Here is a 144,179-nt window from a genome sequence, read left to right as displayed (position 1 = left end):
AGTGGGTGTCAACTGGAACATTCCAGTTACCTCCCAGTACATACCAGTTCCCTACCAGTATGTCCCAGTACATCCCAGTTCCCTCCCAGTCCGTCCCAATCCCCTCCCAGTACATCCCAGTTCCCTGCCAGTATGTCCCAGTACATACCAGTTCCCTCCCAGTACATCCCAGTTCCCTCCCAGTACATCCCAGTACATCCTGGTACATCCCAGTTCCCACCCAGTACATCCTACTACATACCAGTTCCCTCCCAGTTCACGCCCAGCACATCCCCGTACTTCACAGTTCCCTCCCAGTACATCCCAGTACGCACCAGTTCCCCTCAGTACGTCCCAGTTCCCTACCAGCACATCCCAGTTCCCTCCCTGTTCCTTCCCAGTACATAACAGTTACCTCCCAGTACATCCCAGTAGATCCTGGTACATCCCAAATCCCTGCTAGTTCCACCCGGTACAACCCAGTACAAGCCTGTACATCCTAGTTCATCCACAGTACATCCCAGGGCATCCCCGCACATTGTAGTGCCTCCCAGTACATCCCAGCTCCCTCCCAGTACTGGGAGGGACCTGGGATGTACTGGGAGGGACCTGGGATGTACTGGGAGGGAACTGGGATGTACTGGGATGTAATGGGACGGATCTGGGATGTATTGGGAGGCACTGGGAAAGAAGTGGTAGCGAACCGGGAGGGAATTGGGATGTACGGGGATGAACTGGTAGGGAACTGGGATGTACTGGCATGGAACGGGGATGTATTGGGATGTACAGGAACGGAACTGGAATGTACTGCGATGTACTGCGATGTACTGGGAGCAAACTGGGATTTACTGGGATGTACTGGGAGGAAACTGGGATATACTGGGAGGCACTGGGAGGGAAGTGGGTGTCAACTGGGACATTCCAGTTTCCTCCCAGTACATCCCAGTTCCCTACCAGTGCAGCCCAGTACATCCCAGATCCCTCCCAGTCTGTCCCAGTACATCCCAGTACTTCCCAGTTCCCTACCAGTACATCCCAGTTCCCTCACAGTTCACACACAGTTCACTCCCAGTTCCATTCCAGTACAGCCCAGTACATGCCACTTTCCTCCAAGTAAATCCCAGTTCCCTCCCACTACATCCAAGTTCCCTCCCACTTCCCTCTAAGTACATCCCAGTACTTCACAGTTCACTCCCAGTACATCCCAGTTCCCCCTCGGTACATAACAGTTCCCACCCAGTACACCCCAGTACATCCCAGTTCCCTCCCAGTATGTCCCACTACATCCCAGTTCCCTCCCAGTCCATCCCAGTTCCCTCCCAGTAAATCCCAATTCCCAACACTTTCCACCCAGTACATCTCAGTTCCCTCCCAGTACATCCCAGTTCCCTCTAAGTACATCCCAGTACTTCACAGTTCCCTCCCAGTTCACTCCCAGTTCCCTCCCAGTACATCCCAGTTCCCTCCCAGTACACAACAGTTACCTCCCAGTACATCCCAGTACATCCCAGTAGATCCTGGTACATCCCAAATCCCTGCTAGTTCCACCCGGTACAACCCAGTACAAGCCTGTACACCCTAGTTCCTCCACAGTACATCCCAGGGCATCCCCGCACATTGTAGTGCCTCCCAGTACATCCCAGCTCCCTCCCAGTACTGGGAGGGAACTGGGATGTACTGGGAGGGAACTGGGACGTACTGGGAGGGAACTGGGACGTACTGGGATGTAATGGGACGGAACTGGGATGTATTGGGAGGCACTGGGAAAGAAGTGGTAGTGAACCGGGAGGGAATTGGGATGTACAGGGATGAACTGGTAGGAAACTGGGATGTACAGGAACGGAACTGGAATGTACGGCGATGTACTGGGATGTACTGGGAGCGAGCTGGGATTTACTGGGATGTACTGGGAGGAAACTGGGATATACTGGGACGAAACTGGGATATACTGGGAGGAAACTGGGATATACTGGGAGGAAACTGGGAGGGAAGTGGGTATCAACTGGGACATTCCAGTTTCCTCCCAGTACATCCCAGTTCTCTACCAGTGCAGCCCAGTACAACCCAGATCCCTCCCAGTCCCTCCCAGTACATCCCAGTTCCCACACAGTACATCCCAGTTCCCTCCCAGTTCACACACAGTTCACTCCCAGTTCCATTCCAGTACATCCCAGTACATGCCAGTTGCCTCCCAGTTTACTCTAAGTACATCCCAGTACTTTAAAGTTCCCTCCCAGTACATCCCAGTTCCCTCCCAGTACATCCCAGTACTTCACAGTTCACTCCCAGCACATCCCAGTACGTCCCAGTTCCCCCTTGGTACATAACACTTCCCTCCCAATACATCCAAGTTCCCACCCAGTACATCCCAATCCCCTCCCAGTACATCCCAATCCCCTCCCAGTACATCCCAATCCCCTCCCAGTATGTCCCAGTACATCCCAGTTCCCTCCCACTACATCCCAGTTCCCTCCCACTACATCCCAGTTCCCTCCCACTACATCCCAGTACATCCTGGTACATCCCAGTTCCCACCCAGTACATCCTACTACATACCAGTTCCCTCCCAGTTCACTCCCAGCACATCCCCGTACTTCACAGTTCCATCCCAGTACATCCCAGTACGCACCAGTTCCCCTCAGTACATAACACTTCCCTCCCAGTACATAACAGTACATCCCAGTGTCCTCACAGTACGTCCCAGTTCCCTCACAGTACATCCCAGTTCCCTACCAGTACGTCCCAGTTCCCTCCCAGTTCACTCCCAGTACATAATAGTTACCTCCCAGTACATCCCAGTAGATCCTGGTACATCCCAAATCCCTGCCAGTTCCACCCGGTACAACCCAGTACAAGCCTGTACATCCTAGTTCCTCCACAGTACATCCCAGGGCATCCCCGCACATTGTAGTGCCTCCCAGTACATCCCAGGTCCCTCCCAGTACTGGGAGGGAACTTGGATGTACTGGGAGGGACCTGGGATGTACTGGGAGGGACCTGGGATGTACTGGGATGTAATGGGACGGAACTGGGATGTATTGGGAGGCACTGGGAAAGAAGTGGTAGCGAACCGGGAGGGAATTGGGATGTACGGGGATGAACTGGTAGGAAACTGGGATGTACTGGCATGGAACGGGGATGTATTGGGATGTACAGGCACGGAACTGGAATGTACTGCGATGTACTGCGATGTACTGGGAGCAAACTGGGATATACTGGGAGGAAACTGGGATATACTGGGAGGAAACTGGGAGGGAAGTGGGTGTCAACTGGGACATTCCAGTTTCCTCCCAGTACATCCCAGTTCCCTACCAGTGCAGCCCAGTACATCCCAGATCCCTCCCAGTCCCTCCCAGTCCCTCCCAGTACATCCCAGTTCCCTCCCAGTTCACACACAGTTCACTCCCAGTTCCATTCCAGTACATCCCAGTACATGCCAGTTGCCTCCCAGTTTCCTCTAAGTACATCCCAGTACTTTAAAGTTCCCTCCCAGTACATCCCAGTTCCCTCACAGTACATCCCAGTACTTCACAGTTCACTCCCACTACATCCCAGTACGCACCAGTTCCCCTCTGTACATAACACTACCCTCCCAATACATCCAAGTTCCCTCCCAGTACATCCCAATCCCCTCCCAGTACATCCCAGTTCCCTGCCAGTATGTCCCAGTACATCCCAGTTCCCTCCCAGTACATACCAGTTCCCTCCCAGTACATCCCAGTTCCCTCCCAGTTCCCTCCCACTACATCCCAATTCCCTCCCAGTACATACCAGTTCCCTCCCAGTACATCCCAGTACATCCTGGTACATCCCAGTTCCCACCCAGTCCGTCCCAGTACATCCCAGTACATCCCAGTTCCCTCACAGTACATCCCAGTTCCCTCACAGTTCACACACAGTTCACTCCCAGTTCCCTCCCACTACATCCCAGTACATGCCACTTTGCTCCAAGTAAATCCCAGTTCCCTCCCACTACATCCAAGTTCCCTCCCACTTCCCTCTAAGTACATCCCAGTACTTCACAGTTCACTCCCAGTACATCCCAGTTCCCCCTCGGCACATAACAGTTCCCTCCCAGTACACCCCAGTACATCCCAGTTCCCTCCCAGTATGTCCCACTACATCCCAGTTCCCTCCCAGTCCAGCCCAGTTCCCTCCCAGTAAATCCCAATTCCCAACACTTTCCACCCAATTCACTCCCAGTTCCCTCCCAGTACATCCCAGTTCCCTCTAAGTACATCCCAGTACTTCACAGTTCCCTCCCAATTCACTCCCAGTTCCCTCCCAGTACATCCCAGTTCCCTCTAAGTACATCCCAATACTTCATAGTTCCCTCCCAGCACATCCCAGCACGTCCCAGTTCCCCTCAGTACATAACACTTCCCTCCCAGTACATAACAGTACATCCCAGTGTCCTCACAGTACGTCCCAGTTCCCTCCCAGTACATCCCAGTTCCCCACCAGTACGTCCCAGTTCCCTCCCAGTTCACTCCCAGTACATAACAGTTACCTCCCAGTACATCCCAGTACATCCCAGTAGATCCTGGTACATCCCAAATCCCTGCCAGTTCCACCCGGTACAACCCAGTACAAGCCTGTACATCCTAGTTCCTCCACAGTACATCCCAGGGCATCCCCGCACATTGTAGTGCCTCCCAGTACATCCCAGCTCCCTCCCAGTACTGGGAGGGAACTGGGATGTACTGGGAGGGACCTGGGATGTACTGGGAGGGACCTGGGATGTACTGGGAGGGACCTGGGATGTACTGGGAGGGACCTGGGATGTACTGGGAGGGACCTGGGATGTACTGGGAGGGACCTGGGATGTACTGGGATGTAATGGGACGGAACTGGGATGTATTGGGAGGCACTGGGAAAGAAGTGGTAGCGAACCGGGAGGGAATTGGGATGTACGGGGATGAACTGGTAGGAAACTGGGATGTACTGGCATGGAACGGGGATGTATTGGGATGTACAGGAACGGAACTGGAATGTACTGCGATGTACTGGCAGCAAACTGGGATTTACTGGGATGTACTGGGAGGAAACTGGGATATACTGGGAGGAAACTGGGATATACTGGGAGGAAACTGGGAGGGAAGTGGGTGTCAACTGGGACATTCCAGTTTCCTCCCAGTACATCCCAGTTCCCTACCAGTGCAGCCCAGTACATCCCAGATCCCTCCCAGTCCCTCCCAGTCCCTCCCAGTACATCCCAGTTCCCTCCCAGTTCACACACAGTTCACTCCCAGTTCACACACAGTTCACTCCCAGTTCCATTCCAGTACATCCCAGTACATGCCAGTTGCCTCCCAGTTCCCTCTAAGTACATCCCAGTACTTCACAGTTCACTCCCACTACATCCCAGTACGTCCCAGTTCCCCCTTGGTACATAACACTTCCCTCCCAATACATCCAAGTTCCCTGCCAGTATGTCCCAGTACATCCCAGTTCCCTCCCAGTACATACCAGTTCCCTCCCAGTACATCCCAGTTCCCTCCCAGTTCCCGCCCACTACATCCCAGTTCCCGCCCACTACATCCCAGTTCCCGCCCACTACATCCCAGTACATCCTGGTACATCCCAGTTCCCACCCAGTACATCCTACTACATACCAGTTCCCTCCCAGTTCACTCCCAGCACATCCCCGTACTTCACAGTTCCATCCCAGTACATCCCAGTACGCACCAGTTCCACTCAGTACATAACACTTCCCTCCCAGTACATAACAGTACATCCCAGTGTCCTCACAGTACGTCCCAGTTCCCTCCCAGTACGTCCCAGTACATCCCAGTTCCGTCCCTGTTTCCGACCAGTGCGTCCTAGTTCCCTCCCAGTACGTCCCAGTTCCCTCTTAGTCCATTCCAGTTCCCTCCAGGATATCCCAGTACATCCCAGTTCCCTCCAGTACATCTCAGTTCTCTCCCATTTCCCTCCAAGTACATCCCAGTTCCCTCCCAGTTCACTCCCAGTACACAACAGTTACCTCCCAGTACATCCCAGTACATCCCAGTAGATCCTAGGACATTTCAAATCCCTGCCAGTTCCACCCGGTACAACCCAGTACAAGCCTGTACATCCTAGTTCCTCCACGGTACATCCCAGGACATCCCCGCACATTGTAGTGCCTCCCAGTACATCCCAGCTCCCTCCCAGTACTGGGAGGGAACTGGGATGTACTGGGAGGGAACTGGGATGTACTGGGACGGAACTGGGATGTACTGGGACGGAACTGGGATGTATTGGGAGGCACTGGGAAAGAAGTGGTAGTGAACCGGGAGGGAATTGGGATGTACGGGGATGAACTGGTAGGAAACTGGGATGTACTGGCATGGAACGGGGATGTATTGGGATGTACAGGAACAGAACTGGAATGTACGGCGATGTATTGGGATGTACTGGGAGTGAACTGGGATTTACTGGGATGTACTGGGGGGAAACTGGGATATACAGGGAGGAAACTGGGATATACTGGGAGGAAACTGGGAGGGAAGTGGGTGTCAACTGGGACATTCCAGTTTCCTCCCAGTACATCCCAGTTCCCTACCAGTGCAGCCCAGTACATCCCAGATCCCTCCCAGTCCCTCCCAGTACATCCCAGTACATCCCAATTCCCTCACAGTACATCCCAGTTCCCTCCCAGTTCACACACAGTTCACTCCCAGTTCCATTCCAGTACATCCCAGTACATGCCAGTTGCCTCCCAGTTTCCTCTAAGTACATCCCAGTACTTCACAGTTCACTCCCACTACATCCCAGTACGTCCCACTTCCCCCTTGGTACATAACACTTCCCTCCCAATACATCCAAGTTCCCTCCCAGTACATCCCAATCCCCTCCCAGTACATCCCAGTTCCCTGCCAGTATGTCCCAGTACATCCCAGTTCCCTCCCACTACATCCCAGTTCCCTCCCAGTTCCCTCCCACTACATCCCAGTTCCATCCCAGTACATACCAGTTCCCTCCCAGTACATCCCAGTACATCCTCGTACATCCCAGTTCCCACCCAGTACATCCTACTACATACCAGTTCCCTCCCAGTTCACTCCCAGCACATCCCAGTACTTCACAGTTCCATCCCTGTACATCCCAGTACGCACCAGTTCCCCTCTGTACATAACACTTCCCTCCCAGTACATAACAGTACATCCCAGTGTCCTCACAGTACGTCCCAGTTCCCTCCCAGTACATCCCAGTTCCCTCTAAGTACATCCCAGTACTTCACAGTTCCCTCCCAATTCACTCCCAGTTCCCTCCCAGTACATCCCAGTTCCCTCTAAGTACATCCCAATACTTCATAGTTCCCTCCCAGCACGTCCCAGCACGTCCCAGTTCCCCATAGTACATAACACTTCCCTCCCAGTACATACCAGTACATCCCAGTGTCCTCACAGTACATCCCAGTTCCCTCCCAGTACATCCCAGTTCCCTACCAGTACGTCCCAGTTCCCTCCCAGTTCACTCCCAGTACATAACAGTTACCTCCCAGTACATCCCAGTAGATCCCAGTAGATCCTGGTACATCCCAAATCCCTGCCAGTTCCACCCGGTACAACCCAGTACAAGCCTGTACATCCTAGTTCCTCCACAGTACATCCCAGGGCATCCCCGCACATTGTAGTGCCTCCCAGTACATCCCAGCTCCCTCCCAGTACTGGGAGGGAACTGGGATGTACTGGGAGGGACCTGGGACGTACTGGGAGGGAACTGGGACGTACTGGGAGGGAACTGGGACGTACTGGGAGGGAACTGGGACGTACTGGGAGGGAACTGGGACGTACTGGGAGGGAACTGGGACGGAACTGGGATGTATTGGGAGGCACTGGGAAAGAAGTGGTAGTGAACCGGGAGGGAATTGGGATGTACGGGGATGAACTGGTAGGAAATTGGGATGTACTGCCATGGAACGGGGATGTATTGGGATGTACAGGAACAGAACTGGAATGTACAGCAATGTATTGGGATGTACTGGCAGCGAGCTGGGATTTACTGGGATGTACTGGGAGGAAACTGGGATATACTGGGAGGAAACTGGGACGGAAGTGGGTGTCAACTGGGACATTCCAGTTTCCTCCCAGTACATCCCAGTTCCCTACCAGTGCAGCCCAGTACATCCCAGTTCCCACCCAGTCCGTCCCAATCCCCTCCCAGTACATCCCAGTTCCCTGCCAGTATGTCCCAGTACATCCCAGTTCCCTCCCAGTACATCCCAGTTCCCTCCCAGTTCCCTCCCACTACATCCCAGTTCCCTCACAGTACATCCCAGTACTTCACAGTTCCCTCCCAGCACATCCCAGTACGTCCCAGTTCCCCTCAGTACATAACACTTCCCTCCCAGTACATCCCAGTAGATCCTGGTACATCCCAAATCCCTGCTAGTTCCACCCGGTACAAGCCAGACCAAGCCTGTACACCCTACTTCCTCCACGGTACATCCCAGGACATCCCAGCACATTGTAGTGCCTCCCAGTACATCCCAGTTCCCTCACAGTACATCCCATTACATTCCAGTGCCCTCCCAGTACATCCTACTACATACCAGTTCCCTCCCAGTACATCCCAGTACTTCACAGTTCCCTCCCAGTACATCCCAGTTCCCTCTAAGTACATCCCAGTACTTCACAGTTCCCTCCCAGCACATCCCAGTACGTCCCAGTTCCCCTCAGTATATAACACTTCCCTCCCAGTACATACCAGTACATCCCAGTTCCCTACCAGTTCCTTCCCAGTACATAACAGTTACCTCCCAGTACATCCCAGTACATCCTGGTACATCCCAAATTCCTGCCAGTTCCACCCGGTACAACCCAGTACAAGCCTGTACATCCTAGTTCCTCCACACTACATCCCAGGACATCCTAGGACATTGTAGAGCCTCCCAGTACGTCCCAGTTCCCTCCCAGTACAACCCAGTAGATCCTTGTACGTCCCCGTTCCCCGCACTGTACGTCCCCGTTCCCCGCACTGTACTGGGAGGACAACCGAGCCTGCGCAGTGACTGACATAGGGAACGAGCAAGTTTGTACCCATCACTAGACAAGACAATAATGACTATGTATGAGTATGTGAAATTTTCATCTATAAATTGTACGGGAAAGGTGCGTGAGGTACGCACGCCAGGAGGAGCGATCCCCCGTGCATCCGGCGCCGCGAATAAAGAATGCCTGCTCTTTAATACTAAATTGGTGTTGAGGAGTCGTTTCCGATTTTAACGCGTTTTTCGGTAACACAGGGAGTCAGATCAAGAGAGCCAGAGAACAACAAAACACCGACAGGCTACAGGACAGAGCAGGAGGAATAAAAAAAAACCAAAACGGAGCCAGAGCCAGGCAGAGAGAGGCGGAGAAAGAAAAAGGAGCCACAGGCTACAGGACAGAGAGAGGGAGGACTGAAAAGACGGGGAGGCAGGGAGACACTCAGAGCGAGATGGAGAAAGAAGGTGCGGGGGGGGGGGGGGCGCAAAAAAAAAAGTAAATTTTGCAGCAGGTAAGGAAAGAGAGGGGGCCGGGGGAGAGACAGGGAGGGCCCAGGACGCACAAGAGAGGCAACGGGGCCCCAGTGGCCCAGGACTCACCGCGACTCTTGCTCTCAGCGCTGCTGGCACAATTTAGCCGTTCAGATGCTTCTTTCCCCTCCTCTCCTCCCTGCCTCTTCTGCAGCTCCAGACTCTAGGCCGTCCTCCACCTGAAGAGAATACGTGGGTGTCTTACAGCTCTTACCAGATGAGGCTTCCTAGGCACGTAGCCTAGCTCGCTCGTGCACTACACGCCCGTACCCAACTCCGGGTTACGCGTACAGACCCTACGGTGCACGTTGGTGGCCTGGCCCGCTGCGGGCTATGAAGGGGGATCCTTCCTCCCCCACCTGCATGGACAGGCTCTCTCTTGCCTGCGGCAGGAAGGCAGCTGGCAGCCAGAGCACCTTCAGTTTCTTCTTCTTTACCTTTCGTTGGCGTCTCCAGCTTCAGCCGAGGCAGCTCCTGTCCGCAGCCGGGAAGGGCTTTGTCTATCCCTTTTCGGCCCTGCGCTGCGAGGACGGGCAGAGAGAAGCCACGCGAGCCTGAGACGGCCGCGGGCAACGGCATCCCCGGGGGAAGGACAGACAACCACGTCCTCAGCACGGTCTCTGGGAGAGGGAAAGAAGAAACAGCGACCGTCATTACCGTCGATCGACCCTGGCCAAAGCCTCTCCTTCCGCAGGGGCTTCTGGACACACCGCTCCCTCCCCACGCTACTGCTAAGGGCCCCTGCGCCAAGGGGGAATCCAGTGCGCTTGAGGGACGGCTTGCTGCCTTCACGACAGGGCCTGGGGGCGGCCTAAGGCTATGCAGCACGCTTATGGGGAGGTGCCGGAGCTGGGGGCAGGCGCACGGGGCAAGGGGGGCCAGGGGAGGCTGAGCGGGACCTCCGGTGGGCCGGGGACGCGGCCATCATCTGCACCCTGGGCACGGGGAAAAGGTCATCGTCCTCCTCCTTTCCCTCTTCCCTTCTGTCAGCTCCCGGGGAACTCACCGCTTCTCGGGAAGCGGCCGCACCCGCAAGCCCCCAGTAATCAACACGAAGCCAACCCCAAAAATACACCTCGCGTACCGTACGCGCCACGGCCGCCCGGCACCCGAGCGCCGGAAGACCGCGCCTCCCGCCACGCCCGGCGAACCACGTGACAGGGCCGGCAGCCACTGCGCCAGGAATACAGCTCCCGGCATGCTCTGCGGCACAACCCGGCCGCCCGGCAGCCGCAAGGACTACAGCTCCCGGCATGCTCTGCGGCACAACCCGGCCGCCCGGCAGCCGAGCGCCACAAGGACTACAGCTCCCGGCATGCTCTGCGGCACAACCCGGCCGCCCGGCGGCCGGTTTGATGCGGAGCCACCCAGCATCCCTGCGAGCACAGCTGCAGGCGCAACAGCACTTACGCAGGCACAACTAGGCACTAAACAAAGGCTTTCCAACACTGGAGGTCTAGAACAGGTAGACATTAGCACAGAAGCACAAGGGGCTCCGTCACCCTGCACAAATCTCCCCGTGCCTACACACGCACACGTTCAGAAGTTAGTTATCAGAAAACGCCTGACTCAGCCATTTGCCACAGTCACGAGACTCACGACATGATAACACGACATGACACACGAGGTGGGCTCAGAGTTTTAAGGCAAGAAATACCTCCCACGCCCCCCACCCGAGATCTTTCAGGGTCCACACCTGCCATCGCCCCGCACCAAACCTACCCGGCCAAAGGCTTTCAGGTGGCCCGAAACACTGTACACAGAAAATAACCAGGGACAGACCTGCATTGTTCGGAAGCGAACGATGCCCGACCGGGGCTCCTCTGCGGGGCACGGAGCCCCCCGGCCCCGCCCGGAGACACACACCCGCCCCCCGCTGCCCGAACTCACCCACCAGCGCTCTCCGGCCCCCGGACACGGCCGCGCTGCTCTCTCAGGCGGCTGCCGCAGGCGAGGCTCGGGCACCGCCAGGCCTCCAGGCGTCCCGAGGGGCTGCCGGCCACCGCAGGGGATGGCTGCCGGCGGCCGGACCGCCGCGGCGCTCCCCGCCCAGCTCCCAGCAGGCTCCGCCGGCCGCGGGCTTCCCACGCCGGGCCGCAGAGGGGCCCCGGCACCGCACAGGGACGCCTCGCGACCCGGCCTCCACACGCACCGCTCCCGCCCCCGCTCCGACGCGCCGCGCACGCGCCACCGGAAGCCTGAGCCCCGCGGGGCGGCCCTTAAAGGGCGGCCGGAAGGAACGGCCCCCACCGGCCCCGCCACCGCGCCCAGCCGGTGAGCGCCAGCGCCCCCTGCTGGCCGGGCCGCGCTCAGCTCGCGAGGGCGCCGAGGGCCGGGCGGGGCGGGACGCGCCGGCTCGGGGCCAGCGCCTTCTCGGGGCGAGCGGGAAACCCCTGCGGGCCCCGGTCACGGCCGGGCACAGCCGCGCGCCCTCCGAGAGCTGCTGAACGCGGCTGCCGCTCGTGACACATACCGAGCCGTCTGCGACGGGAGCGGGCAGAGGAGGAAGGGGCCGGCGGCCGCGGCGCCCTGGCCCCAGGCGGGGGGGGGGGGGGGGCTGGGGCCCGGGGGGCCGCCCCCCTACTCACAGTTCCCTCACAGTTCCCTCACAGTTCCCTCACAGTTCCCTCACAGTTCCCTCACAGTTCCCTCACAGTTCCCTCACAGTTCCCTCACAGTTCCCTCACAGTTCCCTCACAGTTCCCTCACAGTTCCCTCACAGTTCCCTCACAGTTCCCTCACAGTTCCCTCACAGTTCCCTCACAGTTCCCTCACAGTTCCCTCACAGTTCCCTCACAGTTCCCTCACAGTTCCCTCACAGTTCCCTCACAGTTCCCTCACAGTTCCCTCACAGTTCCCTCACAGTTCCCTCACAGTTCCCTCACAGTTCCCTCACAGTTCCCTCACAGTTCCCTCACAGTTCCCTCACAGTTCCCTCACAGTTCCCTCACAGTTCCCTCACAGTTCCCTCACAGTTCCCTCACAGTTCCCTCACAGTTCCCTCACAGTTCCCTCACAGTTCCCTCACAGTTCCCTCACAGTTCATCCCATGGACGGAACCGGGACCTACTGTGAGGCACTGGGAAAGAAGTGGGAGGAAGCCGGGACAGACCAATATAGCCCAGTATGGACTAGACCAATATAGCCCAGTATGGACTGGAGGGAACTGCGAGGGAACCGCGAGAGAACCCCACAGAACAAACCATGGGGCACGAGAAGGCAGAGAATTAAGAATTAGGGACAGGGAGCCAGAAAAAAAAAAAGAAAAAAACCAAAGGGAGACAGAGAGCAAAAGGAATCGCAATGCGTACGGAGAGAAGAGAGAAACAATTCTAGCATAGGGTCACGGGGGAGCCAGGGACAGCAAGATGGAGAAAGGACAGAAGCTACAGGCTACAGGGCAGAGAGGGAAGAATTAATGAATAGACACAGAGAGCTGGGCAGAAAGAGATGGAGAAAGGCTAAAGATCACACGGCCTACAGGGAAGAGAGAAGAGAGGGAGGAATTTTAAAAACAGGGGCAAGAAGCCAGAGAGAGGGAGAGAGAAGCAACAATAAAATGGGGACAAGCCACAGGGCAGCGAGGAGGGAATCAATGAATAAGAACACGAGACCAAAGAGAACACAATGTAGAATGGAAAAAAGGAACAGCGGCCTACAGGGAAGGAGGAATTAAAGATCAGGGACTGGGAGGCAGACAGAGACACATGAAGAAACAAGTGGAAAAAAAAAAAACAACAAACAAACCAACAGCAATGGGCTACAAAGACAGAGAGGGAGGAAATGAGGAAATAAAACATCGCAGCAAGGAGCTGGACAGAGAGAGATGAGGACAAACAAATAGCACGGGTCCACGTGACAGAGAACGTGGAATTAGAACACAGAGAGAGGGAGCCGGACAGAGAGAGAGGCCGAGAGAAACATCTAGACAGGCTACAGCGGGCAGAGGCAGGAATTAAAACCTAGGGACAGGGAGCTGGACAGAGAGAGATGGAGGTCACAGGGAACAGCGGTGGCTGCAGGAAGAACAGGAATTCATGAATAGGGAAAGGGAGCTGGACAGAGAAGAACTCAGAAAGGCAAGAACAGTAGCAGGGTACAGAGCAGAGAAGACAAATTAAAAAGCACGGGGGGAGCGTTGAGGCAGACAGAGAGAGATTAAGAAAAAAGTCACGGGCTACGTGGCAAAGCAGGAGGAATTCAGAAACGAGGATGGGAACCAAGGGAGAGTGTGCTGGTGAAGGATAACGGGCATTAAAAGTGAGGGACGGGGAGCTGGGAAAAGCGAGGCAGAGAAAAACAGAATCACAGAGAGAATCACACAAAGCCAAAAAAGAAGAAACTGAACAACAGGAACAGGTGTAACCAAAGCGATGAAATCAGCCAACCAGAGACGGTGTTCCATTACGGGAACATGGAGCGTACCAATCAGCGCACCTGTCGATCTGCATTTTAGTGCCTAGGCGATCGTTAATGTCAGCAGAACAACAGACAACATGCTTCTGTCAGAAAAGGATGACAAAACGCGGTTTCGCTTAGCGGACTGAGAAAACTAGCCAAGACTGCCAAGAGTAAGAGCCGAGAAGCTAAAAGGTAATTCCGGCAGGGGGAGATCGCGACCACCGACTCACAGACCACCACCGACCCAAGTAACACCACCTACTCAGAAGAGAACAACGGAAGAGGACAACCGAGCCTGCGCAGTGATTGACATACGGAACGAGCAAGTTTGTACCCATCGCTAGACAAGACAATAATGACTATGTATGAGTATGTAAAATTTTCATCTACAAATTGTACAGGAAAGGTGCGTGAGGTACGCACGCCAGGAGGAGCGATCCCCCGTGCATCCGGCGCCGTGAATATAGAATGCCTGCTCTTTAATACTAAATTGGTGTTGAGGAGTCGTTTCCGATTTTAACGCGTTTTTCGGTAACAGTTTTGGCACCCCAGGTGGGAACCTGCTTTTGAATCTCGACGGATGCGTGGGATCGTGGGACCTGCAGCCGGCCCCGAGGAATTCTCCGGGAGAGCTTCCGATCCCCGGGCCAGAGAATTCTGAGCAAGATCCCCTGGATTGAGGTAAACAAGGCATTCTTTGAAGAAGAAACTTAGGTAGAATAATACGTGGGGTTAGTTTCCCACATAGGATAGGATAGCGGGTTTGAGTCCCACAGGCCTGCCCGTAAGGCGCGGCGAAAGCCACGCAGGGTCGGGGCCAAGAGGTGCCTCGGTTGGTAAGTCTCTGCTAGGCGAAAGCCTGTGGAGCGGGACCCGAGGGTAGGGGAGTCTTCAACAGGGGGTTGAAGTCTCCAGGGATATCTAGCAGGGGGCTACAGATCCCAGTGGCAGATTTCCAGTGAGACCTCTAACGGGGGTTGGAGTCCCTCTGACTACTATTTGCGATAGCGCACAATCACAACTACTAGTTGACTGGGAGACGGGAGCATTACTGAGTAGGAAACCTATCCCACAGAGAACACCTTTGCAATGTATTTTGAAGCACTGGAAAGACGTCGGGGGCGGTGACCCACTAACTCGGAAACCATTAATTGAATATTGCAATCATTGGTGGCCAACGTATCAATTGGAAGGTGGGCACAAATGGCCAGAACATGAGACATTGCAATATCGTACCATCTTGCAATTAATGTTGTTTTGTAAAAAGGGAAGGCAAATGGGAAGAAGTGGCATATGTTGATTTGTTCTTTACACCGTGGAATCATCCCGAGCAGCAGAAACAGCGTGAGGTATGTCCACAAGATTCTACGGCAATGTTTCTGAAAAGAGGAAAACGTGGTGAGAACTTGAAAGAGTGTTGCTCTACTTGTGATACTGGATACTTCGCTTGATGAAACTGACAAGAAAATAGTACTGAATACAGCCAGAAGGCAGGTGCAGGGAGCACATGCTAACGGGAATTTACAGAGAACAATGAATAAGAATTTTCCATCTACAAATCCCGAGTGGGACCCTAATCAGCCAGGACCCAGGGGAATGTTGACTAGATGTCAGAGAGAGATTTTATTTGGAGTAAGACAAGCAATGCCAAAAGCAATAAATTGGTCAAAATTTATGAAGTGAGACAAGAATTAAGTGAGTCCCCTTCAGCCTTTATGGAAAGACTGAAGGTGACCACCAGAAAATATACTCATTTGAACCCAGAAAAACCAGAAAAAGCAATTCAGCTGGTCTCTATATTCATAAGACAATCAGCCCCAGATGGGGGCGGGGGGAGAGAAAACAACCTTCAGAAACTAGAACAACCTGAATCCAGAGATCTGGGTTAAATGCTTGAAGTAGCTTGGCATGAAGGAGACCAGGGGAATCAACCCTAGCTGAACACCTGGTTACACTGAAGCTACGGAATGAAGAAATAGAATTTTTGGTAGATACGGGAGCCACTTATTTGGTATTGAATACACGTGAAGAGAAATTTGATCATAAATCAGTAGATGTTGCTAGCGCAACAGGGCAAAGAAAAATTAGCCCCTCTCAGAGCCATTAAAGTTTAAATTGGAGAAGCAATGGGCAACTCACCAGTTTCTGCATATGCCTGAATGTCCACTGCCTCTGTTATGACGAGATCTATTAGGTCAATTAGATGCTCAAGTAACTTTTAAAGATGGAGAGATTAAATCACTAATACCAGAATCAAAAGCCACAGAGGCGAGAGCGTTTATGTTACAGGATTCCTCCAGGGAGGAACGGGTTCCCGAGGAAGTGGAAAACGTAGTAATTCCTTTGGTTTGAGCGAGCGGAGCTCCGGAGCGATCTAAGTGGGCAGAGCCGGTAAAAGTAACCTTAAAGCTTGGAGCCAAGCCCGTAAGACAAAAACAATACCCTATTAAGCGAGAGGCTCGAAAAGGATTACAGAAGTTAATTATAAAATTTTTCAGAATATGAGCTTTTAGTGGAATGTGAATCAGAATATAGTACTCCTGTGTCGCCAGTAAAGAAATCTAGAGGCAAAGAGTATTAGCTAGTTCACGATTTAAGGGCTATAAATCAGGTGGTCCAAGATATACATCCGGTAGTAGCTAATCCATACACTTTACTGACCTCTTTTAAAGGAGGAGCATAAATGGTTTACTGTACTAGATTTGAAGGACGCCTTCTTTTGCATACCTCCAGGCATAAAAAGTCAAAGCCTATTTGCTTTGCAATGGGAAAGCCCCACCACAGAATGAAAGACACAGCTACCATGGACCGTACTTCCACAAGGATTTAAAAATAGTCCTACGATACTTGAGACTCAGCTGGCAAAAAAAAATTAGAGATATAGAAAAAACAGAACCCAGGGAGAGGCATCTTGTTACAGAATGCGGATGACATTCTGATAGCGGCACAAAGTAAAGAAAAATGTTTTGAAATTTTTAAATTTTCTCGGCCAAGGAAGATGCGGAGTTTCCAGAAACAAAACCCAAATAGGAAAAGAAGCAGCCATTTATTTAGGATTTGAAATATCTCAAAGACAAAGACAATTAGAAAGTGAAAAGAAAGAAACTATTTGTCAAATTCCCGAACCTAGCAGCCCGAAGGAACTGAGAGCTTTTCTGAAAACAATGAAATAGCATCAGCTCTGGATTCTGAACTATAGACTGTATGTAAAACCATTATTTGAGGCATTGAAAGACTCAAAAGGATAAATATTTAACCTGGATGCCCGGATGCCAAACGGCATTCAAAGAACTGAAAAGAGCCTCGATGATGGCCCCTGCATTAGGCCTACCTGATTTCGCTAAACCTTTTCAGTTGTTTGTCCACGAAAGACAACATTTAGCCCTTGGAGTGCTGACACAGCGACTGGGAACCTGGAAGAGACCTGTGGGCTACTTCTCCAAACAACCTGACCACGCGAGTAAAAGATGGCCTAGGTGTTTACGGGCAGTAGCAACAACAGCGCTGCCGATCCGGGAAGCCCCAAAGTTAACAATGGGACAGAAGATGACAGTATATGTCCCGCACATAGCGGTGACTGTTTTAGAACAAAAGGGGGGTCGTTGGCTATCCCTTAGCAGAATGTTGAAATATCAAGTTGTTCTGTTAGAACAAGACGATGTGGAATCGAAGACTACTGCTATACTGAATCCTGCTATGTTTTTAACAACAGAAAACCTTACGGACAATTTAGAACACGATCGCTTGCTAACTATTGAACAAGTCTATTCCAGCAGACCAGACCTGAGACACAAACCTCTGGGAAAATCCTGATCTGGAGTTGTTTACAGATGGAAGAAGCTCTGGGCGAGAAGAGAAGCGAATGGCCAGATATGCTGTCGTTATCGCCGCCGAGGGAATGGAGTCAGGGGTGCTGCCTGCAAACACCTCAGCACAGAAAGCAGTATTGGTAGCATTGAAGCGAGCTCTGCGAATGGCAGAAGGACAAAGGATAAATATCTAGACTGATTCCAAACGTGCATTTGGTGTGATCCACGATCATGGAGCTATTGGGAAGGAGAAAGGACTGCCATCAGCCCAAGAATCATCAATACAGCATAAAGAAGAAATTCTCCAACTTCCGGAAGACGTGCAGAAACCAAAAGAAGTGGCGGTAAAGCGTTGCAAAGCTCATCAATTTGGCCAGACGGCTGTAAACATAAGCAAACGACTGACCGATAAAGCTGCAAAGAGGACTGCAGAGCAAGGTATCCTTGCACTAGTACCAGTAAAACAGATCAGAATTCCAAAGTTGAAACCGAGATATAATAAATTGGATGAGCAATTAGCAGAACAATTGGAAGCATCACAAAACACAGAGAGATGGTAGGTAACACCAGAAAAACAAGTAATAACAACAACCACCCCACAAGTTATGACAGAACTTGCAAAAGAAAACCATGAGCAAACACATTAGGCTGTAGGCGCTACGGTTTTGAGTTTAAAAACATCTGTAGCGTGTGTAGGCACGACAAGAATAGTTAAACCCATAGTAGCTAAGTGTCCAATCTGTCCTAGAAATAATCCCCTGAACCAAAGGAAACAACCTTTAGGAGTAACAAAACAAAAAATTCTCCCGGAAATTATTAGCAAATTAAGTTCTCTGAGTTACCCAGACAAAATAGATAGAGCAGTATTTGTCAGTGCTGATTGACAAATTTTCTAGATGGCCAGCAGCTTTCTCGTGCTGCACCGACAAAGCTAGAGTAGTAGTTAAGACGTTGCTGAAGGAAATAATACCAAGATTTAGAGTGCCAACGGGAATGTCCTCTGATAGAGCACCACATTTTTTTGCAGAGGTACTTCAACAAATTAATAAAATTTTGGGTAGAAAATGGGACCTGCATACACCCTGGAGACCACAATCAAGTGAAAAATTTCAGAACATGAAGCAAACACTAAACTGACATAGTGGAATATTATTGATCTAGGATGGAAGTATTGAGAAAATTATTATTTCAGAACTTCCAAACAGGGGAAATGTAACCAAAGTGATGAAATCAACCAGAGACGGTGTTCCATTACGGGAACATGGAGCGTACCAATCAGCGCACCTGTCGATCTGCATTTTAGTCCGTAGGCGATCATTAATGCGAACAGAACAACAGACAACGTGCTTCTGTCAGAAAAGGATGACAAAACGCGGTTTCGCTTAGCGGACTGAGAAAACTAGCCAAGACTGCCAAGAGTAAGAGCCGAGAAGCTAAAAGGTAATTCCGGCAGGGGGAGATCGCGACCACCGACTCACAGACCACCACCGACCCAAGTAACAGAAGAGAACAACGGAAGAGGACAACCGAGCCTGCGCAGCGATTTACATACGGAACGAGCAAGTTTGTACCAATCAGCAGACAGGACAATAATGAATATGTATGAATACGTAAAACATTGATCTACAAATTGTACGGGAAAGGTGCGTGAGGTACGCACGCCAGGAGGAGCGATCCCCCGTGCATCCGGCGCCGCGAATAAAGAATGCCTGCTCTTTAATACTAAATTGGTGTTGAGGAGTCGTTTCCGATTTTAACGCGTTTTTCGGTAACACAGGGAGTCAGATCAAGAGAGCCAGAGAACAACAAAACACCGACAGGCTACAGGACAGAGCAGGAGGAAAAAAAAAAAAAACGGAGCCAGAGCCAGGCAGAGAGAGGCGGAGAAAGAAAAAGGAGCCACAGGCTACAGGACAGAGAGAGGGAGGACTGAAAAGATGGGGAGGCAGGGAGACACTCAGAGCGAGATGGAGAAAGAAGGTGCGGGGGGGGGGGGGGGGGGGGGGGGCGCAAAAAAAAAAAGTAAATTTTGCAGCAGGTAAGGAAAGAGAGGGGGCCGGGGGAGAGACAGGGAGGGCCAGGACGCACAAGAGAGGCAACGGGGCCCCAGTGGCCCAGGACTCACCGCGACTCTCGCTCTCAGCGCTGCTGGCACAATTTAGCCGTTCATGCTTCTTTCCCCTCCTCTCCTCCCTGCCTCTTCTGCAGCTCCAGACTCTAGGCCGTCCTCCACCTGAAGAGAATACGTGGGTGTCTTACAGCTCTTACCAGATGAGGCTTCCTAGGCACGTAGCCTAGCTCGCTCGTGCACTACACGCCCGTACCCAACTCCGGGTTACGCGTACAGACCCTACGGTGCACGTTGGTGGCCTGGCCCGCTGCGGGCTATGAAGGGGGATCCTTCCTCCCCCACCTGCATGGACAGGCTCTCTCTTGCCTGCGGCAGGAAGGCAGCTGGCAGCCAGAGCACCTTCAGTTTCTTCTTCTTTACCTTTCGTTGGCGTCTCCAGCTTCAGCTGAGGCAGCTCCTGTCCGCAGCCGGGAAGGGCTTTGTCTATCCCTTTTCGGCCCTGCGCTGCGAGGACGGCGAGGACGGGCAGAGAGAAGCCACGCGAGCCTGAGACGGCCGCAGGCAACGGCATCCCCGGGGGAAGGACAGACAACCACGTCCTCAGCACGGTCTCTGGGAGAGGGAAAGAAGAAACAGTGACCGTCATTACCGTCGATCGACCCTGGCCAAAGCCTCTCCTTCCGCAGGGGCTTCTGGACACACCGCTCCCTCCCCACGCTACTGCTAAGGGCCCCTGCACCAAGGGGGAATCCAGTGCGCTTGAGGGACGGCTTGCTGCCTTCACGACAGGGCCTGGGGGCGGCCTAAGGCTATGCAGCACGCTTATGGGGAGGTGCCGGAGCTGGGGGCAGGCGCACGGGGCAAGGGGTGCCCGGGGAGGCTGAGCGGGACCTCCGGTGGGCCGGGGAGGCGGCCATCATCTGCGCCCTGGGCACGGGGAAAAGGTCATCGTCCTCCTCCTTTCCCTCTTCCCTTCTGTCAGCTCCCGGGGAACTCACCGCTTCTCGGGAAGCGGCCGCACCCGCAAGCCCCCAGTAATCAACACGAAGCCAACCCCAAAAATACACCTCGCGTACCGTACGCGCCACGGCCGCCCGGCACCCGAGCGCCGGAAGACTGCGCCTCCCGCCATGCCCGGCGAACCACGTGACAGGGCCGGCAGCCACTGCGCCAGGAATACAGCTCCCGGCATGCTCTGCGGCACAACCCGGCCGCCCGGCAGCCGCAAGGACTACAGCTCCCGGCATGCTCTGCGGCACAACCCGGCCGCCCGGCGGCCGGTTTGATGCGGAGCCACCCAGCATCCCTGCGAGCACAGCTGCAGGCGCAACAGCAGTTACGCAGCCACAACTAGGCACTAAACAAAGGCTTTCCAACACTGGAGGTCTAGAACAGGTAGACATTAGCACAGAAGCACAAGGGGCTCCGTCACCCTGCACAAATCTCCCCGTGCCTACACACGCACACGTTCAGAAGTTAGTTATCAGAAAACGCCCGACTCAGCCATTTGCCACAGTCACGAGACTCACGACATGATAACACGACATGACACACGAGGTGGGCTCAGAGTTTTAAGGCAAGAAATACCTCCCACGCCCCCCACCCGAGATCTTTCAGGGTCCACACCTGCCATCGCCCCGCACCAAACCTACCCGGCCAAAGGCTTTCAGGTGGCCCGAAACACTGTACACAGAAAATAACCAGGGACAGACCTGCATTGTTCGGAAGCGAACGATGCCCGACCGGGGCTCCTCTGCGGGGCACGGAGCCCCCCGGCCCCGCCCGGAGACACACACCCGCCCCCCGCTGCCCGAACTCACCCACCAGCGCTCTCCGGCCCCCGGACACGGCCGCGCTGCTCTCTCAGGCGGCTGCCGCAGGCGAGGCTCGGGCACCGCCAGGCCTCCAGGCGTCCCGAGGGGCTGCCGGCCACCGCAGGGGATGGCTGCCGGCGGCCGGACCGCCGCGGCGCTCCCCGCCCAGCTCCCAGCAGGCTCCGCCGGCCGCGGGCTTCCCACGCCGGGCCGCAGAGGGGCCCCGGCACCGCACAGGGACGCCTCGCGACCCGGCCGCCACACGCACCGGCCCTTCGGCCTCCACACGCACCGCTCCCGCCCCCGCTCCGACGCGCCGCGCACGCGCCACCGGAAGCCCGAGCCCCGCGGGGCGGCCCTTAAAGGGCGGCCGGAAGGAACGGCCCCCACCGGCCCCGCCGGTGAGCGCCAGCGCCCCCTGCTGGCCGGGCCGCGCTCAGCTCGCGAGGGCGCCGAGGGCCGGGCGGGGCGGGACGCGCCGGCTCGGGGCCAGCGCCTTCTCGGAGCGAGCGGGAAACCCCTGCGGGCCCCGGTCACGGCCGGGCACAGCCGCGCGCCCTCCGAGAGCTGCTGAACGCGGCTGCCGCTCGTGACACATACCGAGCCGTCTGCGACGGGAGCGGGCATAGGAGGAAGGGGCCGGCGGCCGCGGCGCCCTGGCCCCAGGCGGGGGGGGGGGGGGCTGGGGCCCGGGGGGCCGCCCCCCTACTCACAGTTCCCTCACAGTTCCCTCACAGTTCCCTCACAGTTCCCTCACAGTTCCCTCACAGTTCCCTCACAGTTCCCTCACAGTTCCCTCACAGTTCCCTCACAGTTCCCTCACAGTTCCCTCACAGTTCCCTCACAGTTCCCTCACAGTTCCCTCACAGTTCCCTCACAGTTCCCTCACAGTTCCCTCACAGTTCCCTCACAGTTCCCTCACAGTTCCCTCACAGTTCCCTCACAGTTCCCTCACAGTTCCCTCACAGTTCCCTCACAGTTCCCTCACAGTTCCCTCACAGTTCCCTCACAGTTCCCTCACAGTTCCCTCACAGTTCCCTCACAGTTCCCTCACAGTTCCCTCACAGTTCCCTCACAGTTCCCTCACAGTTCCCTCACAGTTCCCTCACAGTTCCCTCACAGTTCCCTCACAGTTCCCTCACAGTTCCCTCACAGTTCCCTCACAGTTCCCTCACAGTTCCCTCACAGTTCCCTCACAGTTCCCTCACAGTTCCCTCACAGTTCCCTCACAGTTCCCTCACAGTTCCCTCACAGTTCCCTCACAGTTCCCTCACAGTTCCCTCACAGTTCCCTCACAGTTCCCTCACAGTTCCCTCACAGTTCCCTCACAGTTCCCTCACAGTTCCCTCACAGTTCCCTCACAGTTCCCTCACAGTTCCCTCACAGTTCCCTCACAGTTCCCTCACAGTTCCCTCACAGTTCCCTCACAGTTCCCTCACAGTTCCCTCACAGTTCCCTCACAGTTCCCTCACAGTTCCCTCACAGTTCCCTCACAGTTCCCTCACAGTTCCCTCACAGTTCCCTCACAGTTCCCTCACAGTTCCCTCACAGTTCCCTCACAGTTCCCTCACAGTTCCCTCACAGTTCCCTCACAGTTCCCTCACAGTTCCCTCACAGTTCCCTCACAGTTCCCTCACAGTTCCCTCACAGTTCCCTCACAGTTCCCTCACAGTTCCCTCACAGTTCCCTCACAGTTCCCTCACAGTTCATCCCATGGACGGAACCGGGACCTACTGTGAGGCACTGGGAAAGAAGTGGGAGGAAGCCGGGACAGACCAATATAGCCCAGTATGGACTAGACCAATATAGCCCAGTATGGACTAGACCAATATAGCCCAGTATGGACTGGAGGGAACTGCGAGGGAACCGCGAGAGAACCCCACAGAACAAACCATGGGGCACGAGAAGGCAGAGAATTAAGAATTAGGGACAGGGAGCCAGAAAAAAAAAAGAAAAAAACCAAAGGGAGACAGAGAGCAAAAGGAATCGCAATGCGTACGGAGAGAAGAGAGAAACAATTCTAGCATAGGGTCACGCGGGAGCCAGGGACAGCAAGATGGAGAAAGGACAGAAGCTACAGGCTACAGGGCAGAGAGGGAAGAATTAATGAATAGACACAGAGAGCTGGGCAGAAAGAGATGGAGAAAGGCTAAAGATCACACGGCCTACAGGGAAGAGAGAAGAGAGGGAGGAATTTTAAAAACAGGGGCAAGAAGCCAGAGAGAGGGAGAGAGAAGCAACAATAAAATGGGGACAAGCCACAGGGCAGCGAGGAGGGAATCAATGAATAAGAACACGAGACCAAAGAGAACACAATGTAGAATGGAAAAAAGGAACAGCGGCCTACAGGGAAGGAGGAATTAAAGATCAGGGACTGGGAGGCAGACAGAGACACATGAAGAAACAAGTGGAAAAAAAAAAAACAACAAACAAACCAACAGCAATGGGCTACAAAGACAGAGAGGGAGGAAATGAGGAAATAAAACATCGCAGCAAGGAGCTGGACAGAGAGAGATGAGGACAAACAAATAGCACGGGTCCACGTGACAGAGAACGTGGAATTAGAACACAGAGAGAGGGAGCCGGACAGAGAGAGAGGCCGAGAGAAACATCTAGACAGGCTACAGCGGGCAGAGGCAGGAATTAAAACCTAGGGACAGGGAGCTGGACAGAGAGAGATGGAGGTCACAGGGAACAGCGGTGGCTGCAGGAAGAACAGGAATTCATGAATAGGGAAAGGGAGCTGGACAGAGAAGAACTCAGAAAGGCAAGAACAGTAGCAGGGTACAGAGCAGAGAAGACAAATTAAAAAGCACGGGGGGAGCGTTGAGGCAGACAGAGAGAGATTAAGAAAAAAGTCACGGGCTACGTGGCAAAGAGGGAGGAATTCAGAAACGAGGATGGGAACCAAGGGAGAGTGTGCTGGTGAAGGATAACGGGCATTAAAAGTGAGGGACGGGGAGCTGGGAAAAGCGAGGCAGAGAAAAACAGAATCACAGAGAGAATCACACAAAGCCAAAAAAGAAGAAACTGAACAACAGGAACAGGTGTAACCAAAGCGATGAAATCAACCAACCAGAGACGGTGTTCCATTACGGGAACATGGAGCGTACCAATCAGCGCACCTGTCGATCTGCATTTTAGTGCCTAGGCGATCGTTAATGTCAGCAGAACAACAGACAACATGCTTCTGTCAGAAAAGGATGACAAAACGCGGTTTCGCTTAGCGGACTGAGAAAACTAGCCAAGACTGCCAAGAGTAAGAGCCGAGAAGCTAAAAGGTAATTCCGGCAGGGGGAGATCGCGACCACCGACTCACAGACCACCACCGACCCAAGTAACACCACCTACTCAGAAGAGAACAACGGAAGAGGACAACCGAGCCTGCGCAGTGATTGACATACGGAACGAGCAAGTTTGTACCCATCGCTAGACAAGACAATAATGACTATGTATGAGTATGTAAAATTTTCATCTACAAATTGTACAGGAAAGGTGCGTGAGGTACGCACGCCAGGAGGAGCGATCCCCCGTGCATCCGGCGCCGTGAATATAGAATGCCTGCTCTTTAATACTAAATTGGTGTTGAGGAGTCGTTTCCGATTTTAACGCGTTTTTCGGTAACAGTTTTGGCACCCCAGGTGGGAACCTGCTTTTGAATCTCGACGGATGCGTGGGATCGTGGGACCTGCAGCCGGCCCCGAGGAATTCTCCGGGAGAGCTTCCGATCCCCGGGCCAGAGAATTCTGAGCAAGATCCCCTGGATTGAGGTAAACAAGGCATTCTTTGAAGAAGAAACTTAGGTAGAATAATACGTGGGGTTAGTTTCCCACATAGGATAGGATAGCGGGTTTGAGTCCCACAGGCCTGCCCGTAAGGCGCGGCGAAAGCCACGCAGGGTCGGGGCCAAGAGGTGCCTCGGTTGGTAAGTCTCTGCTAGGCGAAAGCCTGTGGAGCGGGACCCGAGGGTAGGGGAGTCTTCAACAGGGGGTTGAAGTCTCCAGGGATATCTAGCAGGGGGCTACAGATCCCAGTGGCAGATTTCCAGTGAGACCTCTAACGGGGGTTGGAGTCCCTCTGACTACTATTTGCGATAGCGCACAATCACAACTACTAGTTGACTGGGAGACGGGAGCATTACTGAGTAGGAAACCTATCCCACAGAGAACACCTTTGCAATGTATTTTGAAGCACTGGAAAGACGTCGGGGGCGGTGACCCACTAACTCGGAAACCATTAATTGAATATTGCAATCATTGGTGGCCAACGTATCAATTGGAAGGTGGGCACAAATGGCCAGAACATGAGACATTGCAATATCGTACCATCTTGCAATTAATGTTGTTTTGTAAAAAGGGAAGGCAAATGGGAAGAAGTGGCATATGTTGATTTGTTCTTTACACCGTGGAATCATCCCGAGCAGCAGAAACAGCGTGAGGTATGTCCACAAGATTCTACGGCAATGTTTCTGAAAAGAGGAAAACGTGGTGAGAACTTGAAAGAGTGTTGCTCTACTTGTGATACTGGATACTTCGCTTGATGAAACTGACAAGAAAATAGTACTGAATACAGCCAGAAGGCAGGTGCAGGGAGCACATGCTAACGGGAATTTACAGAGAACAATGAATAAGAATTTTCCATCTACAAATCCCGAGTGGGACCCTAATCAGCCAGGACCCAGGGGAATGTTGACTAGATGTCAGAGAGAGATTTTATTTGGAGTAAGACAAGCAATGCCAAAAGCAATAAATTGGTCAAAATTTATGAAGTGAGACAAGAATTAAGTGAGTCCCCTTCAGCCTTTATGGAAAGACTGAAGGTGACCACCAGAAAATATACTCATTTGAACCCAGAAAAACCAGAAAAAGCAATTCAGCTGGTCTCTATATTCATAAGACAATCAGCCCCAGATGGGGGCGGGGGGAGAGAAAACAACCTTCAGAAACTAGAACAACCTGAATCCAGAGATCTGGGTTAAATGCTTGAAGTAGCTTGGCATGAAGGAGACCAGGGGAATCAACCCTAGCTGAACACCTGGTTACACTGAAGCTACGGAATGAAGAAATAGAATTTTTGGTAGATACGGGAGCCACTTATTTGGTATTGAATACACGTGAAGAGAAATTTGATCATAAATCAGTAGATGTTGCTAGCGCAACAGGGCAAAGAAAAATTAGCCCCTCTCAGAGCCATTAAAGTTTAAATTGGAGAAGCAATGGGCAACTCACCAGTTTCTGCATATGCCTGAATGTCCACTGCCTCTGTTATGACGAGATCTATTAGGTCAATTAGATGCTCAAGTAACTTTTAAAGATGGAGAGATTAAATCACTAATACCAGAATCAAAAGCCACAGAGGCGAGAGCGTTTATGTTACAGGATTCCTCCAGGGAGGAACAGGTTCCCAAGGAAGTGGAAAACGTAGTAATTCCTTTGGTTTGAGCGAGCGGAGCTCCGGAGCGATCTAAGTGGGCAGAGCCGGTAAAAGTAACCTTAAAGCTTGGAGCCAAGCCCGTAAGACAAAAACAATACCCTATTAAGCGAGAGGCTCGAAAAGGATTACAGAAGTTAATTATAAAATTTTTCAGAATATGAGCTTTTAGTGGAATGTGAATCAGAATATAGTACTCCTGTGTCGCCAGTAAAGAAATCTAGAGGCAAAGAGTATTAGCTAGTTCACGATTTAAGGGCTATAAATCAGGTGGTCCAAGATATACATCCGGTAGTAGCTAATCCATACACTTTACTGACCTCTTTTAAAGGAGGAGCATAAATGGTTTACTGTACTAGATTTGAAGGACGCCTTCTTTTGCATACCTCCAGGCATAAAAAGTCAAAGCCTATTTGCTTTGCAATGGGAAAGCCCCACCACAGAATGAAAGACACAGCTACCATGGACCGTACTTCCACAAGGATTTAAAAATAGTCCTACGATACTTGAGACTCAGCTGGCAAAAAAAAATTAGAGATATAGAAAAAACAGAACCCAGGGAGAGGCATCTTGTTACAGAATGCGGATGACATTCTGATAGCGGCACAAAGTAAAGAAAAATGTTTTGAAATTTTTAAATTTTCTGGGCCAAGGAAGATGCGGAGTTTCCAGAAACAAAACCCAAATAGGAAAAGAAGCAGCCATTTATTTAGGATTTGAAATATCTCAAAGACAAAGACAATTAGAAAGTGAAAAGAAAGAAACTATTTGTCAAATTCCCGAACCTAGCAGCCCGAAGGAACTGAGAGCTTTTCTGAAAACAATGAAATAGCATCAGCTCTGGATTCTGAACTGTAGACTGTATGTAAAACCATTATTTGAGGCATTGAAAGACTCAAAAGGATAAATATTTAACCTGGACGCCCGGATGCCAAACGGCATTCAAAGAACTGAAAAGAGCCTCGATGATGGCCCCTGCATTAGGCCTACCTGATTTCGCTAAACCTTTTCAGTTGTTTGTCCACGAAAGACAACATTTAGCCCTTGGAGTGCTGACACAGCGACTGGGAACCTGGAAGAGACCTGTGGGCTACTTCTCCAAACAACCTGACCACGCGAGTAAAAGATGGCCTAGGTGTTTACGGGCAGTAGCAACAACAGCGCTGCCGATCCGGGAAGCCCCAAAGTTAACAATGGGACAGAAGATGACAGTATATGTCCCGCACATAGCGGTGACTGTTTTAGAACAAAAGGGGGGTCGTTGGCTATCCCTTAGCAGAATGTTGAAATATCAAGTTGTTCTGTTAGAACAAGACGATGTGGAATCGAAGACTACTGCTATACTGAATCCTGCTATGTTTTTAACAACAGAAAACCTTACGGACAATTTAGAACACGATCGCTTGCTAACTATTGAACAAGTCTATTCCAGCAGACCAGACCTGAGACACAAACCTCTGGGAAAATCCTGATCTGGAGTTGTTTACAGATGGAAGAAGCTCTGGGCGAGAAGAGAAGCGAATGGCCGGATATGCTGTCGTTATCGCCGCCGAGGGAATGGAGTCAGGGGTGCTGCCTGCAAACACCTCAGCACAGAAAGCAGTATTGGTAGCATTGAAGCGAGCTCTGCGAATGGCAGAAGGACAAAGGATAAATATCTAGACTGATTCCAAACGTGCATTTGGTGTGATCCACGATCATGGAGCTATTGGGAAGGAGAAAGGACTGCCATCAGCCCAAGAATCATCAATACAGCATAAAGAAGAAATTCTCCAACTTCCGGAAGACGTGCAGAAACCAAAAGAAGTGGCGGTAAAGCGTTGCAAAGCTCATCAATTTGGCCAGACGGCTGTAAACATAAGCAAACGACTGACCGATAAAGCTGCAAAGAGGACTGCAGAGCAAGGTATCCTTGCACTAGTACCAGTAAAACAGATCAGAATTCCAAAGTTGAAACCGAGATATAATAAATTGGATGAGCAATTAGCAGAACAATTGGAAGCATCACAAAACACAGAGAGATGGTAGGTAACACCAGAAAAACAAGTAATAACAACAACCACCCCACAAGTTATGACAGAACTTGCAAAAGAAAACCATGAGCAAACACATTAGGCTGTAGGCGCTACGGTTTTGAGTTTAAAAACATCTGTAGCGTGTGTAGGCACGACAAGAATAGTTAAACCCATAGTAGCTAAGTGTCCAATCTGTCCTAGAAATAATCCCCTGAACCAAAGGAAACAACCTTTAGGAGTAACAAAACAAAAAATTCTCCCGGAAATTATTAGCAAATTAAGTTCTCTGAGTTACCCAGACAAAATAGATAGAGCAGTATTTGTCAGTGCTGATTGACAAATTTTCTAGATGGCCAGCAGCTTTCTCGTGCTGCACCGACAAAGCTAGAGTAGTAGTTAAGACGTTGCTGAAGGAAATAATACCAAGATTTAGAGTGCCAACGGGAATGTCCTCTGATAGAGCACCACATTTTTTTGCAGAGGTACTTCAACAAATTAATAAAATTTTGGGTAGAAAATGGGACCTGCATACACCCTGGAGACCACAATCAAGTGAAAAATTTCAGAACATGAAGCAAACACTAAACTGACATAGTGGAATATTATTGATCTAGGATGGAAGTATTGAGAAAATTATTATTTCAGAACTTCCAAACAGGGGAAATGTAACCAAAGTGATGAAATCAACCAGAGACGGTGTTCCATTATGGGAACATGGAGCGTACCAATCAGCGCATCTGTCGATCTGCATTTTAGTGCCTAGGCGATCGTTAATGCGAACAGAACAACAGACAACGTGCTTCTGTCAGAAAAGGATGACAAAACGCGGTTTCGCTTAGCGGACTGAGAAAACTAGCCAAGACTGCCAAGAGTAAGAGCCGAGAAGCTAAAAGGTAATTCCGGCAGGGGGAGATCGCGACCACCGACTCACAGACCACCACCGACCCAAGTAACACCACCTACTCAGAAGAGAACAACGGAAGAGGACAACCGAGCCTGCGCAGCGATTTACATACGGAACGAGCAAGTTTGTACCAATCAGCAGACAGGACAATAATGAATATATATGAATACGTAAAACATTGATCTACAAATTGTACGGGAAAGGTGCGTGAGGTACGCACGCCAGGAGGAGCGATCCCCCGTGCATCCGGCGCCACGAATAAAGAATGCCTGCTCTTTAATACTAAATTGGTGTTGAGGAGTCGTTTCCGATTTTAACGCGTTTTTCGGTAACACAGGGAGTCAGATCAAGAGAGCCAGAGAACAACAAAACACCGACAGGCTACAGGACAGAGCAGGAGGAATAAAAAAAAAAAAAAACGGAGCCAGAGCCAGGCAGAGAGAGGCGGAGAAAGAAAAAGGAGCCACAGGCTACAGGACAGAGAGAGGGAGGACTGAAAAGACGGGGAGGCAGGGAGACACTCAGAGCGAGATGGAGAAAGAAGGTGCGGGGGGGGGGGGGGGGGGGGGCGCAAAAAAAAAAAAGTAAATTTTGCAGCAGGTAAGGAAAGAGAGGGGGCCGGGGGAGAGACAGGGAGGGCCCAGGACGCACAAGAGAGGCAACGGGGCCCCAGTGGCCCAGGACTCACCGCGACTCTCGCTCTCAGTGCTGCTGGCACAATTTAGCCGTTCAGATGCTTCTTTACCCTCCTCTCCTCCCTGCCTCTTCTGCAGCTCCAGACTCTAGGCCGTCCTCCACCTGAAGAGAATACGTGGGTATCTTACAGCTCTTACCAGATGAGGCTTCCTAGGCACGTAGCCTAGCTCGCTCGTGCACTACACGCCCGTACCCAACTCCGGGTTACGCGTACAGACCCTACGGTGCACGTTGGTGGCCTGGCCCGCTGCGGGCTATGAAGGGGGATCCTTCCTCCCCCACCTGCATGGACAGGCTCTCTCTTGCCTGCGGCAGGAAGGCAGCTGGCAGCCAGAGCACCTTCAGTTTCTTCTTCTTTACCTTTCGTTGGCGTCTCCAGCTTCAGCTGAGGCAGCTCCTGTCCGCAGCCGGGAAGGGCTTTGTCTATCCCTTTTCGGCCCTGCGCTGCGAGGACGGCGAGGACGGGCAGAGAGAAGCCACGCGAGCCTGAGACGGCCGCAGGCAACGGCATCCCCGGGGGAAGGACAGACAACCACGTCCTCAGCACGGTCTCTGGGAGAGGGAAAGAAGAAACAGTGACCGTCATTACCGTCGATCGACCCTGGCCAAAGCCTCTCCTTCCGCAGGGGCTTCTGGACACACCGCTCCCTCCCCACGCTACTGCTAAGGGCCCCTGCGCCAAGGGGGAATCCAGTGCGCTTGAGGGACGGCTTGCTGCCTTCACGACAGGGCCTGGGGGCGGCCTAAGGCTATGCAGCACGCTTATGGGGAGGTGCCGGAGCTGGGGGCAGGCGCACGGGGCAAGGGGGGCCAGGGGAGGCTGAGCGGGACCTCCGGTGGGCCGGGGAGGCGGCCATCATCTGCGCCCTGGGCACGGGGAAAAGGTCATCGTCCTCCTCCTTTCCCTCTTCCCTTCTGTCAGCTCCCGGGGAACTCACCGCTTCTCGGGAAGCGGCCGCACCCGCAAGCCCCCAGTAATCAACACGAAGCCAACCCCAAAAATACACCTCGCGTACCGTACGCGCCACGGCCGGCCGGCACCCGAGCGCCGGAAGACCGTGCCTCCCGCCATGCCCGGCGAACCACGTGACAGGGCCGGCAGCCACTGCGCCAGGAATACAGCTCCCGGCATGCTCTGCGGCACAACCCGGCCGCCCGGCAGCCGCAAGGACTACAGCTCCCGGCATGCTCTGCGGCACAACCCGGCCGCCCGGCGGCCGGTTTGATGCGGAGCCACCCAGCATCCCTGCGAGCACAGCTGCAGGCGCAACAGCAGTTACGCAGCCACAACTAGGCACTAAACAAAGGCTTTCCAACACTGGAGGTCTAGAACAGGTAGACATTAGCACAGAAGCACAAGGGGCTCCGTCACCCTGCACAAATCTCCCCGTGCCTACACACGCACACGTTCAGAAGTTAGTTATCAGAAAACGCCCGACTCAGCCATTTGCCACAGTCACGAGACTCACGACATGATAACACGACATGACACACGAGGTGGGCTCAGAGTTTTAAGGCAAGAAATACCTCCCACGCCCCCCACCCGAGATCTTTCAGGGTCCACACCTGCCATCGCCCCGCACCAAACCTACCCGGCCAAAGGCTTTCAGGTGGCCCGAAACACTGTACACAGAAAATAACCAGGGACAGACCTGCATTGTTCGGAAGCGAACGATGCCCGACCGGGGCTCCTCTGCGGGGCACGGAGCCCCCCGGCCCCGCCCGGAGACACACACCCGCCCCCCGCTGCCCGAACTCACCCACCAGCGCTCTCCGGCCCCCGGACACGGCCGCGCTGCTCTCTCAGGCGGCTGCCGCAGGCGAGGCTCGGGCACCGCCAGGCCTCCAGCCGTCCCGAGGGGCTGCCGGACACCGCAGGGGATGGCTGCCGGCGGCCGGACCGCCGCGGCGCTCCCCGCCCAGCTCCGAGCAGGCTCCGCCGGCCGCGGGCTTCCCACGCCGGGCCGCAGAGGGGCCCCGGCACCGCACAGGGACGCCTCGCGACCCGGCCGCCACACGCACCGGCCCTTCGGCCTCCACACGCACCGCTCCCGCCCCCGCTCCGACGCGCCGCGCACGCGCCACCGGAAGCCCGAGCCCCGCGGGGCGGCCCTTAAAGGGCGGCCGGAAGGAACGGCCCCCACCGGCCCCGCCACCGCGCCCAGCCGGTGAGCGCCAGCGCCCCCTGCTGGCCGGGCCGCGCTCAGCTCGCGAGGGCGCCGAGGGCCGGGCGGGGCGGGACGCGCCGGCTCGGGGCCAGCGCCTTCTCGGAGCGAGCGGGAAACCCCTGCGGGCCCCGGTCACGGCCGGGCACAGCCGCGCGCCCTCCGAGAGCTGCTGAACGGGGCTGCCGCTCGTGACACATACCGAGCCGTCTGCGACGGGAGCGGGCAGAGGAGGAAGGGGCCGGCGGCCGCGGGGCCCTGGCCCCAGGCGGGGGGGGGGGGGGGGGCTGGGGCCCGGGGGGCCGCCCCCCTACTCACAGTTCCCTCACAGTTCCCTCACAGTTCCCTCACAGTTCCCTCACAGTTCCCTCACAGTTCCCTCACAGTTCCCTCACAGTTCCCTCACAGTTCCCTCACAGTTCCCTCACAGTTCCCTCACAGTTCCCTCACAGTTCCCTCACAGTTCCCTCACAGTTCCCTCACAGTTCCCTCACAGTTCCCTCACAGTTCCCTCACAGTTCCCTCACAGTTCCCTCACAGTTCCCTCACAGTTCCCTCACAGTTCCCTCACAGTTCCCTCACAGTTCCCTCACAGTTCCCTCACAGTTCCCTCACAGTTCCCTCACAGTTCCCTCACAGTTCCCTCACAGTTCCCTCACAGTTCCCTCACAGTTCCCTCACAGTTCCCTCACAGTTCCCTCACAGTTCCCTCACAGTTCCCTCACAGTTCCCTCACAGTTCCCTCACAGTTCCCTCACAGTTCCCTCACAGTTCCCTCACAGTTCCCTCACAGTTCCCTCACAGTTCCCTCACAGTTCCCTCACAGTTCCCTCACAGTTCCCTCACAGTTCCCTCACAGTTCCCTCACAGTTCCCTCACAGTTCCCTCACAGTTCCCTCACAGTTCCCTCACAGTTCCCTCACAGTTCCCTCACAGTTCCCTCACAGTTCCCTCACAGTTCCCTCACAGTTCCCTCACAGTTCCCTCACAGTTCCCTCACAGTTCCCTCACAGTTCCCTCACAGTTCCCTCACAGTTCCCTCACAGTTCATCCCATGGACGGAACCGGGACCTACTGTGAGGCACTGGGAAAGAAGTGGGAGGAAGCCGGGACAGACCAATATAGCCCAGTATGGACTAGACCAATATAGCCCAGTATGGACTGGAGGGAACTGCGAGGGAACCGCGAGAGAACCCCACAGAACAAACCATGGGGCACGAGAAGGCAGAGAATTAAGAATTAGGGACAGGGAGCCAGAAAAAAAAAAAGAAAAAAACCAAAGGGAGACAGAGAGCAAAAGGAATCGCAATGCGTACGGAGAGAAGAGAGAAACAATTCTAGCATAGGGTCACGCGGGAGCCAGGGACAGCAAGATGGAGAAAGGACAGAAGCTACAGGCTACAGGGCAGAGAGGGAAGAATTAATGAATAGACACAGAGAGCTGGGCAGAAAGAGATGGAGAAAGGCTAAAGATCACACGGCCTACAGGGAAGAGAGAAGAGAGGGAGGAATTTTAAAAACAGGGGCAAGAAGCCAGAGAGAGGGAGAGAGAAGCAACAATAAAATGGGGACAAGCCACAGGGCAGCGAGGAGGGAATCAATGAATAAGAACACGAGACCAAAGAGAACACAATGTAGAATGGAAAAAAGGAACAGCGGCCTACAGGGAAGGAGGAATTAAAGATCAGGGACTGGGAGGCAGACAGAGACACATGAAGAAACAAGTGGAAAAAAAAAAAAAAAAACCAACAGCAATGGGCTACAAAGACAGAGAGGGAGGAAATGAGGAAATAAAACATCGCAGCAAGGAGCTGGACAGAGAGAGATGAGGACAAACAAATAGCACGGGTCCACGTGACAGAGAACGTGGAATTAGAACACAGAGAGAGGGAGCCGGACAGAGAGAGAGGCCGAGAGAAACATCTAGACAGGCTACAGCGGGCAGAGGCAGGAATTAAAACCTAGGGACAGGGAGCTGGACAGAGAGAGATGGAGGTCACAGGGAACAGCGGTGGCTGCAGGAAGAACAGGAATTCATGAATAGGGAAAGGGAGCTGGACAGAGAAGAACTCAGAAAGGCAAGAACAGTAGCAGGGTACAGAGCAGAGAAGACAAATTAAAAAGCACGGGGGGAGCGTTGAGGCAGACAGAGAGAGATTAAGAAAAAAGTCACGGGCTACGTGGCAAAGCAGGAGGAATTCAGAAACGAGGATGGGAACCAAGGGAGAGTGTGCTGGTGAAGGATAACGGGCATTAAAAGTGAGGGACGGGGAGCTGGGAAAAGCGAGGCAGAGAAAAACAGAATCACAGAGAGAATCACACAAAGCCAAAAAAGAAGAAACTGAACAACAGGAACAGGTGTAACCAAAGCGATGAAATCAACCAACCAGAGACGGTGTTCCATTATGGGAACATGGAGCGTACCAATCAGCGCACCTGTCGATCTGCATTTTAGTCCCTAGGCGATCGTTAATGTCAGCAGAACAACAGACAACATGCTTCTGTCAGAAAAGGATGACAAAACGCGGTTTCGCTTAGCGGACTGAGAAAACTAGCCAAGACTGCCAAGAGTAAGAGCCGAGAAGCTAAAAGGTAATTCCGGCAGGGGGAGATCGCGACCACCGACTCACAGACCACCACCGACCCAAGTAACACCACCTACTCAGAAGAGAACAACGGAAGAGGACAACCGAGCCTGCGCAGTGATTGACATACGGAACGAGCAAGTTTGTACCCATCGCTAGACAAGACAATAATGACTATGTATGAGTATGTAAAATTTTCATCTACAAATTGTACAGGAAAGGTGCGTGAGGTACGCACGCCAGGAGGAGCGATCCCCCGTGCATCCGGCGCCGTGAATATAGAATGCCTGCTCTTTAATACTAAATTGGTGTTGAGGAGTCGTTTCCGATTTTAACGCGTTTTTCGGTAACAGTTTTGGCACCCCAGGTGGGAACCTGCTTTTGAATCTCGACGGATGCGTGGGATCGTGGGACCTGCAGCCGGCCCCGAGGAATTCTCCGGGAGAGCTTCCGATCCCCGGGCCAGAGAATTCTGAGCAAGATCCCCTGGATTGAGGTAAACAAGGCATTCTTTGAAGAAGAAACTTAGGTAGAATAATACGTGGGGTTAGTTTCCCACATAGGATAGGATAGCGGGTTTGAGTCCCACAGGCCTGCCCGTAAGGCGCGGCGAAAGCCACGCAGGGTCGGGGCCAAGAGGTGCCTCGGTTGGTAAGTCTCTGCTAGGCGAAAGCCTGTGGAGCGGGACCCGAGGGTAGGGGAGTCTTCAACAGGGGGTTGAAGTCTCCAGGGATATCTAGCAGGGGGCTACAGATCCCAGTGGCAGATTTCCAGTGAGACCTCTAACGGGGGTTGGAGTCCCTCTGACTACTATTTGCGATAGCGCACAATCACAACTACTAGTTGACTGGGAGACGGGAGCATTACTGAGTAGGAAACCTATCCCACAGAGAACACCTTTGCAATGTATTTTGAAGCACTGGAAAGACGTCGGGGGCGGTGACCCACTAACTCGGAAACCATTAATTGAATATTGCAATCATTGGTGGCCAACGTATCAATTGGAAGGTGGGCACAAATGGCCAGAACATGAGACATTGCAATATCGTACCATCTTGCAATTAATGTTGTTTTGTAAAAAGGGAAGGCAAATGGGAAGAAGTGGCATATGTTGATTTGTTCTTTACACCGTGGAATCATCCCGAGCAGCAGAAACAGCGTGAGGTATGTCCACAAGATTCTACGGCAATGTTTCTGAAAAGAGGAAAACGTGGTGAGAACTTGAAAGAGTGTTGCTCTACTTGTGATACTGGATACTTCGCTTGATGAAACTGACAAGAAAATAGTACTGAATACAGCCAGAAGGCAGGTGCAGGGAGCACATGCTAACGGGAATTTACAGAGAACAATGAATAAGAATTTTCCATCTACAAATCCCGAGTGGGACCCTAATCAGCCAGGACCCAGGGGAATGTTGACTAGATGTCAGAGAGAGATTTTATTTGGAGTAAGACAAGCAATGCCAAAAGCAATAAATTGGTCAAAATTTATGAAGTGAGACAAGAATTAAGTGAGTCCCCTTCAGCCTTTATGGAAAGACTGAAGGTGACCACCAGAAAATATACTCATTTGAACCCAGAAAAACCAGAAAAAGCAATTCAGCTGGTCTCTATATTCATAAGACAATCAGCCCCAGATGGGGGCGGGGGGAGAGAAAACAACCTTCAGAAACTAGAACAACCTGAATCCAGAGATCTGGGTTAAATGCTTGAAGTAGCTTGGCATGAAGGAGACCAGGGGAATCAACCCTAGCTGAACACCTGGTTACACTGAAGCTACGGAATGAAGAAATAGAATTTTTGGTAGATACGGGAGCCACTTATTTGGTATTGAATACACGTGAAGAGAAATTTGATCATAAATCAGTAGATGTTGCTAGCGCAACAGGGCAAAGAAAAATTAGCCCCTCTCAGAGCCATTAAAGTTTAAATTGGAGAAGCAATGGGCAACTCACCAGTTTCTGCATATGCCTGAATGTCCACTGCCTCTGTTATGACGAGATCTATTAGGTCAATTAGATGCTCAAGTAACTTTTAAAGATGGAGAGATTAAATCACTAATACCAGAATCAAAAGCCACAGAGGCGAGAGCGTTTATGTTACAGGATTCCTCCAGGGAGGAACAGGTTCCCAAGGAAGTGGAAAACGTAGTAATTCCTTTGGTTTGAGCGAGCGGAGCTCCGGAGCGATCTAAGTGGGCAGAGCCGGTAAAAGTAACCTTAAAGCTTGGAGCCAAGCCCGTAAGACAAAAACAATACGCTATTAAGCGAGAGGCTCGAAAAGGATTACAGAAGTTAATTATAAAATTTTTCAGAATATGAGCTTTTAGTGGAATGTGAATCAGAATATAGTACTCCTGTGTCGCCAGTAAAGAAATCTAGAGGCAAAGAGTATTAGCTAGTTCACCATTTAAGGGCTATAAATCAGGTGGTCCAAGATATACATCCGGTAGTAGCTAATCCATACACTTTACTGACCTCTTTTAAAGGAGGAGCATAAATGGTTTACTGTACTAGATTTGAAGGACGCCTTCTTTTGCATACCTCCAGGCATAAAAAGTCAAAGCCTATTTGCTTTGCAATGGGAAAGCCCCACCACAGAATGAAAGACACAGCTACCATGGACCGTACTTCCACAAGGATTTAAAAATAGTCCTACGATACTTGAGACTCAGCTGGCAAAAAAAAATTAGAGATATAGAAAAAACAGAACCCAGGGAGAGGCATCTTGTTACAGAATGCGGATGACATTCTGATAGCGGCACAAAGTAAAGAAAAATGTTTTGAAATTTTTAAATTTTCTGGGCCAAGGAAGATGCGGAGTTTCCAGAAACAAAACCCAAATAGGAAAAGAAGCAGCCATTTATTTAGGATTTGAAATATCTCAAAGACAAAGACAATTAGAAAGTGAAAAGAAAGAAACTATTTGTCAAATTCCCGAACCTAGCAGCCCGAAGGAACTGAGAGCTTTTCTGAAAACAATGAAATAGCATCAGCTCTGGATTCTGAACTGTAGACTGTATGTAAAACCATTATTTGAGGCATTGAAAGACTCAAAAGGATAAATATTTAACCTGGACGCCCGGATGCCAAACGGCATTCAAAGAACTGAAAAGAGCCTCGATGATGGCCCCTGCATTAGGCCTACCTGATTTCGCTAAACCTTTTCAGTTGTTTGTCCACGAAAGACAACATTTAGCCCTTGGAGTGCTGACACAGCGACTGGGAACCTGGAAGAGACCTGTGGGCTACTTCTCCAAACAACCTGACCACGCGAGTAAAAGATGGCCTAGGTGTTTACGGGCAGTAGCAACAACAGCGCTGCCGATCCGGGAAGCCCCAAAGTTAACAATGGGACAGAAGATGACAGTATATGTCCCGCACATAGCGGTGACTGTTTTAGAACAAAAGGGGGGTCGTTGGCTATCCCTTAGCAGAATGTTGAAATATCAAGTTGTTCTGTTAGAACAAGACGATGTGGAATCGAAGACTACTGCTATACTGAATCCTGCTATGTTTTTAACAACAGAAAACCTTACGGACAATTTAGAACACGATCGCTTGCTAACTATTGAACAAGTCTATTCCAGCAGACCAGACCTGAGACACAAACCTCTGGGAAAATCCTGATCTGGAGTTGTTTACAGATGGAAGAAGCTCTGGGCGAGAAGAGAAGCGAATGGCCGGATATGCTGTCGTTATCGCCGCCGAGGGAATGGAGTCAGGGGTGCTGCCTGCAAACACCTCAGCACAGAAAGCAGTATTGGTAGCATTGAAGCGAGCTCTGCGAATGGCAGAAGGACAAAGGATAAATATCTAGACTGATTCCAAACGTGCATTTGGTGTGATCCACGATCATGGAGCTATTGGGAAGGAGAAAGGACTGCCATCAGCCCAAGAATCATCAATACAGCATAAAGAAGAAATTCTCCAACTTCCGGAAGACGTGCAGAAACCAAAAGAAGTGGCGGTAAAGCGTTGCAAAGCTCATCAATTTGGCCAGACGGCTGTAAACATAAGCAAACGACTGACCGATAAAGCTGCAAAGAGGACTGCAGAGCAAGGTATCCTTGCACTAGTACCAGTAAAACAGATCAGAATTCCAAAGTTGAAACCGAGATATAATAAATTGGATGAGCAATTAGCAGAACAATTGGAAGCATCACAAAACACAGAGAGATGGTAGGTAACACCAGAAAAACAAGTAATAACAACAACCACCCCACAAGTTATGACAGAACTTGCAAAAGAAAACCATGAGCAAACACATTAGGCTGTAGGCGCTACGGTTTTGAGTTTAAAAACATCTGTAGCGTGTGTAGGCATGACAAGAATAGTTAAACCCATAGTAGCTAAGTGTCCAATCTGTCCTAGAAATAATCCCCTGAACCAAAGGAAACAACCTTTAGGAGTAACAAAACAAAAAATTCTCCCGGAAATTATTAGCAAATTAAGTTCTCTGAGTTACCCAGACAAAATAGATAGAGCAGTATTTGTCAGTGCTGATTGACAAATTTTCTAGATGGCCAGCAGCTTTCTCGTGCTGCACCGACAAAGCTAGAGTAGTAGTTAAGACGTTGCTGAAGGAAATAATACCAAGATTTAGAGTGCCAACGGGAATGTCCTCTGATAGAGCACCACATTTTTTTGCAGAGGTACTTCAACAAATTAATAAAATTTTGGGTAGAAAATGGGACCTGCATACACCCTGGAGACCACAATCAAGTGAAAAATTTCAGAACATGAAGCAAACACTAAACTGACATAGTGGAATATTATTGATCTAGGATGGAAGTATTGAGAAAATTATTATTTCAGAACTTCCAAACAGGGGAAATGTAACCAAAGTGATGAAATCAACCAGAGACGGTGTTCCATTATGGGAACATGGAGCGTACCAATCAGCGCATCTGTCGATCTGCATTTTAGTGCCTAGGCGATCGTTAATGCGAACAGAACAACAGACAACGTGCTTCTGTCAGAAAAGGATGACAAAACGCGGTTTCGCTTAGCGGACTGAGAAAACTAGCCAAGACTGCCAAGAGTAAGAGCCGAGAAGCTAAAAGGTAATTCCGGCAGGGGGAGATCGCGACCACCGACTCACAGACCACCACCGACCCAAGTAACACCACCTACTCAGAAGAGAACAACGGAAGAGGACAACCGAGCCTGCGCAGCGATTTACATACGGAACGAGCAAGTTTGTACCAATCAGCAGACAGGACAATAATGAATATGTATGAATACGTAAAACATTGATCTACAAATTGTACGGGAAAGGTGCGTGAGGTACGCACGCCAGGAGGAGCGATCCCCCGTGCATCCGGCGCCGCGAATAAAGAATGCCTGCTCTTTAATACTAAATTGGTGTTGAGGAGTCGTTTCCGATTTTAACACGTTTTTCGGTAACACAGGGAGTCAGATCAAGAGAGCCAGAGAACAACAAAACACCGACAGGCTACAGGACAGAGCAGGAGGAAAAAAAAAAAAAACGGAGCCAGAGCCAGGCAGAGAGAGGCGGAGAAAGAAAAAGGAGCCACAGGCTACAGGACAGAGAGAGGGAGGACTGAAAAGATGGGGAGGCAGGGAGACACTCAGAGCGAGATGGAGAAAGAAGGTGCGGGGGGGGGGGGGGGGGGGGGGCAAAAAAAAAAAGTAAATTTTGCAGCAGGTAAGGAAAGAGAGGGGGCCGGGGGAGAGACAGGGAGGGCCCAGGACGCACAAGAGAGGCAACGGGGCCCCAGTGGCCCAGGACTCACCGCAACTCTCGCTCTCAGCGCTGCTGGCACAATTTAGCCGTTCAGATGCTTCTTTCCCCTCCTCTCCTCCCTGCCTCTTCTGCAGCTCCAGACTCTAGGCCGTCCTCCACCTGAAGAGAATACGTGGGTGTCTTACAGCTCTTACCAGATGAGGCTTCCTAGGCACGTAGCCTAGCTCGCTCGTGCACTACACGCCCGTACCCAACTCCGGGTTACGCGTACAGACCCTACGGTGCACGTTGGTGGCCTGGCCCGCTGCGGGCTATGAAGGGGGATCCTTCCTCCCCCACCTGCATGGACAGGCTCTCTCTTGCCTGCGGCAGGAAGGCAGCTGGCAGCCAGAGCACCTTCAGTTTCTTCTTCTTTACCTTTCGTTGGCGTCTCCAGCTTCAGCCGAGGCAGCTCCTGTCCGCAGCCGGGAAGGGCTTTGTCTATCCCTTTTCGGCCCTGCGCTGCGAGGACGGCGAGGACGGGCAGAGAGAAGCCACGCGAGCCTGAGACGGCCGCAGGCAACAGCATCCCCGGGGGAAGGACAGACAACCACGTCCTCAGCACGGTCTCTGGGAGAGGGAAAGAAGAAACAGTGACCGTCATTACCGTCGATCGACCCTGGCCAAAGCCTCTCCTTCCGCAGGGGCTTCTGGACACACCGCTCCCTCCCCACGCTACTGCTAAGGGCCCCTGCACCAAGGGGGAATCCAGTGCGCTTGAGGGACGGCTTGCTGCCTTCACGACAGGGCCTGGGGGCGGCCTAAGGCTATGCAGCACGCTTATGGGGAGGTGCCGGAGCTGGGGGCAGGCGCACGGGGCAAGGGGTGCCCGGGGAGGCTGAGCGGGACCTCCGGTGGGCCGGGGAGGCGGCCATCATCTGCGCCCTGGGCACGGGGAAAAGGTCATCGTCCTCCTCCTTTCCCTCTTCCCTTCTGTCAGCTCCCGGGGAACTCACCGCTTCTCGGGAAGCGGCCGCACCCGCAAGCCCCCAGTAATCAACACGAAGCCAACCCCAAAAATACACCTCGCGTACCGTACGCGCCACGGCCGCCCGGCACCCGAGCGCCGGAAGACCGCGCCTCCCGCCATGCCCGGCGAACCACGTGACAGGGCCGGCAGCCACTGCGCCAGGAATACAGCTCCCGGCATGCTCTGCGGCACAACCCGGCCGCCCGGCAGCCGCAAGGACTACAGCTCCCGGCATGCTCTGCGGCACAACCCGGCCGCCCGGCGGCCGGTTTGATGCGGAGCCACCCAGCATCCCTGCGAGCACAGCTGCAGGCGCAACAGCAGTTACGCAGCCACAACTAGGCACTAAACAAAGGCTTTCCAACACTGGAGGTCTAGAACAGGTAGACATTAGCACAGAAGCACAAGGGGCTCCGTCACCCTGCACAAATCTCCCCGTGCCTACACACGCACACGTTCAGAAGTTAGTTATCAGAAAACGCCCGACTCAGCCATTTGCCACAGTCACGAGACTCACGACATGATAACACGACATGACACACGAGGTGGGCTCAGAGTTTTAAGGCAAGAAATACCTCCCACGCCCCCCACCCGAGATCTTTCAGGGTCCACACCTGCCATCGCCCCGCACCAAACCTACCCGGCCAAAGGCTTTCAGGTGGCCCGAAACACTGTACACAGAAAATAACCAGGGACAGACCTGCATTGTTCGGAAGCGAACGATGCCCGACCGGGGCTCCTCTGCGGGGCACGGAGCCCCCCGGCCCCGCCCGGAGACACACACCCGCCCCCCGCTGCCCGAACTCACCCACCAGCGCTCTCCGGCCCCCGGACACGGCCGCGCTGCTCTCTCAGGCGGCTGCCGCAGGCGAGGCTCGGGCACCGCCAGGCCTCCAGGCGTCCCGAGGGGCTGCCGGCCACCGCAGGGGATGGCTGCCGGCGGCCGGACCGCCGCGGCGCTCCCCGCCCAGCTCCGAGCAGGCTCCGCCGGCCGCGGGCTTCCCACGCCGGGCCGCAGAGGGGCCCCGGCACCGCACAGGGACGCCTCGCGACCCGGCCGCCACACGCACCGGCCCTTCGGCCTCCACACGCACCGCTCCCGCCCCCGCTCCGACGCGCCGCGCACGCGCCACCGGAAGCCCGAGCCCCGCGGGGCGGCCCTTAAAGGGCGGCCGGAAGGAACGGCCCCCACCGGCCCCGCCACCGCGCCCAGCCGGTGAGCGCCAGCGCCCCCTGCTGGCCGGGCCGCGCTCAGCTCGCGAGGGCGCCGAGGGCCGGGCGGGGCGGGACGCGCCGGCTCGGGGCCAGCGCCTTCTCGGAGCGAGCGGGAAACCCCTGCGGGCCCCGGTCACGGCCGGGCACAGCCGCGCGCCCTCCGAGAGCTGCTGAACGGGGCTGCCGCTCGTGACACATACCGAGCCGTCTGCGACGGGAGCGGGCAGAGGAGGAAGGGGCCGGCGGCCGCGGGGCCCTGGCCCCAGGCAGGGGGGGAGGGGGGGGGCTGGGGCCCGGGGGGCCGCCCCCCTACTCACAGTTGCCCCCTCACAGTTCCCTCACAGTTCCCTCACAGTTCCCTCACAGTTCCCTCACAGTTCATCCCATGGACGGAACCGGGACCTACTGTGAGGCACTGGGAAAGAAGTGGGAGGAAGCCGGGACAGACCAATATAGCCCAGTATGGACTAGACCAATATAGCCCAGTATGGACTAGACCAATATAGCCCAGTATGGACTAGACCAATATAGCCCAGTATGGACTAGACCAATATAGCCCAGTATGGACTGGAGGGAACTGCGAGGGAACCGCGAGAGAACCCCACAGAACAAACCATGGGGCACGAGAAGGCAGAGAATTAAGAATTAGGGACAGGGAGCCAGAAAAAAAAAAAAGAAAAAAACCAAAGGGAGACAGAGAGCAAAAGGAATCGCAATGCGTACGGAGAGAAGAGAGAAACAATTCTAGCATAGGGTCACGCGGGAGCCAGGGACAGCAAGATGGAGAAAGGACAGAAGCTACAGGCTACAGGGCAGAGAGGGAAGAATTAATGAATAGACACAGAGAGATGGGCAGAAAGACATGGAGAAAGGCTAAAGATCACACGGCCTACAGGGAAGAGAGAAGAGAGGGAGGAATTTTAAAAACAGGGGCAAGAAGCCAGAGAGAGGGAGAGAGAAGCAACAATAAAATGGGGACAAGCCACAGGGCAGCGAGGAGGGAATCAATGAATAAGAACACGAGACCAAAGAGAACACAATGTAGAATGGAAAAAAGGAACAGCGGCCTACAGGGAAGGAGGAATTAAAGATCAGGGACTGGAAGGCAGACAGAGACACATGAAGAAACAAGTGGAAAAAAAAAAAACAACAAACAAACCAACAGCAATGGGCTACAAAGACAGAGAGGGAGGAAATGAGGAAATAAAACATCGCAGCAAGGAGCTGGACAGAGAGAGATGAGGACAAACAAATAGCACGGGTCCACGTGACAGAGAACGTGGAATTAGAACACAGAGAGAGGGAGCCGGACAGAGAGAGAGGCCGAGAGAAACATCTAGACAGGCTACAGCGGGCAGAGGCAGGAATTAAAACCTAGGGACAGGGAGCTGGACAGAGAGAGATGGAGGTCACAGGGAACAGCGGTGGCTGCAGGAAGAACAGGAATTCATGAATAGGGAAAGGGAGCTGGACAGAGAAGAACTCAGAAAGGCAAGAACAGTAGCAGGGTACAGAGCAGAGAAGACGAATTAAAAAGCACGGGGGGAGCGTTGAGGCAGACAGAGAGAGATTAAGAAAAAAGTCACGGGCTACGTGGCAAAGCAGGAGGAATTCAGAAACGAGGATGGGAACCAAGGGAGAGTGTGCTGGTGAAGGATAACGGGCATTAAAAGTGAGGGACGGGGAGCTGGGAAAAGCGAGGCAGAGAAAAACAGAATCACAGAGAGAATCACACAAAGCCAAAAAAGAAGAAACTGAACAACAGGAACAGGTGTAACCAAAGCGATGAAATCAACCAACCAGAGACGGTGTTCCATTATGGGAACATGGAGCGTACCAATCAGCGCACCTGTCGATCTGCATTTTAGTGCCTAGGCGATCGTTAATGTCAGCAGAACAACAGACAACATGCTTCTGTCAGAAAAGGATGACAAAACGCGGTTTCGCTTAGCGGACTGAGAAAACTAGCCAAGACTGCCAAGAGTAAGAGCCGAGAAGCTAAAAGGTAATTCCGGCAGGGGGAGATCGCGACCACCGACTCACAGACCACCACCGACCCAAGTAACACCACCTACTCAGAAGAGAACAACGGAAGAGGACAACCGAGCCTGCGCAGTGATTGACATACGGAACGAGCAAGTTTGTACCCATCGCTAGACAAGACAATAATGACTATGTATGAGTATGTAAAATTTTCATCTACAAATTGTACAGGAAAGGTGCGTGAGGTACGCACGCCAGGAGGAGCGATCCCCCGTGCATCCGGCGCCGTGAATATAGAATGCCTGCTCTTTAATACTAAATTGGTGTTGAGGAGTCGTTTCCGATTTTAACGCGTTTTTCGGTAACAGTTTTGGCACCCCAGGTGGGAACCTGCTTTTGAATCTCGACGGATGCGTGGGATCGTGGGACCTGCAGCCGGCCCCGAGGAATTCTCCGGGAGAGCTTCCGATCCCCGGGCCAGAGAATTCTGAGCAAGATCCCCTGGATTGAGGTAAACAAGGCATTCTTTGAAGAAGAAACTTAGGTAGAATAATACGTGGGGTTAGTTTCCCACATAGGATAGGATAGCGGGTTTGAGTCCCACAGGCCTGCCCGTAAGGCGCGGCGAAAGCCACGCAGGGTCGGGGCCAAGAGGTGCCTCGGTTGGTAAGTCTCTGCTAGGCGAAAGCCTGTGGAGCGGGACCCGAGGGTAGGGGAGTCTTCAACAGGGGGTTGAAGTCTCCAGGGATATCTAGCAGGGGGCTACAGATCCCAGTGGCAGATTTCCAGTGAGACCTCTAACGGGGGTTGGAGTCCCTCTGACTACTATTTGCGATAGCGCACAATCACAACTACTAGTCGACTGGGAGACGGGAGCATTACTGAGTAGGAAACCTATCCCACAGAGAACACCTTTGCGATGTATTTTGAAGCACTGCAAAGACGTCGGGGGCGGTGACCCACTAACTCGGAAACCATTAATTGAATATTGCAATCATTGGTGGCCAACGTATCAATTGGAAGGTGGGCACAAATGGCCAGAACATGAGACATTGCAATATCGTACCATCTTGCAATTAATGTTGTTTTGTAAAAAGGAAAGGCAAATGGGAAGAAGTGGCATATGTTGATTTGTTCTTTACACCGTGGAATCATCCCGAGCAGCAGAAACAGCGTGAGGTATGTCCACAAGATTCTACGGCAATGTTTCTGAAAAGAGGAAAACGTGGTGAGAACTTGAAAGAGTGTTGCTCTACTTGTGATACTGGATACTTCGCTTGATGAAACTGACAAGAAAATAGTACTGAATACAGCCAGAAGGCAGGTGCAGGGAGCACATGCTAACGGGAATTTACAGAGAACAATGAATAAGAATTTTCCATCTACAAATCCCGAGTGGGACCCTAATCAGCCAGGACCCAGGGGAATGTTGACTAGATGTCAGAGAGAGATTTTATTTGGAGTAAGACAAGCAATGCCAAAAGCAATAAATTGGTCAAAATTTATGAAGTGAGACAAGAATTAAGTGAGTCCCCTTCAGCCTTTATGGAAAGACTGAAGGTGACCACCAGAAAATATACTCATTTGAACCCAGAAAAACCAGAAAAAGCAATTCAGCTGGTCTCTATATTCATAAGACAATCAGCCCCAGATGGGGGCGGGGGGAGAGAAAACAACCTTCAGAAACTAGAACAACCTGAATCCAGAGATCTGGGTTAAATGCTTGAAGTAGCTTGGCATGAAGGAGACCAGGGGAATCAACCCTAGCTGAACACCTGGTTACACTGAAGCTACGGAATGAAGAAATAGAATTTTTGGTAGATACGGGAGCCACTTATTTGGTATTGAATACACGTGAAGAGAAATTTGATCATAAATCAGTAGATGTTGCTAGCGCAACAGGGCAAAGAAAAATTAGCCCCTCTCAGAGCCATTAAAGTTTAAATTGGAGAAGCAATGGGCAACTCACCAGTTTCTGCATATGCCTGAATGTCCACTGCCTCTGTTATGACGAGATCTATTAGGTCAATTAGATGCTCAAGTAACTTTTAAAGATGGAGAGATTAAATCACTAATACCAGAATCAAAAGCCACAGAGGCGAGAGCGTTTATGTTACAGGATTCCTCCAGGGAGGAACGGGTTCCCGAGGAAGTGGAAAACGTAGTAATTCCTTTGGTTTGAGCGAGCGGAGCTCCGGAGCGATCTAAGTGGGCAGAGCCGGTAAAAGTAACCTTAAAGCCTGGAGCCAAGCCCGTAAGACAAAAACAATACCCTATTAAGCGAGAGGCTCGAAAAGGATTACAGAAGTTAATTATAAAATTTTTCAGAATATGAGCTTTTAGTGGAATGTGAATCAGAATATAGTACTCCTGTGTCGCCAGTAAAGAAATCTAGAGGCAAAGAGTATTAGCTAGTTCACCATTTAAGGGCTATAAATCAGGTGGTCCAAGATATACATCCGGTAGTAGCTAATCCATACACTTTACTGACCTCTTTTAAAGGAGGAGCATAAATGGTTTACTGTACTAGATTTGAAGGACGCCTTCTTTTGCATACCTCCAGGCATAAAAAGTCAAAGCCTATTTGCTTTGCAATGGGAAAGCCCCACCACAGAATGAAAGACACAGCTACCATGGACCGTACTTCCACAAGGATTTAAAAATAGTCCTACGATACTTGAGACTCAGCTGGCAAAAAAAAATTAGAGATATAGAAAAAACAGAACCCAGGGAGAGGCATCTTGTTACAGAATGCGGATGACATTCTGATAGCGGCACAAAGTAAAGAAAAATGTTTTGAAATTTTTAAATTTTCTGGGCCAAGGAAGATGCGGAGTTTCCAGAAACAAAACCCAAATAGGAAAAGAAGCAGCCATTTATTTAGGATTTGAAATATCTCAAAGACAAAGACAATTAGAAAGTGAAAAGAAAGAAACTATTTGTCAAATTCCCGAACCTAGCAGCCCGAAGGAACTGAGAGCTTTTCTGAAAACAATGAAATAGCATCAGCTCTGGATTCTGAACTGTAGACTGTATGTAAAACCATTATTTGAGGCATTGAAAGACTCAAAAGGATAAATATTTAACCTGGACGCCCGGATGCCAAACGGCATTCAAAGAACTGAAAAGAGCCTCGATGATGGCCCCTGCATTAGGCCTACCTGATTTCGCTAAACCTTTTCAGTTGTTTGTCCACGAAAGACAACATTTAGCCCTTGGAGTGCTGACACAGCGACTGGGAACCTGGAAGAGACCTGTGGGCTACTTCTCCAAACAACCTGACCACGCGAGTAAAAGATGGCCTAGGTGTTTACGGGCAGTAGCAACAACAGCGCTGCCGATCCGGGAAGCCCCAAAGTTAACAATGGGACAGAAGATGACAGTATATGTCCCGCACATAGCGGTGACTGTTTTAGAACAAAAGGGGGGTCGTTGGCTATCCCTTAGCAGAATGTTGAAATATCAAGTTGTTCTGTTAGAACAAGACGATGTGGAATCGAAGACTACTGCTATACTGAATCCTGCTATGTTTTTAACAACAGAAAACCTTACGGACAATTTAGAACACGATCGCTTGCTAACTATTGAACAAGTCTATTCCAGCAGACCAGACCTGAGACACAAACCTCTGGGAAAATCCTGATCTGGAGTTGTTTACAGATGGAAGAAGCTCTGGGCGAGAAGAGAAGCGAATGGCCGGATATGCTGTCGTTATCGCCGCCGAGGGAATGGAGTCAGGGGTGCTGCCTGCAAACACCTCAGCACAGAAAGCAGTATTGGTAGCATTGAAGCGAGCTCTGCGAATGGCAGAAGGACAAAGGATAAATATCTAGACTGATTCCAAACGTGCATTTGGTGTGATCCACGATCATGGAGCTATTGGGAAGGAGAAAGGACTGCCATCAGCCCAAGAATCATCAATACAGCATAAAGAAGAAATTCTCCAACTTCCGGAAGACGTGCAGAAACCAAAAGAAGTGGCGGTAAAGCGTTGCAAAGCTCATCGATTTGGCCAGACGGCTGTAAACATAAGCAAACGACTGACCGATAAAGCTGCAAAGAGGACTGCAGAGCAAGGTATCCTTGCACTAGTACCAGTAAAACAGATCAGAATTCCAAAGTTGAAACCGAGATATAATAAATTGGATGAGCAATTAGCAGAACAATTGGAAGCATCACAAAACACAGAGAGATGGTAGGTAACACCAGAAAAACAAGTAATAACAACAACCACCCCACAAGTTATGACAGAACTTGCAAAAGAAAACCATGAGCAAACACATTAGGCTGTAGGCGCTACGGTTTTGAGTTTAAAAACATCTGTAGCGTGTGTAGGCACGACAAGAATAGTTAAACCCATAGTAGCTAAGTGTCCAATCTGTCCTAGAAATAATCCCCTGAACCAAAGGAAACAACCTTTAGGAGTAACAAAACAAAAAATTCTCCCGGAAATTATTAGCAAATTAAGTTCTCTGAGTTACCCAGACAAAATAGATAGAGCAGTATTTGTCAGTGCTGATTGACAAATTTTCTAGATGGCCAGCAGCTTTCTCGTGCTGCACCGACAAAGCTAGAGTAGTAGTTAAAACGTTGCTGAAGGAAATAATACCAAGATTTAGAGTGCCAACGGGAATGTCCTCTGATAGAGCACCACATTTTTTTGCAGAGGTACTTCAACAAATTAATAAAATTTTGGGTAGAAAATGGGACCTGCATACACCCTGGAGACCACAATCAAGTGAAAAATTTCAGAACATGAAGCAAACACTAAACTGACATAGTGGAATATTATTGATCTAGGATGGAAGTATTGAGAAAATTATTATTTCAGAACTTCCAAACAGGGGAAATGTAACCAAAGTGATGAAATCAACCAGAGACAGTGTTCCATTACGGGAACATGGAGCGTACCAATCAGCGCACCTGTCGATCTGCATTTTAGTCCCTAGGCGATCGTTAATGCGAACAGAACAACAGACAACGTGCTTCTGTCAGAAAAGGATGACAAAACGCGGTTTCGCTTAGCAGACTGAGAAAACTAGCCAAGACTGCCAAGATTAAGAGCCAAGAAGGTAAAAGGTAATTCCGGCAGGGGGAGATCGCGACCACCGACTCACAGACCACCACCGACCCAAGTAACAGAAGAGAACAACGGAAGAGGACAACCGAGCCTGCGCAGCGATTTACATACGGAACGAGCAAGTTTGTACCAATCAGCAGACAGGACAATAATGAATATGTATGAATACGTAAAACATTGATCTACAAATTGTACGGGAAAGGTGCGTGAGGTACGCACACCAGGAGGAGCGATCCCCCGTGCATCCGGCGCCGCGAATAAAGAATGCCTGCTCTTTAATACTAAATTGGTGTTGAGGAGTCGTTTCTGATTTTAACGCTTTTTTCGGTAACACAGGGAGTCAGATCAAGAGAGCCAGAGAACAACAAAACACCGACAGGCTACAGGACAGAGCAGGAGGAAAAAAAAAAAAAACGGAGCCAGAGCCAGGCAGAGAGAGGCGGAGAAAGAAAAAGGAGCCACAGGCTACAGGACAGAGAGAGGGAGGACTGAAAAGATGGGGAGGCAGGGAGACACTCAGAGCGAGATGGAGAAAGAAGGTGCGGGGGGGGGGGGGGGGGGGGGGCGCAAAAAAAAAAAGTAAATTTTGCAGCAGGTAAGGAAAGAGAGGGGGCCGGGGGAGAGACAGGGAGGGCCCAGGACGCACAAGAGAGGCAACGGGGCCCCAGTGGCCCAGGACTCACCGCGACTCTCGCTCTCAGCGCTGCTGGCACAATTTAGCCGTTCAGATGCTTCTTTCCCCTCCTCTCCTCCCTGCCTCTTCTGCAGCTCCAGACTCTAGGCCGTCCTCCACCTGAAGAGAATACGTGGGTGTCTTACAGCTCTTACCAGATGAGGCTTCCTAGGCACGTAGCCTAGCTCGCCCGTGCTGGAGCTGGGGGCAGGCGCACGGGGCAAGGGGGGCCAGGGGAGGCTGAGGGGGAGCTCTGGTGAGCTGGGGAGTCGGCCATCTTCTGCACCCAGAAGCTGCAGGGGGAAAAGGTCATCATCCTCCTCCTCCTTTCCCTCTTCCCTTCTATCAGCTCCCGGGTAACTCCTAGGGCTGCCCTCACCCGCTCGCCTTTAGCATACCAGAAGCCTGCCTCGGCGGGTCATTTGAAGCTTCCCATCCCACCAGCCCCAGTAGTACAGGCACACAAGGAGATACCCCTGCACCCACCAAAGGGGCTCGCTCACCTCGCCGGCAGCCCTAGGCCTCACCCGACACAGGGAATCGTGTCCGACACACCACCACGCTGCAGCAGGAGCGGAGGAGGCCTTTCCTTACCAGGAAGCAGCAACGAGCACGGCGGCATCACCTCGCAGGCACCGCAGCATCGCAGGGCTGTTACCTGCGGAGAGAGCAATGGGGATCACAGGGACGCCACCGCGCGTGCACGGCTCCCGGGCTCAGTACCCAATTCTGGTCGCTGGGCAGCAGCATTATCTGAATTACTCTTCTCGATTAATACCATCCAGAAACCGTAACTTGGCTGCATCCACAGAGCTTCTATTCCTCTGCACCTTTCCCCCTCGCAGCCCCAGCAGCGCCGTTCATTGCCTCTGCACCAAACAGCAAAGTGTCTCGAGGGAGGAGAAGCAGCACAGCAAACCTGGGGAACAAGGTTGGGTTCCCACCCCCGCAGAATAAGCCCCAGGAACTGCTTGTAGGCATGTGGCATCAGGGTTGTGATCGGGTTTTGGTTTGGTTTTCTTTTTTTTTCCCCCGCCTTCTTTACATAATGTAATAATTGGGGTTGCTTTTCCAAACTACTGAGTTCTGTGGGGATTTTTTGTGCTTTTGCCCTACAAAAAATGGTCATTTTCACTTTCGGTTTTGTGCATGAGAATGGTTGGCGGGTGCTTTTAGGTTGTTGTTCCTTCCCCCCACCCCCTTTTTTTTTTCCTTTCCAGCCGCACAAATCCAGCTGGAGTTGGCTTTCCCAGAAGCCCCAAGTTGTTTTCTTTCCACCAGAATTCTTCCTGTATTTTCACCCCTCATTGCAGGCCCAGAGTCAAGGGGTTTGAGGTATTTTTGTGCCCAGGCAGCAGCTCCCAGGCTGCATAAGCAGCCCCACAGGGGGAAGTCCCCGTTTGAGGGAATCGGCCCCAAATTGGGATGGGAAAGTGAAGAGAAGGAGAAAAAACCCTGAATAACCTGAAAAAGAACACCTACTCCAGCCCACCAAGCACCGGTCACCTTGCCTGACTCACCTCCAGGGCCCACATCACGCTCGGCTCATCGCTTAGCACCCTCAGATCACAAAAAAAAAAAAAAAGAGTAAAACCCATAATGGAGCCCTATAGCCATCAGTCACATCTTCCCTCCAGTACTACACACAGACTCACCTTCTTACAGCGCTCCCCTGGGCTCTCCTCCGTTGCCCTGCACGACTCATCCATCTGCACCTGGAAAAACAGTGTTACTGAACAAGTCACCTGGAGGCACAGCAACAGCTTAACCATTCCACAGCTCCTGCGCCCACGTAGGAATACCATCTAGAGCCCAACTACAGCCTGCCGTTAAAGGAAATGCATTAAATCAAACGTTAAGCCCTCGCACATACAAGCCGGAACAGCAAAAACACCGCACGCTCGCGCACCCAGGGCGCAGCCCGACGGAGGTCCACGCGCACCTCGCCGGTTTGATGCGGAGCCACCCAGCATCCCTGCGAGCACAGCTGCAGACGCAACAGCAGTTTCACCTACACCCATCTCGGCACGCAGCGCTTCTGAAGCTTTAAGCTGAAAGCCCTACCTTGACGCTTGGCCACACTAGAAGCGAGCCGTAGCTAGGACTCCACAGAAACACAAATTGCACACCCACAGCGGCGACAGCCTTGCAACTACTTAGACCAGGAACAACAGAGGAAAGTAAAACGGCTTCATCACCCGCACAGGAAAAGCGGCAGACAGAGGCAAAGGGTCAGCATTCATAGCCCTTACAGAACACAGGCGTTCTCTCTCCTTCCATTCCTAAACCCATCCCTTAGGTCTAAATATCGCAGCCCTGCTGTGGCAATAGCGAGAGCGGGGAACGAGAGCCCTGCCGCCGGCCATTTGTGCGGCAGGACACAAAAACAGAGGGACATGTTTTGCCACACACAACCCTGAATCTCCTGAAAAGTTATGTTTACCAAAAATAGGCATTTGGAACATATTGCCAAAAACAAAACATTCGGCAATAAAACTTTTATGTGTTTGACACCCGCACATTTTTTGGGAACTTGCTATTTGCTTCCTGGTTTTGCTGGTCTTCCCTCAGAAGTTCTACCTGCAGCCAAGTTATTCCCACCCGCCCGACCGGTTCAAGCATTCACCTTCCTGGTATTACCAGCACATTGAGACACAGGCGAGGAACTTAACTGCTCTTCTAAAACTATCCAAATGACAATTACAGCCCTGAAAGAGGAGTGGAAGAGAAGAACAGGAGAGATCAGGCAGCAAAAATGCTCTGCAGGCTGCTGCCAGCCAACACTGCACTCTTTTGTTAAAGCCACCCCGCCCCCCCAAATGCAAACAAAAAAACCCCCCATGACTTCATGAAGTGCGTGGGTTTTTTTTCTTTTCAGTAGTCCTTTTGGAGCTCATCCCTGTCTCAGCATCTTGTCTTGTCAGAGCATGAAGTGCAGATGATCTGTATCCCGATGACATTTGCATGGGATGAATACATTTTCAGAAATAGACCCGATCCGTGAGACTCCTGTCACCTTTGTGGTTTTAATAATCGTAACTCAATTTTATCGACTGACACACTTGTGAGAAAACTAATTAACTTGAAACGTAGCCTCTCCTCGGGGAAAAAATGTGTTAGACACCAAATGAAACCGATTCAGAGCTCCAAACCACGATGGAGCCGATAGAGCTGTTGTGACTTAGTTTGTATGTTTAATTAATTGGTTAATAACTCTTCTAAGCAGCGCAGAATGAAGAGCTGGACCCAAAGAGGGTGCGCTGCGCTGGATCCAAAAAGCACCCTTCCTCCAGAGACCCGCCTCAGGTGGCGAGTTCGCTCTGGTGCATGCCGGCCTCCCGAACTTCGGGGTCCGATGTGACCGGACCCCCACCTCCGGGGAGAGTCCTCGTACCCTGCCCAACCCTTGCTTTCCCCTGCAGCACCCGATGCCCCCACGCCACCCCCACAAGCAGCCAAACCGGCTTCTGCTTTTGGCCCCCAAACCAGCTCACTTTGGGACCGGTTCTGAGCCAAAAAGCCCAGCTGCTGAGCCTGTTCTCAAGTCCCAAAAGCGCAGCACTTGACCTCTGCTCCTCAGCCCAAAACCACACCACTTAGTCCCCTCGCTCAGGCCTTCAAAACGCACGACTCGATCTGTTTCAGGGCCCCGGCGTCAGCCACAGGAGCCTGCTCTCAAGGCCCAGGAACAGAAGAGCTGTGCTCTCCACGCTCAGGGACCAAACCAGCTGAACCTGGCTGCGTCCCGGCCCCCTCCGCAGTCCCCACGGGCAACGCTCAGGGCCGCGGAGAGCGCAGCCACCCCGCAGCCCTGCACCCCCACGGCCCACGCGGGCACTGTCGGGGAGGCCTTGGGAACTGAACTGCGCGGGCCCGGCCCCGCACCCCGGCGGGGCAGCCCAGCACCGGCCCGGCAGCGCTTTCTTCCTGCTCTCGCAGGCCTCGTTTCCCCGGCAGCGCCGGGCCCGCACCCCAACCCCACAGGGGGCCGGGCCCAGCCCGCCTCCAGCAAACCGCGGCGGCAGCAGCCGGGGTCCCTGCCTGCCTCGCGGGCAAGGGGGGACCCGCCCGGCACCGCAGGAGCCCCCGCCGGGGTCGCCGCCGCCGCCGCCCGACCCCGACGAGGAGCAGTCGAGAGCCGGGTGGGGCTGCCCCTACTCCCCGGGGACGGGCACGGGCTCGGCCCCAAAACCCAACCACCGACCCACGACAGCGCTCGGCCCGGGGCCGCTGCTGCCCGCACCCCGCCGCCCCCCCGGGGGCTCCGCGGACCGGGAGACCCCACAGCCCAAACCCGCCGACCCACAGCGCGCCCGGCCATGCGGCTCCTCACCTGCTCTGGCGCGGCTCCGGCTGCCCCACGGCCCGGCACGGAGCCGAACCCGGCCACCGGACCATCCGCCAACCCCCCCAACCCCCGGACGCTCCGGGACGGTTCTCGTCCCTTTTCGCTCTGACGCCTCGAGCCGAGCCGGCCCCGCTCCTCCGAGCTACCGGCGGTGCCCGCTCGGCTGCTCGGGGCCGGGCCCTGTTCTCGCCCGGACGCGAGAAGCCGCTCCGGGGTCTTCTCGGTGCGTCCAGCCCCGTGCCGTGCCGGAGCGGGGAGAGCCGGGTACGAGCGCGGAGCCCTGGGGCAGGGGTTGCCCCAGTGCCGCCGACGGTGTGTGGGGGGGTGTCGTCGTCCCCCGCCCCACGCGGGGGGCGCACACACGGTACACCCGCGGGCAGGGGCATCCCCGGGGAGCCGTGCGGCCGGGCTGCGCCGTAGGAGGGGAAGGTGATGTTGGTTTCCCATTTTCCCCGCAAACTGATCCTCCCCCCCGGCCCCCCTTTCCCGCGCGTTACAGCCCGCGAAAAAGCTTTTAACAACCCGATCGACAACACTCCCTTTATCCCTCTTCCAGCAGCAGCAGCAGCAGCAGCGAGAGATTAAGGCAACTGCAGCAGAGGGGAGGAAGGCAAGGAGAGCCTTTTCAAGCAAGGGCAGGACAAAATGCACGGCGTGGACAGGCACAGGAGAGGCTGCATTATCTGGAAAGCACAACGCCTGCCCAAGGGCAGAAAATAAGGAACGAATTGTTTCCAAGGAGCTGCAGCAGACGAATCACCTTTTTCTTTATTGCACTCCTGCCCTTTGTTATCCAAAGCGATAGGCTTCACCACCGGGCAGAAAATAGCTGCCTAGATTTACACGGACAACCAGAAACAATCAAGCCACCCAGCAAGAAGTTCGCAGCAGAGGTATAACCCATCAGCAGCTAAAACATTTGTTACGCAGGCACAACTAGGCACTAAACAAAGGCTTTCCAACTCTGGAGGTCTAGAACAGGTAGACATTAGCACAGAAGCACAAGGGGCTCCGTCACACTGCACAAATCTCCCCGTGCCTACACACGCACACGTTCAGAAGTTAGTTATCAGAAAACGCCCGACTCAGCCATTTGCCACAGTCACGAGACTCACGACATGACACACGAGGTGGGCTCAGAGTTTTAAGGCAAGAAATACCTCCCACGCCCCCCACCCGAGATCTTTCAGGGTCCACACCTGCCATCTCCCCGCACCAAACGTAACCGGCCAAAGGCTTTCAGGTGACCCAAAACACAGTACACAAAAAATAACCGGGGAGAGCCCTACATTGTGGAAAAGCGAACGATGCCCGACCGGGGCTTCTCTGCGGGGCCCGGCCCCCGCCCCGCCCCCGGCCCGACCCGCACGGAGATACCCCCCGGCCCGCGCCAGGCCTCACCTCACACGGAGACCCACCCGCTGCCCGAACTCACCCACCAGCGCTCTCCGGCCCCCGGACACGGCCGCGCTGCTCTCTCAGGCGGCTGCCGCAGGCGAGGCTCGGGCACCGCCAGGCCTCCAGGCGTCCCGAGGGGCTGCCGGACACCGCAGGGGATGGCTGCCGGCGGCCGGACCGCCGCGGCGCTCCCCGCCCAGCTCCGAGCAGGCTCCGCCGGCCGCGGGCTTCCCACGCCGGGCCGCAGAGGGGCCCCGGCACCGCACAGGGACGCCTCGCGACCCGGCCGCCACACGCACCGGCCCTTCGGCCTCCACACGCACCGCTCCCGCCCCCGCTCCGACGCGCCGCGCACGCGCCACCGGAAGCCCGAGCCCCGCGGGGCGGCCCTTAAAGGGCGGCCGGAAGGAGCGGCCCCCACCGGCCCCGCCCCCGCGCCGGACCGCCCCCGCGCCCAGCCGGTGAGCGCCAGCGCCCCCTGCTGGCCGGGCCGCGCTCAGCTCGCGAGGGCGCCGAGGGCCGGGCGGGGCGGGGCGGGACGCCCCGGCTCGGGGCCAGCGCCTTCTCGGGGCGAGCGGGAAACCCCTGCGGGCCCCGGTCACGGCCGGCCAGAGCCGCGCGCCCTCCGAGAGCTGCTGAACGGGGCTGCCGCTCGTGACACATACCGAGCCGTCTGCGACGGGAGCGGGCAGAGGAGGAAGAGGCCGGCGGCCGCGGGGCCTGGCCGCAGGCGGGGGGGGGGGGCTGGGGCCCGGGGGGCCGCCCTGCTGGGTCACTGCCCTGCGCCGCACCGCGCTGGGGGCTGGGGCCCGACCGGCGCCGGGCGACCGGGGGCAGCCACTAGCAGGGGGCCTGAGCTTAGCCACGGCCTGCAAAACACCCCGAAGCGTGAGACGCTGCAAGGCCAAGGTGGTCCTTGGCAATGGGGGCGCCTGGGCTCGGCCTCCGCCTTACCTGTCCTGGGTCTGCGTGGCGTTCCAGGGGAATGGTGTTTTCCTTGTGCGGAAGGTGGGCTGGCCGTTCGGCCGTGCCCCGGCCGTTACCGATCCTGCCAAAGGCGCTCGCACGCTCTGGCCCATTACTGCTGCGGTACCGCGCCGTAGCAGAAAGGTGTTGTGTTTTCTCACAAAAAGCCTCCTATGGTCAGTTGAAGAAATAACCTCCTTCCGTGGCACTGACTCTTCGTACAGTCCATAGCCGGCTTTCGGCTTTTGTCTTTACAGCATTCAGTTTGCTTTCTGCCTAGCTTTCTACCTGCTGTGAAACATTTGGATGGTTTTTTCTTGTTGGTTTTTTTTTCCCCCTACTTGCTCCACAACTCCCACACCAACCACCCAGCGTGGCTCGCCTTTCAGCCCCCAGACCCAGGAGCCTTGCCCTGGGACGGCCCTTACATGTCAGCAGAGTTGTTCCAGCTCTCACCCTGTCCCTACCCAGCTGAGGACGTCTGTGTCCGTGGGAGACACCCAGACACTCCCCCTGCAGCGTGGCAGCCCCCTGCCCCGTCAGTGAAAACTGCGGCAATATCGGCTAAGTTTAAAAGCGTCGGCAGGAGGTGCAGAATACGTAAATAAAGCGGCGGTTGGCTGCCGGGTATGGGTGCGATATAAATACCTTTTGTTTACAGGCCTTCGTGCCTATTCAGCGTTGAACGGCACCGCAGCCCACCCACCCCGGGGCTCACGGGGCTCGGAGAAGGGTCTCTCCAAGGGCACAACCTAAGGCAGCGCAGGAAGCCCAGCTGCCACGCTCCCAGTCGCTACGGGACACTTGCTTACAGCTACACCGACGAGGGTACGGATGAGGCTGGAACTAGCAGAAATGCTGACTCTTCTGGCCTTTTATTTGTGGAAGGTACAGCGCGCGAGCCTCGGCGGCTCACAGGAGAAGCGCGCAGTGCTGCCTAACTCTCATTCTCAGCTCACGTACTACTGCCAAAGCTCCTGCCCTGTGCTGTGCCAGATGCCGGCTGGCGTGAGCACCTGGGCTCCTGAGGGACCCCCTTGTCCTGAGAGCCAGAGGTACTCACTTCCCTTTGCATGAGGCCTGTAGGAGATATACCCTGCAATTTAAAAAATCCGTATCAAATGTGGCAGACTCAAAAGAGGGCATTTTTAAAAAGGCAGGTTTGTTTTCTTTGTTAACTTTACGATCTACAGCCTAGCAAAGAGCTCCCTTTCAGTGTCAGTCGCTTGGCTTTCTCCCCTACTGACGAGGTCCCAGCCTCCCGGTGAGATCTCGCTGGAGATATTCTGAGTTTCCCTCGAGTACGTGGCTGCCCTGGCCCGAGGCCAGCGAAGAAGCTGACTTTGCCCGTGCCTGAATCAGCAACACGTCCAGCAGGCGACTTGCAGAGCCCAGGGAACCCTCGTAAAGAGGTTTGGGGGTGGGGCGCGCCACATCTGCGGCATCGGCCGTGGGAAAGGACCGGCGCAGTAAAACAGGTGGGTGAAACCGCGGTCCGCGCCAATACGTGCTGCTGCCTGGGGCATCACTTTGCTGCGGGTCAAGTCAGATGCTCTCTGTAAGAGTCAGTCAGGGTAAAGGCAGCAGCAGATTTCTTTTCTGCTCATTTTAACAAAGGCTGGACGGAGCCCATAGAGGAAGGCACTACGCGTCTTGCTGGGTTGGTTTCCCTGCCTTCTCGTAAGCTGTCGCGGAAACTTGCACGAGCAAAGCCTGTGCAAGCTGATGACAGCCACACACGGTTGAAGAGGGAGCAGACGGTGAGAGCAGAGGTGTGCGCTCAGGCTGTGCGCTGGAAGCTAATGCTAATGCTGCAAAATAAAGAGTGGATTTTCTTTTTTGGGTTTAGGTGAGCGCTAAACATGACATGTGCGTATGTGCGTGTGTCTCTCGCAGGTTTTTGTCATACACCCCACCCTCCCACCCCAAAAAAACAACCCACACATGCCACGCGTTAAACAGTGGTTTTCCGTTGTACTTAGAAGTGCTTACATAGGTGTGTTGGTTTTTTTCTTTTTTATTTTTTAATGCAGAAACAGCAATACGATAGATTTAATACAGCTAGCAATTAGATGGGTGTAGCTTTAGAGCGTCGGCTGTTTACAAAGCAACCGCACACCTTCTTTAACTCACAGTTTAAACAAGTAAACTTGCAGTGCATCACACGTGCTTTGTACAGTCACGTTCCACACGGCAGGCCAGATGCTTCACCCTGCCTTGTCCTTGTTGCCCCGACTCCAACGGGACCGCCGAGGCCATCCTGGGGACAGCGCCGCTTTCTAGCAGCTGGGTTGCTTGCCTGGACGCCCCACAGACAAAGAGTCATTTCCCCACTGAACCTCTTCTCAAATAATTTCCTAGCCCTGCAGGCCCCACGTCCTTTGGTTCATATTTCCTTTTTTCCGGGCTTGATGCACAGGACCGACGATTTCCAGAAATAGAAACAGAGGCTGATTCAGTCCAGGCTCAACATTCTCTGACCTAAACCAAACTGTCTTCGAAGAGATAGCTGTACCGTAGGCACCACCTCGGGAACAGAAGTTGCCCTGTCATAAAAAAAAAAAAAAAAAAAGAAGGAAAACAAGGCATTTCAGGCTGAGGAGGCTGAGCGGTGTGCTGGGGGCGGTGGGGGTTGGAAAGAAACAGTTCAGACGATTAGAGCGAGCTTAGCGTTGCAAAGCGTGCCATTATTTTTAATTTGGCAGTCAGAAGACAATAGATTCTGACACTGATTTCCTGTGTGCTGCGGGAGTTCTCTCCTCAGCATTCCTGTGCACCATTTTACTTTTGTGTCCCGTCCGCTTCGCTTTTGCGCTGTAGCTCTCCGGTTCTAGCTACGCTTCCCACCACCCCCATTACTCTTTGACAAGCCCAGCTCTCACTGTGCTTCCCTTCCCTTCCCTTCCCTTCCCGTATGCGCGTGCAGGGAAAAGCCCGCGCGTCTGCCACTACAGGACACGCTCTGGGAGGCAGGAGAGATGACGACGCTCCCTGACAGAGGACACAGCTGAGGGGCGGTCCGCCGGGGCTGGGGAGATGGCAGCACCTTCCCTCAGCTGCCCCATCCGAGCACAGGTGCAGGTGAGCACTGAGGAGAGACAAGCAGGCAGGAGCCGCAGAGCGAGAGAGAAAATAAAATTCACGGGTGGGTGCTACTTGCGTCTCATTTTTAGCGCAAGGGATGAATTCTCAGCACATTCTTGGAGCTGCCCCTTTGGGACTCACGGAGAAGAGGGAGGTTGGCCACGCGGTGCAGCCCAGCTCTGCTTCCTCTAAATGGTTTTACTGTTCAGGTGTTGCCCTAATCTGGCCGGTACCCCTGCAAAGAGTTTGGGATTTCTGCTGCCTCTCCGGGCCAGCCGCAGACCCTGACTTCATCGCAGCGAATGACCCTGCGCTCGTCAGAGCGGTTGCCGAGTCACATCCCGCTGCCTTCCCTGCAGAACCGGTGACCCTTTTTCAGCCCTTGCCCCCTCTTCTCTCCGCTCGTTGCCCATCCCTTTATCAGTGCCGGCACCGATCCTGCCTCCAGCTCGCCCTGTCTCCACCTGCGAGCGCCCAACAGGAGCTAAATGTCTCCTCAAGGACGCACGGAAGAGACGCGCAGGTAACCCAGCACAGACCCCCTGCAAACATCTTCTTTCCATTTTCTTTCCTCTCCTGACACGAAGAGATGACTTAGGAAAAAGCGTACTGCTCACACTTCACCTGCACTGCTTCTACTTTCACTTTCGCTCTCCTTGGCAGTAATTAATAGCGGTGGCTGGGGGGGCTGGGGCATTCCCCCAAAGCGGCTGCAGTTACATCCGGGCGGTTGTGGCACTCCATTAGCTCTGTAGTTTTTAAATCTAAATCTTCTGGAATTGTTAGTTCTGCTCAGGAATCACCCGTACCTGCAAATTTTCTTAATAGCTACGCTTGACCCCAGCCACTGTTTAACAGCTCACCTTTATTTCTCTTCATTTAAGAACCTAAAGCTTCGTTTACTGCTTGGGTTGGAAGCAGGAGCTGTCGCTGCCTCTGAACTTTCTAACAGCCCTGTTACAATTTCAGTACTACCCGCTCCCAATTTAGCTTTCCGGGTCGATTTTCATTCTAGATTCGAAAATTTCCTTATTTTGTTTCTGATCAGGAGTCATTAATGCCTGCAGTTGATTTAGTAACGGCTGTATTTAGATTGAGCTATTAATGACTCGCAACTCTATTTATGGCATAAAAAAGGACTGCCTTTATTTTTTTTAACTACAGATTAGGAATAATGACTGCCTGGTTTGTTCAGTAATAGGTGTGATTAAATTTAGTCACGACTCCTCCCTAAATAATATGTATTTATTTGCACTCTAACAATTTAACCTTCCCTTTACCGGCCAGGGGCACCGACAAGTGCCCGTGCGTACCTCCGCTCCCCCTGCGCCGGCTCCCCAGGGAACAGCCTCTTACCCTGACCAGAGCCTGCAGCGGCCCGTTGTCATCCCAGCTCCTCGCCCTCGAGAAAGCGGCCGCCTGAAGCGGCGGCAGCTCCGCTGCTGCCCAGAGGGGACGGAAATGGCGCGGGGTAAAGCTCTCCGGGCCGCCTGCGTCCCGCGCGGAGGCGGTGACCTCAGCAGCCTGTACGCTGTTGGGGCCGAGCCAACAACCTGAGGAGGAGTCGCAGGGCGTAGCTGTTTCTGCAACAACCACGCTTTCCCGCCTGGCTGGACAAGAAAGCGGGGCCTGCGGGGGCCTGGAGAGGCAGCATCGCTGCAGGTTGTGCCACGGCTGTTGAGAGGCCAAGGCAACACCTGAAACAGTGAACGGCACAACTAGTGAAAACCCCCAAGGTTCCGGGTTCAGTAAAGACAGGAATTGCAGCAGCACAATAAAATGATCTCACGAGGGGAAAAAAAACAGCAAAGCAAAAACCAAACCCCAAACAGAACACCATACCACTAACCCGTCTCACCGCCCCCTCAGCGCCCAAAACAGCATCCTGGGAGAAAAAAAGCAAAGCAGGCCACAAGGGACCTTTCTAGTACAGATGCCGCCAAAGAGTGCCAAGCTCTGGAATCCTTACCTCAGGCAACGCCTCCGCTTCTCTAAACGCCAGAGCACGCCTGCCCGGGGGGCTGAGACAGCCCCAAAGCTGCGACCGCCCGAGGGAACACGGGAGCACCGACGCCAGAGAAGCCCAGGGCCAGAGCCGGGGCTCTTCGACCCCCGGGCCCCGCCCCCGCCCTTCCCACAGCGCCCCGCGAAAGGGGCGGGCCGAGCCCCCCGGGGGGTGAAGGCCCCGGGAGCCGTACGAGAGCCGCCTGGAGTTCCCGGCACGGGAGGGAGGGGGGAGAGAAAACACCCAAACCGAGCCCCCCGGGCGGAGCAAACACAGGCTCGGGCTGTTGCCGGGGGGCGGGGCCTGTCGCTAAGGGGAGAGAGCCGGCACCGCCCCCCGGGCCGTTGCCGGGGGGTGGGGCCTGTCGCTAAGGGGAGAGAGCCGGCACCGCCCCCCGGGCCGTTGCCGGGGGGTGGGGCCTGTCACTAAGGGGGTGTGTCCAAAGGGACGCTGGCAATGCCCCTGGAGCCATCACCAAGGGCAGGGCCTGTTGCTATGGAGGGTGGGGCCAGGCAGCACCAGCAACACCCCCAGGCTGTCACCAGGGGGTGGGACCTGTTGCTAACTGGGGATGCTGGGGAGCACACGAGCACGGCCCCACCCCACCAGGCCCTCGCCAGGGGGCGGGGCCTGTCGCAAAGGTGGGTGGGGCCAGAGGGGTCAGATATCAGCCCGCGCGTATAGACCAGTGCGTCCCAGTAATGACCAACATGCCACACAGTATGGATCCCAGTACATCCCAGCTCCCTCCCAGCGACGCCCAGTACATCCCAGTTCCCTCCCAGTACATCCCAGTTCCCTACCAGTGCAGCCCAGTACATCCCAGATCCCTCCCAGTCCGTCCCAGTTCCTTCCCAGTCCGTCCCAGTACATCCCAGTTCCCTCACAGTACATCCCAGTTCCCTCCCAGTTCACACACAGTTCACTCCCAGTTCCATTCCAGTACATCCCAGTACATGCCAGTTGCCTCCCAGTTTCCTCTAAGTACATCCCAGTACTTCAAAGTTCCCTCCCAGTACATCCCAGTTCCCTCACAGTACATCCCAGTACTTCACAGTTCACTCCCACTACATCCCAGTACGTCCCAGTTCCCCCTTGGTACATAACACTTCCCTCCCAATACATCCCAGTTCCCTCCCATTACATCCCGATTCCCTCCCAGTACATCCCAGTTCCCTGCCAGTATGTCCCAGTACATCCCAGTTCCCTCACAGTACATCCCAGTTCCCTCCCAGTACATCCCAGTACATCCCAGTTCCCTCCCAGTACATCCCAGTACATCCTGGTACATCCCAGTTCCCAACCAGTACATCCTACTACATACCAGTTCCCTCCCAGTTCCCTCCCAGTTCCATCCCAGTTCCATCCCAGTACATCCCAGTACTTCACAGTTCCCTCCCAGTACATCCCAGTTCCCTCTAAGTACATCCCAGTACTTCACAGTTCCCTCCCAGCACATCCCAATACGTCCCAGTTCCCCTCAGTACATAACACTTCCCTCCCCGTACATAACAGTACATCCCAGTGTCCTCACACTACGTCCCAGTTCCCTCCCAGTACATCCCAGTTCCCTACCAGTACATCCCAGTTCCCTCCCAGTTCCTTCCCAGTACATAACAGTTACCTCCCAGTACATCCCAGTAGATCCTGGTACATCCCAAATCCATGCCAGTTCCACCCGGTACAACCCAGTACAAGCCTGTACATCCTAGTTCCTCCACGGTACATCCCTGTGCATCCCCGCACATTGTAGTGCCTCCCAGTACATCCCAGTTCCCTCCCAGTACTGGGAGGGACCTGGGATGTACTGGGAGGGAACTGGGATGTACTGGGAGGGAACTGGGATGTGCTGGGATGTAATGGGACGGAACTGGGATGTAATGGGATGGAACTGGGAAAGAAGTGGTAGTGAACCGGGAGGGAATTGGGATGTACGGGGATGAACTGGTAGGGAACTGGGATGTACTGGCATGGAACGGGGATGTATTGGGATGTACAGGAACGTAACTGGAATGTACTGCGATGTACTGGGATGTACTGGGAGCAAACTGGGATTTACTGGGATGTACTGGGAGGAAACTGGGATATACTGGGAGGAAACTGGGATATACTGGGAGGCATTGGGAGGGAAGTGGGTGTCAACTGGGACATTCCAGTTTCCTCCCAGTACATCCCAGTTCCCTACCAGTGCAGCCCAGTACATCCCAGATCCCTCCCAGTACATCCCAGTTCCCTCCCAGTCCGTCCCAGTACATCCCAGTACATCCCAGTTCCCTCACAGTACATCCCAGTTCCCTCACAGTTCACACACAGTTCACTCCCAGTTCCATCCCACTACATCCCAGTACATGCCACTTTCCTCCAAGTAAATCCCAGTTCCCTCCCACTACATCCAAGTTCCCTCCCACTTCCCTCTAAGTACATCCCAGTACTTCACAGTTCACTCCCAGTACATCCCAGTTCCCCCTCGGTACATAACAGTTCCCTCCCAGTACACCCCAGTACATCCCAGTTCCCTCCCAGTATGTCCCACTACATCCCAGTTCCCTCCCAGTCCATCCCAGTTCCCTCCCAGTAAATCCCAATTCCCAACACTTTCCACCCAGTACATACCAGTTCCCTACCAGTACATCCCAGTTCCCTCTAAGTACATCCCAATACTTCATAGTTCCCTCCCAGCACGTCCCAGTACGTCCCAGTTCCCCTCAGTACATAACACTTCCCTCCCAGTACATACCAGTACATCCCAGTGTCCTCACAGTACATCCCAGTTCCCTCCCAGTACATCCCAGTTCTCTCCCAGTTCACTCCCAGTACACAACAGTTACCTCCCAGTACATCCCAGTACATCCCAGTAGATCCTGGTACATCCCAAATCCCTGCCAGTTCCACCCGGTACAACCCAGTACAAGCCTGTACATCCTAGTTCCTCCACAGTACATCCCAGGGCAACCCCGCACATTGTAGTGCCTCCCAGTACATCCCAGATCCCTCCCAGTACATCCCAGATCCCTCCCAGTCTGTCCCAGTACGTCCCAGTACATCCCAGTTCCCTCACAGTACATCCCAGTTCCCTCACAGTTCACACACAGTTCACTCCCAGTTCCATTCCAGTACAGCCCAGTACATGCCACTTTCCTCCAAGTAAATCCCAGTTCCCTCCCACTAAATCCAAGTTCCCTCCCACTTCCCTCTAAGGACATCCCAGTACTTCACAGTTCACTCCCAGTACATCCCAGTTCCCCCTCGGTACATAACAATTCCCTCCCAGTACACCCCAGTACACCACAGTTCCCTCCCAGTATGTCCCACTACATCCCAGTTCCCTCCCAGTAAATCCCAATTCCCAACACTTTCCACCCAGTACATCCCAGTTCCCTCCCAGTACATCCCAGTTCCCTCTAAGTACATCCCAGTACTTCACAGTTCCCTCCCAGTTCACTCCCAGTACACAACAGTTACCTCCCAGTACATCCCAGTACATCCTAGTAGATACTAGGACATTTCAAATCCCTGCCAGTTCCACCCGGTACAACCCAGTACAAGCCTGTACATCCTAGTTCCTCCACAGTACATCCCTGTGCATCCCCGCACATTGTAGTGCCTTCCAGTACATCCCAGGTCCCTCCCAGTTCACTCCCAGTACACAACAGTTACCTCCCAGTACATCCCAGTACATCCCAGTACATCCTGGTACATCCCAAATCCCTGCCAGTTCCACCCGGTACAACCCAGTACAAGCCTGTACATCCTAGTTCCTCCACGGTACATCCCAGGACATCCCCGCACATTGTAGTGCCTCCCAGTACATCCCAGTTCCCTCCCAGTACTGGGAGGGACCTGGGATGAACTGGCAGGAAACTGGGATGTACTGGCATGGAACGGGGATGTATTGGGATGTACAGGAACAGAACTGGAATGTACAGCGATGTATTGGCATGTACTGGCAGCGAGCTGGGATTTACTGGGATGTACTGGGAGGAAACTGGGATATACTGGGAGGAAACTGGGATATACTGGGAGGCATTGGGAGGGAAGTGGGTGTCAACTGGGACATTCCAGTTTCCTCCCAGTACATCCCAGTTCCCTACCAGTGCAGCCCAGTACATCCCAGTTCCCTCCCAGTCCGTCCCAATCCCCTCCCAGTACATCCCAGTTCCCTGCCAGTATGTCCCAGTACATCCCAGTTCCCTCCCAGTACATACCAGTTCCCTCCCAGTACATCCCAGTTTCCTCCCAGTTCCCTCCCACTACATCCCAGTACATCCCAGTTCCCTCCCAGTACATCCCAGTTCCCTCCCAGTACATCCCAGTTCCCTCCCGGTACATCCCAGTTCCCTCCCAGTACATCCTACTACATACCAGTTCCCTCCCAGTTCACTCCCAGTACATCCCAGTACTTCACAGTTCCCTCCCAGTACATCCCAGTACGTCCCAGTTCCCCTCAGTACATAACACTTCCCTCCCAGTACATACCAGTACATCCCAGTGTCCTCACAGTACGTCCCAGTTCCCTCACAGTACATCCCAGTTCCCTACCAGTACATCCCAGTTCCCTCCCTGTTCCTTCCCAGTACATAACAGTTACCTCCCAGTACATCCCAGTAGATCCTGGTACATCCCAAATCCCTGCCAGTTCCACCCGGTACAACCCAGTACAAGCCTGTACATCCTAGTTCCTCCACAGTACATCCCAGGGCATCCCCGCACATTGTAGTGCCTCCCAGTACATCCCAGTTCCCTCCCAGTACTGGGAGGGACCTGGGATTAACTGAGAGGGACCTGGGATGTACTGGGAGGGACCTGGGATGTACTGGGAGGGACCTGGGATGTACTGGGATGTAATGGGACGGAACTGGGATGTAATGGGACGGAACTGGGAAAGAAGTGGTAGTGAACCGGGAGGGAATTGGGATGTACGGGGATGAACTGGTAGGGAACTGGGATGTACTGGCATGGAATGAGGATGTATTGGGATGTACAGGAACGGAACTGGAATGTACTGCGATGTACTGGGATGTACTGGGAGCAAACTGGGATTTACTGGGATGTACTGGGAGGAAACTGGGATATACTGGGAGGCACTGGGAGGGAAGTGGGTGTCAACTGGGACATTCCAGTTTCCTCCCAGTACATCCCAGTTCCCTACCAGTGCAGCCCAGTACATCCCAGTTCCCTCCCAGTACATCCCAGTTCCCTCCCAGTCCGTCCCAATCCCCTCCCAGTACATCCCAGTTCCCTGCCAGTATGTCCCAGTACATCCCAGTTCCCTCCCAGTACATACCAGTTCCCTCCCAGTACATCCTGGTACATACCAGTTCCCACCCAGTACATCCTACTACATACCAGTTCACTCCCAGTTCACTCCCAGTACATCCCAGTACTTCACAGTTCCCTCCCAGTACATCCCAGTACGTCCCAGTTCCCCTCAGTACATAACACTTCCCTCCCAGTACATAACAGTACATCCCAGTGTCCTCACAGTACGTCCCAGTTCCCTCACAGTACATCCCAGTTTCCTCCCAGTACATCCCAGTTTCCTCCCTGTTCCTTCCCAGTACATAACAGTTACCTCCCAGTACATCCCAGTAGATCCTAGTAGATACTAGAACATTTCAAATCCCTGCCAGTTCCACCCGGTACAACCCAGTACAAGCCTGTACATCCTAGTTCCTCCACAGTACATCCCAGGGCATCCCCGCACATTGTAGTGCCTCCCAGTACATCTCAGTTCCCTCCCAGTACTGGGAGGGAACTGGGATGTACTGGGAGGGACCTGGGATGTACTGGGAGGGACCTGGGATGTACTGGGATGTAATGGGACGGAACTGGGATGTATTGGGAGGCACTGGGAAAGAAGTGGTAGTGAACCGGGAGGGAATTGGGATGTACGGGGATGAACTGGTAGGAAACTGGGATGTACTGGCATGGAACGGGGATGTATTGGGATGGACAGGAACGGAACTGGAATGTACGGCGATGTATTGGGATGTACTGGCAGCGAGCTGGGATTTACTGGGATGTACTGGGAGGAAACTGGGATATACTGGGAGGAAACTGGGATATACTGGGAGGAACCTGGGAGGGAAGTGGGTGTCAACTGGGACATTCCAGTTTCCTCCCAGTACATCCCAGTTCCCTACCAGTGCAGCCCAGTACATCCCAGATCCCTCCCAGTCCCTCCCAGTACATCCCAGTACATCCCAGTTCCCTCCCAGTACATCCCAGTTCCCTCACAGTACATCCCAGTACTTCACAGTTCACTCCCACTACATCCCAGTACGTCCCAGTTCCCCCTTGGTACATAACACTTCCCTCCCAACACATCCAAGTTCCCTCCCAGTACATCCCAATCCCCTCCCAGTACATCCCAGTTCCCCGCCAGTATGTCCCAGTACATCCCAGTTCCCTCCCAGTACATACCACTTCCCTCCCAGTACATCCCAGTTCCCTCCCAGTTCCCTCCCACTACATCCCAGTTCCCTCCCAGTACATACCAGTTCCCTCCCAGTACATCCCAGTACATCCTGGTACATCCCAGTTCCCACCCAGTACATCCTACTACATACCAGTTCCCTCCCAGTTCACTCCCAGTACATCCCAGTACTTCACAGTTCCCTCCCAGTACATCCCAGTACACACCAGTTCCCCTCAGTACATAACACTTCCCTCCCAGTACATAACAGTACATCCCAGTGTCCTCACAGTACGTCCCAGTTCCCTCACAGTACATCCCAGTTCCCTACCAGTACATCCCAGTTCCCTCCCAGTTCACTCCCAGTACATAACAGTTACCTCCCAGTACATCCCAGTACATCCCAGTAGATCCTGGTACATCCTAAATCCCTGCCAGTTCCACCCGGTACAACCCAGTACAAGCCTGTACATCCTAGTTCCTCCACAGTACATCCCAGGGCATCCCCGCAAATTGTAGTGCCTCCCAGTACATCCCAGTTCCCTCCCAGTACTGGGAGGAACCTGGGATGTACTGGGAGGGAACTGGGACGTACTGGGAGGGAACTGGGATGTACTGGGATGTAATGGGACGGAACTGGGATGTATTGGGAGGCACTGGGAAAGAAGTGGTAGTGAACCGGGAGGGAATTGGGATGTACGGGGATGAACTGGTAGGAAACTGGGATGTACTGGCATGGAACGGGGATGTATTGGGATGTACAGGAACAGAACTGGAATGTACTGCGATGTACTGGGAGCAAACTGGGATTTACTGGGATGTACTGGGAGGAAACTGGGATATACTGGGAGGAAACTGGGATATACTGGGAGGAAACTGGGAGGGAAGTGGGTGTCAACTGGGACATTCCAGTTTCCTCCCAGTACATCCCAGTTCCCTACCAGTGCAGCCCAGTACATCCCAGTTCCCTCCCAGTCCGTCCCAATCCCCTCCCAGTACATCCCAGTTCCCTGCCAGTATGTCCCAGTACATCCCAGTTCCCTCCCAGTACATACCAGTTCGCTCCCAGTACATCCCAGTTCCCTCCCAGTTCCCTCCCACTACATCCCAGTACATCCCAGTTCCCTCCCAGTACATCCCAGTTCCCTCCCAGTACATCCTACTACCTACCAGTTCCCTCCCAGTTCACTCCCAGTACATCCCAGTACTTCACAGTTCCCTCCCAGTACATCCCAGTACGTCCCAGTTCCCCTCAGTACATAACACTTCCCTCCCAGTACATACCAGTACATCCCAGTGTCCTCACAGTACGTCCCAGTTCCCTCACAGTACATCCCAGTTCCCTACCAGTACATCCCAGTTCCCTCCCTGTTCCTTCCCAGTACATAACAGTTACCTCCCAGTACATCCCAGTAGATCCTGGTACATCCTAAATCCCTGCCAGTTCCACCCGGTACAACCCAGTACAAGCCTGTACATCCTAGTTCCTCCACAGTACATCCCAGGGCATCCCCGCACATTGTAGTGCCTCCCAGTACATCCCAGTTCCCTCCCAGTACTGGGAGGGAACTGGGATGTACTGGGAGGGACCTGGGATGTACTGGGATGTAATGGGACGGAACTGGGATGTAATGGGACGGAACTGGGAAAGAAGTGGTAGTGAACCGGGAGGGAACTGGAATGTAGGGGGATGAACTGGTTGGGAACTGGGAGGTACTGGCATGGAACGGGGATGTATTGGGACGTACAGGAACGGAACTGGAATGTACTGCGATGTACTGGGATGTACTGGCAGCGAGCTGGGATTTACTGGGATGTACTGGGAGGAAACTGGGATATACTGGGAGGCATTGGGAGGGAAGTGGGTGTCAACTGGGACATTCCAGTTTCCTCCCAGTACATCCCAGTTCCCTACCAGTGCAGCCCAGTACATCCCAGATCCCTCCCAGTACATCCCAGTTCCCTCCCAGTCCGTCCCAGTACATCCCAGTACATCCCAGTTCCCTCACAGTACATCCCAGTTCCTTCACAGTTCACACACAGTTCACTCCCAGTTCCATTCCAGTACATCCCAGTACATGCCACTTTCCTCCAAGTAAATCCCAGCTCCCTCCCACTACATCCAAGTTCCCTCCCACTTCCCTTTAACTACATCCCAGTACTTCACAGTTCACTCCCAGTACATCCCAGTTCCCCCTCGGTACATAACAGTTCCCTCCCAGTACACCCCAGTACATCCCAGTTCCCTCCCAGTATGTCCCACTACATCCCAGTTCCCTCCCAGTCCATCCCAGTTCCCTCCCAGTAAATCCCAATTCCCAACACTTTCCACCCAGTACATCCCAGTTCCCTCCCAGTACATCCCAGTTCCCTCTAAGTACATCCCAGTACTTCACAGTTCCCTCCCAGTTCACTCCCAGTTCCCTCCCAGTACATCCCAGTTCCCTCACAGTACATCCCAGTACTTCACAGTTCACTCCCACTACATCCCAGTACGTCCCAGTTCCCCCTTGGTACATAACACTTCCCTCCCAACACATCCAAGTTCCCTCCCAGTACATCCCAATCCCCTCCCAGTACATCCCAGTTCCCCGCCAGTATGTCCCAGTACATCCCAGTTCCCTCCCAGTACATACCAGTTCCCTCCCAGTACATCCCAGTTCCCTCCCACTACATCCCAGTTCCCTCCCAGTACATCCCAGTTCCCTCCCAGTACATCCCAGTACATCCTGGTACATCCCAGTTCCCACCCAGTACATCCTACTACATACCAGTTCCCTCCCAGTTCACTCCCAGTACATCCCAGTACTTCACAGTTCCCTCCCAGTACATCCCAGTACACACCAGTTCCCCTCAGTACATAACACTTCCCTCCCAGTACATAACAGTACATCCCAGTGTCCTCACAGTACGTCCCAGTTCCCTCACAGTACATCCCAGTTCCCTACCAGTACATCCCAGTTTCCTCCCAGTTCACTCCCAGTACATAACAGTTACCTCCCAGTACATCCCAGTACATCCCAGTAGATCCTGGTACATCCTAAATCCCTGCCAGTTCCACCCGGTACAACCCAGTACAAGCCTGTACATCCTAGTTCCTCCACAGTACATCCCAGGGCATCCCCGCACATTGTAGTGCCTCCCAGTACATCCCAGTTCCCTCCCAGTACTGGGAGGGACCTGGGATGTACTGGGAGGGAACTGGGACGTACTGGGAGGGAACTGGGATGTACTGGGATGTAATGGGACGGAACTGGGATGTATTGGGAGGCACTGGGAAAGAAGTGGTAGTGAACCGGGAGGGAATTGGGATGTACGGGGATGAACTGGTAGGAAACTGGGATGTACTGGCATGGAACGGGGATGTATTGGGATGTACAGGAACAGAACTGGAATGTACTGCGATGTACTGGGAGCAAACTGGGATTTACTGGGATGTACTGGGAGGAAACTGGGATATACTGGGAGGAAACTGGGATATACTGGGAGGAAACTGGGAGGGAAGTGGGTGTCAACTGGGACATTCCAGTTTCCTCCCAGTACATCCCAGTTCCCTACCAGTGCAGCCCAGTACATCCCAGTTCCCTCCCAGTCCGTCCCAATCCCCTCCCAGTACATCCCAGTTCCCTGCCAGTATGTCCCAGTACATCCCAGTTCCCTCCCAGTACATACCAGTTCGCTCCCAGTACATCCCAGTTCCCTCCCAGTTCCCTCCCACTACATCCCAGTACATCCCAGTTCCCTCCCAGTACATCCCAGTTCCCTCCCAGTACATCCTACTACATACCAGTTCCCTCCCAGTTCACTCCCAGTACATCCCAGTACTTCACAGTTCCCTCCCAGTACATCCCAGTATGTCCCAGTTCCCCTCAGTACATAACACTTCCCTCCCAGTACATACCAGTACATCCCAGTGTCCTCACAGTACGTCCCAGTTCCCTCACAGTACATCCCAGTTCCCTACCAGTACATCCCAGTTCCCTCCCTGTTCCTTCCCAGTACATAACAGTTACCTCCCAGTACATCCCAGTAGATCCTGGTACATCCCAAATCCCTGCCAGTTCCACCCGGTACAACCCAGTACAAGCCTGTACATCCTAGTTCCTCCACAGTACATCCCAGGGCATCCCCGCACATTGTAGTGCCTCCCAGTACATCCCAGTTCCCTCCCAGTACTGGGAGGGACCTGGGATGTACTGGAAGGGAACTGCGATGTACTGGGAGGGACCTGGGATGTACTGGGATGTAATGGGACGGAACTGGGATGTAATGGGACGGAACTGGGATGTAATGGGACGGAACTGGGAAAGAAGTGGTAGTGAACCGGGAGGGAACTGGAATGTACGGGGATGAACTGGTTGGGAACTGGGATGTACTGGCATGGAACGGGGATGTATTGGGATGTACAGGAACGGAACTGGAATGTACTGCGATGTACTGGGATGTACTGGCAGCGAGCTGGGATTTACTGGGATGTACTGGGAGGAAACTGGGATATACTGGGAGGCACTGGGAGGGAAGTGGGTGTCAACTGGGACATTCCAGTTTCCTCCCAGTACATCCCAGTTCCCTACCAGTGCATCCCAGTACATCCCAGATCCCTCCCAGTACATCCCAGTTCCCTCCCAGTCCGTCCCAGTACATCCCAGTACATCCCAGTTCCCTCACAGTACATCCCAGTTCCCTCACAGTTCACACACAGTTCACTCCCAGTTCCATTCCAGTACATCCCAGTACATGCCACTTTCCTCCAAGTAAATCCCAGTTCCCTCCCACTACATCCAAGTTCCCTCCCACTTCCCTCTAAGTACATCCCAGTACTTCACAGTTCACTCCCAGTACATCCCAGTTCCCCCTCGGTACATAACAGTTCCCTCCCAGTACACCCCAGTACATCCCAGTTCCCTCCCAGTATGTCCCACTACATCCCAGTTCCCTCCCAGTCCATCCCAGTTCCCTCCCAGTAAATCCCAATTCCCAACACTTTCCACCCAGTACATCCCAGTTCCCTCCCAGTACATCCCAGTTCCCTCTAAGTACATCCCAGTACTTCACAGTTCCCTCCCAGTTCACTCCCAGTTCCCTCCCAGTACATCCCAGTTCCCTCTAAGTACATCCCAATACTTCATAGTTCCCTCCCAGAACGTCCCAGTACGTCCCAGTTCCCCTCAGTACATAACACTTCCCTCCCAGTACATACCAGTACATCCCAGTGTCCTCACAGTACATCCCAGTTCCCTCCCAGTACATCCCAGTTCTCTCCCAGTTCACTCCCAGTACACAACAGTTACCTCCCAGTACATCCCAGTACATCCCAGTAGATCCTGGTACATCCCAAATCCCTGCCAGTTCCACCCGGTACAACCGAGTACAAGCCTGTACATCCTAGTTCCTCCACAGTACATCCCAGGGCATCCCCGCACATTGTAGTGCCTCCCAGTACATCCCAGTTCCCTCCCAGTACTGGGAGGGACCTGGGATGTACTGGGAGGGAACTGGGACGTACTGGGAGGGAACTGGGATGTACTGGGATGTAATGGGACGGAACTGGGATGTATTGGGAGGCACTGGGAAAGAAGTGGTAGTGAACCGGGAGGGAATTGGGATGTACGGGGATGAACTGGTAGGAAACTGGGATGTACTGGCATGGAACGGGGATGTATTGGGATGTACAGGAACAGAACTGGAATGTACTGCGATGTATTGGCATGTACTGGCAGCGAGCTGGGATTTACTGGGATGTACTGGGAGGAAACTGGGATATACTGGGAGGAAACTGGGATATACTGGGAGGCATTGGGAGGGAAGTGGGTGTCAACTGGGACATTCCAGTTTCCTCCCAGTACATCCCAGTTCCCTACCAGTGCAGCCCAGTACATCCCAGTTCCCTCCCAGTCCGTCCCAATCCCCTCCCAGTACATCCCAGTTCCCTGCCAGTATGTCCCAGTACATCCCAGTTCCCTCCCAGTACATACCAGTTCCCTCCCAGTACATCCCAGTTCCCTCCCAGTTCCCTCCCACTACATCCCAGTACATCCCAGTTCCCTCCCAGTACATCCCAGTTCCCTCCCAGTACATCCCAGTTCCCTCCCGGTACATCCCAGTTCCCACCCAGTACATCCTACTACATACCAGTTCCCTCCCAGTTCACTCCCAGTACATCCCAGTACTTCACAGTTCCCTCCCAGTACATCCCAGTTCCCCTCAGTACATAACACTTCCCTCCCAGTACATACCAGTACATCCCAGTGTCCTCACAGTAAGTCCCAGTTCCCTCCCAGTACATCCCAGTTCCCTCCCAGTTCACTCCCAGTACATAACAGTTACCTCCCAGTACATCCCAGTAGATCCTGGTACATCCCAAATCCCTGCCAGTTCCACCCGGTACAACCCAGTACAAGCCTGTACATCCTAGTTCCTCCACAGTACATCCCAGGGCATCCCCGCACATTGTAGTGCCTCCCAGTACATCCCAGGTCCCTCCCAGTACTGGGAGGGACCTGGGATGTACTGGGAGGGAACTGGGATGTACTGGGAGAGACCTGGGATGTACTGGGATGTAATGGGACGGAACTGGGATGTATTGGGAGGCACTGGGAAAGAAGTGGTAGTGAACTGGGAGGGAATTGGGATGTACGGGGATGAACTGGTAGGAAACTGGGATGTACTGGCATGGAACGGGGATGTATTGGGATGTACAGGAACAGAACTGGAATGTACTGCGATGTACAGGGAGCAAACTGGGATTTACTGGGATGTACTGGGAGGAAACTGGGATATACTGGGAGGAAACTGGGATATACTGGGAGGCACTGGGAGGGAAGTGGGTGTCAACTGGGACATTCCAGTTTCCTCCCAGTACATCCCAGTTCCCTACCAGTGCAGCCCAGTACATCCCAGTTCCCTCCCAGTCCGTCCCAATCCCCTCCCAGTACATCCCAGTTCCCTGCCAGTATGTCCCAGTACATCCCAGTTCCCTCCCAGTACATACCACTTCCCTCCCAGTACATACCAGTTCCCTCCCAGTACATCCTGGTACATCCCAGTTCCCACCCAGTACATCCTACTACATACCAGTTCCCTCCCAGTTCACTCCCAGTACATCCCAGTACTTCACAGTTCCCTCCCAGTACATCCCAGTACGTCCCAGTTCCCCTCAGTACATAACACTTCCCTCCCAGTACATAACAGTACATCCCAGTGTCCTCACAGTACGTCCCAGTTCCCTCACAGTACATCCTAGTTTACTCCCAGTACATCCCAGTTCCCTCCCTGTTCCTTCCCAGTACATAACAGTTACCTCCCAGTACATCCCAGTACATCCCAGTACATCCTGGTACATCCCAAATCCCTGCCAGTTCCACCCGGTACAACCCAGTACAAGCCTGTACATCCTAGTTCCTCCACAGTACATCCCAGGGCATCCCCGCACATTGTAGTGCCTCCCAGTACATCCCAGTTCCCTCCCAGTACTGGGAGGGACCTGGGATGTACTGGAAGGGAACTGGGATGTACTGGGAGGGACCTGGGATGTACTGGGATGTAATGGGACGGAACTGGGATGTAATGGGACGGAACTGGGAAAGAAGTGGTAGTGAACCGGGAGGGAACTGGAATGTACGGGGATGAACTGGTTGGGAACTGGGATGTACTGGCATGGAATGAGGATGTATTGGGATGTATAGGAACGGAACTGGAATGTACTGCGATGTACTGGGATGTACTGGCAGCGAACTGGGATTTACTGGGATGTACTGGGAGGAAACTGGGATATACTGGGAGGCACTGGGAGGGAAGTGGGTGTCAACTGGGACATTCCAGTTTCCTCCCAGTACATCCCAGTTCCCTACCAGTGCAGCCCAGTACATCCCAGATCCCTCACAGTACATCCCAGTTCCCTCACAGTTCACACACAGTTCACTCCCAGTTCCATTCCAGTACATCCCAGTACATGCCACTTTCCTCCAAGTAAATCCCAGTTCCCTCCCACTACATCCAAGTTCCCTCCCACTTCCCTCTAAGTACATCCCAGTACTTCACAGTTCACTCCCAGTACATCCCAGTTCCCCCTCGGTACATAACAGTTCCCTCCCAGTACACCCCAGTACATCCCAGTTCCCTCCCAGTATGTCCCACTACATCCCAGTTCCCTCCCAGTCCATCCCAGTTCCCTCCCAGTAAATCCCAATTCCCAACACTTTCCACCCAGTACATCCCAGTTCCCTACCAGTACATCCCAGTTCCCTCTAAGTACATCCCAGTACTTCACAGTTCCCTCCCAGTTTACTCCCAGTTCCCTCCCAGTACATCCCAGTTCCCTCTAAGTACATCCCAATACTTCATAGTTCCCTCCCAGCACGTCCCAGTACGTCCCAGTTCCCCTCAGTACATAACACTTCCCTCCCAGTACATACCAGTACATCCCAGTGTCCTCACAGTACGTCCCAGTTCCCTCCCAGTACATCCCAGTTCCCTACCAGTACATCCCAGTTCTCTCCCAGTTCACTCCCAGTACATAACAGTTACCTCCCAGTACATCCCAGTAGATCCTGGTACATCCCAAATCCCTGCCAGTTCCACCCGGTACAACCCAGTACAAGCCTGTACATCCTAGTTCCTCCACAGTACATCCCAGGGCATCCCCGCACATTGTAGTGCCTCCCAGTACATCCCAGTTCCCTCCCAGTACTGGGAGGGACCTGGGATGTACTGGGAGGGAACTGGGACGTACTGGGATGTAATGGGACGGAACTGGGATGTAATGGGACGGAACTGGGAAAGAAGTGGTAGTGAACCGGGAGGGAATTGGGATGTACGGGGATGAACTGGTAGGGAACTGGGATGTACTGGCATGGAACGGGGATGTATTGGGATGTACAGGAACAGAACTGGAATGTACAGCGATGTATTGGCATGTACTGGCAGCGAGCTGGGATTTACTGGGATGTACTGGGAGGAAACTGGGATATACTGGGAGGCATTGGGAGGGAAGTGGGTGTCAACTGGGACATTCCAGTTTCCTCCCAGTACATCCCAGTTCCCTACCAGTGCAGCCCAGTACATCCCAGTTCCCTCCCAGTCCGTCCCAATCCCCTCCCAGTACATCCCAGTTCCCTGCCAGTATGTCCCAGTACATCCCAGTTCCCTCCCAGTACATACCAGTTCGCTCCCAGTACATCCCAGTTCCCTCCCAGTTCCCTCCCACTACATCCCAGTACATCCCAGTTCCCTCCCAGTACATCCCAGTTCCCTCCCAGTACATCCTACTACCTACCAGTTCCCTCCCAGTTCACTCCCAGTACATCCCAGTACTTCACAGTTCCCTCCCAGTACATCCCAGTACGTCCCAGTTCCCCTCAGTACATAACACTTCCCTCCCAGTACATACCAGTACATCCCAGTGTCCTCACAGTACGTCCCAGTTCCCTCACAGTACATCCCAGTTCCCTACCAGTACATCCCAGTTCCCTCCCTGTTCCTTCCCAGTACATAACAGTTACCTCCCAGTACATCCCAGTAGATCCTGGTACATCCCAAATCCCTGCCAGTTCCACCCGGTACAACCCAGTACAAGCCTGTACATCCTAGTTCCTCCACAGTACATCCCAGGGCATCCCCGCACATTGTAGTGCCTCCCAGTACATCCCAGGTCCCTCCCAGTACTGGGAGGGAACTGGGATGTACTGGGAGGGAACTGGGACGTACTGGGAGGGAACTGGGATGTACTGGGATGTAATGGGACGGAACTGGGAAAGAAGTGGTAGTGAACCGGGAGGGAACTGGAATGTACGGGGATGAACTGGTTGGGAACTGGGATGTACTGGCATGGAACGGGGATGTATTGGGATGTACAGGAACGGAACTGGAATGTACTGCGATGTACTGGGATGTACTGGCAGCGAGCTGGGATTTACTGGGATGTACTGGGAGGAAACTGGGATATACTGGGAGGCACTGGGAGGGAAGTGGGTGTCAACTGGGACATTCCAGTTTCCTCCCAGTACATCCCAGTTCCCTACCAGTGCATCCCAGTACATCCCAGATCCCTCCCAGTACATCCCAGTTCCCTCCCAGTCCGTCCCAGTACATCCCAGTACATCCCAGTTCCCTCACAGTACATCCCAGTTCCCTCACAGTTCACACACAGTTCACTCCCAGTTCCATTCCAGTACATCCCAGTACATGCCACTTTCCTCCAAGTAAATCCCAGTTCCCTCCCACTACATCCAAGTTCCCTCCCACTTCCCTCTAAGTACATCCCAGTACTTCACAGTTCACTCCCAGTACATCCCAGTTCCCCCTCGGTACATAACAGTTCCCTCCCAGTACACCCCAGTACATCCCAGTTCCCTCCCAGTATGTCCCACTACATCCCAGTTCCCTCCCAGTCCATCCCAGTTCCCTCCCAGTAAATCCCAATTCCCAACACTTTCCACCCAGTACATCCCAGTTCCCTCCCAGTACATCCCAGTTCCCTCTAAGTACATCCCAGTACTTCACAGTTCCCTCCCAGTTCACTCCCAGTTCCCTCCCAGTACATCCCAGTTCCCTCTAAGTACATCCCAATACTTCATAGTTCCCTCCCAGAACGTCCCAGTACGTCCCAGTTCCCCTCAGTACATAACACTTCCCTCCCAGTACATACCAGTACATCCCAGTGTCCTCACAGTACATCCCAGTTCCCTCCCAGTACATCCCAGTTCTCTCCCAGTTCACTCCCAGTACACAACAGTTACCTCCCAGTACATCCCAGTACATCCCAGTAGATCCTGGTACATCCCAAATCCCTGCCAGTTCCACCCGGTACAACCCAGTACAAGCCTGTACATCCTAGTTCCTCCACAGTACATCCCAGGGCATCCCCGCACATTGTAGTGCCTCCCAGTACATCCCAGTTCCCTCCCAGTACTGGGAGGGACCTGGGATGTACTGGGAGGGAACTGGGACGTACTGGGAGGGAACTGGGATGTACTGGGATGTAATGGGACGGAACTGGGATGTATTGGGAGGCACTGGGAAAGAAGTGGTAGTGAACCGGGAGGGAATTGGGATGTACTGGGATGAACTGGTAGGAAACTGGGATGTACTGGCATGGAACGGGGATGTATTGGGATGTATAGGAACAGAACTGGAATGTACAGCGATGTATTGGCATGTACTGGCAGCGAGCTGGGATTTACTGGGATGTACTGGGAGGAAACTGGGATATACTGGGAGGAAACTGGGATATACTGGGAGGCATTGGGAGGGAAGTGGGTGTCAACTGGGACATTCCAGTTTCCTCCCAGTACATCCCAGTTCCCTACCAGTGCAGCCCAGTACATCCCAGTTCCCTCCCAGTCCGTCCCAATCCCCTCCCAGTACATCCCAGTTCCCTGCCAGTATGTCCCAGTACATCCCAGTTCCCTCCCAGTACATACCAGTTCGCTCCCAGTACATCCCAGTTCCCTCCCAGTTCCCTCCCACTACATCCCAGTACATCCCAGTTCCCTCCCAGTACATCCCAGTTCCCTCCCGGTACATCCCAGTTCCCACCCAGTACATCCTACTACATACCAGTTCCCTCCCAGTTCACTCCCAGTACATCCCAGTACTTCACAGTTCCCTCCCAGTACATCCCAGTACGTCCCAGTTCCCCTCAGTACATAACACTTCCCTCCCAGTACATACCAGTACATCCCAGTGTCCTCACAGTACGTCCCAGTTCCCTCCCAGTATATCCCAGTTCCCTACCAGTACATCCCAGTTACCTCCCTGTTCCTTCCCAGTACATAACAGTTACCTCCCAGTACATCCCAGTAGATCCTGGTACATCCCAAATCCCTGCCAGTTCCACCCGGTACAACCCAGTACAAGCCTGTACATCCTAGTTCCTCCACAGTACATCCCAGGGCATCCCCGCACATTGTAGTGCCTCCCAGTACATCCCAGTTCCCTCCCAGTACTGGGAGGGACCTGGGATGTACTGGGAGGGAACTGGGACGTACTGGGAGGGACCTGGGATGTACTGGGATGTAATGGGACGGAACTGGGATGTATTGGGAGGCACTGGGAAAGAAGTGGTAGTGAACCGGGAGGGAATTGGGATGTACGGGGATGAACTGGTAGGGAACTGGGATGTACTGGCATGGAACGGGGATGTATTGGGATGTACAGGAACAGAACTGGAATGTACAGCGATGTATTGGCATGTACTGGCAGCGAGCTGGGATTTACTGGGATGTACTGGGAGGAAACTGGGATATACTGGGAGGAAACTGGGATATACTGGGAGGCATTGGGAGGGAAGTGGGTGTCAACTGGGACATTCCAGTTTCCTCCCAGTACATCCCAGTTCCCTACCAGTGCAGCCCAGTACATCCCAGTTCCCTCCCAGTCCGTCCCAATCCCCTCCCAGTACATCCCAGTTCCCTGCCAGTATGTCCCAGTACATCCCAGTTCCCTCCCAGTACATACCAGTTCGCTCCCAGTACATCCCAGTTCCCTCCCAGTTCCCTCCCACTACATCCCAGTACATCCCAGTTCCCTCCCAGTACATACCAGTTCCCTCCCAGTACATCCCAGTTCCCTCCCGGTACATCCCAGTTCCCACCCAGTACATCCTACTACATACCAGTTCCCTCCCAGTTCACTCCCAGTACATCCCAGTACTTCACAGTTCCCTCCCAGTACATCCCAGTACGTCCCAGTTCCCCTCAGTACATAACACTTCCCTCCCAGTACATACCAGTACATCCCAGTGTCCTCACAGTACGTCCCAGTTCCCTCCCAGTACATCCCAGTTCCCTACCAGTACATCCCAGTTCTCTCCCAGTTCACTCCCAGTACATAACAGTTACCTCCCAGTACATCCCAGTAGATCCTGGTACATCCCAAATCCCTGCCAGTTCCACCCGGTACAACCCAGTACAAGCCTGTACATCCTAGTTCCTCCACAGTACATCCCAGGGCATCCCCGCACATTGTAGTGCCTCCCAGTACATCCCAGTTCCCTCCCAGTACTGGGAGGGACCTGGGATGTACTGGGAGGGAACTGGGACGTACTGGGAGGGACCTGGGATGTACTGGGATGTAATGGGACGGAACTGGGAAAGAAGTGGTAGTCAACCGGGAGGGAATTGGGATGTACGGGGATGAACTGGTAGGGAACTGGGATGTACTGGCATGGAACGGGGATGTATTGGGATGTACAGGAACAGAACTGGAATGTACAGCGATGTATTGGCATGTACTGGCAGCGAGCTGGGATTTACTGGGATGTACTGGGAGGAAACTGGGATATACTGGGAGGAAACTGGGATATACTGGGAGGCATTGGGAGGGAAGTGGGTGTCAACTGGGACATTCCAGTTTCCTCCCAGTACATCCCAGTTCCCTACCAGTGCAGCCCAGTACATCCCAGTTCCCTCCCAGTCCGTCCCAATCCCCTCCCAGTACATCCCAGTTCCCTGCCAGTATGTCCCAGTACATCCCAGTTCCCTCCCAGTACATACCAGTTCGCTCCCAGTACATCCCAGTTCCCTCCCAGTTCCCTCCCACTACATCCCAGTACATCCCAGTTCCCTCCCAGTACATCCCAGTTCCCTCCCAGTACATCCTACTACATACCAGTTCCCTCCCAGTTCACTCCCAGTACATCCCAGTACTTCACAGTTCCCTCCCAGTACATCCCAGTACGTCCCAGTTCCCCTCAGTACGTCCCAGTTCCCTCACAGTACATCCCAGTTCCCTACCAGTACATCCCAGTTCCCTCCCTGTTCCTTCCCAGTACATAACAGTTACCTCCCAGTACATCCCAGTAGATCCTGGTACATCCCAAATCCCTGCCAGTTCCACCCGGTACAACCCAGTACAAGCCTGTACATCCTAGTTCCTCCACAGTACATCCCAGGGCATCCCCGCACATTGTAGTGCCTCCCAGTACATCCCAGTTCCCTCCCAGTACTGGGAGGGACCTGGGATGTACTGGGAGGGAACTGGGACGTACTGGGAGGGAACTGGGATGTACTGGGATGTAATGGGACGGAACTGGGATGTATTGGGAGGCACTGGGAAAGAAGTGGTAGTGAACCGGGAGGGAATTGGGATGTACTGGGATGAACTGGTAGGAAACTGGGATGTACTGGCATGGAACGGGGATGTATTGGGATGTACAGGAACAGAACTGGAATGTACAGCGATGTATTGGCATGTACTGGCAGCGAGCTGGGATTTACTGGGATGTACTGGGAGGAAACTGGGATATACTGGGAGGAAACTGGGATATACTGGGAGGCATTGGGAGGGAAGTGGGTGTCAACTGGGACATTCCAGTTTCCTCCCAGTACATCCCAGTTCCCTACCAGTGCAGCCCAGTACATCCCAGTTCCCTCCCAGTCCGTCCCAATCCCCTCCCAGTACATCCCAGTTCCCTGCCAGTATGTCCCAGTACATCCCAGTTCCCTCCCAGTACATACCAGTTCCCTCCCAGTACATCCCAGTTCCCTCCCAGTTCCCTCCCATTACATCCCAGTACATCCCAGTTCCCTCCCAGTACATACCAGTTCCCTCCCAGTACATCCTGGTACATCCCAGTTCCCACCCAGTACATCCTACTACATACCAGTTCCCTCCCAGTTCACTCCCAGTACATCCCAGTACTTCACAGTTCCCTCCCAGTACATCCCAGTACGTCCCAGTTCCCCTCAGTACATAACACTTCCCTCCCAGTACATACCAGTACATCCCAGTGTCCTCACGGTACGTCCCAGTTCCCTCCCAGTACATCCCAGTTCCCTCCCAGTTCACTCCCAGTACATAACAGTTACCTCCCAGTACATCCTAGTAGATCCTAGGACATTTCAAATCCCTGCCGGTTCCACCCGGTACAACCCAGTACAAGCCTGTACATCCTAGTTCCTCCACAGTACATCCCAGGGCATCCCCGCACATTGTAGTGCCTCCCAGTACATCCCAGTTCCCTCCCAGTACTGGGAGGGACCTGGGATGTACTGGGAGGGAACTGGGACGTACTGGGAGGGAACTGGGATGTACTGGGATGTAATGGGACGGAACTGGGATGTATTGGGAGGCACTGGGAAAGAAGTGGTAGTGAACTGGGAGGGAATTGGGATGTACGGGGATGAACTGGTAGGAAACTGGGATGTACTGGCATGGAACGGGGATGTATTGGGATGTACAGGAACAGAACTGGAATGTACTGCGATGTACTGGGAGCAAACTGGGATTTACTGGGATGTACTGGGAGGAAACTGGGATATACTGGGAGGAAACTGGGATATACTGGGAGGAAACTGGGAGGGAAGTGGGTGTCAACTGGGACATTCCAGTTTCCTCCCAGTACATCCCAGTTCCCTACCAGTGCAGCCCAGTACATCCCAGTTCCCTCCCAGTCCGTCCCAATCCCCTCCCAGTACATCCCAGTTCCCTGCCAGTATGTCCCAGTACATCCCAGTTCCCTCCCAGTACATACCAGTTCGCTCCCAGTACATCCCAGTTCCTTCCCAGTTCCCTCCCACTACATCCCAGTACATCCCAGTTCCCTCCCAGTACATACCAGTTCCCTCCCAGTACATCCTACTACATACCAGTTCCCTCCCAGTTCACTCCCAGTACATCCCAGTACTTCACAGTTCCCTCCCAGTACATCCCAGTACGTCCCAGTTCCCCTCAGTACATAACACTTCCCTCCCAGTACATACCAGTACATCCCAGTGTCCTCACAGTACGTCCCAGTTCCCTCACAGTACATCCCAGTTCCCTACCAGTACATCCCAGTTCCCTCCCTGTTCCTTCCCAGTACATAACAGTTACCTCCCAGTACATCCCAGTAGATCCTGGTACATCCCAAATCCCTGCCAGTTCCACCCGGTACAACCCAGTACAAGCCTGTACATCCTAGTTCCTCCACAGTACATCCCAGGGCATCCCCGCACATTGTAGTGCCTCCCAGTACATCCCAGTTCCCTCCCAGTACTGGGAGGGACCTGGGATGTACTGGAAGGGAACTGGGATGTACTGGGAGGGACCTAGGATGTACTGGGATGTAATGGGACGGAACTGGGATGTAATGGGACGGAACTGGGAAAGAAGTGGTAGTGAACCGGGAGGGAACTGGAATGTACGGGGATGAACTGGTTGGGAACTGGGATGTACTGGCATGGAACGGGGATGTATTGGGATGTACAGGAACGGAACTGGAATGTACTGCGATGTACTGGGATGTACTGGCAGCGAGCTGGGATTTACTGGGATGTACTGGGAGGAAACTGGGATATACAGGAGGCACTGGGAGGGAAGTGGGTGTCAACTGGGACATTCCAGTTTCCTCCCAGTACATCCCAGTTCCCTACCAGTGCATCCCAGTACATCCCAGATCCCTCCCAGTACATCCCAGTTCCCTCCCAGTCCGTCCCAGTACATCCCAGTACATCCCAGTTCCCTCACAGTACATCCCAGTTCCCTCACAGTTCACACACAGTTCACTCCCAGTTCCATTCCAGTACATCCCAGTACATGCCACTTTCCTCCAAGTAAATCCCAGTTCCCTCCCACTACATCCAAGTTCCCTCCCACTTCCCTCTAAGTACATCCCAGTACTTCACAGTTCACTCCCAGTACATCCCAGTTCCCCCTCGGTACATAACAGTTCCCTCCCAGTACACCCCAGTACATCCCAGTTCCCTCCCAGTATGTCCCACTACATCCCAGTTCCCTCCCAGTCCATCCCAGTTCCCTCCCAGTAAATCCCAATTCCCAACACTTTCCACCCAGTACATCCCAGTTCCCTCCCAGTACATCCCAGTTCCCTCTAAGTACATCCCAGTACTTCACAGTTCCCTCCCAGTTCACTCCCAGTTCCCTCCCAGTACATCCCAGTTCCCTCTAAGTACATCCCAATACTTCATAGTTCCCTCCCAGAACGTCCCAGTACGTCCCAGTTCCCCTCAGTACATAACACTTCCCTCCCAGTACATACCAGTACATCCCAGTGTCCTCACAGTACATCCCAGTTCCCTCCCAGTACATCCCAGTTCTCTCCCAGTTCACTCCCAGTACACAACAGTTACCTCCCAGTACATCCCAGTACATCCCAGTAGATCCTGGTACATCCCAAATCCCTGCCAGTTCCACCCGGTACAACCCAGTACAAGCCTGTACATCCTAGTTCCTCCACAGTACATCCCAGGGCATCCCCGCACATTGTAGTGCCTCCCAGTACATCCCAGTTCCCTCCCAGTACTGGGAGGGACCTGGGATGTACTGGGAGGGAACTGGGACGTACTGGGAGGGAACTGGGATGTACTGGGATGTAATGGGACGGAACTGGGATGTATTGGGAGGCACTGGGAAAGAAGTGGTAGTGAACTGGGAGGGAATTGGGATGTACTGGGATGAACTGGTAGGAAACTGGGATGTACTGGCATGGAACGGGGATGTATTGGGATGTACAGGAACAGAACTGGAATGTACAGCGATGTATTGGCATGTACTGGCAGCGAGCTGGGATTTACTGGGATGTACTGGGAGGAAACTGGGATATACTGGGAGGAAACTGGGATATACTGGGAGGCATTGGGAGGGAAGTGGGTGTCAACTGGGACATTCCAGTTTCCTCCCAGTACATCCCAGTTCCCTACCAGTGCAGCCCAGTACATCCCAGTTCCCTCCCAGTCCGTCCCAATCCCCTCCCAGTACATCCCAGTTCCCTGCCAGTATGTCCCAGTACATCCCAGTTCCCTCCCAGTACATACCAGTTCCCTCCCAGTACATCACAGTTCCCTCCCAGTTCCCTCCCACTACATCCCAGTACATCCCAGTTCCCTCCCAGTACATACCAGTTCCCTCCCAGTACATCCCAGTTCCCTCCCGGTACATCCCAGTTCCCACCCAGTACATCCTACTACATACCAGTTCCCTCCCAGTTCACTCCCAGTACATCCCAGTACTTCACAGTTCCCTCCCAGTACATCCCAGTACGTCCCAGTTCCCCTCAGTACATAACACTTCCCTCCCAGTACATACCAGTACATCCCAGTGTCCTCACAGTACGTCCCAGTTCCCTCCCAGTATATCCCAGTTCCCTACCAGTACATCCCAGTTACCTCCCTGTTCCTTCCCAGTACATAACAGTTACCTCCCAGTACATCCCAGTAGATCCTGGTACATCCCAAATCCCTGCCAGTTCCACCCGGTACAACCCAGTACAAGCCTGTACATCCTAGTTCCTCCACAGTACATCCCAGGGCATCCCCGCACATTGTAGTGCCTCCCAGTACATCCCAGTTCCCTCCCAGTACTGGGAGGGACCTGGGATGTACTGGGAGGGAACTGGGACGTACTGGGAGGGACCTGGGATGTACTGGGATGTAATGGGACGGAACTGGGATGTATTGGGAGGCACTGGGAAAGAAGTGGTAGTGAACCGGGAGGGAATTGGGATGTACGGGGATGAACTGGTAGGGAACTGGGATGTACTGGCATGGAACGGGGATGTATTGGGATGTACAGGAACAGAACTGGAATGTACAGCGATGTATTGGCATGTACTGGCAGCGAGCTGGGATTTACTGGGATGTACTGGGAGGAAACTGGGATATACTGGGAGGCATTGGGAGGGAAGTGGGTGTCAACTGGGACATTCCAGTTTCCTCCCAGTACATCCCAGTTCCCTACCAGTGCAGCCCAGTACATCCCAGTTCCCTCCCAGTCCGTCCCAATCCCCTCCCAGTACATCCCAGTTCCCTGCCAGTATGTCCCAGTACATCCCAGTTCCCTCCCAGTACATACCAGTTCGCTCCCAGTACATCCCAGTTCCCTCCCAGTTCCCTCCCACTACATCCCAGTACATCCCAGTTCCCTCCCAGTACATCCCAGTTCCCTCCCAGTACATCCTACTACATACCAGTTCCCTCCCAGTTCACTCCCAGTACATCCCAGTACTTCACAGTTCCCTCCCAGTACATCCCAGTACGTCCCAGTTCCCCTCAGTACATAACACTTCCCTCCCAGTACATACCAGTACATCCCAGTGTCCTCACAGTACGTCCCAGTTCCCTCACAGTACATCCCAGTTCCCTACCAGTACATCCCAGTTCCCTCCCTGTTCCTTCCCAGTACATAACAGTTACCTCCCAGTACATCCCAGTAGATCCTGGTACATCCCAAATCCCTGCCAGTTCCACCCGGTACAACCCAGTACAAGCCTGTACATCCTAGTTCCTCCACAGTACATCCCAGGGCATCCCCGCACATTGTAGTGCCTCCCAGTACATCCCAGGTCCCTCCCAGTACTGGGAGGGACCTGGGATGTACTGGAAGGGAACTGGGATGTACTGGGAGGGACCTAGGATGTACTGGGATGTAATGGGACGGAACTGGGAAAGAAGTGGTAGTGAACCGGGAGGGAACTGGAATGTACGGGGATGAACTGGTTGGGAACTGGGATGTACTGGCATGGAACGGGGATGTATTGGGATGTACAGGAACGGAACTGGAATGTACTGCGATGTACTGGGATGTACTGGCAGCGAGCTGGGATTTACTGGGATGTACTGGGAGGAAACTGGGATATACTGGGAGGCACTGGGAGGGAAGTGGGTGTCAACTGGGACATTCCAGTTTCCTCCCAGTACATCCCAGTTCCCTACCAGTGCATCCCAGTACATCCCAGATCCCTCCCAGTACATCCCAGTTCCCTCCCAGTCCGTCCCAGTACATCCCAGTACATCCCAGTTCCCTCACAGTACATCCCAGTTCCCTCACAGTTCACACACAGTTCACTCCCAGTTCCATTCCAGTACATCCCAGTACATGCCACTTTCCTCCAAGTAAATCCCAGTTCCCTCCCACTACATCCAAGTTCCCTCCCACTTCCCTCTAAGTACATCCCAGTACTTCACAGTTCACTCCCAGTACATCCCAGTTCCCCCTCGGTACATAACAGTTCCCTCCCAGTACACCCCAGTACATCCCAGTTCCCTCCCAGTATGTCCCACTACATCCCAGTTCCCTCCCAGTCCATCCCAGTTCCCTCCCAGTAAATCCCAATTCCCAACACTTTCCACCCAGTACATCCCAGTTCCCTCCCAGTACATCCCAGTTCCCTCTAAGTACATCCCAGTACTTCACAGTTCCCTCCCAGTTCACTCCCAGTTCCCTCCCAGTACATCCCAGTTCCCTCTAAGTACATCCCAATACTTCATAGTTCCCTCCCAGAACGTCCCAGTACGTCCCAGTTCCCCTCAGTACATAACACTTCCCTCCCAGTACATACCAGTACATCCCAGTGTCCTCACAGTACATCCCAGTTCCCTCCCAGTACATCCCAGTTCTCTCCCAGTTCACTCCCAGTACACAACAGTTACCTCCCAGTACATCCCAGTACATCCCAGTAGATCCTGGTACATCCCAAATCCCTGCCAGTTCCACCCGGTACAACCCAGTACAAGCCTGTACATCCTAGTTCCTCCACAGTACATCCCAGGGCATCCCCGCACATTGTAGTGCCTCCCAGTACATCCCAGTTCCCTCCCAGTACTGGGAGGGACCTGGGATGTACTGGGAGGGAACTGGGACGTACTGGGAGGGAACTGGGATGTACTGGGATGTAATGGGACGGAACTGGGATGTATTGGGAGGCACTGGGAAAGAAGTGGTAGTGAACCGGGAGGGAATTGGGATGTACTGGGATGAACTGGTAGGAAACTGGGATGTACTGGCATGGAACGGGGATGTATTGGGATGTACAGGAACAGAACTGGAATGTACAGCGATGTATTGGCATGTACTGGCAGCGAGCTGGGATTTACTGGGATGTACTGGGAGGAAACTGGGATATACTGGGAGGAAACTGGGATATACTGGGAGGCATTGGGAGGGAAGTGGGTGTCAACTGGGACATTCCAGTTTCCTCCCAGTACATCCCAGTTCCCTACCAGTGCAGCCCAGTACATCCCAGTTCCCTCCCAGTCCGTCCCAATCCCCTCCCAGTACATCCCAGTTCCCTGCCAGTATGTCCCAGTACATCCCAGTTCCCTCCCAGTACATACCAGTTCGCTCCCAGTACATCCCAGTTCCCTCCCAGTTCCCTCCCACTACATCCCAGTACATCCCAGTTCCCTCCCAGTACATCCCAGTTCCCTCCCAGTACATCCCAGTTCCCTCCCGGTACATCCCAGTTCCCACCCAGTACATCCTACTACATACCAGTTCCCTCCCAGTTCACTCCCAGTACATCCCAGTACTTCACAGTTCCCTCCCAGTACATCCCAGTACGTCCCAGTTCCCCTCAGTACATAACACTTCCCTCCCAGTACATACCAGTACATCCCAGTGTCCTCACAGTACGTCCCAGTTCCCTCCCAGTATATCCCAGTTCCCTACCAGTACATCCCAGTTACCTCCCTGTTCCTTCCCAGTACATAACAGTTACCTCCCAGTACATCCCAGTAGATCCTGGTACATCCCAAATCCCTGCCAGTTCCACCCGGTACAACCCAGTACAAGCCTGTACATCCTAGTTCCTCCACAGTACATCCCAGGGCATCCCCGCACATTGTAGTGCCTCCCAGTACATCCCAGTTCCCTCCCAGTACTGGGAGGGACCTGGGATGTACTGGGAGGGAACTGGGACGTACTGGGAGGGACCTGGGATGTACTGGGATGTAATGGGACAGAACTGGGATGTATTGGGAGGCACTGGGAAAGAAGTGGTAGTGAACCGGGAGGGAATTGGGATGTACGGGGATGAACTGGTAGGGAACTGGGATGTACTGGCATGGAACGGGGATGTATTGGGATGTACAGGAACAGAACTGGAATGTACAGCGATGTATTGGCATGTACTGGCAGCGAGCTGGGATTTACTGGGATGTACTGGGAGGAAACTGGGATATACTGGGAGGAAACTGGGATATACTGGGAGGCATTGGGAGGGAAGTGGGTGTCAACTGGGACATTCCAGTTTCCTCCCAGTACATCCCAGTTCCCTACCAGTGCAGCCCAGTACATCCCAGTTCCCTCCCAGTCCGTCCCAATCCCCTCCCAGTACATCCCAGTTCCCTGCCAGTATGTCCCAGTACATCCCAGTTCCCTCCCAGTACATACCAGTTCGCTCCCAGTACATCCCAGTTCCCTCCCAGTTCCCTCCCACTACATCCCAGTACATCCCAGTTCCCTCCCAGTACATACCAGTTCCCTCCCAGTACATCCCAGTTCCCTCCCGGTACATCCCAGTTCCCACCCAGTACATCCTACTACATACCAGTTCCCTCCCAGTTCACTCCCAGTACATCCCAGTACTTCACAGTTCCCTCCCAGTACATCCCAGTACGTCCCAGTTCCCCTCAGTACATAACACTTCCCTCCCAGTACATACCAGTACATCCCAGTGTCCTCACAGTACGTCCCAGTTCCCTCCCAGTACATCCCAGTTCCCTACCAGTACATCCCAGTTCCCTCCCTGTTCCTTCCCAGTACATAACAGTTACCTCCCAGTACATCCCAGTAGATCCTGGTACATCCCAAATCCCTGCCAGTTCCACCCGGTACAACCCAGTACAAGCCTGTACATCCTAGTTCCTCCACAGTACATCCCAGGGCATCCCCGCACATTGTAGTGCCTCCCAGTACATCCCAGTTCCCTCCCAGTACTGGGAGGGACCTGGGATGTACTGGGAGGGAACTGGGACGTACTGGGAGGGACCTGGGATGTACTGGGATGTAATGGGACGGAACTGGGAAAGAAGTGGTAGTCAACCGGGAGGGAATTGGGATGTACGGGGATGAACTGGTAGGGAACTGGGATGTACTGGCATGGAACGGGGATGTATTGGGATGTACAGGAACAGAACTGGAATGTACAGCGATGTATTGGCATGTACTGGCAGCGAGCTGGGATTTACTGGGATGTACTGGGAGGAAACTGGGATATACTGGGAGGAAACTGGGATATACTGGGAGGCATTGGGAGGGAAGTGGGTGTCAACTGGGACATTCCAGTTTCCTCCCAGTACATCCCAGTTCCCTACCAGTGCAGCCCAGTACATCCCAGTTCCCTCCCAGTCCGTCCCAATCCCCTCCCAGTACATCCCAGTTCCCTGCCAGTATGTCCCAGTACATCCCAGTTCCCTCCCAGTACATACCAGTTCGCTCCCAGTACATCCCAGTTCCCTCCCAGTTCCCTCCCACTACATCCCAGTACATCCCAGTTCCCTCCCAGTACATCCCAGTTCCCTCCCAGTACATCCTACTACATACCAGTTCCCTCCCAGTTCACTCCCAGTACATCCCAGTACTTCACAGTTCCCTCCCAGTACATCCCAGTACGTCCCAGTTCCCCTCAGTACGTCCCAGTTCCCTCACAGTACATCCCAGTTCCCTACCAGTACATCCCAGTTCCCTCCCTGTTCCTTCCCAGTACATAACAGTTACCTCCCAGTACATCCCAGTAGATCCTGGTACATCCCAAATCCCTGCCAGTTCCACCCGGTACAACCCAGTACAAGCCTGTACATCCTAGTTCCTCCACAGTACATCCCAGGGCATCCCCGCACATTGTAGTGCCTCCCAGTACATCCCAGTTCCCTCCCAGTACTGGGAGGGACCTGGGATGTACTGGGAGGGAACTGGGACGTACTGGGAGGGAACTGGGATGTACTGGGATGTAATGGGACGGAACTGGGATGTATTGGGAGGCACTGGGAAAGAAGTGGTAGTGAACCGGGAGGGAATTGGGATGTACTGGGATGAACTGGTAGGAAACTGGGATGTACTGGCATGGAACGGGGATGTATTGGGATGTACAGGAACAGAACTGGAATGTACAGCGATGTATTGGCATGTACTGGCAGCGAGCTGGGATTTACTGGGATGTACTGGGAGGAAACTGGGATATACTGGGAGGAAACTGGGATATACTGGGAGGCATTGGGAGGGAAGTGGGTGTCAACTGGGACATTCCAGTTTCCTCCCAGTACATCCCAGTTCCCTACCAGTGCAGCCCAGTACATCCCAGTTCCCTCCCAGTCCGTCCCAATCCCCTCCCAGTACATCCCAGTTCCCTGCCAGTATGTCCCAGTACATCCCAGTTCCCTCCCAGTACATACCAGTTCGCTCCCAGTACATCCCAGTTCCCTCCCAGTTCCCTCCCACTACATCCCAGTACATCCCAGTTCCCTCCCAGTACATACCAGTTCCCTCCCAGTACATCCCAGTTCCCTCCCGGTACATCCCAGTTCCCACCCAGTACATCCTACTACATACCAGTTCCCTCCCAGTTCACTCCCAGTACATCCCAGTACTTCACAGTTCCCTCCCAGTACGTCCCAGTTCCCCTCAGTACATAACACTTCCCTCCCAGTACATACCAGTACATCCCAGTGTCCTCACAGTACGTCCCAGTTCCCTCCCAGTATATCCCAGTTCCCTACCAGTACATCCCAGTTACCTCCCTGTTCCTTCCCAGTACATAACAGTTACCTCCCAGTACATCCCAGTAGATCCTGGTACATCCCAAATCCCTGCCAGTTCCACCCGGTACAACCCAGTACAAGCCTGTACATCCTAGTTCCTCCACAGTACATCCCAGGGCATCCCCGCACATTGTAGTGCCTCCCAGTACATCCCAGTTCCCTCCCAGTACTGGGAGGGACCTGGGATGTACTGGGAGGGAACTGGGACGTACTGGGAGGGACCTGGGATGTACTGGGATGTAATGGGACGGAACTGGGATGTATTGGGAGGCACTGGGAAAGAAGTGGTAGTGAACCGGGAGGGAATTGGGATGTACGGGGATGAACTGGTAGGGAACTGGGATGTACTGGCATGGAACGGGGATGTATTGGGATGTACAGGAACAGAACTGGAATGTACAGCCATGTATTGGCATGTACTGGCAGCGAGCTGGGATTTACTGGGATGTACTGGGAGGAAACTGGGATATACTGGGAGGCATTGGGAGGGAAGTGGGTGTCAACTGGGACATTCCAGTTTCCTCCCAGTACATCCCAGTTCCCTACCAGTGCAGCCCAGTACATCCCAGTTCCCTCCCAGTCCGTCCCAATCCCCTCCCAGTACATCCCAGTTCCCTGCCAGTATGTCCCAGTACATCCCAGTTCCCTCCCAGTACATACCAGTTCCCTCCCAGTACATCACAGTTCCCTCCCAGTTCCCTCCCACTACATCCCAGTACATCCCAGTTCCCTCCCAGTACATACCAGTTCCCTCCCAGTACATCCTGGTACATCCCAGTTCCCACCCAGTACATCCTACTACATACCAGTTCCCTCCCAGTTCACTCCCAGTACATCCCAGTACTTCACAGTTCCCTCCCAGTACATCCCAGTACGTCCCAGTTCCCCTCAGTACATAACACTTCCCTCCCAGTACATACCAGTACATCCCAGTGTCCTCACGGTACGTCCCAGTTCCCTCCCAGTACATCCCAGTTCCCTCCCAGTTCACTCCCAGTACATAACAGTTACCTCCCAGTACATCCTAGTAGATCCTAGGACATTTCAAATCCCTGCCGGTTCCACCCGGTACAACCCAGTACAAGCCTGTACATCCTAGTTCCTCCACAGTACATCCCAGGGCATCCCCGCACATTGTAGTGCCTCCCAGTACATCCCAGTTCCCTCCCAGTACTGGGAGGGACCTGGGATGTACTGGGAGGGAACTGGGACGTACTGGGAGGGAACTGGGATGTACTGGGATGTAATGGGACGGAACTGGGATGTATTGGGAGGCACTGGGAAAGAAGTGGTAGTGAACTGGGAGGGAATTGGGATGTACGGGGATGAACTGGTAGGAAACTGGGATGTACTGGCATGGAACGGGGATGTATTGGGATGTACAGGAACAGAACTGGAATGTACTGCGATGTACTGGGAGCAAACTGGGATTTACTGGGATGTACTGGGAGGAAACTGGGATATACTGGGAGGAAACTGGGATATACTGGGAGGAAACTGGGAGGGAAGTGGGTGTCAACTGGGACATTCCAGTTTCCTCCCAGTACATCCCAGTTCCCTACCAGTGCAGCCCAGTACATCCCAGTTCCCTCCCAGTCCGTCCCAATCCCCTCCCAGTACATCCCAGTTCCCTGCCAGTATGTCCCAGTACATCCCAGTTCCCTCCCAGTACATACCAGTTCGCTCCCAGTACATCCCAGTTCCTTCCCAGTTCCCTCCCACTACATCCCAGTACATCCCAGTTCCCTCCCAGTACATACCAGTTCCCTCCCAGTACATCCTACTACATACCAGTTCCCTCCCAGTTCACTCCCAGTACATCCCAGTACTTCACAGTTCCCTCCCAGTACATCCCAGTACGTCCCAGTTCCCCTCAGTACATAACACTTCCCTCCCAGTACATACCAGTACATCCCAGTGTCCTCACAGTACGTCCCAGTTCCCTCACAGTACATCCCAGTTCCCTACCAGTACATCCCAGTTCCCTCCCTGTTCCTTCCCAGTACATAACAGTTACCTCCCAGTACATCCCAGTAGATCCTGGTACATCCCAAATCCCTGCCAGTTCCACCCGGTACAACCCAGTACAAGCCTGTACATCCTAGTTCCTCCACAGTACATCCCAGGGCATCCCCGCACATTGTAGTGCCTCCCAGTACATCCCAGTTCCCTCCCAGTACTGGGAGGGGATTGGGACGGACTGGGAGGGAACTGGGACGTACTGGGAGGGAACTGGGATGTACTGGGATGTAATGGGACGGAACTGGGATGTATTGGGAGGCACTGGGAAAGAAGTGGTAGTGAACCGGGAGGGAATTGGGATGTACTGGGATGAACTGGTAGGAAACTGGGATGTACTGGCATGGAACGGGGATGTATTGGGATGTACAGGAACAGAACTGGAATGTACAGCGATGTATTGGCATGTACTGGCAGCGAGCTGGGATTTACTGGGATGTACTGGGAGGAAACTGGGATATACTGGGAGGAAACTGGGATATACTGGGAGGCATTGGGAGGGAAGTGGGTGTCAACTGGGACATTCCAGTTTCCTCCCAGTACATCCCAGTTCCCTACCAGTGCAGCCCAGTACATCCCAGTTCCCTGCCAGTATGTCCCAGTACATCCCAGTTCCCTCCCAGTACATACCAGTTCCCTCCCAGTACATCCCAGTTCCCACCCAGTACATCCTACTACATACCAGTTCCCTCCCAGTTCACTCCCAGTACATCCCAGTACTTCACAGTTCCCTCCCAGTACATACCAGTACATCCCAGTGTCCTCACAGTACGTCCCAGTTCCCTCACAGTACATCCCAGTTCCCTACCAGTACATCCCAGTTCCCTCCCTGTTCCTTCCCAGTACATAACAGTTACCTCCCAGTACATCCTAGTAGATCCTGGTACATCCCAAATCCCTGCCAGTTCCACCCGGTACAACCCAGTACAAGCCTGTACATCCTAGTTCCTCCACAGTACATCCCAGGGCATCCCCGCACATTGTAGTGCCTCCCAGTACATCCCAGTTCCCTCCCAGTACTGGGAGGGACCTGGGATGTACTGGAAGGGAACTGGGATGTACTGGGAGGGACCTAGGATGTACTGGGATGTAATGGGACGGAACTGGGATGTAATGGGACGGAACTGGGAAAGAAGTGGTAGTGAACCGGGAGGGAACTGGAATGTACGGGGATGAACTGGTTGGGAACTGGGATGTACTGGCATGGAACGGGGATGTATTGGGATGTACAGGAACGGAACTGGAATGTACTGCGATGTACTGGGATGTACTGGCAGCGAGCTGGGATTTACTGGGATGTACTGGGAGGAAACTGGGATATACAGGAGGCACTGGGAGGGAAGTGGGTGTCAACTGGGACATTCCAGTTTCCTCCCAGTACATCCCAGTTCCCTACCAGTGCATCCCAGTACATCCCAGATCCCTCCCAGTACATCCCAGTTCCCTCCCAGTCCGTCCCAGTACATCCCAGTACATCCCAGTTCCCTCACAGTACATCCCAGTTCCCTCACAGTTCACACACAGTTCACTCCCAGTTCCATTCCAGTACATCCCAGTACATGCCACTTTCCTCCAAGTAAATCCCAGTTCCCTCCCACTACATCCAAGTTCCCTCCCACTTCCCTCTAAGTACATCCCAGTACTTCACAGTTCACTCCCAGTACATCCCAGTTCCCCCTCGGTACATAACAGTTCCCTCCCAGTACACCCCAGTACATCCCAGTTCCCTCCCAGTATGTCCCACTACATCCCAGTTCCCTCCCAGTCCATCCCAGTTCCCTCCCAGTAAATCCCAATTCCCAACACTTTCCACCCAGTACATCCCAGTTCCCTCCCAGTACATCCCAGTTCCCTCTAAGTACATCCCAGTACTTCACAGTTCCCTCCCAGTTCACTCCCAGTTCCCTCCCAGTACATCCCAGTTCCCTCTAAGTACATCCCAATACTTCATAGTTCCCTCCCAGAACGTCCCAGTACGTCCCAGTTCCCCTCAGTACATAACACTTCCCTCCCAGTACATACCAGTACATCCCAGTGTCCTCACAGTACATCCCAGTTCCCTCCCAGTACATCCCAGTTCTCTCCCAGTTCACTCCCAGTACACAACAGTTACCTCCCAGTACATCCCAGTACATCCCAGTAGATCCTGGTACATCCCAAATCCCTGCCAGTTCCACCCGGTACAACCCAGTACAAGCCTGTACATCCTAGTTCCTCCACAGTACATCCCAGGGCATCCCCGCACATTGTAGTGCCTCCCAGTACATCCCAGTTCCCTCCCAGTACTGGGAGGGACCTGGGATGTACTGGGAGGGAACTGGGACGTACTGGGAGGGAACTGGGATGTACTGGGATGTAATGGGACGGAACTGGGATGTATTGGGAGGCACTGGGAAAGAAGTGGTAGTGAACTGGGAGGGAATTGGGATGTACTGGGATGAACTGGTAGGAAACTGGGATGTACTGGCATGGAACGGGGATGTATTGGGATGTACAGGAACAGAACTGGAATGTACAGCGATGTATTGGCATGTACTGGCAGCGAGCTGGGATTTACTGGGATGTACTGGGAGGAAACTGGGATATACTGGGAGGAAACTGGGATATACTGGGAGGCATTGGGAGGGAAGTGGGTGTCAACTGGGACATTCCAGTTTCCTCCCAGTACATCCCAGTTCCCTACCAGTGCAGCCCAGTACATCCCAGTTCCCTCCCAGTCCGTCCCAATCCCCTCCCAGTACATCCCAGTTCCCTGCCAGTATGTCCCAGTACATCCCAGTTCCCTCCCAGTACATACCAGTTCCCTCCCAGTACATCACAGTTCCCTCCCAGTTCCCTCCCACTACATCCCAGTACATCCCAGTTCCCTCCCAGTACATACCAGTTCCCTCCCAGTACATCCCAGTTCCCTCCCGGTACATCCCAGTTCCCACCCAGTACATCCTACTACATACCAGTTCCCTCCCAGTTCACTCCCAGTACATCCCAGTACTTCACAGTTCCCTCCCAGTACATCCCAGTACGTCCCAGTTCCCCTCAGTACATAACACTTCCCTCCCAGTACATACCAGTACATCCCAGTGTCCTCACAGTACGTCCCAGTTCCCTCCCAGTATATCCCAGTTCCCTACCAGTACATCCCAGTTACCTCCCTGTTCCTTCCCAGTACATAACAGTTACCTCCCAGTACATCCCAGTAGATCCTGGTACATCCCAAATCCCTGCCAGTTCCACCCGGTACAACCCAGTACAAGCCTGTACATCCTAGTTCCTCCACAGTACATCCCAGGGCATCCCCGCACATTGTAGTGCCTCCCAGTACATCCCAGTTCCCTCCCAGTACTGGGAGGGACCTGGGATGTACTGGGAGGGAACTGGGACGTACTGGGAGGGAACTGGGACGTACTGGGATGTAATGGGACGGAACTGGGATGTATTGGGAGGCACTGGGAAAGAAGTGGTAGTGAACCGGGAGGGAATTGGGATGTACTGGGATGAACTGGTAGGAAACTGGGATGTACTGGCATGGAACGGGGATGTATTGGGATGTACAGGAACAGAACTGGAATGTACAGCGATGTATTGGCATGTACTGGCAGCGAGCTGGGATTTACTGGGATGTACTGGGAGGAAACTGGGATATACTGGGAGGAAACTGGGATATACTGGGAGGCATTGGGAGGGAAGTGGGTGTCAACTGGGACATTCCAGTTTCCTCCCAGTACATCCCAGTTCCCTACCAGTGCAGCCCAGTACATCCCAGTTCCCTCCCAGTCCGTCCCAATCCCCTCCCAGTACATCCCAGTTCCCTGCCAGTATGTCCCAGTACATCCCAGTTCCCTCCCAGTACATACCAGTTCCCTCCCAGTACATCACAGTTCCCTCCCAGTTCCCTCCCACTACATCCCAGTACATCCCAGTTCCCTCCCAGTACATACCAGTTCCCTCCCAGTACATCCCAGTTCCCTCCCGGTACATCCCAGTTCCCACCCAGTACATCCTACTACATACCAGTTCCCTCCCAGTTCACTCCCAGTACATCCCAGTACTTCACAGTTCCCTCCCAGTACATCCCAGTTCCCCTCAGTACATAACACTTCCCTCCCAGTACATACCAGTACATCCCAGTGTCCTCACAGTAAGTCCCAGTTCCCTCCCAGTACATCCCAGTTCCCTCCCAGTTCACTCCCAGTACATAACAGTTACCTCCCAGTACATCCCAGTAGATCCTGGTACATCCCAAATCCCTGCCAGTTCCACCCGGTACAACCCAGTACAAGCCTGTACATCCTAGTTCCTCCACAGTACATCCCAGGGCATCCCCGCACATTGTAGTGCCTCCCAGTACATCCCAGTTCCCTCCCAGTACTGGGAGGGACCTGGGATGTACTGGGAGGGAACTGGGATGTACTGGGAGAGACCTGGGATGTACTGGGATGTAATGGGACGGAACTGGGATGTATTGGGAGGCACTGGGAAAGAAGTGGTAGTGAACCGGGAGGGAATTGGGATGTACGGGGATGAACTGGTAGGGAACTGGGATGTACTGGCATGGAACGGGGATGTATTGGGATGTACAGGAACAGAACTGGAATGTACAGCGATGTATTGGCATGTACTGGCAGCGAGCTGGGATTTACTGGGATGTACTGGGAGGAAACTGGGATATACTGGGAGGAAACTGGGATATACTGGGAGGCATTGGGAGGGAAGTGGGTGTCAACTGGGACATTCCAGTTTCCTCCCAGTACATCCCAGTTCCCTACCAGTGCAGCCCAGTACATCCCAGTTCCCTCCCAGTCCGTCCCAATCCCCTCCCAGTACATCCCAGTTCCCTGCCAGTATGTCCCAGTACATCCCAGTTCCCTCCCAGTACATACCAGTTCCCTCCCAGTACATCCCAGTTCCCACTCAGTACATCCTACTACATACCAGTTCCCTCCCAGTTCACTCCCAGTACATCCCAGTACTTCACAGTTCCCTCCCAGTACATCCCAGTACGTCCCAGTTCCCCTCAGTACATAACACTTCCCTCCCAGTACATACCAGTACATCCCAGTGTCCTCACAGTACGTCCCAGTTCCCTCACAGTACATCCCAGTTCCCTACCAGTACATCCCAGTTCCCTCCCTGTTCCTTCCCAGTACATAACAGTTACCTCCCAGTACATCCTAGTAGATCCTGGTACATCCCAAATCCCTGCCAGTTCCACCCGGTACAACCCAGTACAAGCCTGTACATCCTAGTTCCTCCACAGTACATCCCAGGGCATCCCCGCACATTGTAGTGCCTCCCAGTACATCCCAGTTCCCTCCCAGTACTGGGAGGGACCTGGGATGTACTGGAAGGGAACTGCGATGTACTGGGAGGGACCTGGGATGTACTGGGATGTAATGGGACGGAACTGGGATGTAATGGGACGGAACTGGGAAAGAAGTGGTAGTGAACCGGGAGGGAACTGGAATGTACGGGGATGAACTGGTTGGGAACTGGGATGTACTGGCATGGAACGGGGATGTATTGGGATGTACAGGAACGGAACTGGAATGTACTGCGATGTACTGGGATGTACTGGCAGCGAGCTGGGATTTACTGGGATGTACTGGGAGGAAACTGGGATATACAGGAGGCACTGGGAGGGAAGTGGGTGTCAACTGGGACATTCCAGTTTCCTCCCAGTACATCCCAGTTCCCTACCAGTGCATCCCAGTACATCCCAGATCCCTCCCAGTACATCCCAGTTCCCTCCCAGTCCGTCCCAGTACATCCCAGTACATCCCAGTTCCCTCCCAGTACATCCCAGTTCCCTCACAGTTCACACACAGTTCACTCCCAGTTCCATTCCAGTACAGCCCAGTACATGCCACTTTCCTCCAAGTAAACCCCAGCTCCCTCCCACTACATCCAAGTTCCCTCCCACTTCCCTCTAAGTACATCCCAGTACTTCACAGTTCACTCCCAGTACATCCCAGTTCCCCCTCGGTACATAACAGTTCCCTCCCAGTACACCCCAGTACATCCCAGTTCCCTCCCAGTATGTCCCACTACATCCCAGTTCCCTCCCAGTCCATCCCAGTTCCCTCCCAGTAAATCCCAATTCCCAACACTTTCCACCCAGTACATCCCAGTTCCCTCCCAGTACATCCCAGTTCCCTCTAAGTACATCCCAGTACTTCACAGTTCCCTCCCAGTTCACTCCCAGTTCCCTCCCAGTACATCCCAGTTCCCTCTAAGTACATCCCAATACTTCATAGTTCCCTCCCAGCACGTCCCAGTACGTCCCAGTTCCCCTCAGTACATAACACTTCCCTCCCAGTACATACCAGTACATCCCAGTGTCCTCACAGTACATCCCAGTTCCCTCCCAGTACATCCCAGTTCTCTCCCAGTTCACTCCCAGTACACAACAGTTACCTCCCAGTACATCCCAGTACATCCCAGTAGATCCTGGTACATCCCAAATCCCTGCCAGTTCCACCCGGTACAACCCAGTACAAGCCTGTACATCCTAGTTCCTCCACAGTACATCCCAGGGCATCCCCGCACATTGTAGTGCCTCCCAGTACATCCCAGTTCCCTCCCAGTACTGGGAGGGACCTGGGATGTACTGGGAGGGAACTGGGACGTACTGGGAGGGAACTGGGATGTACTGGGATGTAATGGGACGGAACTGGGATGTATTGGGAGGCACTGGGAAAGAAGTGGTAGTGAACCGGGAGGGAATTGGGATGTACTGGGATGAACTGGTAGGAAACTGGGATGTACTGGCATGGAACGGGGATGTATTGGGATGTACAGGAACAGAACTGGAATGTACAGCGATGTATTGGCATGTACTGGCAGCGAGCTGGGATTTACTGGGATGTACTGGGAGGAAACTGGGATATACTGGGAGGAAACTGGGATATACTGGGAGGCATTGGGAGGGAAGTGGGTGTCAACTGGGACATTCCAGTTTCCTCCCAGTACATCCCAGTTCCCTACCAGTGCAGCCCAGTACATCCCAGTTCCCTCCCAGTCCGTCCCAATCCCCTCCCAGTACATCCCAGTTCCCTGCCAGTACATACCAGTTCGCTCCCAGTACATCCCAGTTCCCTCCCAGTTCCCTCCCACTACATCCCAGTACATCCCAGTTCCCTCCCAGTACATCCCAGTTCCCTACCAGTACATCCCAGTTCCCTCCCGGTACATCCCAGTTCCCACCCAGTACATCCTACTACATACCAGTTCCCTCCCAGTTCACTCCCAGTACATCCCAGTACTTCACAGTTCCCTCCCAGTACATCCCAGTACGTCCCAGTTCCCCTCAGTACATAACACTTCCCTCCCAGTACATACCAGTACATCCCAGTGTCCTCACAGTACGTCCCAGTTCCCTCCCAGTATATCCCAGTTCCCTACCAGTACATCCCAGTTACCTCCCTGTTCCTTCCCAGTACATAACAGTTACCTCCCAGTACATCCCAGTAGATCCTGGTACATCCCAAATCCATGCCAGTTCCACCCGGTACAACCCAGTACAAGCCTGTACATCCTAGTTCCTCCACAGTACATCCCAGGGCATCCCCGCACATTGTAGTGCCTCCCAGTACATCCCAGTTCCCTCCCAGTACTGGGAGGGACCTGGGATGTACTGGGAGGGAACTGGGACGTACTGGGAGGGACCTGGGATGTACTGGGATGTAATGGGACGGAACTGGGATGTATTGGGAGGCACTGGGAAAGAAGTGGTAGTGAACCGGGAGGGAATTGGGATGTACGGGGATGAACTGGTAGGGAACTGGGATGTACTGGCATGGAACGGGGATGTATTGGGATGTACAGGAACAGAACTGGAATGTACAGCGATGTATTGGCATGTACTGGCAGCGAGCTGGGATTTACTGGGATGTACTGGGAGGAAACTGGGATATACTGGGAGGCATTGGGAGGGAAGTGGGTGTCAACTGGGACATTCCAGTTTCCTCCCAGTACATCCCAGTTCCCTACCAGTGCAGCCCAGTACATCCCAGTTCCCTCCCAGTCCGTCCCAATCCCCTCCCAGTACATCCCAGTTCCCTGCCAGTATGTCCCAGTACATCCCAGTTCCCTCCCAGTACATACCAGTTCCCTCCCAGTACATCCCAGTTCCCTCCCAGTTCCCTCCCACTACATCCCAGTACATCCCAGTTCCCTCCCAGTACATACCAGTTCCCTCCCAGTACATCCTGGTACATCCCAGTTCCCACCCAGTACATCCTACTACATACCAGTTCCCTCCCAGTTCACTCCCAGTACATCCCAGTACTTCACAGTTCCCTCCCAGTACATCCCAGTACGTCCCAGTTCCCCTCAGTACATAACACTTCCCTCCCAGTACATACCAGTACATCCCAGTGTCCTCACGGTACGTCCCAGTTCCCTCCCAGTACATCCCAGTTCCCTCCCAGTTCACTCCCAGTACATAACAGTTACCTCCCAGTACATCCTAGTAGATCCTAGGACATTTCAAATCCCTGCCAGTTCCACCCGGTACAACCCAGTACAAGCCTGTACATCCTAGTTCCTCCACAGTACATCCCAGGGCATCCCCGCACATTGTAGTGCCTCCCAGTACATCCCAGTTCCCTCCCAGTACTGGGAGGGACCTGGGATGTACTGGGAGGGAACTGGGACGTACTGGGAGGGAACTGGGATGTACTGGGATGTAATGGGACGGAACTGGGATGTATTGGGAGGCACTGGGAAAGAAGTGGTAGTGAACCGGGAGGGAATTGGGATGTACGGGGATGAACTGGTAGGAAACTGGGATGTACTGGCATGGAACGGGGATGTATTGGGATGTACAGGAACAGAACTGGTATGTACTGCGATGTACTGGGAGCAAACTGGGATTTACTGGGATGTACTGGGAGGAAACTGGGATATACTGGGAGGAAACTGGGATATACTGGGAGGAAACTGGGAGGGAAGTGGGTGTCAACTGGGACATTCCAGTTTCCTCCCAGTACATCCCAGTTCCCTACCAGTGCAGCCCAGTACATCCCAGTTCCCTCCCAGTCCGTCCCAATCCCCTTCTAGTACATCCCAGTTCCCTGCCAGTATGTCCCAGTACATCCCAGTTCCCTCCCAGTACATACCAGTTCGCTCCCAGTACATCCCAGTTCCCTCCCAGTACATCCTACTACATACCAGTTCCCTCCCAGTTCACTCCCAGTACATCCCAGTACTTCACAGTTCCCTCCCAGTACATCCCAGTACGTCCCAGTTCCCCTCAGTACATAACACTTCCCTCCCAGTACATACCAGTGTCCTCACAGTACGTCCCAGTTCCCTCACAGTACATCCCAGTTCCCTACCAGTACATCCCAGTTCCCTCCCTGTTCCTTCCCAGTACATAACAGTTACCTCCCAGTACATCCCAGTAGATCCTGGTACATCCCAAATCCCTGCCAGTTCCACCCGGTACAACCGAGTACAAGCCTGTACATCCTAGTTCCTCCACAGTACATCCCAGGGCATCCCCGCACATTGTAGTGCCTCCCAGTACATCCCAGTTCCCTCCCAGTACTGGGAGGGACCTGGGATGTACTGGGAGGGAACTGGGATGTACTGGGAGGGACCTGGGATGTACTGGGATGTAATGGGACGGAACTGGGATGTAATGGGACGGAACTGGGATGTAATGGGACGGAACTGGGAAAGAAGTGGTAGTGAACCGGGAGGGAACTGGAATGTACGGGGATGAACTGGTTGGGAACTGGGATGTACTGGCATGGAACGGGGATGTATTGGGATGTACAGGAACGGAACTGGAATGTACTGCGATGTACTGGGATGTACTGGCAGCGAGCTGGGATTTACTGGGATGTACTGGGAGGAAACTGGGATATACTGGGAGGCACTGGGAGGGAAGTGGGTGTCAACTGGGACATTCCAGTTTCCTCCCAGTACATCCCAGTTCCCTACCAGTGCATCCCAGTACATCCCAGATCCCTCCCAGTACATCCCAGTTCCCTCCCAGTCCGTCCCAGTACATCCCAGTACATCCCAGTTCCCTCACAGTACATCCCAGTTCCCTCACAGTTCACACACAGTTCACTCCCAGTTCCATTCCAGTACATCCCAGTACATGCCACTTTCCTCCAAGTAAATCCCAGTTCCCTCCCACTACATCCAAGTTCCCTCCCACTTCCCTCTAAGTACATCCCAGTACTTCACAGTTCACTCCCAGTACATCCCAGTTCCCCCTCGGTACATAACAGTTCCCTCCCAGTACACCCCAGTACATCCCAGTTCCCTCCCAGTATGTCCCACTACATCCCAGTTCCCTCCCAGTCCATCCCAGTTCCCTCCCAGTAAATCCCAATTCCCAACACTTTCCACCCAGTACATCCCAGTTCCCTCCCAGTACATCCCAGTTCCCTCTAAGTACATCCCAGTACTTCACAGTTCCCTCCCAGTTCACTCCCAGTTCCCTCCCAGTACATCCCAGTTCCCTCTAAGTACATCCCAATACTTCATAGTTCCCTCCCAGAACGTCCCAGTACGTCCCAGTTCCCCTCAGTACATAACACTTCCCTCCCAGTACATACCAGTACATCCCAGTGTCCTCACAGTACATCCCAGTTCCCTCCCAGTACATCCCAGTTCTCTCCCAGTTCACTCCCAGTACACAACAGTTACCTCCCAGTACATCCCAGTACATCCCAGTAGATCCTGGTACATCCCAAATCCCTGCCAGTTCCACCCGGTACAACCGAGTACAAGCCTGTACATCCTAGTTCCTCCACAGTACATCCCAGGGCATCCCCGCACATTGTAGTGCCTCCCAGTACATCCCAGTTCCCTCCCAGTACTGGGAGGGACCTGGGATGTACTGGGAGGGAACTGGGACGTACTGGGAGGGAACTGGGATGTACTGGGATGTAATGGGACGGAACTGGGATGTATTGGGAGGCACTGGGAAAGAAGTGGTAGTGAACCAGGAGGGAATTGGGATGTACTGGGATGAACTGGTAGGAAACTGGGATGTACTGGCATGGAACGGGGATGTATTGGGATGTACAGGAACAGAACTGGAATGTACAGCGATGTATTGGCATGTACTGGCAGCGAGCTGGGATTTACTGGGATGTACTGGGAGGAAACTGGGATATACTGGGAGGAAACTGGGATATACTGGGAGGCATTGGGAGGGAAGTGGGTGTCAACTGGGACATTCCAGTTTCCTCCCAGTACATCCCAGTTCCCTACCAGTGCAGCCCAGTACATCCCAGTTCCCTCCCAGTCCGTCCCAATCCCCCCCCAGTACATCCCAGTTCCCTGCCAGTATGTCCCAGTACATCCCAGTTCCCTCCCAGTACATACCAGTTCCCTCCCAGTACATCCCAGTTCCCTCCCAGTTCCCTCCCACTACATCCCAGTACATCCCAGTTCCCTCCCAGTACATCCCAGTTCCCTCCCGGTACATCCCAGTTCCCACCCAGTACATCCTACTACATACCAGTTCCCTCCCAGTTCACTCCCAGTACATCCCAGTACTTCACAGTTCCCTCCCAGTACATCCCAGTACGTCCCAGTTCCCCTCAGTACATAACACTTCCCTCCCAGTACATACCAGTACATACCAGTACATCCCAGTGTCCTCACAGTACGTCCCAGTTCCCTCCCAGTATATCCCAGTTCCCTACCAGTACATCCCAGTTACCTCCCTGTTCCTTCCCAGTACATAACAGTTACCTCCCAGTACATCCCAGTAGATCCTGGTACATCCCAAATCCCTGCCAGTTCCACCCGGTACAACCCAGTACAAGCCTGTACATCCTAGTTCCTCCACAGTACATCCCAGGGCATCCCCGCACATTGTAGTGCCTCCCAGTACATCCCAGTTCCCTCCCAGTACTGGGAGGGACCTGGGATGTACTGGGAGGGAACTGGGACGTACTGGGAGGGAACTGGGATGTACTGGGATGTAATGGGACGGAACTGGGATGTATTGGGAGGCACTGGGAAAGAAGTGGTAGTGAACCGGGAGGGAATTGGGATGTACGGGGATGAACTGGTAGGGAACTGGGATGTACTGGCATGGAACGGGGATGTATTGGGATGTACAGGAACAGAACTGGAATGTACAGCGATGTATTGGCATGTACTGGCAGCGAGCTGGGATTTACTGGGATGTACTGGGAGGAAACTGGGATATACTGGGAGGAAACTGGGATATACTGGGAGGCATTGGGAGGGAAGTGGGTGTCAACTGGGACATTCCAGTTTCCTCCCAGTACATCCCAGTTCCCTACCAGTGCAGCCCAGTACATCCCAGTTCCCTCCCAGTCCGTCCCAATCCCCTCCCAGTACATCCCAGTTCCCTGCCAGTATGTCCCAGTACATCCCAGTTCCCTCCCAGTACATACCAGTTCGCTCCCAGTACATCCCAGTTCCCTCCCAGTTCCCTCCCACTACATCCCAGTACATCCCAGTTCCCTCCCAGTACATCCCAGTTCCCTCCCAGTACATCCCAGTTCCCTCCCGGTACATCCCAGTTCCCACCCAGTACATCCTACTACATACCAGTTCCCTCCCAGTTCACTCCCAGTACATCCCAGTACTTCACAGTTCCCTCCCAGTACATCCCAGTACGTCCCAGTTCCCCTCAGTACATAACACTTCCCTCCCAGTACATACCAGTACATCCCAGTGTCCTCACAGTACGTCCCAGTTCCCTCCCAGTATATCCCAGTTCCCTACCAGTACATCCCAGTTACCTCCCTGTTCCTTCCCAGTACATAACAGTTACCTCCCAGTACATCCCAGTAGATCCTGGTACATCCCAAATCCCTGCCAGTTCCACCCGGTACAACCCAGTACAAGCCTGTACATCCTAGTTCCTCCACAGTACATCCCAGGGCATCCCCGCACATTGTAGTGCCTCCCAGTACATCCCAGTTCCCTCCCAGTACTGGGAGGGACCTGGGATGTACTGGGAGGGAACTGGGACGTACTGGGAGGGACCTGGGATGTACTGGGATGTAATGGGACGGAACTGGGATGTATTGGGAGGCACTGGGAAAGAAGTGGTAGTGAACCGGGAGGGAATTGGGATGTACTGGGATGAACTGGTAGGAAACTGGGATGTACTGGCATGGAACGGGGATGTATTGGGATGTACAGGAACAGAACTGGAATGTACAGCGATGTATTGGCATGTACTGGCAGCGAGCTGGGATTTACTGGGATGTACTGGGAGGAAACTGGGATATACTGGGAGGAAACTGGGATATACTGGGAGGCATTGGGAGGGAAGTGGGTGTCAACTGGGACATTCCAGTTTCCTCCCAGTACATCCCAGTTCCCTACCAGTGCAGCCCAGTACATCCCAGTTCCCTCCCAGTCCGTCCCAATCCCCTCCCAGTACATCCCAGTTCCCTGCCAGTATGTCCCAGTACATCCCAGTTCCCTCCCAGTACATACCAGTTCCCTCCCAGTACATCACAGTTCCCTCCCAGTTCCCTCCCACTACATCCCAGTACATCCCAGTTCCCTCCCAGTACATACCAGTTCCCTCCCAGTACATCCCAGTTCCCTCCCGGTACATCCCAGTTCCCACCCAGTACATCCTACTACATACCAGTTCCCTCCCAGTTCACTCCCAGTACATCCCAGTACTTCACAGTTCCCTCCCAGTACATCCCAGTTCCCCTCAGTACATAACACTTCCCTCCCAGTACATACCAGTACATCCCAGTGTCCTCACAGTAAGTCCCAGTTCCCTCCCAGTACATCCCAGTTCCCTCCCAGTTCACTCCCAGTACATAACAGTTACCTCCCAGTACATCCCAGTAGATCCTGGTACATCCCAAATCCCTGCCAGTTCCACCCGGTACAACCCAGTACAAGCCTGTACATCCTAGTTCCTCCACAGTACATCCCAGGGCATCCCCGCACATTGTAGTGCCTCCCAGTACATCCCAGTTCCCTCCCAGTACTGGGAGGGACCTGGGATGTACTGGGAGGGAACTGGGATGTACTGGGAGAGACCTGGGATGTACTGGGATGTAATGGGACGGAACTGGGATGTATTGGGAGGCACTGGGAAAGAAGTGGTAGTGAACCGGGAGGGAATTGGGATGTACGGGGATGAACTGGTAGGGAACTGGGATGTACTGGCATGGAACGGGGATGTATTGGGATGTACAGGAACAGAACTGGAATGTACAGCGATGTATTGGCATGTACTGGCAGCGAGCTGGGATTTACTGGGATGTACTGGGAGGAAACTGGGATATACTGGGAGGAAACTGGGATATACTGGGAGGCATTGGGAGGGAAGTGGGTGTCAACTGGGACATTCCAGTTTCCTCCCAGTACATCCCAGTTCCCTACCAGTGCAGCCCAGTACATCCCAGTTCCCTCCCAGTCCGTCCCAATCCCCTCCCAGTACATCCCAGTTCCCTGCCAGTATGTCCCAGTACATCCCAGTTCCCTCCCAGTACATACCAGTTCCCTCCCAGTACATCCCAGTTCCCACTCAGTACATCCTACTACATACCAGTTCCCTCCCAGTTCACTCCCAGTACATCCCAGTACTTCACAGTTCCCTCCCAGTACATCCCAGTACGTCCCAGTTCCCCTCAGTACATAACACTTCCCTCCCAGTACATACCAGTACATCCCAGTGTCCTCACAGTACGTCCCAGTTCCCTCACAGTACATCCCAGTTCCCTACCAGTACATCCCAGTTCCCTCCCTGTTCCTTCCCAGTACATAACAGTTACCTCCCAGTACATCCTAGTAGATCCTGGTACATCCCAAATCCCTGCCAGTTCCACCCGGTACAACCCAGTACAAGCCTGTACATCCTAGTTCCTCCACAGTACATCCCAGGGCATCCCCGCACATTGTAGTGCCTCCCAGTACATCCCAGTTCCCTCCCAGTACTGGGAGGGACCTGGGATGTACTGGAAGGGAACTGCGATGTACTGGGAGGGACCTGGGATGTACTGGGATGTAATGGGACGGAACTGGGATGTAATGGGACGGAACTGGGAAAGAAGTGGTAGTGAACCGGGAGGGAACTGGAATGTACGGGGATGAACTGGTTGGGAACTGGGATGTACTGGCATGGAACGGGGATGTATTGGGATGTACAGGAACGGAACTGGAATGTACTGCGATGTACTGGGATGTACTGGCAGCGAGCTGGGATTTACTGGGATGTACTGGGAGGAAACTGGGATATACAGGAGGCACTGGGAGGGAAGTGGGTGTCAACTGGGACATTCCAGTTTCCTCCCAGTACATCCCAGTTCCCTACCAGTGCATCCCAGTACATCCCAGATCCCTCCCAGTACATCCCAGTTCCCTCCCAGTCCGTCCCAGTACATCCCAGTACATCCCAGTTCCCTCCCAGTACATCCCAGTTCCCTCACAGTTCACACACAGTTCACTCCCAGTTCCATTCCAGTACAGCCCAGTACATGCCACTTTCCTCCAAGTAAACCCCAGCTCCCTCCCACTACATCCAAGTTCCCTCCCACTTCCCTCTAAGTACATCCCAGTACTTCACAGTTCACTCCCAGTACATCCCAGTTCCCCCTCGGTACATAACAGTTCCCTCCCAGTACACCCCAGTACATCCCAGTTCCCTCCCAGTATGTCCCACTACATCCCAGTTCCCTCCCAGTCCATCCCAGTTCCCTCCCAGTAAATCCCAATTCCCAACACTTTCCACCCAGTACATCCCAGTTCCCTCCCAGTACATCCCAGTTCCCTCTAAGTACATCCCAGTACTTCACAGTTCCCTCCCAGTTCACTCCCAGTTCCCTCCCAGTACATCCCAGTTCCCTCTAAGTACATCCCAATACTTCATAGTTCCCTCCCAGAACGTCCCAGTACGTCCCAGTTCCCCTCAGTACATAACACTTCCCTCCCAGTACATACCAGTACATCCCAGTGTCCTCACAGTACATCCCAGTTCCCTCCCAGTACATCCCAGTTCTCTCCCAGTTCACTCCCAGTACACAACAGTTACCTCCCAGTACATCCCAGTACATCCCAGTAGATCCTGGTACATCCCAAATCCCTGCCAGTTCCACCCGGTACAACCCAGTACAAGCCTGTACATCCTAGTTCCTCCACAGTACATCCCAGGGCATCCCCGCACATTGTAGTGCCTCCCAGTACATCCCAGTTCCCTCCCAGTACTGGGAGGGACCTGGGATGTACTGGGAGGGAACTGGGACGTACTGGGAGGGAACTGGGATGTACTGGGATGTAATGGGACGGAACTGGGATGTATTGGGAGGCACTGGGAAAGAAGTGGTAGTGAACCGGGAGGGAATTGGGATGTACGGGGATGAACTGGTAGGAAACTGGGATGTACTGGCATGGAACGGGGATGTATTGGGATGTACAGGAACAGAACTGGTATGTACTGCGATGTACTGGGAGCAAACTGGGATTTACTGGGATGTACTGGGAGGAAACTGGGATATACTGGGAGGAAACTGGGATATACTGGGAGGAAACTGGGAGGGAAGTGGGTGTCAACTGGGACATTCCAGTTTCCTCCCAGTACATCCCAGTTCCCTACCAGTGCAGCCCAGTACATCCCAGTTCCCTCCCAGTCCGTCCCAATCCCCTTCTAGTACATCCCAGTTCCCTGCCAGTATGTCCCAGTACATCCCAGTTCCCTCCCAGTACATACCAGTTCGCTCCCAGTACATCCCAGTTCCCTCCCAGTACATCCTACTACATACCAGTTCCCTCCCAGTTCACTCCCAGTACATCCCAGTACTTCACAGTTCCCTCCCAGTACATCCCAGTACGTCCCAGTTCCCCTCAGTACATAACACTTCCCTCCCAGTACATACCAGTGTCCTCACAGTACGTCCCAGTTCCCTCACAGTACATCCCAGTTCCCTACCAGTACATCCCAGTTCCCTCCCTGTTCCTTCCCAGTACATAACAGTTACCTCCCAGTACATCCCAGTAGATCCTGGTACATCCCAAATCCCTGCCAGTTCCACCCGGTACAACCGAGTACAAGCCTGTACATCCTAGTTCCTCCACAGTACATCCCAGGGCATCCCCGCACATTGTAGTGCCTCCCAGTACATCCCAGTTCCCTCCCAGTACTGGGAGGGACCTGGGATGTACTGGGAGGGAACTGGGATGTACTGGGAGGGACCTGGGATGTACTGGGATGTAATGGGACGGAACTGGGATGTAATGGGACGGAACTGGGATGTAATGGGACGGAACTGGGAAAGAAGTGGTAGTGAACCGGGAGGGAATTGGAATGTACGGGGATGAACTGGTTGGGAACTGGGATGTACTGGCATGGAACGGGGATGTATTGGGATGTACAGGAACGGAACTGGAATGTACTGCGATGTACTGGGATGTACTGGCAGCGAGCTGGGATTTACTGGGATGTACTGGGAGGAAACTGGGATATACTGGGAGGCACTGGGAGGGAAGTGGGTGTCAACTGGGACATTCCAGTTTCCTCCCAGTACATCCCAGTTCCCTACCAGTGCATCCCAGTACATCCCAGATCCCTCCCAGTACATCCCAGTTCCCTCCCAGTCCGTCCCAGTACATCCCAGTACATCCCAGTTCCCTCACAGTACATCCCAGTTCCCTCACAGTTCACACACAGTTCACTCCCAGTTCCATTCCAGTACATCCCAGTACATGCCACTTTCCTCCAAGTAAATCCCAGTTCCCTCCCACTACATCCAAGTTCCCTCCCACTTCCCTCTAAGTACATCCCAGTACTTCACAGTTCACTCCCAGTACATCCCAGTTCCCCCTCGGTACATAACAGTTCCCTCCCAGTACACCCCAGTACATCCCAGTTCCCTCCCAGTATGTCCCACTACATCCCAGTTCCCTCCCAGTCCATCCCAGTTCCCTCCCAGTAAATCCCAATTCCCAACACTTTCCACCCAGTACATCCCAGTTCCCTCCCAGTACATCCCAGTTCCCTCTAAGTACATCCCAGTACTTCACAGTTCCCTCCCAGTTCACTCCCAGTTCCCTCCCAGTACATCCCAGTTCCCTCTAAGTACATCCCAATACTTCATAGTTCCCTCCCAGAACGTCCCAGTACGTCCCAGTTCCCCTCAGTACATAACACTTCCCTCCCAGTACATACCAGTACATCCCAGTGTCCTCACAGTACATCCCAGTTCCCTCCCAGTACATCCCAGTTCTCTCCCAGTTCACTCCCAGTACACAACAGTTACCTCCCAGTACATCCCAGTACATCCCAGTAGATCCTGGTACATCCCAAATCCCTGCCAGTTCCACCCGGTACAACCGAGTACAAGCCTGTACATCCTAGTTCCTCCACAGTACATCCCAGGGCATCCCCGCACATTGTAGTGCCTCCCAGTACATCCCAGTTCCCTCCCAGTACTGGGAGGGACCTGGGATGTACTGGGAGGGAACTGGGACGTACTGGGAGGGAACTGGGATGTACTGGGATGTAATGGGACGGAACTGGGATGTATTGGGAGGCACTGGGAAAGAAGTGGTAGTGAACCAGGAGGGAATTGGGATGTACTGGGATGAACTGGTAGGAAACTGGGATGTACTGGCATGGAACGGGGATGTATTGGGATGTACAGGAACAGAACTGGAATGTACAGCGATGTATTGGCATGTACTGGCAGCGAGCTGGGATTTACTGGGATGTACTGGGAGGAAACTGGGATATACTGGGAGGAAACTGGGATATACTGGGAGGCATTGGGAGGGAAGTGGGTGTCAACTGGGACATTCCAGTTTCCTCCCAGTACATCCCAGTTCCCTACCAGTGCAGCCCAGTACATCCCAGTTCCCTCCCAGTCCGTCCCAATCCCCTCCCAGTACATCCCAGTTCCCTGCCAGTATGTCCCAGTACATCCCAGTTCCCTCCCAGTACATACCAGTTCCCTCCCAGTACATCCCAGTTCCCTCCCAGTTCCCTCCCACTACATCCCAGTATATCCCAGTTCCCTCCCAGTACATACCAGTTCCCTCCCAGTACATCCCAGTTCCCTCCCGGTACATCCCAGTTCCCACCCAGTACATCCTACTACATACCAGTTCCCTCCCAGTTCACTCCCAGTACATCCCAGTACTTCACAGTTCCCTCCCAGTACATCCCAGTTCCCCTCAGTACATAACACTTCCCTCCCAGTACATACCAGTACATCCCAGTGTCCTCACAGTAAGTCCCAGTTCCCTCCCAGTACATCCCAGTTCCCTCCCAGTTCACTCCCAGTACATAACAGTTACCTCCCAGTACATCCCAGTAGATCCTGGTACATCCCAAATCCCTGCCAGTTCCACCCGGTACAACCCAGTACAAGCCTGTACATCCTAGTTCCTCCACAGTACATCCCAGGGCATCCCCGCACATTGTAGTGCCTCCCAGTACATCCCAGCTCCCTCCCAGTACTGGGAGGGAACTGGGACGTACTGGGAGGGAACTGGGATGTACTGGGATGTAATGGGACGGAACTGGGATGTATTGGGAGGCACTGGGAAAGAAGTGGTAGTGAAACGGGAGGGAATTGGGATGTACGGGGATGAACTGGTAGGAAACTGGGATGTACTGGCATGGAACGGGGATGTATTGGGATGTACAGGAACGGAACTGGAATGTACTGCGATGTACTGGGATGTACTGGGAGCGAACTGGGATTTACTGGGATGTACTGGGAGGAAACTGGGATATACTGGGAGGAAACTGGGATATACTGGGAGGCATTGGGAGGGAAGTGGGTGTCAACTGGGACATTCCAGTTTCCTCCCAGTACATCCCAGTTCCCTACCAGTGCAGCCCAGTACATCCCAGTTCCCTCCCAGTCCGTCCCAATCCCCTCCCAGTACATCCCAGTTCCCTGCCAGTATGTCCCAGTACATCCCAGTTCCCTCCCAGTACATCCCAGTTCCCACCCAGTACATCCTACTACATACCAGTTCCCTCCCAGTTCACTCCCAGTACATCCCAATACTTCACAGTTCCCTCCCAGTACATCCCAGTACGTCCCAGTTCCCCTCAGTACATAACACTTCCCTCCCAGTACATACCAGTACATCCCAGTGTCCTCACAGTACGTCCCAGTTCCCTCACAGTACATCCCAGTTCCCTACCAGTACATACCAGTTCCCTCCCTGTTCCTCCCCAGTACATAACAGTTACCTCCCAGTACATCCCAGTAGATCCTGGTACATCCCAAATCCCTGCCAGTTCCACCCGGTACAACCCAGTACAAGCCTGTACATCCTAGTTCCTCCACAGTACATCCCAGGGCATCCCCGCACATTGTAGTGCCTCCCAGTACATCCCAGTTCCCTCCCAGTACTGGGAGGGACCTGGGATGTACTGGGAGGGAACTGGGACGTACTGGGAGGGAACTGGGACGTACTGGGATGTAATGGGACGGAACTGGGATGTATTGGGAGGCACTGGGAAAGAAGTGGTAGTGAACCGGGAGGGAATTGGGATGTACGGGGATGAACTGGTAGGGAACTGGGATGTACTGGCATGGAACGGGGATGTATTGGGATGTACAGGAACAGAACTGGAATGTACTGCGATGTACTGGGATGTACTGGCAGCGAGCTGGGATTTACTGGGATGTACTGGGAGGAAACTGGGATATACTGGGAGGAAACTGGGATATACTGGGAGGCATTGGGAGGGAAGTGGGTGTCAACTGGGACATTCCAGTTTCCTCCCAGTACATCCCAGTTCCCTACCAGTGCAGCCCAGTACATCCCAGTTCCCTCCCAGTCCGTCCCAATCCCCTCCCAGTACATCCCAGTTCCCTGCCAGTATGTCCCAGTACATCCCAGTTCCCTCCCAGTACATACCAGTTCCCTCCCAGTACATCACAGTTCCCTCCCAGTTCCCTCCCACTACATCCCAGTACATCCCAGTTCCCTCCCAGTACATACCAGTTCCCTCCCAGTACATCCCAGTTCCCTCCCGGTACATCCCAGTTCCCACCCAGTACATCCTACTACATACCAGTTCCCTCCCAGTTCACTCCCAGTACATCCCAGTACTTCACAGTTCCCTCCCAGTACATCCCAGTTCCCCTCAGTACATAACACTTCCCTCCCAGTACATACCAGTACATCCCAGTGTCCTCACAGTAAGTCCCAGTTCCCTCCCAGTACATCCCAGTTCCCTCCCAGTTCACTCCCAGTACATAACAGTTACCTCCCAGTACATCCCAGTAGATCCTGGTACATCCCAAATCCCTGCCAGTTCCACCCGGTACAACCCAGTACAAGCCTGTACATCCTAGTTCCTCCACAGTACATCCCAGGGCATCCCCGCACATTGTAGTGCCTCCCAGTACATCCCAGTTCCCTCCCAGTACTGGGAGGGAACTGGGACGTACTGGGAGGGAACTGGGATGTACTGGGATGTAATGGGACGGAACTGGGATGTATTGGGAGGCACTGGGAAAGAAGTGGTAGTGAAACGGGAGGGAATTGGGATGTACGGGGATGAACTGGTAGGAAACTGGGATGTACTGGCATGGAACGGGGATGTATTGGGATGTACAGGAATGGAACTGGAATGTACTGCGATGTACTGGGATGTACTGGGAGCGAACTGGGATTTACTGGGATGTACTGGGAGGAAACTGGGATATACTGGGAGGAAACTGGGATATACTGGGAGGCATTGGGAGGGAAGTGGGTGTCAACTGGGACATTCCAGTTTCCTCCCAGTACATCCCAGTTCCCTACCAGTGCAGCCCAGTACATCCCAGTTCCCTCCCAGTCCGTCCCAATCCCCTCCCAGTACATCCCAGTTCCCTGCCAGTATGTCCCAGTACATCCCAGTTCCCTCCCAGTACATCCCAGTTCCCACCCAGTACATCCTACTACATACCAGTTCCCTCCCAGTTCACTCCCAGTACATCCCAGTACTTCACAGTTCCCTCCCAGTACATCCCAGTACGTCCCAGTTCCCCTCAGTACATAACACTTCCCTCCCAGTACATACCAGTACATCCCAGTGTCCTCACAGTACGTCCCAGTTCCCTCACAGTACATCCCAGTTCCCTACCAGTGCATCCCAGTACATCCCAGATCCCTCCCAGTACATCCCAGTTCACTCCCAGTTCCATTCCAGTACATCCCAGTACATGCCACTTTCCTCCAAGTAAATCCCAGTTCCCTCCCACTACATCCAAGTTCCCTCCCACTTCCCTCTAAGTACATCCCAGTACTTCACAGTTCACTCCCAGTACATCCCAGTTCCCCCTCGGTACATAACAGTTCCCTCCCAGTACACCCCAGTACATCCCAGTTCCCTCCCAGTATGTCCCACTACATCCCAGTTCCCTCCCAGTCCATCCCAGTTCCCTCCCAGTAAATCCCAATTCCCAACACTTTCCACCCAGTACATCCCAGTTCCCTCCCAGTACATCCCAGTTCCCTCTAAGTACATCCCAGTACTTCACAGTTCCCTCCCAGTTCACTCCCAGTTCCCTCCCAGTACATCCCAGTTCCCTCTAAGTACATCCCAATACTTCATAGTTCCCTCCCAGTACATCCCAGTACGTCCCAGTTCCCCTCAGTACATAACACTTCCCTCCCAGTACATACCAGTACATCCCAGTGTCCTCACAGTACGTCCCAGTTCCCTCCCAGTATATCCCAGTTCCCTACCAGTACATCCCAGTTACCTCCCTGTTCCTTCCCAGTACATAACAGTTACCTCCCAGTACATCCCAGTAGATCCTGGTACATCCCAAATCCCTGCCAGTTCCACCCGGTACAACCCAGTACAAGCCTGTACATCCTAGTTCCTCCACAGTACATCCCAGGGCATCCCCGCACATTGTAGTGCCTCCCAGTACATCCCAGTTCCCTCCCAGTACTGGGAGGGACCTGGGATGTACTGGGAGGGAACTGGGACGTACTGGGAGGGACCTGGGATGTACTGGGATGTAATGGGACGGAACTGGGATGTATTGGGAGGCACTGGGAAAGAAGTGGTAGTGAACCGGGAGGGAATTGGGATGTACTGGGATGAACTGGTAGGAAACTGGGATGTACTGGCATGGAACGGGGATGTATTGGGATGTACAGGAACAGAACTGGAATGTACAGCGATGTATTGGCATGTACTGGCAGCGAGCTGGGATTTACTGGGATGTACTGGGAGGAAACTGGGATATACTGGGAGGAAACTGGGATATACTGGGAGGCATTGGGAGGGAAGTGGGTGTCAACTGGGACATTCCAGTTTCCTCCCAGTACATCCCAGTTCCCTACCAGTGCAGCCCAGTACATCCCAGTTCCCTCCCAGTCCGTCCCAATCCCCTCCCAGTACATCCCAGTTCCCTGCCAGTATGTCCCAGTACATCCCAGTTCCCTCCCAGTACATACCAGTTCCCTCCCAGTACATCACAGTTCCCTCCCAGTTCCCTCCCACTACATCCCAGTACATCCCAGTTCCCTCCCAGTACATACCAGTTCCCTCCCAGTACATCCCAGTTCCCTCCCGGTACATCCCAGTTCCCACCCAGTACATCCTACTACATACCAGTTCCCTCCCAGTTCACTCCCAGTACATCCCAGTACTTCACAGTTCCCTCCCAGTACATCCCAGTTCCCCTCAGTACATAACACTTCCCTCCCAGTACATACCAGTACATCCCAGTGTCCTCACAGTAAGTCCCAGTTCCCTCCCAGTACATCCCAGTTCCCTCCCAGTTCACTCCCAGTACATAACAGTTACCTCCCAGTACATCCCAGTAGATCCTGGTACATCCCAAATCCCTGCCAGTTCCACCCGGTACAACCCAGTACAAGCCTGTACATCCTAGTTCCTCCACAGTACATCCCAGGGCATCCCCGCACATTGTAGTGCCTCCCAGTACATCCCAGTTCCCTCCCAGTACTGGGAGGGACCTGGGATGTACTGGGAGGGAACTGGGATGTACTGGGAGAGACCTGGGATGTACTGGGATGTAATGGGACGGAACTGGGATGTATTGGGAGGCACTGGGAAAGAAGTGGTAGTGAACCGGGAGGGAATTGGGATGTACGGGGATGAACTGGTAGGGAACTGGGATGTACTGGCATGGAACGGGGATGTATTGGGATGTACAGGAACAGAACTGGAATGTACAGCGATGTATTGGCATGTACTGGCAGCGAGCTGGGATTTACTGGGATGTACTGGGAGGAAACTGGGATATACTGGGAGGAAACTGGGATATACCGGGAGGCATTGGGAGGGAAGTGGGTGTCAACTGGGACATTCCAGTTTCCTCCCAGTACATCCCAGTTCCCTACCAGTGCAGCCCAGTACATCCCAGTTCCCTCCCAGTCCGTCCCAATCCCCTCCCAGTACATCCCAGTTCCCTGCCAGTATGTCCCAGTACATCCCAGTTCCCTCCCAGTACATACCAGTTCCCTCCCAGTACATACCAGTTCCCACTCAGTACATCCTACTACATACCAGTTCCCTCCCAGTTCACTCCCAGTACATCCCAGTACTTCACAGTTCCCTCCCAGTACATCCCAGTACGTCCCAGTTCCCCTCAGTACATAACACTTCCCTCCCAGTACATACCAGTACATCCCAGTGTCCTCACAGTACGTCCCAGTTCCCTCACAGTACATCCCAGTTCCCTACCAGTACATCCCAGTTCCCTCCCTGTTCCTTCCCAGTACATAACAGTTACCTCCCAGTACATCCCAGTAGATCCTGGTACATCCCAAATCCCTGCCAGTTCCACCCGGTACAACCCAGTACAAGCCTGTACATCCTAGTTCCTCCACAGTACATCCCAGGGCATCCCCGCACATTGTAGTGCCTCCCAGTACATCCCAGTTCCCTCCCAGTACTGGGAGGGACCTGGGATGTACTGGAAGGGAACTGCGATGTACTGGGAGGGACCTGGGATGTACTGGGATGTAATGGGACGGAACTGGGATGTAATGGGACGGAACTGGGAAAGAAGTGGTAGTGAACCGGGAGGGAACTGGAATGTACGGGGATGAACTGGTTGGGAACTGGGATGTACTGGCATGGAACGGGGATGTATTGGGATGTACAGGAACGGAACTGGAATGTACTGCGATGTACTGGGATGTACTGGCAGCAAGCTGGGATTTACTGGGATGTACTGGGAGGAAACTGGGATATACAGGAGGCACTGGGAGGGAAGTGGGTGTCAACTGGGACATTCCAGTTTCCTCCCAGTACATCCCAGTTCCCTACCAGTGCATCCCAGTACATCCCAGATCCCTCCCAGTACATCCCAGTTCCCTCCCAGTCCGTCCCAGTACATCCCAGTACATCCCAGTTCCCTCACAGTACATCCCAGTTCCCTCACAGTTCACACACAGTTCACTCCCAGTTCCATTCCAGTACAGCCCAGTACATGCCACTTTCCTCCAAGTAAACCCCAGCTCCCTCCCACTACATCCAAGTTCCCTCCCACTTCCCTCTAAGTACATCCCAGTACTTCACAGTTTACTCCCAGTACATCCCAGTTCCCCCTCGGTACATAACAGTTCCCTCCCAGTACACCCCAGTACATCCCAGTTCCCTCCCAGTATGTCCCACTACATCCCAGTTCCCTCCCAGTCCATCCCAGTTCCCTCCCAGTAAATCCCAATTCCCAACACTTTCCACCCAGTACATCCCAGTTCCCTCCCAGTACATCCCAGTTCCCTCTAAGTACATCCCAGTACTTCACAGTTCCCTCCCAGTTCACTCCCAGTTCCCTCCCAGTACATCCCAGTTCCCTCTAAGTACATCCCAATACTTCATAGTTCCCTCCCAGCACGTCCCAGTACGTCCCAGTTCCCCTCAGTACATAACACTTCCCTCCCAGTACATAACAGTACGTCCCAGTTCCCTCCCAGTACGTCCCAGTTCCCTCACAGTACATCCCAGTTACCTCCCTGTTCCTTCCCAGTACACAACAGTTACCTCCCAGTACATCCCAGTAGATCCTGGTACATCCCAAATCCCTGCCAGTTCCACCCGGTACAACCCAGTACAAGCCTGTACATCCTAGTTCCTCCACAGTACATCCCAGGGCATCCCCGCACATTGTAGTGCCTCCCAGTACATCCCAGTTCCCTCCCAGTACTGGGAGGGACCTGGGATGTACTGGGAGGGAACTGGGACGTACTGGGAGGGAACTGGGACGTACTGGGATGTAATGGGACGGAACTGGGATGTATTGGGAGGCACTGGGAAAGAAGTGGTAGTGAACCGGGAGGGAATTGGGATGTACTGGGATGAACTGGTAGGAAACTGGGATGTACTGGCATGGAACGGGGATGTATTGGGATGTACAGGAACAGAACTGGAATGTACAGCGATGTATTGGCATGTACTGGCAGCGAGCTGGGATTTACTGGGATGTACTGGGAGGAAACTGGGATATACTGGGAGGAAACTGGGATATACTGGGAGGCATTGGGAGGGAAGTGGGTGTCAACTGGGACATTCCAGTTTCCTCCCAGTACATCCCAGTTCCCTACCAGTGCAGCCCAGTACATCCCAGTTCCCTCCCAGTCCGTCCCAATCCCCTCCCAGTACATCCCAGTTCCCTGCCAGTATGTCCCAGTACATCCCAGTTCCCTCCCAGTACATACCAGTTCCCTCCCAGTACATCCCAGTTCCCTCCCAGTTCCCTCCCACTACATCCCAGTACATCCCAGTTCCCTCCCAGTACATCCCAGTTCCCTACCAGTACATCCCAGTTCCCTCCCGGTACATCCCAGTTCCCACCCAGTACATCCTACTACATACCAGTTCCCTCCCAGTTCACTCCCAGTACATCCCAGTACTTCACAGTTCCCTCCCATTTCATCCCAGTACGTCCCAGTTCCCCTCAGTACATAACACTTCCCTCCCAGTACATACCAGTACATCCCAGTGTCCTCACAGTACGTCCCAGTTCCCTCCCAGTATATCCCAGTTCCCTACCAGTACATCCCAGTTACCTCCCTGTTCCTTCCCAGTACATAACAGTTACCTCCCAGTACATCCCAGTAGATCCTGGTACATCCCAAATCCATGCCAGTTCCACCCGGTACAACCCAGTACAAGCCTGTACATCCTAGTTCCTCCACAGTACATCCCAGGGCATCCCCGCACATTGTAGTGCCTCCCAGTACATCCCAGTTCCCTCCCAGTACTGGGAGGGACCTGGGATGTACTGGGAGGGAACTGGGACGTACTGGGAGGGACCTGGGATGTACTGGGATGTAATGGGACGGAACTGGGATGTATTGGGAGGCACTGGGAAAGAAGTGGTAGTGAACCGGGAGGGAATTGGGATGTACGGGGATGAACTGGTAGGGAACTGGGATGTACTGGCATGGAACGGGGATGTATTGGGATGTACAGGAACAGAACTGGAATGTACAGCGATGTATTGGCATGTACTGGCAGCGAGCTGGGATTTACTGGGATGTACTGGGAGGAAACTGGGATATACTGGGAGGCATTGGGAGGGAAGTGGGTGTCAACTGGGACATTCCAGTTTCCTCCCAGTACATCCCAGTTCCCTACCAGTGCAGCCCAGTACATCCCAGTTCCCTCCCAGTCCGTCCCAATCCCCTCCCAGTACATCCCAGTTCCCTGCCAGTATGTCCCAGTACATCCCAGTTCCCTCCCAGTACATACCAGTTCCCTCCCAGTACATCCCAGTTCCCTCCCAGTTCCCTCCCACTACATCCCAGTACATCCCAGTTCCCTCCCAGTACATACCAGTTCCCTCCCAGTACATCCTGGTACATCCCAGTTCCCACCCAGTACATCCTACTACATACCAGTTCCCTCCCAGTTCACTCCCAGTACATCCCAGTACTTCACAGTTCCCTCCCAGTACATCCCAGTACGTCCCAGTTCCCCTCAGTACATAACACTTCCCTCCCAGTACATACCAGTACATCCCAGTGTCCTCACGGTACGTCCCAGTTCCCTCCCAGTACATCCCAGTTCCCTCCCAGTTCACTCCCAGTACATAACAGTTACCTCCCAGTACATCCTAGTAGATCCTAGGACATTTCAAATCCCTGCCAGTTCCACCCGGTACAACCCAGTACAAGCCTGTACATCCTAGTTCCTCCACAGTACATCCCAGGGCATCCCCGCACATTGTAGTGCCTCCCAGTACATCCCAGTTCCCTCCCAGTACTGGGAGGGACCTGGGATGTACTGGGAGGGAACTGGGACGTACTGGGAGGGAACTGGGATGTACTGGGATGTAATGGGACGGAACTGGGATGTATTGGGAGGCACTGGGAAAGAAGTGGTAGTGAACCGGGAGGGAATTGGGATGTACGGGGATGAACTGGTAGGAAACTGGGATGTACTGGCATGGAACGGGGATGTATTGGGATGTACAGGAACAGAACTGGTATGTACTGCGATGTACTGGGAGCAAACTGGGATTTACTGGGATGTACTGGGAGGAAACTGGGATATACTGGGAGGAAACTGGGATATACTGGGAGGAAACTGGGAGGGAAGTGGGTGTCAACTGGGACATTCCAGTTTCCTCCCAGTACATCCCAGTTCCCTACCAGTGCAGCCCAGTACATCCCAGTTCCCTCCCAGTCCGTCCCAATCCCCTTCTAGTACATCCCAGTTCCCTGCCAGTATGTCCCAGTACATCCCAGTTCCCTCCCAGTACATACCAGTTCGCTCCCAGTACATCCCAGTTCCCTCCCAGTACATCCTACTACATACCAGTTCCCTCCCAGTTCACTCCCAGTACATCCCAGTACTTCACAGTTCCCTCCCAGTACATCCCAGTTCCCCTCAGTACATAACACTTCCCTCCCAGTACATACCAGTGTCCTCACAGTACGTCCCAGTTCCCTCACAGTACATCCCAGTTCCCTACCAGTACATCCCAGTTCCCTCCCTGTTCCTTCCCAGTACATAACAGTTACCTCCCAGTACATCCCAGTAGATCCTGGTACATCCCAAATCCCTGCCAGTTCCACCCGGTACAACCGAGTACAAGCCTGTACATCCTAGTTCCTCCACAGTACATCCCAGGGCATCCCCGCACATTGTAGTGCCTCCCAGTACATCCCAGTTCCCTCCCAGTACTGGGAGGGACCTGGGATGTACTGGGAGGGAACTGGGATGTACTGGGAGGGACCTGGGATGTACTGGGATGTAATGGGACGGAACTGGGATGTAATGGGACGGAACTGGGATGTAATGGGACGGAACTGGGAAAGAAGTGGTAGTGAACCGGGAGGGAACTGGAATGTACGGGGATGAACTGGTTGGGAACTGGGATGTACTGGCTTGGAACGGGGATGTATTGGGATGTACAGGAACGGAACTGGAATGTACTGCGATGTACTGGGATGTACTGGCAGCGAGCTGGGATTTACTGGGATGTACTGGGAGGAAACTGGGATATACTGGGAGGCACTGGGAGGGAAGTGGGTGTCAACTGGGACATTCCAGTTTCCTCCCAGTACATCCCAGTTCCCTACCAGTGCATCCCAGTACATCCCAGATCCCTCCCAGTACATCCCAGTTCCCTCCCAGTCCGTCCCAGTACATCCCAGTACATCCCAGTTCCCTCACAGTACATCCCAGTTCCCTCACAGTTCACACACAGTTCACTCCCAGTTCCATTCCAGTACATCCCAGTACATGCCACTTTCCTCCAAGTAAATCCCAGTTCCCTCCCACTACATCCAAGTTCCCTCCCACTTCCCTCTAAGTACATCCCAGTACTTCACAGTTCACTCCCAGTACATCCCAGTTCCCCCTCGGTACATAACAGTTCCCTCCCAGTACACCCCAGTACATCCCAGTTCCCTGCCAGTATGTCCCACTACATCCCAGTTCCCTCCCAGTCCATCCCAGTTCCCTCCCAGTAAATCCCAATTCCCAACACTTTCCACCCAGTACATCCCAGTTCCCTCCCAGTACATCCCAGTTCCCTCTAAGTACATCCCAGTACTTCACAGTTCCCTCCCAGTTCACTCCCAGTTCCCTCCCAGTACATCCCAGTTCCCTCTAAGTACATCCCAATACTTCATAGTTCCCTCCCAGAACGTCCCAGTACGTCCCAGTTCCCCTCAGTACATAACACTTCCCTCCCAGTACATACCAGTACATCCCAGTGTCCTCACAGTACATCCCAGTTCCCTCCCAGTACATCCCAGTTCTCTCCCAGTTCACTCCCAGTACACAACAGTTACCTCCCAGTACATCCCAGTACATCCCAGTAGATCCTGGTACATCCCAAATCCCTGCCAGTTCCACCCGGTACAACCGAGTACAAGCCTGTACATCCTAGTTCCTCCACAGTACATCCCAGGGCATCCCCGCACATTGTAGTGCCTCCCAGTACATCCCAGTTCCCTCCCAGTACTGGGAGGGACCTGGGATGTACTGGGAGGGAACTGGGACGTACTGGGAGGGAACTGGGATGTACTGGGATGTAATGGGACGGAACTGGGATGTATTGGGAGGCACTGGGAAAGAAGTGGTAGTGAACCAGGAGGGAATTGGGATGTACTGGGATGAACTGGTAGGAAACTGGGATGTACTGGCATGGAACGGGGATGTATTGGGATGTACAGGAACAGAACTGGAATGTACAGCGATGTATTGGCATGTACTGGCAGCGAGCTGGGATTTACTGGGATGTACTGGGAGGAAACTGGGATATACTGGGAGGAAACTGGGATATACTGGGAGGCATTGGGAGGGAAGTGGGTGTCAACTGGGACATTCCAGTTTCCTCCCAGTACATCCCAGTTCCCTACCAGTGCAGCCCAGTACATCCCAGTTCCCTCCCAGTCCGTCCCAATCCCCTCCCAGTACATCCCAGTTCCCTGCCAGTATGTCCCAGTACATCCCAGTTCCCTCCCAGTACATACCAGTTCCCTCCCAGTACATCACAGTTCCCTCCCAGTTCCCTCCCACTACATCCCAGTACATCCCAGTTCCCTCCCAGTACATCCCAGTTCCCTCCCGGTACATCCCAGTTCCCACCCAGTACATCCTACTACATACCAGTTCCCTCCCAGTTCACTCCCAGTACATCCCAGTACTTCACAGTTCCCTCCCAGTACATCCCAGTACGTCCCAGTTCCCCTCAGTACATAACACTTCCCTCCCAGTACATACCAGTACATACCAGTACATCCCAGTGTCCTCACAGTACGTCCCAGTTCCCTCCCAGTATATCCCAGTTCCCTACCAGTACATCCCAGTTACCTCCCTGTTCCTTCCCAGTACATAACAGTTACCTCCCAGTACATCCCAGTAGATCCTGGTACATCCCAAATCCCTGCCAGTTCCACCCGGTACAACCCAGTACAAGCCTGTACATCCTAGTTCCTCCACAGTACATCCCAGGGCATCCCCGCACATTGTAGTGCCTCCCAGTACATCCCAGTTCCCTCCCAGTACTGGGAGGGACCTGGGATGTACTGGGAGGGAACTGGGACGTACTGGGAGGGAACTGGGACGTACTGGGATGTAATGGGACGGAACTGGGATGTATTGGGAGGCACTGGGAAAGAAGTGGTAGTGAACCGGGAGGGAATTGGGATGTACGGGGATGAACTGGTAGGGAACTGGGATGTACTGGCATGGAACGGGGATGTATTGGGATGTACAGGAACAGAACTGGAATGTACAGCGATGTATTGGCATGTACTGGCAGCGAGCTGGGATTTACTGGGATGTACTGGGAGGAAACTGGGATATACTGGGAGGAAACTGGGATATACTGGGAGGCATTGGGAGGGAAGTGGGTGTCAACTGGGACATTCCAGTTTCCTCCCAGTACATCCCAGTTCCCTACCAGTGCAGCCCAGTACATCCCAGTTCCCTCCCAGTCCGTCCCAATCCCCTCCCAGTACATCCCAGTTCCCTGCCAGTATGTCCCAGTACATCCCAGTTCCCTCCCAGTACATACCAGTTCCCTCCCAGTACATCCCAGTTCCCTCCCAGTTCCCTCCCACTACATCCCAGTATATCCCAGTTCCCTCCCAGTACATCCCAGTTCCCTCCCAGTACATCCCAGTTCCCTCCCGGTACATCCCAGTTCCCACCCAGTACATCCTACTACATACCAGTTCCCTCCCAGTTCACTCCCAGTACATCCCAGTACTTCACAGTTCCCTCCCAGTACATCCCAGTTCCCCTCAGTACATAACACTTCCCTCCCAGTACATACCAGTACATCCCAGTGTCCTCACAGTAAGTCCCAGTTCCCTCCCAGTACATCCCAGTTCCCTCCCAGTTCACTCCCAGTACATAACAGTTACCTCCCAGTACATCCCAGTAGATCCTGGTACATCCCAAATCCCTGCCAGTTCCACCCGGTACAACCCAGTACAAGCCTGTACATCCTAGTTCCTCCACAGTACATCCCAGGGCATCCCCGCACATTGTAGTGCCTCCCAGTACATCCCAGCTCCCTCCCAGTACTGGGAGGGAACTGGGACGTACTGGGAGGGAACTGGGATGTACTGGGATGTAATGGGACGGAACTGGGATGTATTGGGAGGCACTGGGAAAGAAGTGGTAGTGAAACGGGAGGGAATTGGGATGTACGGGGATGAACTGGTAGGAAACTGGGATGTACTGGCATGGAACGGGGATGTATTGGGATGTACAGGAACGGAACTGGAATGTACTGCGATGTACTGGGATGTACTGGGAGCGAACTGGGATTTACTGGGATGTACTGGGAGGAAACTGGGATATACTGGGAGGAAACTGGGATATACTGGGAGGCATTGGGAGGGAAGTGGGTGTCAACTGGGACATTCCAGTTTCCTCCCAGTACATCCCAGTTCCCTACCAGTGCAGCCCAGTACATCCCAGTTCCCTCCCAGTCCGTCCCAATCCCCTCCCAGTACATCCCAGTTCCCTGCCAGTATGTCCCAGTACATCCCAGTTCCCTCCCAGTACATCCCAGTTCCCACCCAGTACATCCTACTACATACCAGTTCCCTCCCAGTTCACTCCCAGTACATCCCAGTACTTCACAGTTCCCTCCCAGTACATCCCAGTACGTCCCAGTTCCCCTCAGTACATAACACTTCCCTCCCAGTACATACCAGTACATCCCAGTGTCCTCACAGTACGTCCCAGTTCCCTCACAGTACATCCCAGTTCCCTACCAGTACATCCCAGTTCCCTCCCTGTTCCTCCCCAGTACATAACAGTTACCTCCCAGTACATCCCAGTAGATCCTGGTACATCCCAAATCCCTGCCAGTTCCACCCGGTACAACCCAGTACAAGCCTGTACATCCTAGTTCCTCCACAGTACATCCCAGGGCATCCCCGCACATTGTAGTGCCTCCCAGTACATCCCAGTTCCCTCCCAGTACTGGGAGGGACCTGGGATGTACTGGGAGGGAACTGGGACGTACTGGGAGGGAACTGGGACGTACTGGGATGTAATGGGACGGAACTGGGATGTATTGGGAGGCACTGGGAAAGAAGTGGTAGTGAACCGGGAGGGAATTGGGATGTACGGGGATGAACTGGTAGGGAACTGGGATGTACTGGCATGGAACGGGGATGTATTGGGATGTACAGGAACAGAACTGGAATGTACAGCGATGTATTGGCATGTACTGGCAGCGAGCTGGGATTTACTGGGATGTACTGGGAGGAAACTGGGATATACTGGGAGGAAACTGGGATATACTGGGAGGCATTGGGAGGGAAGTGGGTGTCAACTGGGACATTCCAGTTTCCTCCCAGTACATCCCAGTTCCCTACCAGTGCAGCCCAGTACATCCCAGTTCCCTCCCAGTCCGTCCCAATCCCCTCCCAGTACATCCCAGTTCCCTGCCAGTATGTCCCAGTACATCCCAGTTCCCTCCCAGTACATACCAGTTCCCTCCCAGTACATCCCAGTTCCCTCCCAGTTCCCTCCCACTACATCCCAGTACATCCCAGTTCCCTCCCAGTACATCCCAGTTCCCTCCCAGTACATCCCAGTTCCCTCCCGGTACATCCCAGTTCCCACCCAGTACATCCTACTACATACCAGTTCCCTCCCAGTTCACTCCCAGTACATCCCAGTACTTCACAGTTCCCTCCCAGTACATCCCAGTTCCCCTCAGTACATAACACTTCCCTCCCAGTACATACCAGTACATCCCAGTGTCCTCACAGTAAGTCCCAGTTCCCTCCCAGTACATCCCAGTTCCCTCCCAGTTCACTCCCAGTACATAACAGTTACCTCCCAGTACATCCCAGTAGATCCTGGTACATCCCAAATCCCTGCCAGTTCCACCCGGTACAACCCAGTACAAGCCTGTACATCCTAGTTCCTCCACAGTACATCCCAGGGCATCCCCGCACATTGTAGTGCCTCCCAGTACATCCCAGCTCCCTCCCAGTACTGGGAGGGAACTGGGACGTACTGGGAGGGAACTGGGATGTACTGGGATGTAATGGGACGGAACTGGGATGTATTGGGAGGCACTGGGAAAGAAGTGGTAGTGAAACGGGAGGGAATTGGGATGTACGGGGATGAACTGGTAGGAAACTGGGATGTACTGGCATGGAACGGGGATGTATTGGGATGTACAGGAATGGAACTGGAATGTACTGCGATGTACTGGGATGTACTGGGAGCGAACTGGGATTTACTGGGATGTACTGGGAGGAAACTGGGATATACTGGGAGGAAACTGGGATATACTGGGAGGCATTGGGAGGGAAGTGGGTGTCAACTGGGACATTCCAGTTTCCTCCCAGTACATCCCAGTTCCCTACCAGTGCAGCCCAGTACATCCCAGTTCCCTCCCAGTCCGTCCCAATCCCCTCCCAGTACATCCCAGTTCCCTGCCAGTATGTCCCAGTACATCCCAGTTCCCTCCCAGTACATCCCAGTTCCCACCCAGTACATCCTACTACATACCAGTTCCCTCCCAGTTCACTCCCAGTACATCCCAGTACTTCACAGTTCCCTCCCAGTACATCCCAGTACGTCCCAGTTCCCCTCAGTACATAACACTTCCCTCCCAGTACATACCAGTACATCCCAGTGTCCTCACAGTACGTCCCAGTTCCCTCACAGTACATCCCAGTTCCCTACCAGTACATCCCAGTTCCCTCCCTGTTCCTCCCCAGTACATAACAGTTACCTCCCAGTACATCCCAGTAGATCCTGGTACATCCCAAATCCCTGCCAGTTCCACCCGGTACAACCCAGTACAAGCCTGTACATCCTAGTTCCTCCACAGTACATCCCAGGGCATCCCCGCACATTGTAGTGCCTCCCAGTACATCCCAGTTCCCTCCCAGTACTGGGAGGGACCTGGGATGTACTGGGAGGGAACTGGGATGTACTGGGAGAGACCTGGGATGTACTGGGATGTAATGGGACGGAACTGGGATGTATTGGGAGGCACTGGGAAAGAAGTGGTAGTGAACCGGGAGGGAACTGGAATGTACGGGGATGAACTGGTTGGGAACTGGGATGTACTGGCATGGAACGGGGATGTATTGGGATGTACAGGAACGGAACTGGAATGTACTGCGATGTACTGGGATGTACTGGCAGCGAGCTGGGATTTACTGGGATGTACTGGGAGGAAACTGGGATATACTGGGAGGCACTGGGAGGGAAGTGGGTGTCAACTGGGACATTCCAGTTTCCTCCCAGTACATCCCAGTTCCCTACCAGTGCATCCCAGTACATCCCAGATCCCTCCCAGTACATCCCAGTTCCCTCCCAGTCCGTCCCAGTACATCCCAGTACATCCCAGTTCCCTCACAGTACATCCCAGTTCCCTCACAGTTCACACACAGTTCACTCCCAGTTCCATTCCAGTACATCCCAGTACATGCCACTTTCCTCCAAGTAAATCCCAGTTCCCTCCCACTACATCCAAGTTCCCTCCCACTTCCCTCTAAGTACATCCCAGTACTTCACAGTTCACTCCCAGTACATCCCAGTTCCCCCTCGGTACATAACAGTTCCCTCCCAGTACACCCCAGTACATCCCAGTTCCCTGCCAGTATGTCCCACTACATCCCAGTTCCCTCCCAGTCCATCCCAGTTCCCTCCCAGTAAATCCCAATTCCCAACACTTTCCACCCAGTACATCCCAGTTCCCTCCCAGTACATCCCAGTTCCCTCTAAGTACATCCCAGTACTTCACAGTTCCCTCCCAGTTCACTCCCAGTTCCCTCCCAGTACATCCCAGTTCCCTCTAAGTACATCCCAATACTTCATAGTTCCCTCCCAGTACATCCCAGTACGTCCCAGTTCCCCTCAGTACATAACACTTCCCTCCCAGTACATACCAGTACATCCCAGTGTCCTCACAGTACATCCCAGTTCCCTCCCAGTACATCCCAGTTCTCTCCCAGTTCACTCCCAGTACACAACAGTTACCTCCCAGTACATCCCAGTAGATCCTGGTACATCCCAAATCCCTGCCAGTTCCACCCGGTACAACCGAGTACAAGCCTGTACATCCTAGTTCCTCCACAGTACATCCCAGGGCATCCCCGCACATTGTAGTGCCTCCCAGTACATCCCAGTTCCCTCCCAGTACTGGGAGGGACCTGGGATGTACTGGGAGGGAACTGGGACGTACTGGGAGGGAACTGGGATGTACTGGGATGTAATGGGACGGAACTGGGATGTATTGGGAGGCACTGGGAAAGAAGTGGTAGTGAACCGGGAGGGAATTGGGATGTACTGGGATGAACTGGTAGGAAACTGGGATGTACTGGCATGGAACGGGGATGTATTGGGATGTACAGGAACAGAACTGGAATGTACAGCGATGTATTGGCATGTACTGGCAGCGAGCTGGGATTTACTGGGATGTACTGGGAGGAAACTGGGATATACTGGGAGGAAACTGGGATATACTGGGAGGAAACTGGGATATACTGGGAGGCATTGGGAGGGAAGTGGGTGTCAACTGGGACATTCCAGTTTCCTCCCAGTACATCCCAGTTCCCTACCAGTGCAGCCCAGTACATCCCAGTTCCCTCCCAGTCCGTCCCAATCCCCTCCCAGTACATCCCAGTTCCCTGCCAGTATGTCCCAGTACATCCCAGTTCCCTCCCAGTACATACCAGTTCCCTCCCAGTACATCCCAGTTTCCTCCCAGTTCCCTCCCACTACATCCCAGTACATCCCAGTTCCCTCCCAGTACATCCCAGTTCCCTCCCGGTACATCCCAGTTCCCTCCCGGTACATCCCAGTTCCCACCCAGTACATCCTACTACATACCAGTTCCCTCCCAGTTCACTCCCAGTACATCCCAGTACTTCACAGTTCCCTCCCAGTACATCCCAGTACGTCCCAGTTCCCCTCAGTACATAACACTTCCCTCCCAGTACATACCAGTACATCCCAGTGTCCTCACAGTACGTCCCAGTTCCCTCCCAGTATATCCCAGTTCCCTACCAGTACATCCCAGTTACCTCCCTGTTCCTTCCCAGTACATAATAGTTACCTCCCAGTACATCCCAGTAGATCCTGGTACATCCCAAATCCCTGCCAGTTCCACCCGGTACAACCCAGTACAAGCCTGTACATCCTAGTTCCTCCACAGTACATCCCAGGGCATCCCCGCACATTGTAGTGCCTCCCAGTACTGGGAGGGACCTGGGATGTACTGGGAGGGAACTGGGACGTACTGGGAGGGACCTGGGATGTACTGGGATGTAATGGGACGGAACTGGGATGTATTGGGAGGCACTGGGAAAGAAGTGGTAGTGAACCGGGAGGGAATTGGGATGTACGGGGATGAACTGGTAGGGAACTGGGATGTACTGGCATGGAACGGGGATGTATTGGGATGTACAGGAACAGAACTGGAATGTACAGCGATGTATTGGCATGTACTGGCAGCGAGCTGGGATTTACTGGGATGTACTGGGAGGAAACTGGGATATACTGGGAGGAAACTGGGATATACTGGGAGGCATTGGGAGGGAAGTGGGTGTCAACTGGGACATTCCAGTTTCCTCCCAGTACATCCCAGTTCCCTACCAGTGCAGCCCAGTACATCCCAGTTCCCTCCCAGTCCGTCCCAATCCCCTCCCAGTACATCCCAGTTCCCTGCCAGTATGTCCCAGTACATCCCAGTTCCCTCCCAGTACATACCAGTTCCCTCCCAGTACATCCCAGTTCCCTCCCAGTTCCCTCCCACTACATCCCAGTACATCCCAGTTCCCTCCCAGTACATACCAGTTCCCTCCCAGTACATCCTGGTACATCCTGGTACATCCCAGTTCCCACCCAGTACATCCTACTACATACCAGTTCCCTCCCAGTTCACTCCCAGTACATCCCAGTACTTCACAGTTCCCTCCCAGTACATCCCAGTACGTCCCAGTTCCCCTCAGTACATAACACTTCCCTCCCAGTACATACCAGTACATCCCAGTGTCCTCACGGTACGTCCCAGTTCCCTCCCAGTACATCCCAGTTCCCTCCCAGTTCCTTCCCAGTACATAACAGTTACCTCCCAGTACATCCCAGTACATCCTAGTAGATCCTGGTACATCCCAAATCCCTGCCAGTTCCACCCGGTACAACCCAGTACAAGCCTGTACATCCTAGTTCCTCCACGGTACATCCCAGGGCATCCCCGCACATTGTAGTGCCTCCCAGTACATCCCAGATCCCTCCCAGTACATCCCAGATCCCTCCCAGTCTGTCCCAGTACGTCCCAGTACATCCCAGTTCCCTCACAGTACATCCCAGTTCCCTCACAGTTCACACACAGTTCACTCCCAGTTCCATTCCAGTACAGCCCAGTACATGCCACTTTCCTCCAAGTAAATGCCAGTACCCTCCCACTACATTCAAGTTCCCTCCCACTTCCCTCTAAGTACATCCCAGTACTTCACAGTTCACTCCCAGTACATCCCAGTTCCCCCTCGGTACATAACAATTCCCTCCCAGTACACCCCAGTACATCCCAGTTCCCTCCCAGTATGTCCCACTACATCCCAGTTCCCTCCCAGTCCATCCCAGTTCCCTCCCAGTAAATCCCAATTCCCAACACTTTCCACCCAGTACATCCCAGTTCCCTCCCAGTACATCCCAGTTCCCTCTAAGTACATCCCAGTACTTCACAGTTCCCTCCCAGTTCACTCCCAGTACACAACAGTTACCTCCCAGTACATCCCAGTACATCCTAGTAGATACTAGGACATTTCAAATCCCTGCCAGTTCCACCCGGTACAACCGAGTACAAGCCTGTACATCCTAGTTCCTCCACGGTACATCCCTGTGCATCCCCGCACATTGTAGTGCCTTCCAGTACATCCCAGGTCCCTCCCAGTTCACTCCCAGTACACAACAGTTACCTCCCAGTACATCCCAGTACATCCCAGTAGATCCTGGTACATCCCAAATCCCTGCCAGTTCCACCCGGTACAACCCAGTACAAGCCTGTACATCCTAGTTCCTCCACGGTACATCCCAGGGCATCCCCGCACATTGTAGTGCCTCCCAGTACATCCCAGTTCCCTCCCAGTACTGGGAGGTATCTGGGATGTACTGGGAGGGAACTGGGATGTACTGGGATGTAATGGGACGGATCTGGGATGTATTGGGAGGCACTGGGAAAGAAGTGGTAGTGAACCGGGAGGGAATTGGGATGTACGGGGATGAACTGGTAGGGAACTGGGATGTACTGGCATGGAACGGGGATGTATTGGGATGTACAGGAACGGAACTGGAATGTACGGCGATGTACTGGGTTGTACTGGGAGCGAACTGGGATTTACTGGGATGTACTGGGAGGAAACTGGGATTTACTGGGAGGAAACTGGGATATACTGGGAGGAAACTGGGATATACTGGGAGGAAACTGGGATATACTGGGAGGAAACTGGGATATACTGGGAGGAAACTGGGAGGGAAGTGGGTGTCAACTGGGACATTCCAGTGTCCTCCCAGTACATCCCAGTTCCCTACCAGTGCAGCCCAGTACATCCCAGATCCCTCCCAGTCCCTCCCAGTACATCCCAGTTCCCTCACAGTACATCCCAGTTCCCTCACAGTACATCCCAGTTCCCTCACAGTTCACACACAGTTCACTCCCAGTTCCATTCCAGTACGTCCCACTACATCCCAGTTGCCTCCCAGTTTCCTCTAAGTACATCCCAGTACTTCAAAGTTCCCTCCCAGTACATCCCAGTTCCCTCACAGTACATCCCAGTACTTCACAGTTCACTCCCACTACATCCCAGTACGTCCCAGTTCCCCCTTGGTACATAACACTTCCCTCCCAATACATCCAAGTTCCCTCCCAGTACATCCCAATCCCCTCCCAGTACATCCCAGTTCCCTGCCAGTATGTCCCCAGTACATCCCAGTTCCCTCCCAGTACATACCAGTACATCCCAGTTCCCTCCCAGTACATCCCAGTACATCCTGGTACATCCCAGTTCCCACCCAGTACATCCTACTACATACCAGTTCCCTCCCAGTTCACTCCCAGTACATCCCAGTACTTCACAGTTCCCTCCCAGTACATCCCAGTACGTCCCAGTTCCCTTCAGTACATAACACTTCCCTCCCAGTACATAACAGTACATCCCAGTGTCCTCACAGTACGTCCCAGTTCCCTCACAGTACATCCCAGTTCCCTCCCTGTTCCTTCCCAGTACATAACAGTTACCTCCCAGTACATCCCAGTACATCCTGGTACATTCCATATCCCTGCCAGTTGCACCCGGTACAACCCAGTACAAGCCTGTACATCCTAGTTCCTCCACAGTACATCCCAGGGCATCCCCGCACATTGTAGTGCCTCCCAGTACATCCCAGGTCCCTCCCAGTACTGGGAGGGACCTGGGATGTACTGGTAGGGAACTGGGATATACTGGGATGTAATGGGACGGAACTGGGATGTATTGGGAGGCACTGGGAAAGAAGTGGTAGTGAACCGGGAGGGAATTGGGATGTACGGGGATGAACTGGTAGGGAACTGGGATGTACTGGCATGGAACGGGGATGTATTGGGATGTACAGGCACGGAACTGGAATGTACTGCGATGTACTGGGATGTACTGGGAGCAAACTGGGATTTACTGGGATGTACTGGGAGGAAACTGGGATATACTGGGAGGCACTGGGAGGGAAGTGGGTGTCAACTGGGACATTCCAGATTCCTCCCAGTACATCCCAGTTCCCTACCAGTGCATCCCAGTACATCCCAGATCCCTACCAGTGCATCCCAGTACATCCCAGTACATCCCAGTTCCCTCACAGTACATCCCAGTTCCCTCCCAGTTCACACACAGTTCACTCCCAGTTCCATTCCAGTACAGCCCAGTACATGCCACTTTCCTCCAAGTAAATCCCAGTTCCCTCCCACTACATCCAAGTTCCCTCCCACTTCCCTCTAAGTACATCCCAGTACTTCACAGTTCACTCCCAGTACATCCCAGTTCCCCCTCAGTACATAACAGTCCCCTCCCAGTACACCCCAGTACATCCCAGTTCCCTCCCAGTATGTCCCACTACATCCCAGCTCCCTCCCAGTCCATCCCAGTTCCCTCCCAGTAAATCCCAATTCCCAACACTTCCCACCCAGTACATCCCAGTTCCCTCCCAGTACATCCCAGTTCCCTCTAAGTACATCCCAGTACTTCACAGTTCCCTCCCAGCACATCCCAGTACGTCCCAGTTCCCCTCAGTACATAACACTTCCCTCCCAGTACATCCCAGTACATCCCAGTAGATCCTGGTACATCCCAAATCCCTGCTAGTTCCACCCGGTACAACCCAGTACAAGCCTGTACACCCTACTTCCTCCACGGTACATCCCAGGACATCCCAGCACATTGTAGTGCCTCCCAGTACACCCCAGTTCCCTCCCAGTACATCCCATTACGTTCCAGTGCCCTCCCAGTACATCCCAGTACATCCCAGTTCCATCCCAGTACATCCCAGTTCCCTCCCAGTACATCCCAGTACTTCACAGTTCCCTCCCAGCACATCCCAGTACGTCCCAGTTCCCCTCAGTACATAACACTTCCCTCCCAGTACATACGAGTACATCCCAGTTCCCTACCAGTTCCTTCCCAGTACATAACAGTTACCTCCCAGTACATCCCAGTACATCCTGGTACATCCCAAATCCCTGCCAGTTCCACCCGGTACAACCCAGTACAAGCCTGTACATCCTAGTTCCTCCACACTACATCCCAGGACATCCCAGGACATTGTAGAGCCTCCCAGTACGTCCCAGTTCCCTCCCAGTACAACCCAGTAGATCATGGTACGTCCCCGTTCCCCGCACTGTACGTCCCCATTCCTCGCACTGTACTGGGAGGACAACCGAGCCTGCGCAGTGATTGACATAGGGAACGAGCAAGTTTGTACCAATCAGCAGACAGGACAATAATGACTATGTATGAGTATGTGAAATTTTCATCTATAAATTGTACGGGAAAGCTATGTGAGGTACGCACGCGAGGAGGAGCGATCCCCCGTGCGTCCGGCGCCGCGAATAAAGAATGCCTGCTCTTTAATACTAAATTGGTGTTGAGGAGTCGTTTCCGATTTTAACGCGTTTTTCGGTAACACAGGGAGTCAGATCAAGAGAGCCAGAGAACAACAAAACACCGACAGGCTACAGGACAGAGCAGGAGGAATAAAAAAAAAAAAAAAAACGGAGCCAGAGCCAGGCAGAGAGAGGCGGAGAAAGAAAAAGGAGCCACAGGCTACAGGACAGAGAGAGGGAGGACTGAAAAGACGGGGAGGCAGGGAGCCACTCAGAGCGAGACGGAGAAAGAAGGTGGGGGGGGGGGCGCAAAAAAAAAAGTAAATTTTGCAGCAGGTAAGGAAAGAGAGGGGGCCGGGGGAGAGACAGGGAGGGCCCAGGACGTACAAGAGAGGCAACGGGGCCCCAGTGGCCCAGGACTCACCGCGACTCTCGCTCTCAGCGCTGCTGGCACAATTTAGCCGTTCAGATGCTTCTTTCCCCTCCTCTCCTCCCTGCCTCTTCTGCAGCTCCAGACTCTAGGCCGTCCTCCACCTGAAGAGAATACGTGGGTGTCTTACAGCTCTTACCAGATGAGGCTTCCTAGGCACGTAGCCTAGCTTGCTCGTGCACTACACGCCCGTACCCAACTCCGGGTTACGCGTACAGACCCTACGGTGCACGTTGGTGGCCTGGCCCGCTGCGGGCTATGAAGGGGGATCCTTCCTCCCCCACCTGCATGGACAGGCTCTCTCTTGCCTGCGGCAGGAAGGCAGCTGGCAGCCAGAGCACCTTCAGTTTCTTCTTCTTTACCTTTCGTTGGCGTCTCCAGCTTCAGCCGAGGCAGCTCCTGTCCGCAGCCGGGAAGGGCTTTGTCTATCCCTTTTCGGCCCTGCGCTGCGAGGACGGCGAGGACGGGCAGAGAGAAGCCACGCGAGCCTGAGACGGCCACAGGCAACGGCATCCCCGGGGGAAGGACAGACAACCACGTCCTCAGCACGGTCTCTGGGAGAGGGAAAGAAGAAACAGCGACCGTCATTACCGTCCATCGACCCTGGCCAAAGCCTCTCCTTCCGCAGGGGCTTCTGGACACACCGCTCCCTCCCCACGCTACTGCTAAGGGCCCCTGCACCAAGGGGGAATCCAGTGCGCTTGAGGGACGGCTTGCTGCCTTCACGACAGGGCCTGGGGGCGGCCTAAGGCTATGCAGCACGCTTATGGGGAGGTGCCGGAGCTGGGGGCAGGCGCACGGGGCAAGGGGTGCCCGGGGAGGCTGAGCGGGACCTCCGGTGGGCCGGGGAGGCGGCCATCATCTGCGCCCTGGGCACGGGGAAAAGGTCATCGTCCTCCTCCTTTCCCTCTTCCCTTCTGTCAGCTCCCGGGGAACTCACCGCTTCTCGGGAAGCGGCCGCACCCGCAAGCCCCCAGTAATCAACACGAAGCCAACCCCAAAAATACACCTCGCGTACCGTACGCGCCACGGCCGGCCGGCACCCGAGCGCCGGAAGACCGCGCCTCCCGCCATGCCCGGCGAACCACGTGACAGGGCCGGCAGCCACTGCGCCAGGAATACAGCTCCCGGCATGCTCTGCGGCACAACCCGGCCGCCCGGCAGCCGCAAGGACTACAGCTCCCGGCATGCTCTGCGGCACAACCCGGCCGCCCGGCGGCCGGTTTGATGCGGAGCCACCCAGCATCCCTGCGAGCACAGCTGCAGGCGCAACAGCAGTTACGCAGCCACAACTAGGCACTAAACAAAGGCTTTCCAACACTGGAGGTCTAGAACAGGTAGACATTAGCACAGAAGCACAAGGGGCTCCGTCACCCTGCACAAATCTCCCCGTGCCTACACACGCACACGTTCAGAAGTTAGTTATCAGAAAACGCCCGACTCAGCCATTTGCCACAGTCACGAGACTCACGACATGATAACACGACATGACACGCGAGGTGGGCTCAGAGTTTTAAGGCAAGAAATACCTCCCACGCCCCCCACCCGAGATCTTTCAGGGTCCACACCTGCCATCGCCCCGCACCAAACCTACCCGGCCAAAGGCTTTCAGGTGGCCCGAAACACTGTACACAGAAAATAACCAGGGACAGACCTGCATTGTTCGGAAGCGAACGATGCCCGACCGGGGCTCCTCTGCGGGGCACGGAGCCCCCCGGCCCCGCCCGGAGACACACACCCGCCCCCCGCTGCCCGAACTCACCCACCAGCGCTCTCCGGCCCCCGGACACGGCCGCGCTGCTCTCTCAGGCGGCTGCCGCAGGCGAGGCTCGGGCACCGCCAGGCCTCCAGCCGTCCCGAGGGGCTGCCGGACACCGCAGGGGATGGCTGCCGGCGGCCGGACCGCCGCGGCGCTCCCCGCCCAGCTCCGAGCAGGCTCCGCCGGCCGCGGGCTTCCCACGCCGGGCCGCAGAGGGGCCCCGGCACCGCACAGGGACGCCTCGCGACCCGGCCGCCACACGCACCGGCCCTTCGGCCTCCACACGCACCGCTCCCGCCCCCGCTCCGCCGCGCACGCGCCACCGGAAGCCCGAGCCCCGCGGGGCGGCCCTTAAAGGGCGGCCGGAAGGAACGGCCCCCACCGGCCCCGCCACCGCGCCCAGCCGGTGAGCGCCAGCGCCCCCTGCTGGCCGGGCCGCGCTCAGCTCGCGAGGGCGCCGAGGGCCGGGCGGGGCGGGACGCGCCGGCTCGGGGCCAGCGCCTTCTCGGGGCGAGCGGGAAACCCCTGCGGGCCCCGGTCACGGCCGGGCACAGCCGCGCGCCCTCCGAGAGCTGCTGAACGGGGCTGCCGCTCGTGACACATACCGAGCCGTCTGCGACGGGAGCGGGCAGAGGAGGAAGGGGCCGGCGGCCGCGGCGCCCTGGCCCCAGGCGGGGGGGGGGCTGGGGCCCGGGGGGCCGCCCCCCTACTCACAGTTCCCTCACAGTTCCCTCACAGTTCCCTCACAGTTCCCTCACAGTTCCCTCACAGTTCCCTCACAGTTCATCCCATGGACGGAACCGGGACCTACTGTGAGGCACTGGGAAAGAAGTGGGAGGAAGCCGGGACAGACCAATATAGCCCAGTATGGACTAGACCAATATAGCCCAGTATGGACTGGAGGGAACTGCGAGGGAACCGCGAGAGAACCCCACAGAACAAACCATGGGGCACGAGAAGGCAGAGAATTAAGAATTAGGGACAGGGAGCCAGAAAAAAAAAAAAGAAAAAAACCAAAGGGAGACAGAGAGCAAAAGGAATCGCAATGCGTACGGAGAGAAGAGAGAAACAATTCTAGCATAGGGTCACGCGGGAGCCAGGGACAGCAAGATGGAGAAAGGACAGAAGCTACAGGCTACAGGGCAGAGAGGGAAGAATTAATGAATAGACACAGAGAGATGGGCAGAAAGACATGGAGAAAGGCTAAAGATCACACGGCCTACAGGGAAGAGAGAAGAGAGGGAGGAATTTTAAAAACAGGGGCAAGAAGCCAGAGAGAGGGAGAGAGAAGCAACAATAAAATGGGGACAAGCCACAGGGCAGCGAGGAGGGAATCAATGAATAAGAACACGAGACCAAAGAGAACACAATGTAGAATGGAAAAAAGGAACAGCGGCCTACAGGGAAGGAGGAATTAAAGATCAGGGACTGGGAGGCAGACAGAGACACATGAAGAAACAAGTGGAAAAAAAAAAAAAAACCAACAGCAATGGGCTACAAAGACAGAGAGGGAGGAAATGAGGAAATAAAACGTCGCAGCAAGGAGCTGGACAGAGAGAGATGAGGACAAACAAATAGCACGGGTCCACGTGACAGAGAACGTGGAATTAGAACACAGAGAGAGGGAGCCGGACAGAGAGAGAGGCCGAGAGAAACATCTAGACAGGCTACAGCGGGCAGAGGCAGGAATTAAAACCTAGGGACAGGGAGCTGGACAGAGAGAGATGGAGGTCACAGGGAACAGCGGTGGCTGCAGGAAGAACAGGAATTCATGAATAGGGAAAGGGAGCTGGACAGAGAAGAACTCAGAAAGGCAAGAACAGTAGCAGGGTACAGAGCAGAGAAGACGAATTAAAAAGCACGGGGGGAGCGTTGAGGCAGACAGAGAGAGATTAAGAAAAAAGTCACGGGCTACGTGGCAAAGAGGGAGGAATTCAGAAACGAGGATGGGAACCAAGGGAGAGTGTGCTGGTGAAGGATAACGGGCATTAAAAGTGAGGGACGGGGAGCTGGGAAAAGCGAGGCAGAGAAAAACAGAATCACAGAGAGAATCACACAAAGCCAAAAAAGAAGAAACTGAACAACAGGAACAGGTGTAACCAAAGCGATGAAATCAACCAACCAGAGACGGTGTTCCATTACGGGAACATGGAGCGTACCAATCAGCGCACCTGTCGATCTGCATTTTAGTGCCTAGGCGATCGTTAATGTCAGCAGAACAACAGACAACATGCTTCTGTCAGAAAAGGATGACAAAACGCGGTTTCGCTTAGCGGACTGAGAAAACTAGCCAAGACTGCCAAGAGTAAGAGCCGAGAAGCTAAAAGGTAATTCCGGCAGGGGGAGATCGCGACCACCGACTCACAGACCACCACCGACCCAAGTAACACCACCTACTCAGAAGAGAACAACGGAAGAGGACAACCGAGCCTGCGCAGTGATTGACATACGGAACGAGCAAGTTTGTACCCATCGCTAGACAAGACAATAACGACTATGTATGAGTATGTAAAATTTTCATCTACAAATTGTACAGGAAAGGTGCGTGAGGTACGCACGCCAGGAGGAGCGATCCCCCGTGCATCCGGCGCCGTGAATATAGAATGCCTGCTCTTTAATACTAAATTGGTGTTGAGGAGTCGTTTCCGATTTTAACGCGTTTTTCGGTAACAGTTTTGGCACCCCAGGTGGGAACCTGCTTTTGAATCTCGACGGATCCGTGGGATCGTGGGACCTGCAGCCGGCCCCGAGGAATTCTCCGGGAGAGCTTCCGATCCCCGGGCCAGAGAATTCTGAGCAAGATCCCCTGGATTGAGGTAAACAAGGCATTCTTTGAAGAAGAAACTTAGGTAGAATAATACGTGGGGTTAGTTTCCCACATAGGATAGGATAGCGGGTTTGAGTCCCACAGGCCTGCCCGTAAGGCGCGGCGAAAGCCACGCAGGGTCGGGGCCAAGAGGTGCCTCGGTTGGTAAGTCTCTGCTAGGCGAAAGCCTGTGGAGCGGGACCCGAGGGTAGGGGAGTCTTCAACAGGGGGTTGAAGTCTCCAGGGATATCTAGCAGGGGGCTACAGATCCCAGTGGCAGATTTCCAGTGAGACCTCTAACGGGGGTTGGAGTCCCTCTGACTAGTATTTGTGATAGTGCACTATCACAACTACTAGTCGACTGGGAGACGGGAGCATTACTGAGTAGGAAACCTATCCCACAGAGAACACCTTTGCGATGTATTTTGAAGCACTGCAAAGACGTCGGGGGCGGTGACCCACTAACTCGGAAACCATTAATTGAATATTGCAATCATTGGTGGCCAACGTATCAATTGGAAGGTGGGCACAAATGGCCAGAACACGAGACATTGCAATATCGTACCATCTTGCAATTAATGTTGTTTTGTAAAAAGGGAAGGCAAATGGGAAGAAGTGGCATATGTTGATTTGTTCTTTACACCGTGGAATCATCCCGAGCAGCAGAAACAGCGTGAGGTATGTCCACAAGATTCTACGGCAATGTTTCTGAAAAGAGGAAAACGTGGTGAGAACTTGAAAGAGTGTTGCTCTACTTGTGATACTGGATACTTCGCTTGATGAAACTGACAAGAAAATAGTATGGAATACAGCCAGAAGGCAGGTGCAGGGAGCACATGCTAACGGGAATTTACAGAGAACAATGAATAAGAATTTTCCATCTACAAATCCCGAGTGGGACCCTAATCAGCCAGGACCCAGGGGAATGTTGACTAGATGTCAG

At 53.6% G+C, this 144,179-nt stretch overlaps 1 long non-coding RNA gene across 1 annotated transcript; it reads right to left on the bottom strand.

Moving 5' to 3' along the window:
* Positions 1 to 59,780: 59,780 nt before the first annotated feature.
* On the bottom strand, positions 59,781 to 139,226 carry LOC142050911 (uncharacterized). Its single transcript, XR_012658197.1, has 3 exons — positions 139,034 to 139,226; positions 138,666 to 138,775; positions 59,781 to 60,300 (listed from the first exon to the last, which is right to left on the bottom strand). It is a non-coding gene; the product is annotated as an uncharacterized LOC142050911 (long non-coding RNA).
* Between the last annotated feature and the right edge of the window lie 4,953 nt (positions 139,227 to 144,179).

The sequence above is a fragment of the Phalacrocorax aristotelis genome, unplaced genomic scaffold (genome assembly GCF_949628215.1).
Source record: "Phalacrocorax aristotelis unplaced genomic scaffold, bGulAri2.1 scaffold_63, whole genome shotgun sequence".
NCBI classification, from domain to species: Eukaryota; Metazoa; Chordata; class Aves; order Suliformes; family Phalacrocoracidae; genus Phalacrocorax; species Phalacrocorax aristotelis.
Note: the sequence above shows the minus strand (reverse complement) of the source record. Positions and strands in the feature narration are given on the sequence as shown.